General features: G+C 41.3%; 9 protein-coding genes and 1 pseudogene across 9 annotated transcripts; 4 read left to right on the forward strand and 6 right to left on the reverse strand.

The window, feature by feature from the left end:
• The first annotated feature begins 13,379 nt into the window (after nucleotides 1-13,379).
• LOC100450878 (olfactory receptor 51G2-like) lies at nucleotides 13,380-14,342 on the forward strand. Its single transcript, XM_002822151.3, has one exon. It carries the CDS (start codon nucleotides 13,380-13,382, stop codon nucleotides 14,340-14,342), a length of 963 nt encoding a protein of 320 aa, XP_002822197.2.
• Nucleotides 14,343-19,021: 4,679 nt separating this feature from the next.
• LOC100450517 (prothymosin alpha-like) lies at nucleotides 19,022-19,641 on the forward strand. Its single transcript, XM_009246733.4, has one exon. The coding sequence runs from the start codon at nucleotides 19,053-19,055 to the stop codon at nucleotides 19,380-19,382; it is 330 nt and encodes a 109-aa protein (XP_009245008.3). The 5' UTR covers nucleotides 19,022-19,052; the 3' UTR covers nucleotides 19,383-19,641.
• A 7,126-nt stretch (nucleotides 19,642-26,767) lies between these two features.
• LOC100461159 (olfactory receptor 51I2-like) lies at nucleotides 26,768-27,729 on the forward strand (annotated as a pseudogene).
• Nucleotides 27,730-33,084: 5,355 nt separating this feature from the next.
• On the reverse strand, nucleotides 33,085-44,605 carry LOC100451254 (olfactory receptor 51E1). The gene is made up of 2 exons (XM_002822152.4): nucleotides 44,557-44,605; nucleotides 33,085-36,092 (listed from the first exon to the last, which is right to left on the reverse strand). The coding sequence occupies exon 2, from the start codon at nucleotides 36,051-36,053 to the stop codon at nucleotides 35,097-35,099; it is 957 nt and encodes a 318-aa protein (XP_002822198.2). The 5' UTR covers nucleotides 36,054-36,092; nucleotides 44,557-44,605; the 3' UTR covers nucleotides 33,085-35,096.
• Nucleotides 44,606-45,527: 922 nt separating this feature from the next.
• Nucleotides 45,528-51,102, reverse strand: LOC100451632 (olfactory receptor 51D1). Its single transcript, XM_054526195.1, has 2 exons — nucleotides 50,827-51,102; nucleotides 45,528-48,807 (listed from the first exon to the last, which is right to left on the reverse strand). Exon 2 carries the CDS (start codon nucleotides 48,791-48,793, stop codon nucleotides 47,819-47,821), a length of 975 nt encoding a protein of 324 aa, XP_054382170.1. The 5' UTR covers nucleotides 48,794-48,807; nucleotides 50,827-51,102; the 3' UTR covers nucleotides 45,528-47,818.
• Nucleotides 51,103-69,575: 18,473 nt separating this feature from the next.
• TRIM68 (tripartite motif containing 68) lies at nucleotides 69,576-79,144 on the forward strand. The gene is made up of 7 exons (XM_024255917.3): nucleotides 69,576-69,808; nucleotides 72,274-72,756; nucleotides 74,473-74,568; nucleotides 75,396-75,656; nucleotides 76,122-76,144; nucleotides 76,690-76,790; nucleotides 76,990-79,144. Exons 2-7 carry the CDS (start codon nucleotides 72,331-72,333, stop codon nucleotides 77,538-77,540), a joined length of 1,458 nt encoding a protein of 485 aa, XP_024111685.1. The 5' UTR covers nucleotides 69,576-69,808; nucleotides 72,274-72,330; the 3' UTR covers nucleotides 77,541-79,144.
• Nucleotides 79,145-82,833: 3,689 nt separating this feature from the next.
• On the reverse strand, nucleotides 82,834-84,306 carry LOC100461898 (olfactory receptor 52I1-like). The gene has a single exon (XM_009246734.3). It carries the CDS (start codon nucleotides 83,881-83,883, stop codon nucleotides 82,834-82,836), a length of 1,050 nt encoding a protein of 349 aa, XP_009245009.2. The 5' UTR covers nucleotides 83,884-84,306.
• Nucleotides 84,307-88,162: 3,856 nt separating this feature from the next.
• Nucleotides 88,163-89,152, reverse strand: LOC100452001 (olfactory receptor 52I2). The gene has a single exon (XM_009246735.2). The coding sequence runs from the start codon at nucleotides 89,135-89,137 to the stop codon at nucleotides 88,163-88,165; it is 975 nt and encodes a 324-aa protein (XP_009245010.2). The 5' UTR covers nucleotides 89,138-89,152.
• A 6,114-nt stretch (nucleotides 89,153-95,266) lies between these two features.
• On the reverse strand, nucleotides 95,267-96,318 carry LOC100452375 (olfactory receptor 52I2). Its single transcript, XM_002822155.4, is given in 2 exon segments — nucleotides 95,267-95,541; nucleotides 95,544-96,318. Coding segments are annotated over 2 exon segments (1,050 nt in total).
• Nucleotides 96,319-133,162: 36,844 nt separating this feature from the next.
• LOC100452755 (olfactory receptor 52M1) lies at nucleotides 133,163-134,111 on the reverse strand. The gene is given in 4 exon segments (XM_009246737.3): nucleotides 133,163-133,366; nucleotides 133,369-133,686; nucleotides 133,688-133,811; nucleotides 133,813-134,111. Coding segments are annotated over 4 exon segments (945 nt in total).
• Between the last annotated feature and the right edge of the window lie 10,068 nt (nucleotides 134,112-144,179).

The raw sequence follows: 144,179 nt of genomic DNA on the forward strand, positions 1-144,179 counted from the left end.
CAATAAAGCAAGAAAAAAGTAAAAGGCATACAGACAAAAATAAAGAAAATATCCCTATGTGTACATTATATTATATACCTAATATTACATACATAGAAAAATATTCAAATAATCTATTTTTTTAAAAAAACCCTAAAACTAAGTGAGTTCCACAAAGTTATCATATTATACAAGAAAAAAAGATAAATTGGACTCTATTAAAGTTAAAAATTATTGCTCTGTCAAAATTCCTGCTAAGAGGATGAAAAGAGGACCCAGAGAGTGGTAGACTGTATTCCCAAACCAAGGATACAACAAAGAACTAGTATCTACAATATATAATGTCTCAAAATAACAAAATTATAGCAATATAGAACACATTCATGGTTTTCAGGGATTAAGAAGGGGATGGCAAAGGAGGAAAGTGAGCATAAATACAAAAGGGCAACATGAGGAATCCTTGTGGTGGTGGGAATGTTCAATGCCTTGACTGTATCAATGTTAATATTCTTATTGTTTTATTTTGCAAGTGACTTTATTTTTTCCAGATTTATTAAGGTATAATTGACAAATAAAAATTGTATATGTTTACAGCATATAGTATGGTGTTTTTATTTTTATTTTTGTTTCAACTTTTATTTTAGATTCAGAGGGTACATGTGCATGTTTGTTACATGGGAAAAATGCATCTGGCTGGGTTTTGGTGTATGAATGATCCCATCACCCAGATAGCGAGCATAGTATCCAATGGGTAGTTTCTCAGCCCACACCCCCTTCCCACCCTCACTCCTCTAGTAGCTCCCAGTGTCTATTGTTGCCATCTTTATGTCCATGTTTACCCTAACAACATAATGTTTTGATATATGTATACATTGTGAAGTGATTACCACAATCAAGCTAATTCACGTAAAAATCACCTCACATAGTTCCCTTGTGTGTCTGTGTGTGTTGAGAACTTTTAAGATCTCTTAGCAAATTTAAAGTATACAATCGGATATAATTAATTGTAGTCACCATGCTGTACATTAGATCAGATTTTATTCATCCCACATAACTGAAATTTTGTACCCTTTAAACACCTCCCCATTTTTCCCACCCAGCAGTCTCAGCCATTGGAAACCATCGTTCTACTCCCTGCTTCTATGAGTTTGACTTTTTTAGATTCCACTTATAAGTGAGATCATGTAGTATTTCTCTTTCTGTGCCTGACTTATTTTACTTAACATAATGTCCTCCAGGTTCATCCATGTTGTTGCAAATGACAGGGTTTCCTTCTTTATTAAGGCTGAGTAGTGTGTGTGTGTGCGTGTGTGTGTGTACGTGTGTGTATCACCTTTTCATTTTCCCTTTATCTGTTGATGGGGATTTGGGTTAATTCCATATCTTGGCTCTTATGAGTAATATTGCAAAGAACACGGGCATACAGATATCTCTTTGAGATACTAATTTCCTTTTTTGGGATATATATCCAGAAAAGGGATTGCTGGATCATATGGTACTTCTAGTTTTATTTTTTGAGGAACCTCCGTATTATTTTCCATAATGACTATATTGATTTACATTTTGACCAATAGTATACAAGGGTCCCCCTTTCCTCACCAACACTTACCATTTTTTTTCATTTTTGATAATAACCATTCTAACAAATACGAGCTGATAATGTGGTTTTGATTTGCATTTCACTAATGATTATTGATGATAAACATATTTTCAAATATCTTTTAGCCATTTGTGTGTCTTCTTTTGAGAAGAAACTATTTAGGTTCTTTGCTTACTTTTTGATTGGATTATTTGGTTTTTGACACTAAATTGTATTTTCTATATATTTTGGATAGTAGCCCCTCACCAGATGTATGGTTTGCATTTTCTCCTATTACATGGGTTATCTCTTCACTCAATTAATTGTTTCTGTGCATAAGCTTTTTAATTTTATGTAATCCCATTTGTCTATTTTTTACGTTTGTTGTCTATGTTCTGGGTTCATATCCAAAAATTTATTATGCAGATCAACGTCTAGAAACTTTTTCATTAAGTTTTCTTTTGGTAGTTTAGTTTCAGATCTTAAATTTAAGTCTTTAATCTATTTTGAGTTGGTTTTGGTATATGGAGTAAGATAAGGGTCCAATTTCATCTTTTGCATATGGATAGCCAGTTTTCCCAAAACCATTTGTTGAAGAGACTCTCTTTTCTCCATCATGTGTTCTTGTACCTTCGTTGAGTGTCAACTGGCCATAAATGTGTGGATTTATTTCTGGGCTTTCTACTCTGTTCCGTTGGTTTACATATCAGTTTATATACTAGTTTTTATGCAAGAACTATGCTGTTTTAATTACCATAGTGTTGTCTCATGCCTCCCATTTTATTCTTTTTGCTCAAGATTGCTGTGGCTAGTAGGGTTTTTTTTATTTGTTTGTTTGATTGTTTGTTTGTTTTTAATGCCATAGGAATTTCAAGATTGTTCTATTTCTGTGAAGAATGTCACTGAAATTTTGATAGAAATTTCACTGAGTCTATAGATCACTTTGTATAGTATGGAAACTTTAACAATACTCAATTCATTAATTCTTCTATGAAACTGGATATTTTTCCATTTATTTGTGCCATCTTCAATTTATTTTATCAATTTCTTTTTGCAGTTTTTTTTTGAGTAACAGGTATTTCACTTCAATGGTTAAATTTATTTCTAAGTATTTTATTTTTTGTTGATGTTATTGTAAGTGCAATTGTTTTCTTTTCTGGGGTAGTTCATTCATAATGTATAGAGATGCAACCAATTTTTATGCTGATTTGGTATCTCACAACTTTACTGAATTTGTTTATTAGTTCTATCAGTTCTTTAGTTGGGGTCTTTATGGTTTTCTATATATTAAGTCATGTCATCTGCAAACAGATATAATTTTACTTCTTTCTTTTGGATTTGGATGTCTTTTCTTTTTCTTTCCTAATTGCTCTAAGACTTCCAGTATATATTTAGAATAGTATATATTGAATAAACGTGGTGAGAGTTCTTGTCTTATTCCTAATCTTAGAGGAAAATCTTTTAGCTTATTGTCATCGAGTATATTAGCCATGGGTTTTCCATGTATGGTCTTTATAATATTGTTGTACATTCCTTCTGTACCTTCAAAAATCCTTATTTTGATATTGCACTGTTGTTTTGTAAACTGTCACCCCACTGGGGGAGCTGGGTAAAATATACACAGAATTTCTCTGAATTATCTCTTAGACTTGCATGAGAATCCACAACCATCTTTAAAAGCTTTACATAAAAATAAAATAAAATAAAATAAAAAACGTTAAAGAGTGTTAGGTGCCATCCATGAAATGACATTCAGAATTGTTTTTGCTGTAAGTTATGGGCAGCCAGCAAAGAAGTAGTTAAAAGTGTGGAAAGGGAGCTAACATGAAGCAACATGTTCCTTAGAATGGTCTCTCTGCACACCTGTAATCTCAGCACTTTGGGAGGCTGAGGAAGGTGAATAATTTGAGGTCAGGAGTTCAAGACCGGCCTGGCCAACATGGTGAAACCCTGTCTCTACTAAAAACACAAAAATTAGCAAGGCATGGCGGTGCACAACTGTAATCCCAGCTACTTGGGAGGCTGAGGCACGAGAATCTCTTGAACCCAGGAAGCGGACATTGCAATGACAACCAGGAAGGTGTCATTGCAATGAGCTGAGATCACGCCATTGCACTCCAGCCTAGGCAACAGAGTGAGACTCTGTCTCAGAAAAAAAAAAAAAAGAATGGTCTCTCTGGCAGAGTATGTGTATAAAATGGAAACAGTTCAGATAGCAGATGCATTGGGCAGGAAGCTAAGGGAAGGCCCACTTGATGGCTTCCATTTTCTGTGTGAAGTTAGGAGCAATACCAAATTAACTAATGAGAGGAGTGGTGGCAGGTTGGGTAAAGAGCTTGAGAAAAATTGTGACAATTTAAAAACAGAAAGAAAATAATTGTGAAGCAGTGCTAAGGTCTACAGCTCGGGTTAAAGGCCATGAATTTGTCATGATATAAATTTTCAAGAGTGTGTGATTTTTTTTCTAAGTTTACTTATCACCTCAGGAGGAGAAAGGTAGAGAGACAGGCTGAGCCCAATTCAGCATGAGAGGGTGCAGGCAAAATCAAAGACATGAAAGAGTCAAATGTGTCCATAGAAAGAAGTTGCAGGTGAATAACCATAGTCCAAATTGATTTAGGAAAGAGCTGAGGCCAGAGCTACTATGGAAACTCTCTCAGAAGTAAGAAAAGTTCAAGAGGGAGCCTCAAACCCAGGTCTGATGCCTCTGAAGTTCATGTTCTTTCCACTGTCCAAGTTCTCTCCTTTTGAGTCTGCTTGATTCAGCAGGTCAGTCCTAGGCTAGGAATATGGGCAGAATCTGTACCACACTCCTAGCCTGGGGCTTTAAGCCCACAGTCCTGGTACCCTTCCAAGAATGAGAGCTGAGGGCTTTGCACAGGGTTTGGGGGCCTGTCAGAAGTCTGTTTGCTCTCCACCTCCTCCAGGAAGCTTTCTCTGACTCCCTCAGGCTGGGTTGGGCCACCGCTGGGCTCTCAACCACATCACTCCATATCCCGCCCCTCTACAAAGACTACGAGCTCCTGTAGGATGCATCCTGTGGCCTGGCCCAGAGGAGGCTTCAGAAGTATCATCCTGGAAAGATTTCAAATTCAGATGAGCTGTGGCAGTCGATAGTTTCTGAGGATAATTTAAACTTGGTGGGACATTGTAGAATCTATGATTCTGGTCTCTCTTTCCTTCTTATGGTTTAGTTTCTCCAAGCACCTGTCTGTTCCTGGTTCCAAAGCCAGCCCCAAATTTCCCATTCTCCAGGGACCTGAGTGGAGTGACTGATTCCTCTGTGACCCAAGCCTGCCTTCCCTGGAGATAGGCACTTCTGCCAAGGTGTCTCTGTGTAATGAGATAAAACTCAGTCACTCTGCTACAGGCATTCTGGGCTCCTGCAGGATAGGAGTGGGAAGACAGCTTGGGACCACAGCTAGGGTGAGTAATCTGAGCCCCAATACATCCCCTTCTCTAATTCTCAGATGGGTGGCTTCCAGCACCTCAGCCTCAGATGGAGATACATCAGTGGGATAGAGTTGGACACAAAGCATAAAAAGGAGAAATACTCAGTCTGGCACAATGAGAGACCGTAGTCCTGTCCCCACCTGAAGAAGACAGGCTGGAAGAGGCTGGTTTCCTAAGGTCCTGAAGTTGATAGCTCTGAGATGAACTGGAATCCAAGACCATATTTCCAAGACTATGCTCCTTATAATTTCTCAAAAAAAAGGAGTGGATGTGACAATGTATCCAGTTCTTTTCCTGTTTGGTATCCTGAGGTCATCTGAGCACTGTTTCTGCATCTCAGCTGTCCTTATCTGGACTGGCATTTCTCCACAGGCTTTTCCTGCTGGGTGGGTGCCCAAGGTGACCATCAGGTGATGCAGAATAAACCCGATTACCAGAACTCAGTGAATCAAGTGAGAAAAGGAGAGCTGGGCAGTCTTGCCATTCCTCATATCCCTTGTTTTAAATACTGTCCAGTTTTCATTTCTTTCAAGTATTTCTGGATCCAGAGCCTTGCTGGTAGTATTTTTTCAGAAAGCAATCTGACTTCTACCAGGGTGGAAGGTACATCCAGGAGAGGGGATCTTACAGTTGTTCCTCATAAAATCATCCTGTTCTCAATTCCTCTCCTCACTCCTGCTTTTATTAGCTCTAACTCCCTAGTCATTTTGCAGTGGATCTGTGATGCAACCTTTCTATAAGAACTTAATCTTTTATTTCTATCAGTTTCCTACCACTCTTTCTGATTTACCCATAGACCATAATATTTGCATCTCTTATATCCTATCCAGTTCTTTTGTCATTGTGAGTTAATATATTTTTATTTTTACTGTCACTTAAATGGGAATTAGGAGAGAGTAGAGAGATAAAGATTTCTGTATGATTTACCAAGTTTAACTAGAAAGCTATTTTCATTAATATTGTCACTTGTTATAAAAGAAAACTGTTTTCTTAATATTTTATTATAAAAAATCAAAAATACCCAAAATTAAAGAGAGAATAAAGTGGATCTCTGTATACTCATATGCAGCTACAAAAATCATCGGCTCACATCCACATTTATTGCAATTCACAATTACCCTGTAAAAATGTTTCTGTTTGTTAGTTTGCTCATGTTTTACATTTGATTTGCTCAAGACAAGATACTAACAAGGTCCACGCATTTCTTTTGGTTGATAAGAGTCAAGTCGTGTGCGTGTGTGTGTGTATAAAATAGCAGTACATATTTTAGGAGTACATGTGATATTTTCATACATGTACACAATGTATAATGATCAAATCAGTGTAATTGTGTTATGCATCTTAAAAATTTATCTTTTCTTTCTATTGGGAACATTTCAATTATTTTCCTCTAGTAACTTTCAAATACACAATAAATTACTGTTAATAGTAATTTAATAGTATTAATAGTCTCCCTATTGTACTATCGAATATTATAGCAGAACTTATTCAATCTACCTAACTATATTTTTGTGCCCACTAACCAATCTCTCATGTCCCCCTTCCCCTTTGTACTTCCCAGCCTTTGGCAACTACCATTCCAAACCTCTGCCTTCATGAGATCCAATTTTTTTGTTCTCACATAGGAGTGAGAACATGTGATATTTTCCATTCTGTGCCTGGTTTATCACACTTAACATAATGGCCTCCATTTCCATCCATGATGTTGCAAATGACAGGATTTCATTCTTTTTAATGACTGAATAATACCCCATAGTGTATATGTACCAAATTTTCTTTATCCATTCATCCATTGATGGACACTTATGTTGACTCTATATCTTGGCTATTGTGAATAAGGCTGCAACAAACATGGGAAAGCAGATATCTGTTTGACATACTACTGTTCTTTCTTCTGGGTATGTACCCAGCAGTGAGACTGCTGGATCATAAGGTAGTTCTATTTTTAGTTTTTTGAGGAACCTCCATACTCTTTTCCATAGTGGCTGTACTAATTTATATTCTCACCAACAGTGTAAGTGCATTCCCCATTCTCCTCATCCTCACCAGCATCTGTTATTTTGTTTTCTATTTTTTAATAAAAGCCATTTTAACTGGGTGGCTTTCATTGGTGACAATGAGGTGGCATCTCATTGTCAGTTGATTTTCATTCCCCTAATGATTAGCGATGTTGATCTTTTTTTCATACATCTTTGGGCAATTTGTATATCGTCTTTTGTTAAATGTCTATTCAGGTCTTTTGCCCACTTTTTAATCAGATTATTTGTTTTTCGCTATTGAGTTGTTTGAGTTCCTTATACATTCTGGTTATTAATACATTGTGGGATCATTTGCAAAAATCTTTTCCTAGTATGTAGGTTGCCTCTTTGCTTTGTCAATTGTTTCCTTTACTGTATAAAAGCTTCTTAGCTTTATGTAATCCCATTTGTCTTATTTCTGCCTTTGTTGTACTTTTGATGTCTTACCCAAAAAACCTTTGCTCATGTCAGTGTTCTGTAGCATTTCCCCAATGTTTTCTCCTAGCAGTTTCATAGTTTCAGGTCTTACGTTTATGCTTTTAATCTATCTTGAATTGATTTTTGTATATGGTAAAAAATAGGGATCTAGTTCCATTTTTCTGCAAATGGATATCCAGTTTTTTCAGCACCATTTATTAAAGAGATTGTCCTTTTCACAATGTATGTTATTGGCATCTTTGTGAAAAATAAGTTGGTTGTAAATGTGTGGATTTATTTCTGAGTTCTCTATTCTGTTCCATTGGTCTATGTGTCTATTTTTATGATAGTACCATGTTGTTTTAGCTACTATAGCTTTGAGGTATAATTTGAAGTTAGGTAGTGTCACGCCTCCAGTTTTGGTTTTGTTTTTTGTTTTGCTCAGGATTGTTTTAGCTATTCAGGGTTTATTGTGGGTCCATACAAATTTTAGAATTGTGTTTTACTATTTTTGTGAAGAATGTCATTGATATTTTGATAGGGGTTGCATTGTCTGTAGATTGCTTTGCATAGTAAGAGATTTTAACAATATTAATTCTTCCAATAAACAAGCATAGGCTATCTTTCAATTTGTGTGTGTGTCTTCTTCGATTTCTTTCATGGGTGTGTTATGGTTTTCCATGTAGAGATCTTTCACTTGATAAATTTATCCTAAGGTGTTTTATTTTTTGTAGCTATTATAAGTGGAATTGCTTATTTCTTTTTTAGATTAATTGCTGACAGCATATACAAATGCTATTGATAGTCATATGTTGATTTTGTGTCCTGCAACTTTATTGAATTCATTTATCAGTTCTTACATTTTTCCTCTTCCTTTTTATTTTCTTGGAATTTATTTATGGAATAAGCTGGAATGTTTTGTTAAGTTTGTTTATTTTAATATGAATATTTCTGACTTCCTTTCTTGGTATATTAACATGCATGCTTGACTGCTGTCTTGACTATTTTCTGTAAACTCACAGTGGGATATGACCTAAATTTGTTATTTTGGTAAAGTATACAGTGTTCTCTAATTTCATTTTGGTTTTTTTCTTCAATTTTTAATTTTTGTGGGTACATTGTAGGTGATATATTTATGGGGTACGTGAGTTTTTTTAATATTTTAACTTTTATTTTAGTTTCAGGGATACATGTTTGTTATATAGGTAAGGTTTGTTATATAGGTAAACTCATGACTTGGGGGGTTTGGTGTACAGATTGTTTCCTCATCCAGATACTAAACGTAGTACCCAATAATTGTTGTTGTTGTTGTTGTTGTGTTAATTTTTCTGAACCTCTCTCTCCTCACACCCTCTGCTCTCAAGTAGGGCCAAGTGTCTGTATTTCCCCTCTTTCAGTCCATGTGTCCTCATTGTTTAGCTCCCACTTATAAATGAGAAAATGCAGTATCTGGTTTTCTGTTCTTGCAATGGTTTGCTAAGAATAATGGCCTCCAAGTCCATCCATGTTCCTGCAAAGTATATTATTTCATTCATTTTTATGGCTGCATAGTATTCCATGCTACATATGTACCACATTTTCTTCATCCACTCTACTGTTGATGGACATTTAGATTGATTCCATGTGTTTGCTATTGCGATTAGTGCTGCAATGAACATATGCATACATGTGTCTTTATAGGAGAATGATTTATATTCCTTTGGGCATATACCCAGTAGTGGGATTGCTGGGTCAAATGGCAGTTCTTTTTTTAGTTCTTTTGAAGATTTGCCACACTGCTTTCCACGATGGTTCAACTAATTTACCCTTCCACCAACAGTGTATAAGTGTTCCCTTTTCTCTGCAATCTCATCAGCATCTTTTATATTTTGACTTTTTATTAATAGTCTTTCTGACTGGTGTGAGGTGGTATCTCATCATGGTTTTGATTTGCATTACTCTAATTATTAGTGATATTGCACTTTACTTCATATGCTTGTTGGTCACATGTATGTCTTATTTTGAAAAGTGTTCATGTCCTTTGTCCACTTTTTAATGGGGTTGAGCTGGGAATGTTCTGGGTCTCACCTGAAGCCAGCATGTCTCAGAGTCTCACCCAAGGCCCATGACATACTACTTAGGTATTGCTGCTGGTTATTCAGGGCCTAAGGGATCTTTAGTCATCAGGTGATAAATCCTGCCAGGACTGGGCCATTCCCTGCAGGGCAGTAGGTTCCCTTTTGTCCCAGAGTGTGTCTAGAAATGTTGTCCAGGAGCTAGGGCCTGGACTGGGGGCCTCACAACTCTATCTGGTGCCCTATCCTACTGTGGCTGAGCTGGTATCCAAGATGAAAGGCAAAGTCCTCTTACTCTCCCTTATCCTCTTCTCAAGCAGAAGGAATGAGTCACTTTTGTTGCTGTGAGTGGCACTGACTAGGATTGGGGAAAGGGTAGCACAAGAATTCCCTTAGCTGCCCCAGCTGGTGTTTCACTAGGTCATGTTCCCACCCACTTCCACTGGCTCTGAGCCCAGCACAACACTAGAACTTGCCTAGGAGTTGCCGTCCTTGTGTCCTAAACTTTCAAGTTTATTGAGGACCCCAGAGCACTTTAGCTCGGGTAGTGAGGCTTGCCAAAACTCAAGTTCTGACTGCTGGAATGTGTGATTCCTCTCTGGCTAGGGCTGATCTAAATCCTCCCTCTAAGGGTGGGCAGTGGCTGAGCTCTGCCTGGTGTTGCTTTCTGCTATGACAGGGCAGCTCTGAATTCAAAGCACAGTCTCACAGCCACTGTGTTCTACATCCCCCAAATGCTCAGATTCTCTCTCCACATGATGTGTCCACTGCCAGGGGATGGGGTATGGGTGGCGACAGCAATTCAGGACTGTCTTTCTACCCTGGTCAATGCCCCTTTCAGCAATATGACACTAAAACCAGGTACTGTGATTGCTCACCTGAATTTTGGTTCACATGAAGGTGCTTTTTTTGTGTAGACAGTTGTCAGATTTGGTGTTCCTGCATGGAGGATGACTAGAGAAGCTTTATATTTGGTCATCTTACTCTGCTCTCTCTGGTATTTTGTGATACTTTCAGCCCTTGATGATTTTTTCCATTATTTCACTAGGTAAAGAAAAGGTACTCTAATTCTATTATTTCCTGTTAGCTGTGATACTTTTTGCCATTTTTTTTGTTTTAACCATGTAACAATTTGTAGAAGCAAAGCAGATTATGTGCAAGTTTTCAGAATACTGAGTGAGTACCAGTTAATAGCATCACTGACCAATGAATTGTGAGTTTGTGTATATGTATATGTACATCTCTCTCTCACACACACACACACATACACACAAACACACACAATGTGTTTCCATCTTTTTCATCTTCCATTCTTACTAATGTTGAATTGGCCCTATTTGGGAAGTGGGAGGCTCTTCAAATTGACTACTTTGTCTTTTTTAAATGATTCCCATTGGCTTTGAATGATTACTTTTCTTCTAGTATTGAAAGATGTCCAATATCATTAGCTATATTTCCAGCACAAGGTTTGAAATCAGCTATTTATCAAAAGACATGTGACTCCTTTTAGGGGAAAATGTTATCTAAAAACCACAGCTAAGTATTAGAGGTATTCCTTGCTACCGAGATGTTCTTGCTACTGAGTCATTTTCTGAGGATAAAGCTGAAAAATATATATTACTTAAAAGATAAATATTTCTTGAGCTTATTCTGATATTTCAAACTTAACTTTGTAATTACATTTTAATTAACTTGCTTGATTTTAAATATGTATTATTTTTCTCTTACCCTGAAAGTCTTGGCTCTCAAAGGCATTAATATAATCGCTCAAAAAATGTATCCTACAATATTAGTCCATATTATAAATAATAATAATAATATTGACTTTAATGTATGTTATTTTTCTTTTCCACTAGACAACATTCTAGATGCACTAAGAATGTTTATATTCCAGCCAGGCGCGGTGGCTCACACCTGTAATCCCAACACTTTGGGAGGCCGAAGCAGGCGGATCACCTGAGGTCAGGAGTTCGCGACCAGCCTGACCAACATGGTGAAACCCAGTCTCTACTAAAAACACAAAATTAGCCAGGTGTGGTGGCGCATGCCTGTAATCCCAGCTACTCAGAAGGCTGAGGCAGGAGAATCGCTTGAATCCAGGAGGCGGAGGTTGCTGTGAGCGAGATCGCGCCATTGAATTCCAGCCTGGGCAACAAGAGCAAAACTCCGTCTCAAAAAAAAAAAAGAATGTTTATATTCCATCCATTATTTTACACATTTGGATGTAAAAAATTGATGTTTTTTACACATCCATTTTTTTCTGTACACATTAATCCCTTTTTTTGTGATCTATTGGTCTTAAGAGATTTCTGGGTTGCCTCTGATACTTTTTCATTTTAAGATTTGTTGCCTCCATCAGGGAATTTATAGGATTTTTATCCTTGCAATGTAATAATTATACCTAAATATATCTATATTTGCCTAGTCATTAGTGTTTATTTTCTGGTAGATAAGCATGTTGGTACAAAGACTTGGATTTTTTATAATTTTTTAGATAGATATTTTATTATATATTTGAATATTTTTCTTTTTTATTCTTATTTTACTCCCCTTCAGGAATACCTATTGTGTTTGAGATTGCACTGTTTTATTCAGCATATCAATTACATTTTCTCTAATTACTTTTATCATTGCTTTAATTTCATTTTGTTTGATTATTCTCAATTCTATTTTTCATATTTGTAAGTTTCTAAGCAGCATACCTTTTTCTAATAAGAATATTTTCAATTTTAGAGTAGCTTCTATTTTTTTGCCCCAGGTTATTTTCTTTGGTCTACGATTTTTATTTTCTCTATTATCAACTCATTTTCACACTCTAGTATTACAACATTTAATTTTCTTCATGTTTTCTTTAACTTTTTTAAGTATTTAGAAAAAAATTTATATAGAACTTTTTTCTCTTTCCTCTAGTAACTCTTTATTTCAAAGAGTATTTAATATATGTTTAACTTACTTTATCCCTTTTAATTTTTACAAAATATGTCTGCATAAATTCTATGTTGGAACTTCCCTGTTTTTTACTCATCTTTAAATGGAGTCAGTTCCATCAGGACTTGATATTCACTCAAAAAGTAATGCATAACAGAGAGAGAATAGAGAATAACTCAACTGACACCAACAGCAAGTTTAATTTTCTATGTATTCTTTAAAAATATTTCACAAAATATACACAGTCTTCCAGCCAGTAGACACAATATTTCTTAACTCTCCTGCCCTCCAGTTCTTGGTCATTTTTTACCTTCAGTGTGAGCTAATTACATTGACTAGATACAACTGTAGACCCAGCTATCATCATAAAATTTGCTTTAGCTCACAGACCTGTTTTGGGTAGGTTTTTAAATCTCTGCTAAAGATATTTGGATGTCTTCTTTTCATCTCTTTTCTTGATCTACCTTTAAACTATTTTTCTTTTGTTTTCTTATTTGCTTGTTTGGGAATGTAGAAGCTGAATCCAAGAAAATAAGAATAACAAGCCCATGCCTTCTACCCCTCAGGTTTCTACAGTAGATCTACAATTTATTTCTATGGGATCACTGTTTCCTGTTTAAAATACAGCATTTTGTACTAAGCTTTTCAGGACCACTTCATGTACATTAAAAGAAAGTATCACTTTGTTAAATATAAAAAGAAAACAGTGTTACATGCTATCAACTGGAACTTTTGTCATCAATAAGCTTAATTTACAGTTATTCCCCCTTTTCATTTAGATGGAAGTACATTTTAAAATGTGATTCACATCTGTCATATTTGCTAGTGTGCATGAACCAATGGCACCTGATATCAGAAGTGGTGTTCTTCCAATAATTTTGTATTTTCTCCTTATTTTCTACCCAGATTGAAGAGCTCACATCTCTCCAGAGCCCTCGGCTGCCTCCTAGGATGCTCCCTTTCCAGTCCTATGTTAACATCTCCTTCTTCGAACCACCTGCTTTTCTCATGACTGGCATCCCAGGGCTGGAGGCCATTCATGGCTGGCTTGCCATTCCCTTTTCCTCCATGTACACTGTGGCCCTCCCTGGGAACTGGCTGATCCTCCTGGCTGTGAAGAGGACCCCCAGTCTGCACCAGCCCATGTACTACTTCCTGTCCATGCTGGCACTCACCGATGCGGGCCTCACCTTGTCCACAATGCCCACCACCTTGGCTGTGCTCTGGTTTGATTATCGGCTCATTGGCTTCAACGTCTGCCTGGTCCAGATGTTCTTCCTGCGCTCCTTCTCTGTGGCAGAGTCCTCAGTGCTCCTGGCTATGTCCTTTGACCACTTTGTGGCCATCTCCAACCCCCTGTGCTATGCAGCTGTCCTCACAAATAATGTCATCATCAGGATTGGGCTGGCTATTGTGACTCGAGCCACTATGTCCCTCTTCTCCATTCCCTTCTTGCTGAAGCGATTGAACTACTGCCCTGGAAAGATCCTCTTGTCTCATTCATTCTGTTTCCATGCAGATGTCATGAAACAGGCCTGTGCTGACATCAAGGTCAACATCCTTTATGGGCTCTATGTGGTTCTGTCCACAGTGGGTGTAGACTCCTTGCTTATTGTCCTGTCCTATATATTTATTCTTTATACAGTGATAGGGCTGGCCTCTCCCAGGGAACGCATCCAGGCCCTCAACACCTGTGTGTCTCATATCTCAGCTGTCCTGGTTTTCTACATTCCAGTCATAGGTGTGTCTATGATCCACCGTTTTGGGAGGTACCTACCCCACATTGTGCATGCCCTGGTTGCCTATGTGTATCTGGTGGTACCTCCTGTGCTCAACCCCATCATCTACAGTATGAAATCCAAGCCCATCAGGGAGGCCATGCTCAAGGTACTGAGAGGGAAGGGGCAAGGCTGATGAAATAAGAAAATAACCTAAAGATCTGGAAGGAAAATATGGCCAAACAGTCATATCTTATGCCCAGAAAACCCTTACTCAAATCTCATGCCCAGACACATTAGGAAGAGTATGACATGCAATTGGATGCCCTCAGACTGATAGGTAAAGAACAGTCTTGATTCCTTTATACACTCACTAACCTCAGATATTTTCTTCAGTGTTTACTTGTGCAAGAATCTGTGCTTATCACTAAAAATGTTAAAAGTGAACTATATCGCCTTTGTCATTCACTGGGGGACAGCGGTCCTTAAATGCACAATTATAGTAATGTGTAATGAGAATGTGATAGGCACACATAAAGTGTTATAGGAACTCAGAAGAGAGTTTACTGGCCTTGCAAGAGGAAATAAGAAAGGATTAAGATGAGAAAGAAGCTGAAAGGTAAATAGGGGGTTGCCAAACAGGGGGTGGGGAGCCAACTAATAAACAAAAAAAGAATAATTTTTAAATGATTTAGAATAATGTGGTGTACTTGTGGAAAAGCAAGCAGTCAGATGTAATTCAGCACAATCTATGTGCCTGTTTTGGAAGAACAACAGGAGATAAGCAATAAATGACTGGCAGTGGAGAGACCTCTTGGGGCCTTTCAGACCTGATTGAGACATCTAACCTGCATTCTTTCCTTAAAAGTCTGCTATTGAAGACTATTGCACTGCAGAAGGCTGCACAGAACTTACTGTATTATGGATTAGGAAGGTGAAAGTGCAGTAGAAAAAGAAGGCAAGAAAACTACTTAGGAGGTTGTTATTACAGTCTAAGACAATGACAATGGATGATAAATTTGTCTGTGCTATCCTAATAAAAAAAATTAGTAGTTGCATTTTTAATTGTATCTCTAGATTTCCAATCCCTGTCCACTGAAAGTGCCCATACTCAATGACACTGGGAGCAGTGAGCAGAGCTAGCACCCACTTATTGATTTCTAATTATATTCCCCACTACAAATAACCTGAAATCTTTGAAGAAATGGCTAATTCTAAGCATAGAGCAGGGAAAACTTTAGGTGATACTGGAACAGACTGTGCCTAAAAGTAAAGAACACAAGGACAATAAGCTCATGTAACAGAAAAAAGAACCAGAAACCTATTTGAAAGAGCTACCAGTGGCCAAAGGTACACTGAATATTGGAATACTACATCACAGCACTATCCACAATACTAAAGACGTGAAATCAACCTAAATGCCCAACAGGGTAGACTGGATAAAGAAAATGTAGTACATATGCACTAAGGAATACTACACAGCCATAAAAAAGAACGAGATCATGTTCTTTGTAGCAACATGGATGGAGCTGGAGGACATTATCCTAAGCAAACTAACACAGAAACATTAAGCAAAGTATTGAATGTTCTCATGTGTAAGTGGAAGCTCAACATCGAATATATATAGACACAAAGAAGAGAACAGACACTGGGGTGTACATGAGGATGGAGGGTGGGAGGAGGGTAAGGACCAGAGAACTACCTATCAGGTACTGTGCTTATTACCTGGGTGATGAAATAATCTGTACCCCAAACTCTTGTGACACACAATTTACCTATATAACAAACCTGCGCATGTACCCCTAAAATGGAAATAAAAGTTAAATAAAAATTGGAATACTAAAAATTATTAAGAATTTTGACAGCAATACAGCAAACAAATTGGTTTTTTTTTTAATTTTTTATTTTTTTGGTTTGAGACAGAGTCTCGCTCTGTCACCCAGGCTGGAGTGCAGTGGCACGATCTTGCTTCACTGCAACCTCCACCTCCCAGGTTCAAGCATTTCTCCTGCCTCAGCCTCCCAAGTAGCTGAGACTACAGGTGCATGCCACCACGCCTGGCTACTTTTTTGTATTTTTAGTAGAGACGGGGTCTCACCATATTAGCCAGGATGGTCTCGATCTCTCATGATCCGCCTGCCTCGGCCTCCCAAAGTGCTGGAATTACAGGTGTGAGACACCACACCCAGCCTACAAATTGGTTTATTTAAATGTATGTGTCCATAGTGATACTCAAAACAGAGAAAGAGAAAAGAAAAAGAAAAACTCTTCTCTACAGAGTAATGTCTTGTATAAATGCAAAAGTTTATAGATTTTTAAAAACACCATTTGTAGTTGTTAACATAAGTAAATCAACAAATGTTTAAAGGATGTTGGGAAACAGAATATTTGCATAATCTCAATGTATCACTGTGCAGCTTAATTATAAATAAGAAAAATGAATGTACCTTTATAATAAATAAGATTGATCATTGTTACCCTAAACACACGAGCAAAGTTAGCTTACTCGATGATGAGATATTGTGAACTTAGGTACCTTCTAACGTGAGCAATAAGAAAACAACATCATATATATGGAATTCCTACCAAAACTATTTTGCCTAAATCTAGCCATGAGGAAATCATCAGAAAAATCTAGAATATGGAAACATTACACATACACACACACAAACTGGCCTAGAATCTTTTAAAAATGCAGTGTTATAAAAAATTTATCAGGCCTGTAATCCCAGCACTTTGGGAGGCTGAGGAGGGTGGATCACAAGACCAGCCTGGCCAACATGGTGAAACCCCGTCTCTACTAAAAATACAAAAATTAGCCAGGCGCGGTGGCACATGCCTGTAATCCCAGCTACTCAGGAGGCTGAGGCAGGAAAATTGCTGGAACCCAGGAGGTGGAGGCTGCAGTGAGCCAAGATCATGCCACTGCACTCCAGCCTGGGCAACAGAGCGAGACTCCATTGGTGGGGGCAGTCTATATATATACACATATATTATATATTATATTATATATTATATTATAATATATATTATATTACATATTATATTATAATATATTATATATTATATAGTATATTATAATATATTATATATTATTATATATTATATATTAAATATATTATATATTATATATTATATTTATTATATTATATATTATATATTATATATTATATTTATTATATTATATATTATATATTATATTATATATATTATATTATATATTATATTATATATATTATATTATATATTATATTTTATATATTATATATTATATTATATATAATATGTTATATTATATATTAAATATTATACATTATATATAATATATATAATATATAGATACAAAATACATAAAATATATAAATATATAATATATATACACACAAACATATATTATACACACACATATATATGCACACATATATATATTTAGAATCAATCTAAATTTTAAAAGATTAAAGGGACACAACAACCAACTACTAACAGAAACCCATCATTATTAAACTAACAGAAACCCATCATTATTAAAACAATTGTGTAATTTTGAATATGTATTATATATTGATTATATTATTAGCTTTAGTATAATTTGCTTAGATTTGAAATATTATCGTGGTTATGTAGGAGAATCTGTTATTAGAAGGTGCATATTAAATATTGATTGAGAAAGATTATAATGTCTAAAATTACATTCAAGTGAGAGTAAAAATAAAAACGTATATGGATGTGGGCGAGTGTGTGTGTCTGTAGAGATGGAGGGAGAGAGAGAGACAGAAGGAGAAAAACTGTGTGAAAAATATGTTATCAATCCAGTAATGAAAATACGAGTTTGACTGGCTGCTCTGAAAAGCCATCTTTGCGTTGTTCCTCGTCCGCCTCCATGCTTGCCGCAGCTGCCTCCGCCGTGCGCCTCCTCCGCCGCCGCGGACTCTGGCAGCTTTACCGCCAGAGTCCCTGAACTCTCGCTTTCTTTTTTTTTTTTTATTATTATTTTTAGTTGTTTATTATTATTATTATTATTATTATTATACTTTAGGTTTTATGGTACATGTGCGCAATGTGCAGGTAAGTTACATATGTATACATGTGCCATGCTGGTGCGCTGCACCCACTATCTCGTCATCTAGCATTAAGCATATCTCCCAATGCTATCCCTCCCCACTCCCCCCACCCCACAACAGTCCCCGAAGTGTGATGTTCCCCTTCCTGTGTCCATGTGTTCTCATTGTTCAATTCCCATCTATGAGTGAGAATATGCGGTGTTTGGTTTTTTGTTCTTGCGATAGTTTACTGAGAATGATGATTTCCAATTTCATCCATGTCCCTATAAAGGACATGAACTCATCCTTTTTTATGGCTGCATAGTATTCCATGGTGTATATGTGTCACATTCTCTTAATCCAGTCTATCATTGTTGGACATTTGGGTTGGTTCCAAGTCTTTGCTATTGTGAATAATGCCGCAATAAACATACGTGTGCATGTGTCTTTATAGCAGCATGATTTATAGTCCTTTGGGTATATACCCAGTAATGGGATGGCTGGGTCAAATGGAATTTCTAGTTCTAGATCCCTGAGGAATCGCCACACTGACTTCCACAAGGGTTGAACTAGTTTACAGTCCCACCAACAGTGTAAAAGTGTTCCTATTTCTCCACATCCTCTCCAGCACCTGTTGTTTCCTGACTTTTTAATGATTGCCATTCTAACTGGTGTGAGATGGTATCTCATTGTGGTTTTGATTTGCATTTCTCTGATGGCCAGTGATGGTGAGCATTTTTTCATGTGTTTTTTGGCTGCATAAATGTCTTCTTTTGAGAAGTGTCTGCTCATGTCCTTCGCCCACTAAAGAGCCCGCATCTCGCTTTCTTTTTAATCCCCTGCATAGGATCCCGGCGTGCCCCACCATGTCAGACGCAGCCGTAGACACCAGCTCCGAAATCACCACCAAGGACTTAAAGGAGAAGGAAGTCGTGGAAGAGGCGGAAAATAGAAGAGACGCCCCTGCTAACGGGAATGCTAATGAGGAAAATGGGGAGCAGGAGGCTGACAATGAGGCAGATGAAGAAGAGGAAGAAGGTGGGGAGGAAGAGGAGGAGGAAGAAGGAGGTGAAGGTGAGGAAGAGGATGGAGATGAAGATGAGGAAGCTGAGTCAGCTACGGGCAAGCGGGCAGCTGAAGATAATGAGGATGACGATGTCGATACCAAGAAGCAGAAGACCGACGAGGATGACTAGACAGCAAAAAAGGAAAAGTTAAACTAAAAAAAAAAAAGTCCGCCGTGACCTATTCACCCTCCACTTCCCGTCTCAGAATCTAAACGTGGTCACCTTCAAGTAGAGAGGCCCGCCCGCCCACCGTGGGCAGTGCCACCCGCAGATGACACGCGCTCTCCACCACCCAACCCAAACCATGAGAATTTGCAACAGGGGAGGAAAAAAGAACCAAAACTTCCAAGGCCCTGCTTTTTTTCTTAAAAGTACTTTAAAAAGGAAATTTGTTTGTATTTTTTATTTACATTTTTTATTTTTGTACATATTGTTAGGGTCAGCCATTTTTAATGATCTCAGATGACCAAACCAGCCTTCGGAGCGTTCTGTCCTACTTCTGACTTTACTTGTGGTGTGACCATGTTCATTATAATCTCAAAGGAGAAAAAAAACCTTGTAAAAAAAGCAAAAATGACAACAGAAAAACAATCTTATTCAGAGCATTCCAGTAACTTTTTTGTGTATGTACTTAGCTGTACTATAAGTAGTTGGTTTGTATGAGATGGTTAAAAAGGCCAAAGATAAAAGGTTTCTTTTTTTTCCTTTTTTGTCTATGAAGTTGCTGTTTATTTTTTTTGGCCTGTTTGATGTATGTGTGAAACAATGTTGTCCAACAATAAACAGGGATTTTAATTTTATTTTGCTGAGTTGTTCTAACAAAAAAAAAAAAAAGAAAATACAAGTTTTTATTATGTTATTCTTTCACCTTTTTCATAGACTTGAAATTTATAAAGGCTAAAAGTTGTAAGTGGGGAAATACCTATGGGTGTATAGAAATATATGGGTGTGTGTGTGTATATGTGTTTAATATATACGTACACCATATGTGTATATGTATGTAATTACATATCTATGTATGTGTGTATATACATCCCTCATGCCAGAATCCTCCATCGTCCTATATTTCAAGAAAGATGGGACAGTCTCTCAGGTAATTACTAGATAATTACCGAATGCTGAGGGAAGTCTCAAGACAAACAGGATAATCTGATTGGCAGGTGTTAAGAATGCAGAATTAGAATGCAGAGGAAGCAAAATAATTGTATTTCTTCCTGACTAGCATGTGATTTCCATTGAGACTGGAACAGGGGGTTTGCCAAGTCAGGGGGTTTAACTGTGACCCCTGAACACCCTGTGCTTCCCTCATGCTCTTAACACATTATATTGTAATTATAAATAATTGCACATAAGACTGTGAAATTCTTGAGGCCAGGAACTATGTTTTAGTTATACCTGTGTGCCTAATGCTTAACTTGGGCATGGCACATAAAAGCTCAGCACAAATAAAGTTTCAACAGATGCATGAATGATAACAGAGAAAGAACGGAGTACAGGGCCTATGGAACTGCTCCGAAATGAGTTTCTCTCTGTGCAGGGTCTAGCACTCCTCCCCCAATTGCATCCAAATATAGGCAGCAGAGGCATGTACCGATCAATAACCCTGCAGCCCTCAATAGCCATCAATAATCCTACAGCCCTCAGCCGTGGGTATGTCAGTTTTCCTTACTGGTTTAGGACTCCACTACTTTCTCCATCTATCTAGAAGACCCTTGTCCTTCCAGGAGGAGATAAAAGGTTCTGTCCTCTGTTTCCTGTTCCTTGCTCTTCTCTGCTGTACATGCTTTGCAGCTTGTATACACCTCCATTAGAGAGCTTGTCAAATGCTATTCACATTATACTTTGCTTTGACCTCATATTCTAATTCCTCAAGGGCAGCACTGAAGCCTGACTCACAATGAATGCCTTCATTATTGGGCAGAGGGATTGTCCACAAGAGGGCTTCAGGAATGTATTCATTCATTTATTTAACACCTTCTTACTAAGTGCACACGACATTCCAAGCAATTCTCTGCCAGAAGCTATATTCCAAAAGTAGCACTATACTGAGGGAAAACCAATGGGCAACCTTAATCAAAAAGGCACTTCCTTGCTCAGGAATGGCCTTCCTCTGGCCTCTCACTACTGCCTGAGTGTATAATATTAGGGAATTTATTTTTAATTACACATCATTCTCCTCTGCCAGGTTCTGTGGGATAGGAACAACTTCATTACACAATCCCCACAAAGAGACCGCTCAGGCAGGCACTTTCCTAACTGGCAGAGTCATCGGCAGAAATCTGGGAAGTGAGGAAGTTGAGACAGGATTCAGAAACCAATGTATGAAAATATAAATGTTCACTTAATTTGTTTCTGCAGTTCAGCCCATGGGTCCTCTTCAGATTTTCAATTTAGGTCAGTCACACTATAAGAATGAAGGGAGGCCTGTGGGGATATGCAAGACCGTAAGGAAAAATTCTTAGGTTGAATGACTCCCTGCCCCTCTAAAGACAAAAAACAGAGAGCTGGTGGCTACATTCATCTCTCCCTGTTTCAGGGCCCTTTGTTCCCCATCTAGGCCCTCAGATTGCTTGATTCATATCTGCTGTTGAAGAAAATGGAGCTCCCACAATGTCCATGAGGAGCAGACACAGGAAATGGGGCTGCTTCACCTGGATGTCCATCCCTGGGGGCTAAGATGGAGTGGAGGGAAGACACCACTAACCCTGACAAACTAAAAGGCTGTTACTGAGAGAGGCTACAAAGTGTTCTCTGTGACTCCAAATGGAAAAGCTGATGCCACTGAGGAGCACAGTAAAGGAAGTGATTGAAGTGCCCAGTGAAGCTTCCTGCAGGTGTGGTAGAGTGGAAACACTATACCTTGAGCACAGAGAGAGACATGATGATTCTAGCTCTCTCCTCTCCTCCATAGCTCAGTTGCTTAAATGTAGCTCTCCTTCCCAACACACACACGCCAGTCATTTTCTATTGCCCAGGAACAAGTTAGCAGAGAATCTCCTGGGTGGCCTGGGCCCCAGGGATCCCTGGGGAACAGCATCTCACCAGGGAATCTAGCCAAGGGTATAAAGATGGGACATCAGTTCCAGAGCCTTCCTGGGCTCCTTCAGGATGTGGAGATGTAAAGAAGTCTTTAACAACAAGCAGGATGAGTAACACGGGGCCTGGACACAATCCCTTCCGCACTATTTAGAAGGGAAGGAGCCTGCTCAATGAGTCTGAGATCCCCACTCTGTCAGCTACCACCAAAAGGAGGAATCAGTGGGCTGAGAGATGAGGAGGTGTCAGAAGCAGGAAAGGAATGAGGAGGGCTGGACTTCCATAGATGGCAAGAACATGCCCCCAGATGAGGAAGAGTGAGGAAAGAGGCAATGTTCCTGAACACAGAGATTTCTCAATTCAGATCATTATTCAGAAACCTAGACTCTGTGACCAAGGGGATTCATACTCTTTGGTTTCTCTAAGTAGGGCAACTCTGTGAGGGTATCTTAAGATCCCATCTCAGGTAGCATCCTGGGGATGATCTGAATGTTTGCTTGAGATGTCACCTTTCACCATGAGATTGTTCTTCATATTCTCTTGGATAAGAAGAGCCTTTAAGGAAAGCACTTGACTTGGAGGTAGAGGAAAGCAAACATGTTGAATCACTCCTTTTGACTCCCACAGACACGTACAGTCATGGAACATTCTTAAAGTATTAAAATAAACATAAGTTAAAAATCATCCACATTTTTCCTCCTTCTTCTGGGAAAAGTTATGATTTTTAAATAGGTTTGACTCTTTTATGTCCTGGATATAGTAGCAGAAAACCAAACCTGGTCTAATTTCCAGAGTTGAGAGATTTAACTTTAAACTTTCTGAGTCCATGGAAACTAAGAAACATGGTAATCCAAGCTGCATGCTAGAATGGGTATTTATAGAAAAGAAAGAAAACAAAAGCAAAAACTTTCATTTCAATACACAGAATTCATCCTCATGTCAGGCCTCTCATATCACTGTAATATTTACAATACATGAAAATGGATGAAAAGACCATTATCTGGAGATGAGAGAACTTAGTTTGATTATACAAAGTGCCACAAATTTTCGGCAACTTGTCCTAAGAGGTACTGTATAGTCATATCTGTAAGTGTTCAGCTTCTTGTAATATGGAACCAAACTTAGCATTTTGATCCTTCTACCACATCCAGGAGAAATAGATCAGACAAATACCCAGAATTACAGAGGACCTGCGTGTCAACTAGGAGACAACTGAGGGTTCTAGGATAACGCATTTGTGAGTCACTGGAGAACAGATAAATCAATCCAGGCTAGAAGAAAGGGAAATGTCACATTAACTTCAGCAGGATTTATCCTCAGATTCCCAAAAGTTAAATGGAGAGTCCAGAACTTACCCTGTATTCTGATTTATGTTACCAATGACAAAGAGACTATTTTCCGGATTGAACTTACCTAACTTTAAATAAGACTGACTGAAAATAACAATTAATTTAATTAATCTGAAGGAGTCATTGATCTTTCCTATATGCAAACTATACAGTAAAAGTTGTGAACATGGGCACTAGAGGAGGCTTTATTAAGGCTTGGGGTAAAGAGGAGTGGATTATATAAATAAAAAATCATTATTCAATAATGTATTCACTTGTTCATCCATTGATTGTCCCTGAAAAAAAAAAAAGAGCGGAGATTTGGAAATCATCAAAATCAGAACATTAGGATTGAATGAGGTTTCTGAAGAAATGTTACTTGAATTAGTAAAAAGAAAATAAAAAATGGAGAGGCAATTAGCACAATAAACGACAAATAGTATGAAGAACAAAAAGGGCTATACTGAGTAAAGAGAGTTTTAAAGAAATAGGAAAACACTGCATCTGCAGAGCCCTAAATCATGTCACCATGAAACATTAGAAGAAAATAGGGACTTCCAGTTAATCTGCTCCAAGCAGCCCACATTTTACCAATCTCTAGCATCTAGTATAATGCAGACAGTTTGAGACTGTTGAAAGGTTTAAGTGAAGTAGACCTGAATTTGAATTTGTACAGTCACATCTAGACTGGCCTGGAGGAACTCAACCTCTCTCTCTAGTTTTATTTGTTTTAAAATAATATTATTATTATTGTTGTTATAGCTATCTTTTTTAAGAAGATGATAATATCTACCTTGCATGATTGTTTTATAAGCAGAGAGGTATTATGTACAATCAGAAATGTGAAGAGTCTAATATCTGGAACATAAGAGATACTGAATGATTGATCCATTAGTAAATTCATTTGCCCAGCATCAGACAATAACATTAGTAGCATTAGTAGAACAGACTCCACAGAACATTGAAACTAGCCTAAATGTATGTCTTTGATTCATGTTTTAACAGGTGTCTTTGGAAATTCTAACTTTAGGGGAGAACCTCAGGCTCCTTGGGCCTGCAGCTTTGGCCCTCCCAGCTAGGAAAGACAATGTTAAGTGATTTAGGGGGAGGCACATTCAAGGACAAAAGACTTTAGGAAGGGTATGCTAAGGGGCTAAAGGAAATATTTGTCTGACATTCCTAAATTCTGGGAAATGTTGAGTCAATGGAGTGCAGAAATGATTCTTGTAATTTGCAGCCTGAATTGCAAGGGCATCCAATGACCCAGTCGATATTCTCTGGGCAAGACACAGAAAGACCCCACGTCTTTGACAGTTCTTAGTGACCTGGTAAGAATCAAATCATCACTTCATTTACCAAAACATTCCTACTACCTATTTTCATTCTTACCCTGAAACTTTCTCATTGGTGAGACTTGATTACTAGAGAATGTCAGGATTTTGCACTCAAATCTTACACACACACACACACACACACACACACGAGGTTTCTTTTGTTTTGTTTTGTTTTTTGTTTTGTTTTCGTTTTGTTTTGTTTTGTTTTTGAGACAGAGTTTCACTCTTCTTGCCCAGGCTGGAGTGCAATGGCACGATCTCAGCTCACCGCATCCTCTGCCTCCCGGGTTTAAGTGATTCGCCTGCCTCAGCCCCCCGAGTAGCTGGGATTACAGGCATGTGCCACCACGCCCAGCTAATTTTGTATTTTGAGTAGAGACAGGGTTTCTCCATGTTAGTCAGGCTAGTCTCAAACTCCCAACCTCAGAGGAACCACCCACCTGGGCCTCCCAAAGTGCTGGGATTATAGGCGTGAGCCACTGCGCCCAGCCACAGTGGAGTTTTAATAGCTGTTTCATGGGGAAGGCTGCAGTTTTAATCTTTCTTTGATAGATTTAAGCATTTCTCTCCACTCACTTTAGTAAAAATGTTTTCCTTCTTTGTATACCTAGCAAAGTAATTGTGAGACTCCAATGACATAATTACTGTGAAAGCACTTAGAATACTGCAAAAAATATACTATCAGTAGAATAACAATCAGGACCAGGACAAAAACAACAATGATGTGATGATGATAATTATGAGCATTGATAGTGTGTTTTACATCTTAAATAAAATTAGCAAACACTTTCATTTAGTGAAGACACTGTATGTTAAAGTGAAAGCAGTATAAACTGTATAGTTAATAGCAACTAAATTCTATAAAACAATATATCATCTTTTATTCTTGAAAGTGCTAAGGCCAGGTATGGTGGCTCATACCTATAATGCCAGCACTTTCGGAGGCTGGGGTGGGAGAATTGCTTAATCCCAGGAGTTCAAGACCAGACTGGACAACACTGTGATACCCGGTCTCTACAAAAATTAAAAAAATAAATAATTAGCTAGGCATGGTGGCACAGACCTGTAGTCCCACCTACTCAGGAGTCTGAGGCAGGAGGATCACTTGACCCCAGGAGTTTGAGGCTGCAGTGAGCTATGATCTTGGCACTGCACTCTAGCCTGAGCAACAAAGCAAGACCCTATCTCAAAAAAGAAGAAAGAAAAGAAAAGAAAGGAAAAGAAAAGAGAAAGAGAGAAAGAGAGAGAGGGAGAAAGAGAAAGAGAGAAAGAAAGAGGAAGAGAGGAAGGAGAGGAAGGAGAGGAAGGAGAAGAAGGAAGGGAGGGAGGGAGGGAAAGAAAACGCTAAAAGAGTGAATTTTAACTGATCTTCCCCACAAAAATCATAAAGGTATGAGGTAATGCTTGTGTTAAATAGCTAGATTTCACCATTCCACAGTGTACATATACTGGAAAACTTCATGTTGTACAGGATAAATACATAGATTTTTATGTCAATTTAAAGAAATAAATAAACATGAGAAAAAAAACAAATTCTATATCTACCATTATCATTCATGTTTTGCTAACTAGGGAAGAGTCACACTATCCCTTAAGACTTGAATTTCATTTGAGGGCATACTAGTTAATGTCTGCACATTCCTGGAACAGTTAATAATAACAGACCAAGGGCTAAGAACAATGGAAAACAATTAATGAAAAAGCCTACACAGCATAAATAAATGTCTTTCTACTGACACGCATCCTGTCAATGTCCTCCTATCTGCTCAGATTGAAGAGCTCACATCTCTCCAGAGCCTTCAGCTGCCTCCCTAGGATGCTCCCTTCCCAGTCCTATGTCAACATCATCTCCTTCTTCCAACCACCTGCTTTTCTCATGATTGGCATCCCAGGGCTGGAGGCCATTCATGGCTGGCTCGCCATCCCCTTCTCCTCCATGTACACTGTGGCCCTCACTGGGAACTGACTGATCCTCCTGGCTGTGAAGAGGACCCCCAGCCTGCACCAGCCCATGTGCTACTTCCTGTCCATGCTGACGCTCCCCGAAGCGGGCCTCACCTTGTCCACACTGCCCATCACCTTGGCTGGGCTCTGGTTTGACTATCGGCTCACTGGCTTCAATGCCTGCCTGGTCTAGATGTTCTTCCTGCACTCCTCTGTGGTGGAGTCCTCAGTGCTCCTAGCCATGTCCTTTGACCACTTTGTGGCCGTCTCCAACCCCCTGCACTATGCAGCTGTCCTCACAAATAGTGTCATCATCAGGATTGGGCTGGCCATTGTGGCTCGAGTTACCTTGTGCCTCTTCCTGTGCCATTTCTGGTTAAGCGTCTAAATTTCTGCCCTGGTGGTAACATCCTATCCCACTCGTTCTGTTTCCACCCTGACGTAATGAGGTGGGCCTGCGCTGACATCATGATCAATATATGCTCTGGGCTCTATGTGGTTGTATCTACAGGGGGCGTAGACTCACTGCTCATCATCCTGTCCTATACCTTCATCCTGCGCACAGTCATGGGCCTGGCCGCTCCCAGGGAGCGCATCTGGGCCCTCAACACCTGTGTTTCCCACATTCTGGCTGTCTTTGTCTTCTTTATTCCAGGTATCACCATGTCCATGATCCACCATTCTGGGAGGCACCTGCCCCACATTGTACATGCTCTTGTTACCTATGTGTACCTGGTGATGCCTCCTGTGCTCCACCCCATCATTTACAGTATGAAGTCCAAGCCCATCAGGGAGGCCATGCTCAGGATGCTGATGGGGAGAAGCCAAGGCTGATGAAATTACAAAATATTATAGGGCCTGGGTAACATTAAAGAGACTGCTATAGCCTTACAGAAACCTGTTAGACCCAGCTAGCACTGAAAATCCCTAATCTGTGCTAAGACAGTGGGAAGCCCATAAGGCTTATTTATGTTACAAATTTATGTTCAGCATTTACTTTGTAAGAAAGTAGTGATAAGGATGAAAGACTGAGAAATAAATGAAACGTGTTCCTTTGTCTCTGAAAGCTCACAACCTTGTGCCAGGAGAAAGGCAAGTAAAGACACAGCCAGACTATAAACTAGTAAGTGCCATAATAACGTTCCTCTCAAAAGATTGCTAGAGACTACAAATTGGTCGTTGACAGAACATTCCTGGGAAGGTGTGGCAAGCTTCCACAAAGAAGAAATAATTTTTATTTCACCTTGAAAAACTTAGAATTTTTCTAGGCTAAGTAGGAATTAAATAAGGAAGAGAAAAATCTAGAAAAAAAAGAGCAACATGAAAAAAAGACTCCACGTTTTGAAAAAGGAAAAGTGTTTGTGAAAAGGTTTGCATTCCTGTACTTCTTTATGTCTCTATCACTTATGTCTTTATAGGCAAGGCTGTGGCATAGGGTAAGAAGAGGGAATGGTAGGGGATGAAGAAGTAGGTGACCAAATTGTATAGGACTGTGCATACTATGCTAAGTTGTTTGGTTTGTATCTAGTACCTAAAAATCATCATATTTTTGCTATAAGTTAGTATAAATTGCAGATTAGAAGTGCGTTGGACATATGAACAAAACTAGAACCAGGAAGACTAATCAGTTTAACCTCTTATCTGGCCTCAGTTTTCCCAGATACCTTTTACGCTGCCTGGAACATTCTCATTCCCCCCATGCCTGTGTCTCATTTCAAATAAAGTATAAACCTAATTTCTCAGAAAATCCTCTCATTAATTCTCCTTTCCAGAGTATTCAAGGTACTATGTTTGCTTCCTGCATGTATACAATAGTTTGTCATTCAACTAGATGGTAAGCCCCGAGGGGGGCAACATATACTCAGTGCCTAGTACTGTTGGTGGAACAGCAGATACTCAATAATTATTTTGAAGATTTAATGATAAATTATTTTGAACAGGAGATAAGGCAATGAGTTGTTTAATTTAAGATGTAATTTGGAGATGTTTTCCTCTAGGGAGCTTTTGGTCCTTCAGAGAGAAGAATACATATAAATAATTGTAAGCATTTGTGAGAAGGTTTTCAGCTACGTTGGGTAGACAAACTGGAAGTATAAGAGATGCAATACTACTGGCTGACTAAATTAAGTATTCTCTCTTAGTAAAGAAAAGTTCCCTATTTTCTCACCCTAGGAGGTCTCCTGGGCCTTTTTGCTGGAAGTGATGACCTTCACACCTCAGTGATATAAGTACTTTGGCTCCATAAAGGGTTCTTGTTGAAAAAAAGAAATGAAAAAGGGCTTTGGGGCACACAATACTAAGATTTGTTTACGTGTGTCTGCTGGAATGCACCTTCTTACAAGGTGAAGGACATGTGTTGTAAGGACATGTGTGGTCTTTCTCTTCACCTGTGCCACTACCCTTCCTACCACTGAAGAAGGAATTCATGCATTTTACAAGTACAAAGACAACCGAGAAATTTTTACTTTTTCCTTTAAAAGCTAAGTGTAGTGTATGCCCCCTGTAGTCTAAGTTAGAGAAGAATACTAACTGCCTGTTTTTCCTTCTGTGCTCAGCGAGCCTTATCTGTACTCACCAGTTTCACATTCCTTGAGGCTCAGCCAGTTCCTGCTTCACCTCCTTAGCACAGCTGCAGAGTTACAAGGTTGATACAGAAACATGGTTTCCCAAGGATGTAGAACATATAGTATAGGTAAATGTAAAAAACTGATCAACTGCCTTTGTTCTCGCTTCTGTAAGTACGCTTCGTGCATCACGTAACTCCTGGCCACTGACTGCTTAAAAGGTGGCTGCTTTCTTTGTCCAGGACTCAGACTTTCCTGGACACTAGTCCTACTGAGCCAGGTGATCACCTTTTAATAAAGTCCTTTCCTGAACTCACTCTGTTGGGTCTCTCCTATCTCTGATTGTCCCACAACACTACGTGTGAGGTCGATTTCACAGGATCTCAGTATGTAGTGTCTGAATTGGGTAAGTAGGATTTTATGTTACAGTGTTTAAGAACACAAGCTTAAGAGTCAGGAAAACAAACCTTACTCAAACTCCATCACAACTGTCTCATTCATATCAGCGATCTGACTTGAAGCGTTTTATTCTTCATGTATTAACAAATAGTTCTTTTATTTTCTCTTTAGTGACTCCTGTGAGCCAGATACTCTGTTACATGATGGACAAGAATACAATGCTACCAAAACCAGACTTGATCCTTGTGGAAGGAATACACATTAATTAAATATGTTTACAAAGAAATATAAATTTGCAATAGCATTAAGCAATATCCATTTAGGCTATTCTTCCCCCAGGGGACTGTGCACTCCATGAGGGAAGAATTTAAACCACCTTTGTTCTCCATTGCATTCTCAGTGCTGGGTTCACACTTATTTTAATAGCACTAAGAATGTATTTGGTGACTACATTAGTTTCCCATTGCTGCAGAGAAAAAAAAATGAAGCAGCTTAAAACAATACCCATTTATTAGTTCATATTTTGAAGGTCAGAAGTGTGGGTGAGCTTCTTAGCCTTATGAGAAATATGGCTGGGTTCTCATAAGGCTAAAATTAGTTTCAGCGGACTGGGTTCTAATTTGGGAGCCTTGGGGAAGAAACTGCTTCCACATTCATTTTGGTTATTAACAGAATCCAGTTCCTTGAAGCTGTGCCACTGGGATCACTTTTCCATTGCTCTCCATTGGCCTCCCTCAGCTCCCTAGGCTGCCCACATTCCTTCTCACGCGCTCCTCCATCATCAAGCCAGCACAGCACATCAAATCCTTGCCATGCTTTGAATATCTCTGACTTCTTCTGTCACCAGCTAGAGAAATGTCTTGTTTTTAAGGTCTCATGTGATTAGATCAGGCCCACGAGGCTATAATCTCCCTATATGAAGGATCCAGTTGTGCAATACAGCATATAACACAATCCCAGGAGTGATATTTCATAATATTCAAAGGTTCTGGGAACCAGAGCAGGACATTTCTGTAAGGCCATTTTAGAATTCTGCCTATGAAAATGACTAAATAAGTGAATTAAGAATAGATGGTTCCGGCCGGGTGTGGTGGCTCACACCTGTAATCCCAGCATTTTGGGAAACCGAGGCAGATGGATCCCGTGAGCTCAGGAGTTCAAGACTAGCCTGGAGAACATAGTGAAACCCTGTCTCTACTAAAAATAGAAAAAATTAGCCGGGCGTTGTGGCAGGCACCTGTAATCCCAGTTACTGGGGAGCCTGAGGCAGGAGAATTGCTTGAATCCAGGAGGCGGAGGTTGCAGTGAGCCGAGATCACACCATTGCACTCCAGCCTGGGCGACAGAGCGAGACTGCATCTCAAAAAAACAAACAAACAAACAGAAAAGAATAGATGGTTCTATAAAAGTATACAATAAGGGTATCTGACCTGCCCTAAGGTGTAAGGAATGACTTCTCTCAAGAAATGATAATTAAGGGGAGGCCTGAATGTTAAAAAATAATAATAATAACTGGGAAAGAATATTTAGGGGAAAGAGTATTAGGCATAGAAAACCATGTCTCCAAAGAGCTTGTAGAAGGAGGAAGTATGGTGAAATCAAGGAATGAAACAAAAGGCAGTGGGACTGGAAGTCAGTGAGCAAGGAGACGGTGGTTGAAGAGAAGACTGAAAATAGAAATGGGCTCAACCAAAAAGATGGGAAATATTAAGAGTATTTCAAGCAGAGGAGAGAGTGGTTTTGACATGAGCACATTCACCTTTGTAAAGATGGTTTTACACTGTGTTGCAGAGAATAGATTGAATTAAAGCTATAATGCATGCAAATTTACTACTTATAAGGCTATCAAAATAGTCCAGATGAATCTATTGTGGCTTGGACTAGGGGAGTAGTGGTACAAATAAAGAGAAATATGGGATCAAAGTTATAAAAGCAGTAGAAATTACATAACTTTATTTGGAATTAAATATGATGGTTAAGAGAAGAAAAAGAAAAGGCCAAGTTTCACTCCTAGGTTTGAGGCTTGCACATCAGAACAAGTGGTGGTGAGATTAACTGATATATATGAAACATGAATGATGAATATAATTATCATTATATTCATCAAAGAATATCATTAGTTTGATTTTTGGACACTTCGAGCTTGAAGCATCCAAATGGCTGGGTTACACAGGCCATTGGACCTATACTCCTAGAGCTCTAGACTAGCCCAATAGTCTAGTCTAAAGATACAAATTATGTCTCTGATACACAAATGGCAAAGTGAGTGGGGTGTGTGTGTGTGTGTGTGTGTGTGTGTGTATGAGTGCATAGGAATTAGAGGCCATTAACTCAAATTTTATAGACCAGCAACAAATACAAGTATTAATTGTGTAGGAATTAGAGGCCTGATTAGAGGCCCTTTTACACCATATTCTCTCACCAAGCAGAGTAGAATGTATGTGCAAAGAAACTGAGAAGTATGCAGAGATATAAGAAGAAAACCATGAGTGCGATGCCACAAAGGGCAAAGGAAGAAAATGTATCAAGAAAGAGAGTGGTCAACTGTGTTAAATGTTGTTGAGAAATCAGGGAAGATAAAAACTAAAACCTCAGACACATAGAGGTTCCTGATGATGTATAGTAAAATTCTTTGGTAGTTTGACCAAGGCCAAAACTAAACTGGAATAATGGAAGAGTTATATGAGAGATGTGTAAGTGAAGGTAAGTTATAGATAACTTCTCTAAGAAATTTGGCTATTAATGGGAAGAGACAGAAGGAATATGAGTTTAGACAGATTTATACTGGTTGTTGTCATTGTTGCTTTTAATATGGAAAGGGACTTAAACATGATAAATGCTAGGAATGATTCATTTGAGAGAGTGAGGTTGAATATCCATGAGGGAGAAGAGACAATAATGTAAGTTTCCTAAGTAGTTGGGATGGAAGTGATCCAAAGCAAATTAATAGAAACCTGTATGAGACACAGCTTGATGTCATAATGATTAATAAGGACTTTGTGATACTTATGCTAGCATAAGGAAATATTTCCTTCTTTGATAAATTTATACCTCTTATGTAGGTATAAATATACCTCTTATGTAAGCATATAGGATGAAGAGCAGACTTTTCTGAGCCCTTCAGTTTTCAGTTATTATTTCCTTTAGTTTTCAATCTATTTATTCAACAACTATGAAATTAGTGTTTTGTTTACAAGCCTAGAATGCTTTAAGAACAACAAAATCATTTTCAGAGACTTGACACAATAGTACTTTATTTTTCACTTATCCAACTGCCTGGTACAAATACAAGTGGGAGTTGCAAATGACAGAGGTTTGGCTCTGCACAGTTTTTTTAGGGATCTAGGCTTCTGGTGATTTACTCTGTGTAACACATAGCTTCCCAAGTCACATTTAATGTCAACATGAAAGGCTGCACATGGGAGGGTTTTATGAGCCAGGTATAGAAATGGCACATGTCACTTCCACTCACATTGGAAGTAATGGCTAGAAATTTAATAATACCCAACTCAAAGAAGGCTGGAAAATTGCCTGGCTATGTGTTCAGGACAGAAGGAATCAGGTTTGGTGAAAAATAACTGGTATCAAGCATAAGCACTATTATGTTCTACACACTTTGCTGGGGCATTCAATGATGAGCAAAGAGCAGTCAATGATGAACAGAGATGACATTTAATAATAAACAGTGCCCTCATGGGCTTACAGTCCAGCAGCAAATACAAGTATTAAATAGGCATTTCCAAACATGATATCCATTACAAAAGGGGATGAAAGCGTGTTATAGGAATCCATATCAGGGAACCTGAGGATTGAAAAAGAAAATGAATCTTACCACATATATGATCACATGTTTTAGCATTTGTAATTTGAGTTTCTTGGTTAAGACTGTTGTCATATCCTGTTGAAGATGAAACCTATTAACCCTTGGTAATAGCCCCTCAGAAGCAAAAATGCCTGATTCCCATGCCTAAGTCAGATTGCTTTCCTGGTCTCAAAGTCCCTGTTCCATACTACACAAAGCCCCAAATAAAGCATGGTCCTGAAGATTCCCTCACTTTCCAGCTACGAGTCACACTCAAAAGGCCAATGTTATCTTCAACACCTGCCATTCCATACTTCCCATCGTAACTGCTGGCTCCCTAACCTCGCTGCCTATCAGAATCACCTATGGAACTTTTAAAAATAAATAACTTGCAATAAGCCCTATGCAGACTTTCTGAATAAGAATCTTCCATAATGGTGAACCTAGAAATCACTTCTCCTTCCAAGACACAGGTAATTGGCAATTGGACCAGGACAATAAGCAATAGCTAGTGGGATTAAAGCCATGAGTTCTGTTGCCAGGAAATTCCTAAATACAACACTGGATGAGTGAGAAGAAATTAAATACCTCCTCTAGAAAATGTAAGACTCTGGAAATCTCTAACCCATGATCCTGTTGGTCTCTTTAACAGTTCTTCCACATCATGTGAGATTGGGCATGAAGTCTTTTTTTTTTTTAATTTTTATACTTGTATGACCCCATTTAATTCACTGATCCCCACTGAACATCAATTTTCCCATGGCTACAATGAGGCTACTAATAATATCTTTGCCTAATTAAAGGGTTGATAAGAAAATTAAATAGGAAAAACAGTGTCCATACGCTGTGAAAACTCTCAGAACAGTCTGTCAACTTTCATTAACGTAGGTAAATGTACTCTTTTCAAGGCTTTACTTCCAATCTTCCCCTTAAGTGCTAGTGTCCAGAGGAAAAATTATTTCTTCTCTGTAGAAGTCATTTTGAAGACAGTCTTTTTCTGAGATCCAATGTGGTTGGGAGTTCTGAAGAGGAAGTTATAGTTTTAAACTAGATTATCTCATTTTATTATATTCTGTGTTTATTTTTCTTTTGCCGTGCCTAGGCCTTTGGCAAATGTTCTCTACATGTACCATTCTATCTCAGAATGCTGTAAACCATCAGTAGAAGCAGTTTAGATTTGGACTGCATGGTAAAATGAAAAGTAATAACCATCCAACCACAACCTAGTCAGGGTATTAATAATTATATGTAGCAAGAAAACAAAGAAGAAAATAATATTGAAAAAAATGGAGATTCCCCAACCAGTTTCATATTTGAAGGATCTGAGTTGTATTTTTATTAAGGAAATTTTTTTTCTGAATACTGTCTTCCAAAATGTTGACATTAAAATCTGAATCAGAGGACTCTGAATGGAAAAGAAGTTTGATCACTGACACCTAGGGCTCTGAAGCATGTGTGGCCACATGGAAAAGTCGAAGGATGCGCTGTCGAATCTCCTTTGTCTTCACTCCATAGACAATTGGGTTGAGCACAGGAGGAACCAGCAGATAGATATTGGCCAAGATGACGGGCAGGGGAGAGTCACGCCGCTTGCTAAAGCGATGCACCATAGACAATCCAATGAAAGGTACATAGAATACGAACACAGCACACACATGAGAGACACAAGTGCCAAATGCCTTGGCCTGGGCTTCACGTGTCAAGCCCAATACAGTCTTAAGAATAAGCAGATATGAGAAGGAGATGAGAAGTGAGTCCAGGCCAATGGCAGAGATGATGACGATAAGGCCATAGACAACATTGACCCGGATATCATCACAGGCCAGCTTCATGACATCTTGGTGTAGGCAGTAGGAATGGGAAAGGATATTGGAGCGGCAGAAGGGCAGCTGCTTGATGAAGACAGGAAGGGGTGCCATCAGTGCAGCCCCCCGCACCACAGCAGCCACACCAATTTTGGTGACACGAGGCAATGTAAGTACTGTGGCATGGCGCAGTGGGTGACAGATGGCCACATAGCGGTCAAAAGCCATGGCCAGCAGTACTGTGGATTCCATGCCAGATAAGGAGTGGATGGCAAACATCTGTAGCAGACAAGCATCAAACTGGATGGTAGTGGAATTGAACCAGAAGATGGCCAGCATTTTGGGCATGGATGAGGTGGAGATGAGGATGTCAATGCCTGAAAGCATGCAAAGAAATATATACATGGGCTCATGCAGGCTGTGCTCAGTCCGCACAATGTAGATGATTGTCAAGTTACCTAGCACGGCAATAAGGTAGAGAGAGCACAATGGGAAGGCCAACCAGAACTGAGCCTCTTCCAAACCAGGGAGGCCTATTAGGATGAAGTATGTAGCACTAGATTCATTGCCATTGGGATCCACCATCATGAAGAAGCTGAACTGTGACCAGCACCAGGCAGGTAGAGGCTGGAATGCAAAGATAAGCCATTGTCAGATCCATAAGAATCCCAATACCTAACACCTCACTCTATCCTGACGTCCTGTTCTCTAACTCAAACTCTAATTCCATTTCTTATGCAAATTCTAATCATATTCTAAATGCAATCTCACATAATCTAACATAATTCAAGAACCAGACACAAATTCATCCAGTCCTACTTACTAACCCCATCTGTATTGTTAATCCTGACAGCAAGTGAAAGACTAAGACAAAAATTTTAAGCATATTCCAAATCATTTAGTTCTCCAAAGAAAGGATACTGGCTGAATATAAAAGAATCTTAGGTGATAAAAATATCTCACCATTTCCCCTATCCTAGCTTACCTTTATGCTTCCCTATGCTTAATACTAACTGCAATTCTAAGCATATCATTAGACTATCTTTAAGAAAAAATTCCAGTCCAAGTGTAACAACACTAGTAGTAACAGATTAATATTGAAACCTAACCCCATCATTAATCTAATGATCTCCCCAATTCTAAACTTAACCCTAACTTTAACATAACTTAATATTTGACCTTTTAATAACCATTTCAATCTTAAAGATCAAATTGTTGATATTCAAGTCACAATTCATATTCTATTATGATAAACTGTAATCCAATAAAAAACTGACACTAAATTAATCCTGAAGTCTAACTCTACATTACCTTCTTTTCCAAATGACCACCAAAAGCTTTACACTTGTCCAGACTACTCTGTTTATTTCAAATAAAGAATGATGGCTATAGTGGATACCATTGGTGTCCCAGCCAGACCCCATTCACAAAGCCAATGTAACCATCTCCCATCTGCACTGAGCATTGAGTGCTAAGGGCTCACAGCTCCCCTTCTTTCCAGAGGATTGTCCTAGGTCAAATGGGAGGCACCTCACCCAGAAAGGTTACACTGTGCCCCCATGATGCACATCTAGAGGCCAGTGGCTGCCTGACATAAGGGTTACCAAAGGCGAGCCCCATTGCCTCTGGGTGCAACAAACACTTTGAGGCAATTTGTACTTCAGAGTTTCCCAACGAACCAGCCTGAGGCTTGTCTCCAGCTGATATCACAGCCCTGCTTAGCTTTCTTCCCCTGCCTTACCAGGATTCCCTCCTTCTTCTTCTCATGGCCATGTACTCCCTCAATATGTCATTTGGACAAGAACCCCCACCTCAGGCTCTGCTTCTAGGAGACCCACCCAATCTAAGAAAGTGAGATTGATACAATTAGAATACTAACCCTGAGGGGTGATGGCATTAGAAGCACTGGAGGCATAATCAATCCTATAGCAGAATTCAGCCTGCAAACGAACTGAATCTGACTACAAAAATGATTTGATATTACTGAGGTGGAAAATGTCAGACTTGGGTCATCTCAGATTGTATGTCTCTGTTAAGAGTGAACTGATTCCCTCCCTCCCTCCTTTTCTTTCCTCCATCTACAAATATTCATGTGCTCCTACTATAGAGTAGCTCTTATCTTAAATGCTTGAAACCAGAAGTGTTTCCGATTTGGGATTTTTTTGGGGGGGAATATTTGCATTATACATACCCAGATCAACATCCCTAAGGCAAAAATCCGAAATTTGAAATACTCCAGTGAGCATTCTCTTTGAGCATCATGTTGGTGCTCCAAAAGTTTCAGATTTTGGAGCATTTCAGATTTTGGAGCATTTCAGATTTTGGATGTTTGGATTAGGGATACTCAACCTGTATTTATTAGATCATGTGTATTGTAGTTTTTATATAGATTTGGCCCTTGAATGTTTGAGAGCTGGGGTAGGGGTTTCTGCACGGATTACCAGAAAGCAGCTGAGTATAAGTCAGAATTCATGGCCAGCATCAGGAGAGGTCCCATGGGTTCAGGGTGTGTCACAAATCTTTGTACCAGCATCAAGCGGTCACCCAGAGGTTTCCTCAGACCAGACAGAAATTAGTGGGAAAACAATGGGAGCATGAATAGTAGAACAGAGGGTGAGAGAGTTTAATTCAATCTGCTGGGAAGGGAAGGTTTAAGGCAGAGAAACCATATTTAACCTAGAACTTCAGGCAAAGGGCCAAAGTCATCAACGTCCCTTCTCGCTGCTGCAGCTTCTCTGCAGCATGTGGCACCGGGAGCAGTTTCCTCCTTCTTAGAGCTTCTCCCTCTCCTTCCTGCTGTTCCTCAGCTCTCTCTAATCACTAATTATTGGTTTCGTTTCTGGATTTTCACTCTCCTCTCCAAAATTGTATCTTCGGTGCTCTTCCTGTTCTACATTCTCTTCCTGGGCCATCTCATCCCCTTCAGTAAATCCATTTTTGTTGTACAAACAATTGATCCCCAAACCTATTTAATGAACCCTGAATTCTCTTTTGTAATCCAGATTCATAATTCTGAAGACTTACTAAAAGGGTTCACCTAATCATCTTTCAAGCACATCAAACTCTCCATGTTCAAAAAACAAACTCTTTCAGAGGCAGTATTATATAGCCATTGAAACTATGATCTTTGAACTCTTACATTCTAAACCCAGTCTAAAACCTCTAGAGCTGTGTGATCTGCGGTAAATCATTTAACCTTTCTAAGCCTCAGCATCCTCATCATTAAAATGATTATAAGAGTCCCTGGCTAATAGGGGGTCAATGTGAAGATTAAATGAGATGATAAATGTAAAGCACTTAACACAATACCTCACACATAGTAAGTATGCAAAAAATAATATCTGTTGCTGTTAACCATTTTCCTCCAGTGTTTCTTTTTTTCTGTTATGGTGGCCTGAACCATCATACAAACCAGGTTCTCTGATCCTGACTGCCACGTCTCTATGGTAACCTTCCTCATCCACAAAGTCCCAACAATCTAATCAGATGAAACCAGCTCGCTCCCTATTATTTTTAAAAATACCCTTGAAACTCCAAATTGATTCTAGAATAAAGACTAAACTTCTTATGACATGGCTAAAGGTCTGTCTTTCACCACCCGGGCCTGGGTTCCTCCCTCACCACTCCTCACCATGATCCCTATGATCTAGCCACGTTGGAGTTCATGCTATTTCACAAATATAGCCTTGATTCCCATGACTCTGTGTCTTTCCGTCTTTTTTTACTTCTCATCCCCTTGTCAAGAAAAACTGTGCCTCCGAGATCTTCCTCCTTGACTTCCCGCACTCATTGTTCACATCCTGGCTTACTGTCTCTCTCCTATACTACTTCTCCTAAGCCTCTTTTACCTAAGCATAATTAAATGCTTACTGTTCTGTGCTCAAAAAGAACATTATTTAGGTCTTTTTAAAGTATTTACCCTCTTGATAAGAGTAACTATAATTATTGCTATATTTTCCCCTGAATTATGAGCTCCTGAACACCAGGAACCTTATTATATTTATTAATTGTTTAGTTAATGCTTTGGAAGATGAAAATGAGTTTTATCAACAGGAGAGTCTCTTAGTATATATCTAGTGAGGGTAACACAGCCAAGAGCATAGTTAAGACTGCCTGTTATCCATACTAGAGAGACTTTTGAGAAGGATGAGATGATGTTTGGAAGGTCAGTGCAGAGTAATCTTAATTTTGTAAAAATAATCTTTAGGGTCAAACAGAAAAGTCTTTCTTACCCGAGGAGCCAGAGGGCCAGAGAAATATATATTAAAAAAAAAGAGCAGCTGCAAGGTCTTGGTCCTAATAAATGCAAAGTGGACATGCAGCACAATTTGTGCCTACGAGCAGGATAGACATAAGATCCCTCACCTGGAAACACTGGCAAGAAGGTTCTGGTACTCCAGAGGGTCAGATATCCATGCTATCCATCAGTTTTACATGAATAGATATGGCAGAGCAGGTTGATACTCAGGATTAAAAAAATGTGCTGTCTTAGGAAACACACTGGGAAAGAACTCTGGCTGGGCATATGCAACACTATTGCCTATGAAGGTAAAGTGATGTGGTGAGCAGAATCCTGGGGCTTAGAACACAAGTCTTTGCGCTAAATAAATGCAGTGAATAATAATAACTGCATAGTGCTGCTGTGAAATTGTATGAGATAAGGCATGTCTAAAGGAATTGTCAAAACCAAATCGGAGTACACATAGTGCATTGTTTTCCACAAAAATGGGCAACAAGGTCTCTGAAAATGTATGAAATTGCATATACTTTTCAATTCCCCAAATTTGTCACCTTAATCACCACTCGGCCTCTATGTACACACTCATACACACACATATTTACTAGCAGTCAATTTCTCACAATAGCAAGACTGGGCACTGATACAAAGATACCAGAAATCAACAAAAGGAAGATTCAGCTCGCCTGGGAGGGAGGTGCCTAGGCAGTATAAAATGGGCAGCTATCGCTGGGGCTAAAATATCAGCCTGGACCCCAGAAGACTACAGCAGGAGAGAAATGAACGGATGGAGAAGGAGCCAGCCAGAGAGCTCAAGTGCCACCGTTCAGACTGGCCGGCCCTGAAGTGTCCCAATGTTCAACAGTCCCTCCACAAGACAGGCAGAGGGACCAGATGACTTCCAGATGGCCTTCCAGCTTGAGCAGCTGTTAGTAATTAAAACTCAGTGAGATGGTTTTGAGTTCTGGAGGAACTTGGAACTAAATTATTTTGAAAATAAGGCACAATCAAGAAAAAATAAACTAACAAAGCATTTTTTTTTTTTTTTTAGAAAGCCCACACACTGCTCTAATCCCCAAGGAAGAGCCCTGTGCTGAGATTTTCTGTGAATAAGTTGAACTATCTTAGCAAGTTCCAGGAATGTTTCTTCAGGAACTATGAAGGACATCTTAACCTTTTCTCAGGAATAGGGGAACAGGAGCTCCCAACTGTAAAGACTGGAAATCCAAGTGGAGGCCTTCAGCCCTCTCCCTTCCTTCCCCCGGGCTTCAGAACTCTGTCTCCTAATGCCAGCCCAGCCCCCCTCACCAGCCCATCCTCACATTCTTCCCTAGAACTCTTTCTCATAGACCCATGAAAAAGCAGTCAGAGAGATAAACCAGACAGCAGGAGAGAAATGAAGGGATGGAGAGGGAACCAGCCAGAGGGCCCAAGTGCCACCCTTCAGACTGGCCAGCCCTGAAGCATCCCAATGTTCCACAGTCCCTCCACGAGACAGGCAGAGGGACCAGATGACTTCCAGATGGCCTTCCAGCTTGAGCAGCTGTTCATAATTAGAACTTAGTGAGATGGTACTCCAAAGGTGTACCATTAGCCTATTAGCCCTATCTCTTCTGACCCAAGAGAACAATGAGGTCACCTTTAACCCTGATTTTGTTGTTTTTATAATATGAACATAGATTATTGAGCACCTACAAAATGACAGAAACTATACAGTGCCATCTGTATAAATATTATCTCTAATCTGGGAACAGCTCTGCAGAAGGTGAGGGTGTTTAATTCAATCTGCTGGGAAGGGAAAGTTTAAGGCAGAGAAACTGATTTAACCTAGAACTTCAGGCAAAGGGGCCAAAGTCATCAACATCCCTTCTTGCTGCACCATGGATCCTCTCTATATTATGGGTGAGTACTATGGATCCTTTCTATATTATGGGTGAGAAAACTGAGGCTCCAAGACATTAAATAACATAACCAAAGTTTAACAGGTGACTGGCAATGCAGAAACTTAACCTAGATAGTCTCATACCAAGGCCTATACACTTTCCCTCATTCTAGGCTGCCTTTAATTTTGCCACACCTTCTGAAAGCTAATAAAATCCACCCAAAAGGCAAGGTATAAGAAGGGCTTGGTAAGTAGCACAGCTGCCCTGGGTATACTCTTAGAAGGGAAACCAAGAGGGCTGCAAAGAAGACTCTTCTGCACTGGAACTTGGGACACTCACCTCCTCTTTCAGCCCTAATTCCAAAGGCTGTGACATGGGTAGGCCCCACAATGGAGATTAAAAGGCTTGTCCTCTACCAAGTATTTCCTTATTATCTAATTAGAGCCTCTCATCCACCTGTCAAGCAGATATCATTAATCCCATTTGACAGATAAGGATGTTGAGGGTTAGTTAGAGCCCTTAGTGCTAAATTCATTGCTTTACAATATGCCAAGCTACTGCCCTACCCCTCTCCATGTCTCCTTAAGAAGGGACTTCGCTTTGTAAGCACTATTTCAATATTAATCTCTCAGGAATCCAACACTGACGAACCATGAGTCCAGAGGCCCCTCTTGGACTCAGGACACATGACCAGCTCTCCCCACTTAGGTTCAGTGTGGAAGGAGAACATGGAGGAGATTCATTGTCACTGTCATTATCTGGGCTAAACACACAGAATGTTTCATGCCCAGAGCAATGGAGTGGGGGCCTCTGGCGCTGCTGTCAGCCTCTGGGAATATTTAGAAAAGAATGTCCTTGGAGAGAAGCCCAGACATACCTGGGAGCCTCTGGCTCCTCGTCCCAGGCACAGAGAGGGAAGGCAGACCTCAGGCGCAATGCTGTGGCTGGCAAGGACTGAAGGAGCTTGTCACTTGATTCTTAAATAGAGTCCCTTCCCTAACACTTAGTGAGGGTAGTAGCCCCAGAATTACTTCCACTCAAATTATCTGCATCCACTGTGCCCCACACCTTACTTGTATTTAATAAAGCAGATGAACCCTTACAAGGTGTTGGCCACTCTTCTTAAAATGGCCAAGATGAAAATGGAAAGATGAGAGAGAGCAATTTCTAACTTCCAAAAAGCAAAGTGAGCCCTCACCCCACCCTGCTCACTCAAGTCAGCCTGACCACCTAAAATCACCCCTAGGCAGAGTTCCTAGGTTTCAGGTCTCTGCTCCTCCACTTCCTGAGTAGGACCAGATAAGTGTTCTAAAGATCTGCAAAGCTGTGCCTAGTTACCAGTTCCTTTTAGAGCTACTCTGGCTGCAAGCAAATGTAAGGCAAGGGAAATGCCCAAAGTGGGATTTTGATCAGTGTATTCATTTTTTCAACAATCATTGATGGACTTCTGTGCCAGACTCTGCTGAGTACCAGAGATATCGTTCCAGCCTTCCAAGGATGGGGAGAAATTGAGACAAATATGCAGCCATCACAGCACATTATGATAAATTCTGGGACAAGGGTAAGCAAAAGGGCCTCAGAAGCAAAGACAACAATAGCTCAGCAAGCTTTTTAGGCTCCAAGGGCTTCCCTGAGGAGATGACATTTAAGTCATGGTGATGGCAGGACCTGCTGCAGGCAGGTAATGGGGCAGCTGCACAGGCAGTTAATGGGGTGGGGCACAGCAGCATTCAGTTAGACAACAAAAACATATTGAGTGTCAAAAACTGGAGATGAAACAGTAGATAAATCAGACAAGATGATGGCTTTTAGGGAGCTCATATAACATGAGGCCAATAATGAGAAGTAAACAAAATTTCAGATGAAGATAAGGGCATGAAAGAAAGACAGAGTGATAGGGCAGAGGAAGATGGGTGCAGGACACTCATACTGGAGACAGGGGTCAGAAAAATCCTCTCTTAAGGATGTGACATGTGATGAGAAAACACTAGCCATTCTAAGATCCAGGGAAAGTGCATTCCAACCGTGGGAGACAGCAAGAGAAAAGGGTCCCCCAGCAAGAATGATATTGGGGGATTCATGGAACAAAAGGAAGGTCAAGGTGGCCAGAGCATCAAGAGCACAAGAGAGTTTGAGAAGATGAGGTGAGAGGAGGGCAAGGACCTCATCAGGTAAGAGTTTCTTGCAGGGTATGGCAAGGAGCTTTGGTTTAATTCTGAGTGACTTGGGGGAATTTCAGCAACAGACCTGATCTAGTTTGTTTTTAAAAATACATCCTGGCTAATACAAAGAGCCAGAGAGAAAGAGAACAGACCTTGTTCGGAATGCTGAAAGTGACTTAGTGTAGCTAGAGTAAAGAGTACAAGGCAAGGGGTGCTGCCGTGTGGACACTAATCTACTTTTTAAATGGGCTGAAGACTGAACCCTGATCTAGACACAGACCAAGCTAAGATCGGAGCCCCAGGAAGATTACTAAGTCCCAGTCTCAGCCACAGCCTGACTCCTGATGTACAGCATAGAATGAACCCAACCTCACTCAGAGCCCCACTTCCACCCCAGCTGCAGCCTCATCCCCAGTCATAGACTGAGCTTCAACCACGTTCGCCCTGTTCACACACCAAACCCCAACCCAACCCCAATGCAGCCCCAGTCTAACCCCAGCCCAGCCTGTCCTCTGTCCTCATTCACATCAGCCCCTGCCAGCCTCTAGATGGGCATACTAGTAAACTAATCACTGAAAAACTGCTTGAAAACTACCCTTAGGCTACCTCCAACACCCACATGCTTCTGTTCATCACACAAACATAGAGATCACTAAGGCTGCCTGTCCTTTGAGTCAGGGGCTTCCTACACATCTCCCACTTCTGGTTCTTCACAGCCTGGCTTCTCATGCACTCAGCAAGTCTAACAGGAGACCCCTAGCTGCAAGTAACCCATGCACCTAGACATGCCCCTGGCCTCCTGCACTCACCTCAACTGTATGGAAGGAACGTGTGACCCCCTTTGTCCAGTCTTCCTCCAGAAGAGGTCTGGCAGGCTGCACTGAAATACAGCCTCTCTGTCTCCGCCTACTCCCTTGGACCTCCCTGGTCAGGGTTATTTATTCTCTGCCTTACCCCCTCCCTCCTTCTGCTTCTTCCTGCAGGGTGGGGCAGAATGCTGTCCAAAGGATACATCAGCAGGTACCCCTCACTAGCCCACTGCAGTTCTGGACTGCTTCTCAGCTTCTGTGCCCTGGGAGGATATGCCTGGGGGTATGGGGAGGAGAGGCAATGGGGAAAGGGGTCTCTAGAGTCCTCCCCTAATGGGCTGCTGGGATCCTCATGCGAACTCCCAATGTGAAGTTAGATAGGAAAAGTGAGTAGAAAAAAGCTAAAAGAAACTCATTAGTGTAGTCTTCGTGACGGTCTTTATCCAAGTCTCTTCTCAGGTTTATCAAACTCAAACAGGAGAATGGCATAGGAAGTTTGCAGAGACACTCCACGGTTAAGTGTCAGCCCATTTCCATCCTGAAGTGTTCTTTCTGTCCTGCCTTCTCTCCTTTGGGGGACACTGTTTAGGTCCTTGCTGAGCGTGCAATTCACTGGGTCCATCCTCCTTTTCCCAAAGCCCTAGGGCTACATCTTTTTTTTTGTCTCCCAGGCTCTGGTCCCTGTGTCTGGCTAACTTATAACCAAGGTCCCCAGGGACAGTGCCTCTGCCATCCACTCTCTGGCCTTGGATTACTGAACTTCTGGCTGAGGACAGAGAACGTGGTTTCTTTAACCCTCCCTACCCCCAACACCAGCCATGTAAGACCAATGACATCTGGTTTCTCTCTTAAGGGCAAAAATAGTCAGAGAACATTTTAGAGAGTTAGAGAACAATTTGAATGTAAAACTAAATATCTTGTATTTTGAAATAAGTAAAAACTACATCTATAAATAGAACAACATGATTTTTAGTTGGTCTCCCCTTATTTTTTACTGATCAGTTTCACAACTGTAAGTTTTAAATCCAGAACACAGGACATGCTAAATCAAGCTATGCTAAAATAGATAATGGCAAATCAGACCATTCTAACTCAGACCACATCAAAATTACTGGTGACAACAGTTTCTGGTGCCTACAGAGCATGCAGCCTGACACTTGCTATCAGAACCCTGGAGCCATCTCTGCTGCCTCCATTAACCTCATTAACTTAGACATGGCAAAGACTTTAAAAAATACCAAAGGGACTTCTACTTCCATCCAATATGGAGTAACAGTGAGACATGTGGAAGGACAGTGAGACATGAGATAAGGTGAATAATGAGGTGACTGCTACAGTTTTTTCAGCTTCCTGCCTTAAGGGAGTTTCCATGCGGCAACGGAAGGGAGACTGACTGGCTTCCCCTCCACCCTTGCTTTCCCAGAGGGATTAGGAGAAACTCCCTACAACTAAGGCTTTTTTTTTTTTTTTTTTTTTGAGACAGAGTCTCGCTCTGTCACCAGGCTGGAGTGCAGTGGCATGATCTTAGCTCACTGCAACCTCTACCTCCTGGGTTCAAGTGATTCTCCTGCCTCAGCCTCCCAACTAGCCGGGACTACAGGCACGCGCGACCACACCCGACTAATTGTTGTATTTTTAGTAGAGATGGGGAACCGAGGCCTTTTATACATGTTTGGCAGACAAGCCAAAAAGGGAAGGGAGAGGTGAGGATACCATGACCTGCTATTGAGGCAGGAGGGCAGGGTTTAGGGAGGCCAGTGTCTCAGATAGCAGAGGTAGGAAAGGTAGGAAGAGGTAACAAAAGCCATTGAAATCCTTGTGTTCACGATGAAGAAGGTGTGGTCTGGCCTGTGAAAAGGTGGAGCAAGGAAGCACCATGTTTCCTTTCATTCCCACAGACTGAGCTATCACCCAGGCTGACCCCAGGCCGAGAAACTGGGCATCTTAGAGTCATGTCACTCAACTTTGGAAATTATTTCTGCTGCTCACAGCCAGACTTCTTCAATCTCCCTCCTCCATTCCAAGATACATACAGACACCACAGGTCAATCAATGCTCAGAAATACAGATGCTGTTCCCACTCCTGTGTCACATACACACCAAACACACAAAGAAAGTTTGCCTTAAAACATATATACCAGACGTATGCACGAAAATACCATCAGCACCAACAATATGCACACAGAATTCAGACATACATTTCACCGACTTACAACTGATAACACATATACTGCACAAAATGGTTTTACATCACAAATGTTATGCACAGTAGACATATGCCCAAACACGCTAAAAGATACAGGCATCCCAATACTACACATTCCACACACTCATGCACCACATTCACATATTACAAATATGAAGAAAAGGTAGAGGCAGCATTCTTACCAGATACACATAAAGGTACTGCCCACCATACAGATACAGACAGCAGCATTCTCACATAGACACATATCATATACCAACTAACAGATACCACAGAAATACAAATGCACAATCAGAGACATGACTCATGAAACATACACGTGCCAGGACATAGCTACCACACTCACTAGGACACAGCCAGTACGTATTCCATGTGTGCACCCTCTCTCTCACATATACACACACTGAAAAGCACATGTGTCCACATAAACACACCCACACATTCACACCCACAACCAGAATACATGGCACCCTTATGGACAAATAGTCATATAGAACCACACAGATGCAAATTGGCAGATTTGTGAAATCTGCCAACACATCCTCCTGCATACAGAAACTTCCACATCGCATGTGAGCTGCCTCTTGTCGTGTTGCTGTCTCTACAGTTACTATTCCCCAAATACCTTCATTAACCCCTGATTATGGCTGGGTAACCACTTTAGGGTATTTGCAATAACTTTTATAGACCATGCAAATTCACCAACATGGGTACATGGGGGCAAGAACATTAAAATCATACTTCAAGACTGGAATGAACCATGAGGTGTGATCTTTACAGCCTCCCCATGTCAAAACTAGATGTATTTTCTAGCTGAGAGAGAAGGAGAAGGCAAGACCACCATAGCAGAGGGACTAGTGCAGTCATTCTCCAGGATGTCCAGACAGGGTCATAAGTTCAGTACTGACACATTCCTGGAGATAGAATACATGATCTACTTAAATTGCTGGAAGAAGACAGCACAATAGGTTTGATGCTTTAATCACCAAGGCATTCAATAAGATCCTAATATTCCCATCTTCCATAGTAGTAGTAGAAGTGAGACACTAAGGTGTCTCACTTGCCACCTTGTGAGAACATACGGAGGACCCTTGAACGGATCTCTTTGGTCTTGGCTCCATAGACAAGGGGGTTGACTACGGGTGGTAGCAGCAAGTAGGTATTAGCCATAACCACATGGAGCAGGGAGGTGGGACCACCCAGCCTATGCACCACCGAGAGCCCAATGAGGGGTACACAGAAGACCAGAACAGCACAGAGGTGGGAGATGCAGGTGTTGAAAGCCTTGAGTGCTGCCCCCCGAGAGGACAGCTCCAAAACAGCCCACAGGATGAGGATATATGAGAAGCCAATGAAGAGAGAGTCCACACCCATGACTGAGAGGATGATGAAGAGTCCATAAACTACATTGACCCTGGTGTCAGTACAGGACAGCTTCATAATATCTTGGTGCAGACAGAAGGAGTGTGTGACAGTATGTGTTCGGCAGTAGGACAACCGCTTCAGGATGAAGTGCAATGGGAAGAAAAATACAAACCCCCTGGTCAGGGCAGCTAGTCCAATCTTGGCCACAGTACACCCTGTCAGCACAGAAGCATGGCGCAATGGGTGGCAAATGGCCACAAAGCGGTCAAAAGCCATGGCCAGCAGGACAGCTGACTCCATGGCTGACAGAGCATGGATAAGGAACATCTGGGCCAGGCAAATGTTGAACTCGATCTCCTGGATGCCCATCAGGAAAAGACTGGCCATCTTGGGCATGGTGATAGAGGAAAGGACTAGGTCAACGGTGGAAAGCATGGCCAGGAAGAGGTACATGGGCTCATGCAGACGCCTCTCCACATGAATGATGAGGACAATGGTCAGGTTACCCAGGGTGGCCAAGGCATACATAAAACACAGTGGGAAAGCCAGCCAAAAGTGTATGGTAGGCCCCAGGCCAGGGATACCCACCAGAAGGAAGTATGCTGGGTGGACCAGAGTTCTATTTGAAGTGGCTATGACAGGGACCAAGAGCTGGGGCTTCTGCATCCCAAATCCAGGGTCTAGGAAAGGGAAAAGTAGAAACATCATTTAGTTGTGGCTCAGAGGAGAGAAAGGACTAATGAGGAAAAGGCATTGGAGTGGTGACAGTAACAAACAGGACTAAGTCATCCTAGTAATTCTGAACCCTAGTCTCTCTCTGCTCTGATTCTCCTTATATACAACTTCCTGAACATCTTGAGCCTTATCCTGACCCTCCAAGTCCCCAGTGCTGCACAAGCAGATTCTATTACTGTCCCATGAATCTCAGTGTGTGAAGACCCACTCATAAAACATGTAAGACAGTCCTGCATCTTCAGAGCTGATGTTGCTGCCCAGGGCACTGCTCTTAGCCTTTTCCCATCAGAGTAGACTTGCAGGATTGCTCAGAATGGTCCACACTAACCAGCTCTTCTGATGTATGCTGGGGTTAGGGTGGGTCTGGGTTCATATTTAGAGGCTCAGTCTATAGCTGCCTTTAAGACCTACTATAATCTAATTTAAGATAGGGAGCAGGGGCTCAGTCTGGGATGAGATTTCAAGAGAGGTTTGTGTTTAGGCCTGAATACCATTTCTCAAACTTTCCTGATAGAAACATCTAAAGTAATTGAAAACACCATCCCTCCAGGTCCTGCTCCAGGCCCAGAAAATCAGAATTGCCAGGGCAGGGTTTTGGAAATCTTTTTAAAAAACAATAAGCCCTGCTGGGTACAGTGGCTCACACCTGTAATCCCAGCACTTTGGGAGGCCGAGGTGGGCGGACCACAAGGTCAGGGGTTCGAGACCAGCCAGGCCAACATGGTGAAACCCTGCTTCTATTAAAAATGCAAAAGTTAGCCAGGTGTGGTGGAGCGCACCTGTAATCTCAGCTACTCAGGAGGCTGAGGCAGGAGAATCGTTTGAACCTGGGCGGCAGAGGCTGCAGTGAGCCGAGATCACCCCCACTGCATTCCAGCCTGGGTGACACAGCGAGACTCCAACTCAAAAAACAAAACAAAACAAACAAACAAAAAACAATAAGCCCCTTTCCCCTAGGAAATTTGTGCTTTAAGTCAGAGAACTTTGGGGAAAGTTGTTCTGGTGTTCTTGGGGGCAGGGAGGTGAATGAAGAGGGACTATCATTTCCATTTCCAGCTCCCAAACGAACAATAAACAGCATCTGCCATCAGGATCTCTCAAGCCCCAGGTGAGAGTCAGTCCCAGCTTATGCTCAGCAAGAGGTGCATGTCATGGAAATTAGATGCAGCTGAGACATGAACAGAAAATCAGCCAGTGCTGCTGCTGTTACTCCATAGTGTTCACAGGCACACTCCTTCCTCCACCTACTCTCCCTGGTGATCACACAACGTCCCAGGCTCAACTTCTTTCTCTCCACAGGCCACACTGTTCTAAGCCTGTGTCCTGAGATTCAGCCATATAACCTACCGCCTCCTTGATATTTCTACCTGGATAGCCTATGGGCCTCCCACTCATCTTGCCTCTAACAGGGACCCCTTCCAAACCTGTTCCTGATCTCAGAGAATGCTACTGCATTCATTGAGGACCCACATCACCCAAGTCAGGGCAGCTGGTCTCATCTTGACCCCTCTCCTCTTTCACCCCCACATGCAATTCAACTTTTCCAATTAATTATTGGGGCCGTTCCTCTTAATACACCTCCTCCCAACTTCATCATATTATCCACTCTGCCCTGATTATAAAAAGAGCCTTCCAACTTACCTCCCTGCCTCCAAACCTAGTCTATTCCAAACCACCTTCCACACCACTGCCATCTAAACAGCAAAACTGGACACCTCGGGCTCCTGCTGAGCAAGTTAGGAGTGATTCCCATAGCCTTCCAGATAAAGTGAGAACTGGTAACTCCACAGTATGCAGACAAGGCCCTTCACAGTGTTCCTCTAACTCAACTTTCCAGCCCAGCTTCAGTTTCCTTCTTCATCACCAATCACCACCAACACCACCACCACCACAACACACACGTGCACATACACACACGTACACACTCACACACATTTTTTTCCTGGTAAAGTAATTCCCCTTGCCTTGCTTAAGTGAAGAGTAGGAGGCAGGAACTGAGGAGTCCTGTCCTGGGACAAAGATAGGCAAAGCTTGGAACGGGTCTCACAGGCTTGAAGAAATTCCTCTGTGTAGGAACAAGGTCCAGGAACCGGGATACTGTGATCTGGAAAAGGTGTACACTGAAAGACCTCTCCAAGCAGCCAAACTGACTGATCAAGTCCCGGCTTCCTTATGCAATGAGCCTTCTTTGCCTGTCTCTGCGCACCTTCCCGTTGCCTAACCTCCCTGGGCTGAGCCTGGTACACTCACCACCAATGCTTCCCCAGCGCATGGAGGCCGCCCAATTATAGCTTCTCTGGGGCCCCTCAGGAGTGTGTGGAGTGATGGAGAGTGAACGAGTAGGGTCTCCCTGGCACTGACGCTCTGCTCAGACGCCCAAGGAAAGCTGAGCCCTGACTCCTGCCCAAAGGGACTGAGCTCTGTCACTATCCCTCTGAGCCCAGCTCAAGAGACTAGAGGGAGGCTGTGTCGCGGGGTGGAAAGGAGAAGAGGAATAACGGGGCTAGAAGAGATGACCTGCTGGAATGGAGGGGTGGGCACTCAGCAGAAAGCACGCAGGGATACCGCTCCGAACATACTAGCTACCCAAGGGGATCGAAGCTGTGTCAGGGACTCTCGCTTCTTCATGCTGCCACCTTGTGGTCGCATAGGGGATCTTCAGCCCCGTGGCCGTCCCTGAGCAATGGCTCTGAGGATGATGCCTTTAAGAACCAAGGACCCAACTGACTCTAGCATCTGAGCTCTTTCCACTACTCTACCCTGCCCCTTAGCTCTCCCTCTCACCCTCTCAAGCCCACCCTTTCTTCCTTGGGTCTCTAATCATAGATGTCCTGTCCCTCCAGAAATGAGACCGTGTGGCATATTTGTTTGAACATGGGGCTCTAGAAGGAAACAGACTTGGGTCCGCCCATTTATTAATAGTATGACTACTATAAGCATTTAATGTGAAAGCATTTAATGTGAAAAACAAAATGAGATACTAGCAAGTCTCCAGTGAATGTATGTGTTCATTATTATTAGTCAAAACAACTGGAACAGCCAAGGACGTGGAAATCCAGTAGACAGTGCCACAAAAGAGAGAAGAAAAAATATATTGAGAAGGAAGATTGGTCAGCAGTTCAGAAAGCTGCTGAGAGATCAAGCAGTGAAAAGACTGAAATCAAAGGTCACTGGCTACCTGGATAACAGGGTGGGGGATGGAATCTTGAATGCAGCAGTGTGAGGAGTGTATTAGGAAGAGATAAAGAGAGTAGATGTAGACAACCCTTTTAAGATATTTGTACGTGAACAGAGGAGTGAAATGGACAATACTGGGAGGATTTATAGCTCCACAGAGATTTTAAAATGTGTATTTTGGAACTAGAAGAGACTAAATGTCAACAGGATGGAGTTGGCAGAGAGGCTCCTTGTCCTTTACTCCTCACATTACTGGTAGCTATGGCCCAGGAAGACAATCTGTCTTCCCCCTCTATATAGTAACTATGAGTAATCTTACTTTGTCCAATAGCTTTCATCACCCAAGCAGGCCAGACCAATCTCCTAAACTCCAAATATGGTAAAGTCTATTGGACATAGGTGTCCTTCAGGCACCTCAAACTCAACACGTAACTCATTATTTCTAAGCTCATTGATTTCATTATCAACTAAGCTCTTCATCTCTGGTCTTCAATCTGAACCCCGCTCCCTGTCTGTTTTATGTTCCCTGTCATATAAATCACTCTGTTGGCCATGTCAAAAATTTAGAAGTCATCATCCCTGCCTTCTCCCCATCTCTCTCTCACCTTCCTCTCCAACCACATCCAATCAGTCACCGAGTTCTCTTTATTTTATCTACTAGATATCTATTTTGTAAGTCTGATTATCTTTCCCCATCTTTTTTGCCTTTTCTGCATTCCAAGCCAAGACAATCTTTTGCCTAGATCATCAGAATAACTTGTTCACTGGTCAGACTCACTGAAGAACTTTCCTACCAATCTGTTGTCTATGCTGTGGCCAGTGTGATTTTCCAAACACAACTCAGTTCATGGAAATTCTCCATTGCCTTTAGAATGCTGAGGGATTTCTTGAGATCCATTTTTCAGGGAGCCAGGCAGGTCACACAAGTCTAGGAAGTCAAAAGGAAATCAAAGGCAGAGGACTAGAGCCACTTGGGTGAGCATGACTAGCCCTAATTTCTTAGTTCCTCTGGAGTGCATTCTGGAGTGCACTCTGAAGCACAAGGACTTCTGTGACCCGGAAACTTTAACAAAAATGTGGCTCATTTTCTTTTGCACAAGGACATGACCTTTTTACTAGACCTCTGCAAGCATTGCAAAATAAACCCAGCTCTTTTAGCAATCATATCGGCAGATCCAAAAGAGAATAATTCTCCAAAATTAGAGAAGCAACTTCCAGGGGAACTATCTGAGGATCCCATTTATTTGGGGCCCCTTCAAGTTCCCTTCTCATTACAAGATCTTAGACAAATAAAGGGAGACTTAGGTCAATGTTCTCACGACCCTGATAGGTATATAGAAGCTTTCCAAAATTTAACTTAGGTATTTGACTTCTCATGGAGGGATGTTATGCTGCTCCTAAGCCAAATCCTAACCACAGCTGAGAAGCAGGCAATTCTGTAGGCAGCAGAGAAATTTGGAGATAAGCAATATGTCTTCTATAGCAGGCCTAAAAGGAAAAGAGAAAATAGGAATGGTGAAGAAATAAGGGAAACACCATTTCCAATAGGAAGAGAGGCAGTACCTCTTGACAACTCTAATTGGAACTCCTAGACTTTTCTATGGTGTTTTTCCTACTTTCACAGTTTAAAATGTCTCTTTTATAATGTTCTTCCAACCTGGGAAAAGTTAATTTCCCCAAACCTTAAAATGCTTGGCTTAGAGTTGAGCTAGGGGGAAGGGAACATAGAAGCCTGACATGCCAGCAAAAGGGTAAAAGATTTTTTAACTTTTGGCTTCTCTCTCCCTATGAACACTGGCAAAAGGGATAATAAGTATTATTGTTTATATTCTCTGTAAAGTTTTAATTAATGAAAAAGAATTTGTGAGGTTAGTCTTAAGCCATAGCCAATCTGGTATGCTTTGTGTGTCTTTCTGTATGGTTCTGTCAAAAGAAAGGGTACCTTAGATTAGAATGCAGGCCCAGGACCCCATAAGCCTGCTGCTCAAGCCAGCCCAACAACATAATCAGTAACAAACTTGACTACAGGCCTCCATCTTGTTTTGGGTCCTTGGGAACATGACCTGGAACCACATGGCAATACTTTGTTTTAGTCTCCACCATTTTATAATGGTGGTTGTCTTCTTGTGCTAAGTCAGTTCCTGGGTGAGGACCACACAATCAGATAAGCCATTTTGTCAATCTAGGTGGTGCCAGCTGATCCATCAAGAGCAGGGTTTACAAAATATACTAAGGACTAATTTTGAGAGCAGTTAAGGGAGGGTCAGAATCTTGTAGCCTCAGCTCTGTGACTCCTAGGCCATGGTTTCTAATCTTATGGCTAGTTTCTTGGTCTGTTCCCCAGGCAAGAGGTAAGCATATCTTAAGAAGGGGCTGTTACCATCTTTGTTTTAGACTATAAACTATAAACCCAGCTCCTCCCAAAGTTGGTTTGGCCTATGCCCAGGGATAGGCAAGGATAGCTTGGGAATTGGAATCAAAATGGAGTTGGTTGGGTCAGATCTCTTCCACTGTCTCAGTCACAATTTTGCAATGATAGTTTCAAAAGCTGCCTATCACCCCTTTGAAAACACCATGTACACTTGAGGTTAAGTCATAACCTAATTAAGGCTTGTTGGTTTCACCTGTGAGATTACTTTTTGTAACGTTCAAAAGCTGAAAATTTTAATTGCTTCGCATGGCTAAACTCTAGTAACTAGAGATTTAAAAGGATTTTCTTAAAAAGCTCTCAGCTTAATTAAAAGTGGATATTCAAGTTATAGGTATATTTAAAAGGCCTTTAGGTTTTTCTCTTCTTGGATCTTGTCTTTCTGGAAAAAGTTTTTTTTTTCTTCTCAGTCAACTGAATTATTTTTCTCCATTTTTTGTCTTGCCACTCTTAATGCACACATGAGAGGCCCTAAGATAACTTCTGGTAGCATGGAACTACGAGGCACCACAGACCCCGTTTTGGGGGAAAAAAAAAAAAAACCCTGTTTTCCTCATGAAACTGCAGGAATTAAAAGCAGATAGTTTAATCTGTAAGAAGTAAAGATAGTCTTAAGGATTATTGGTAAAATGCAAGTGTCATCAAAATGCAAATAAGTGGTCTAAATCATTCAACTTAGATACTAGGTTTGCTAAATGGTTCGAGGTTGTATACTGCCTGCTTTACAGTTAGGTGAAGCACATGGAGTTAGAATCTGGAAAGAGACAAGCCTTATCTGCACTTCTGTCTGGGTCCTAAGCTCCACACATGGTACATCATTAAAATAGCTTACTAACCAGGTTTTTCACCAAAAGTAAAGGTTGCTAAGAGTTAACAGAGCAACATGATCACTAAATAGTTTTATATGAAAGGCATATAAAAATAGTAAAATGTGTTTTTAGTAAAAGATTATAGGAAAGCATGGAAATGTTAATTTTGCCCAGGGATGAAGGGTTATATTAAATTTGATAAGATAGAGCTAGAGGTTTAAGCAAGTTATAGAAAGATTGTAAAAATTAATCTTGCAAAAGTGTGTAAACATTAATTCAAAAGGATATTTTGAATATATGGTCTTTTCATAAACTGAGCATCAAAATAAAAGCACAGCAAGGTTGTCTTAAGATGCTTATCTGGCCTTTAGCAAAAGGGTTATAAAAGGTTTGTAAAGATTTCACCTCATGGTCAAATTGGTTAAGCTTAGATGAAATCATCTATAAGGTTTCATTTAAACAAATTGGGGCTGGGCATAGTGGCTCACGCCTCTGATCCCAGCACTTTGGGAGGCCAATGCGGACAGATCACTTGAGGTCAGGAGTTCAAGGCCAGCCTGGCCAACATGGTGAAACCCCATCTCTACTACAAATACAAAATTAGCTGGGCTTGGTGTTGCACACCTGTACTCCCAGCTACTTGGGAGGCTGAGGCAGGAGAATCACTTGAACCCAGGAGGCAGAAGTTGCAGTGAGCCGAGATAGTGCCTCTGCACTCCAGCCTGGGTGACAGAGCAAGACTCTGTCCCAAAAAAATAAAAAATAAATAAAATTGGGTTAACATTAATAAACTAATGCAAGGGTAAAATATGGCTTTAAACAGGATTTTCATGTAATAGTAATGCTACTAAAAGTTTTTTGCCTTTCGAGTCATCATTTTGGCAAAATAAATAATTTCTAGCATTCTGGAATTCTACTTCATAACATCTGGTGTTTTAAACCTCTAGCATTTAACAGACATCCCAAAATCAAACCTCAAGTTTCAAAATTGTCTTTCCTGCTGCCTGGCTTTCTGGATGGTTCAGAGGGCCCCTGAAACATCCATAGAAGAGGTAAACAGCATTATTTGACATGTTTAGTCACATGAGATTTCCAAAATGATGTCCAGTCTTCTTTAAGTCATATTTTGGTGAATAATACTAATATATGTTCCAAAATTGTATGAGATTTCTAAAATTCTAATGTCTGAATATATGCTATATCAATCATAATTAAGGGTAAAGTTATCATAAGCCATGGAGATAACTAAACTTCTTTGTCAGTCATGTTTTTAACTGTAACTACCATGAAAATGTTGTCATTTGCGGACAATTGTTGTCTTGCTTTGTTCCTTCTGAAAAGATGGGCTATAGTCAAGCTATAAGACTTTAACAGGTGTTCTCAAATCAGGTTTTTAATAGCTTTGAAGATTGTAACATTGGAATAGAGAAAGAATGTATGGGACTTATGAAGAACTGAAATGTTCATGAATGTCAAGCAAAACAAGAACTAAATGGACTGCACTCACTCAGAAAGTTAAAGCAAACTTTTTGATTTTTGCTTGGAATATTTCTGGTCTTTTCTTCTGCTCAGTCCTTTCTGCTTGCTCTTTTCTGCTCAGAGAACACTTCCTCTATGGAGGAAGCTATTTCTCTTTCTCTTTTCTTCTACCTATTAAACCTCTGCTCTTAAACTCCTCATGTGTGTCTCTGTTCTATATTTTCCTGGTGCGTGAAAATGAACCCCAGGGTATATACCCCAGACAACCTAGCCACTTCAGTACTGCCATTTCCTGCCAGGTTCTGTCTGATCCAGTCAGATATTCAAGGCTTCTAACTACATCCAATCCAGTTAATTATCAGACCCAGTCTGATCCTTCACCCAGTCCAGTTTCTGTCACAACTTCCGAGCCCAATTCAGATAAAAAATGTGCTCAAACTCATATAACTCAAAACACAAATCCATGGAGCTTTAGAATTGGAGCAAGAACATACCCATGAGCCCCATTTCCCCACTTGCTGTGAGGGAGCAATGGACACAATGGGTCTGACGGGTACTTCACTGGGTCAATCGATGCTCCTGGGGATCACTGAAAGCTCGAATTTTCATCCCACTTCTAACACCATCTGTTAGAAGATAAACTTAAGACAAATTTAGTAGAGTTTAACTGAGGAAAGAATGATTTCTGAATTGTGCAGCCCTCAAAACCAGAACAGGTTCAGAGCAACTCCAGGACTGCAATCTGATCTAATAGTTATGTACAGGAAAAGGAAAGTGACATAGAAAAAAATGGAAGTGAGGTGCAGAAACAGCTAGATTGGTTACAGTTGAGCATTTGTCTTCTCTGAACATGGTAAGAACAGTTGACTGCCTGATATTTGTAGAAAATAACATACATGTGGTGGTCCATTTTCAATTCTAAAGGCCTTAAAATAGGTTTAAGCAGGCTACAAAGAAACCAAGAAGCAGAATGTATGAAGCCATCCCCTCTTCTTGCTTTCCCCTTTCACCCAACAGCTAGGCACCTGTCAGTCAGGCCCCCCCTTAACTCCCCTCTCTCACCTCACCAAAGAATTTGGTTTAGGCTAGTTTACAACCTAGGTAATTATACCCTTTCTTATCAGCTAAGCACAGCCACTAGGGCCATAAGTCAAATGTTTAAAGTCCTGAAGTAGTTGCAGTGCATTGTGGGCTGCAATAAAATGCAGCAGGAAAACCCTAAAGAACACACTTGAAGCCTTAACCCAACTACCAATAGGTGACGTTCGGGAAGATTGTAACCTCACAGTATTCAGCCAGTGAGGAACTGGGGAGGGAAATAAATTGCTTGTTATAACCATCCTAGGTGTCCCTGCGTGCCAGACGCCGATCTTGCAAGACTGCCATTAAAAGTCTTGCTTCTGCTGTTCTCCGGGTCCCTGAGTCTATTCTTTGGGTTTGGATGGGTAAGGGTATTTTTCACAGATTGGCTACAACTTTGCTTGATATAAGAGTAGGTTATAGTCTTTACACATTTCGTTAGGTTACAGTTCACTACTAAAGAGAAACTTTTATATTGAACTTAAGATATGTAAGGAGGCAGCTTTAGGCTAAACTTAATTTAACAAAAGTTAGAAGGTTGAACCCTGAAAGACTTTAATGGAAATTGGATGTTAATGCCTGACCACAGTGCCTTCATAAAAAGCTTTGCTATCACTGCAGAGACAAATGGGCACAGTGAGGTAAGGAGCAGCATTTGTTGTTGTTGTTGATTTTGTTTTTATTTTTCCATAGGTTATTGGGGTACAGGTGGTATTTGGTTACATGAGTAAGTTCTTTGGTGGTGATTTGTGAGATCTTGGTGCACCCATCACCCAAGCAGTATACACTGCACCTTATTTGTAGTCTTTTTATCCCTTGGCCCCCTCCCACAAGTCCCCAAAGTCCATCGTATCATTCTTATGCCTTCGCAACCTCGTAGCTTAGCTCCCATATATCCGTGAGAACGTATGATGTTTGGAGCAGCATTTTTAATGGAAAAAGAAAAAGAATTATAAATAGAACTGAACAGGTAAAAATATTTTCTTGATTTCATGCTATACAAATCACACTGGATCACAACATGCTTATTATCAGATGAGTGATCATCTTATAATAACCTTTGTGGCCAATAAATCTGTTAAAATTTGCAAGTACCTATTGTCTAGTACACATTCAGATCTCATCATATCATTCCCTATCTTAAACGTTCAAATGTCTTTATCCTTTGGATAAAGTCCATACTCATACTGCTTGGCAATGGGAGTAGCCCTGCATGATCTAGTACCTGCTGTCTTCTCCAGGGACTTTCCTGTTGTGCGATGTTCTATTGTGCCTTTGTGTCTTTGCATTTGATGTACATTCTACCAGGAATGCTTTTTTTTTTTTTAAATCAAATCTAACTATGGCTATCTCCCCATGGAATTAGGGCTGCATTAGTACTGTTTACACTGTGTGTCAATTGTGCCCTTCATCTCACATCTTTGCAGATTGCGGAAGGTGGTGTAAGATAGAGTAGCCCACATGCAACTCCAAAGACCATGTGTAGGCAGAGGGAAGCTTCAAAGAACATTTAATACCCATTTCCTTTTGGCTGTCCCTTTCCAGGAAGCCAAGGAGATGGCAGGAAAAACTGAGCCTCAGAAACTGCACCCTGCCCTCTCCTTCTTTTCTCAATACAGAGGGACTGCAAGAGTCTCTGCTCATCTCCAAATGGCTGGGATGGTCCTTGTTCCTGTTTTCGACTGACTACTCAAAAAGACATTTTCCCAGGGATAGGCAGAAAAGTCCTCAAAGCACATTTGGGTGCCAGGGTCTGGTCCTCAACAATTACTTATGGTTGGGCTGACCTCTATGAAGATTCAAAGTGGAAGCAAACACTACTCTTCCCTATCCTATGGCAGCATTTCTATTTTCTGTTGCTGCGAGATCAGATTGTAGGATGAGGTCCAGGCGGTGAGTCCTTTCCTAGCAGGCCTTTTTAATACTCCACTCAGTTTCCACAGCAATTTGTTCTAGTCATTCAGCAGAAATGTATTCAGCAGCTAATACATGTCAGGCACAATCCTAGTGCTGATGACATGGTGATGATCACTACCTGCCATCAAGTTTAAACTGCACAAGCATAGTCATCACAAACTTTGAACCAGTGCCAAATTTCCAGTGTGGGGAGGTGTTTCCAATCCTGTACCACACAGCATCAAGTAGTTTTTCCTTCCTTTATAGTTCCCATGTGTAACTGTGCAAAACACTGTTAGACATGGTAGATACATTAGTAGGTGTGGTAGATACATCATTATTTAGTGGAAACACCAATTTTATGAGATAAGTATTATTAAACCTAATTTAAAGACAGGAAACAGGTCTAAAGGGAGAAATCAGGTAACTTACATACAACCTGAAACATGGCTGGTTATCTCTCCACTACTCAGTGTTGCCCAGTCTATGAACCTATGAATAAGCAAAGGATTGATAAAGACAAATTGGATGAAATTGTTGTAAATAATAGTGTGGTATATTTTAAATGTATACTTACATATATTTATGCATATGCAATATACTATGTGTATATGTACGTATACTTATGCACACATAATATACTGTACCTATATGTGTATATGAGTATATGTGAGTGTGCATATGTATATGTCTTCTCAACAAAAATATTATTACCCATGTTATATGGTGTGATATGATTTGGATTTCTGTCCCCACCCAAATCTCATGTTGAATTGTCATCTCCAATCCAGTGTTGGACTCGGGGCCTGGTGGAAGTTGACTGGATCATGGAGGCAGATTTCCCCATTGATGCTGTTCCCATGATAGTAAGTTCTCACATGAGATCTGGTTGTTTAAAAGTGTGTAACACCTTCCCCCCCACTTCCTCCTGTTTCAGCCATGTAAGATGCCTGCTCCCACTTTGCCTTCCACCATGAGTCAAAGTTTCCTAAGTCTTCCCCAGAAGCTGCCATGCTTCCTGTACAGCCTGAAGAACCATTAGCCAATCAAATTTCTTTTCTTTATAAATTACCCAGTCTCAGGTATTTCTTTATAGCAATGCAAGAACGGATTAATATGCCATGCTAAAGGTTCATAGCTCTGTGGGAAGGGCACTCAGCCACAATATTCAAAAATAAAGTGTTCCCAAACTCAGAGACACTACATCAATAGAGTTGAATTAAAAAAGGATTTTCATACACACCAGGGTTCAGATCGCAGCTTGGGCTCTCAGGTAGATAAATTAGAATCTTCATTTGTATGATGAATATGGCAAATCCTCATAGAGATGTTGTAAAAATTGAAATGCACATACATTTACTAGTATAAAATCAATAATAATAGTGATCTTTTGAGTGCTGTTTATGTATAATTCAAAGTTTACATATTCTATATATTTTTTAAAAATCAAATTATGTTCCTGGATATATGTGATAATTATCCATGTCCAGAGGAGTATTTGTCATCTGGGTCTGTGTTTCATAACCACCCTTTATCCCAAATTACAGTTATAGTGTCAGGGAAGTACCAATTTAAGCTATTTATTAAGCTATTGGCAAAGGCCTCAAAACAAGTAACCCTCGTTACCCAAAAAAAAAAAAAAAAAATAGACCTTCCGGTGTCTAAAAACTCAATAGTATGAAAGAGAGTAAAGTGGATGGAGAAGTTGTTTGAGAATTTACTTAGCAGGTAATCTGAGTTATCATAGGTTGGGTGCCCAGAAACACAACTGAAATATGGATTTTAGTTCAAGTAGTTTATTTGGGAGATGACTGCAAGATGAAATAGTTGGGGAGTAAGGAAGAAGGAAAAGAAAGGAAAGGAAAGGAGAAGGGAGGGGAGGAGAGGGGAGGGGAAGGGGAGAGGATGGGTAGGGGATGGGAAGGGGAGGGGGAGGGGATGGGGAGGGGATGGGGAGGAGAGGGGGAGGGGAGGAGGAGGGGGAAGGGGGGAGGGGAGGGGGGAGGGGAGGGGAGGGGGAGGGGAGGGGAGGGGAGAGGAGGGGAGGGGAAGGGAGGGGAAGGGAGGGGAAGGGAGGGGAAGGGAAAGGAAGGGAAGGGAAGGGAAGGGAAGGGAAGGGAAGGGAAGGGAAGGGAAGGGAAGGGAAGGGAAGGGAAGGGAAGGGAAGGGAAGGGAACAAATAAAGGAAACAGCTTATCCCCATGGGCAACTGGGTCTCAATTCCTTTAAAGATCTCTTGGAGGAAGTAAAACATACCTGAGAGTTGTACTACATGAGGAGTAAGAAAGTGAACATCTTTAAGTAGGTTACCACTATGGGCAACTAGAACTCAGTTACATTAGAGATTTCTAGGAGGGAGTAGAACATACCTCAGTTATACCACCCAAGGAGTAAGGAAGTTGAGTAATGATCCTCCAAATTCCATTTTCACTGGCTAAGAGATGCTCCAGGACTATTAACTCCCTGGCATTCCTGGTTTGTCACACAAGGGAAAACTTTCAGATAAGAGACACAGGCTTGCAGTAAGACATGGCACCAACAACATCTGGTATACCTCTTATTTATGGAGAAATCGAGAATCTTAGATTTATAGATGATCCCCCCATCTATAAACATATCTACGCCCATTCTTGTCTTTTTTTCTGTATATACAGTCGGGTATCTCTCCTGTCCAAGATAACTTCTCCACCTGTTCTCTGAACACCATGCCCTCCCATATCTTCTAGGACCCCATTCCCTGAATATACATCTCATTTGTGTCTTTAGCCCCTTGTTGTTCACTAAATCTGTCCCCTTAGCAAAATCAGAGTACCTGTCTATCTGCTACCTTTATCTCTATGACCTTTTACAACCACTCTGAACCAAATAATACACTTCCATTTTGTCAAGTTATTCTTGTTAAGATGACCAATGGCATGTTGCCTAGTTAGCAGATGAGGGAGAAACTAGACCAGGTTCTGTCACTGGGAAGCAAAGTACCATAGGAGCAACTGAAGGTGCTGAATTGGGGAAGGACTCCCTCTTATTTAGGCACCCAAGCGCAAATGGTTTTGCATGCAAAATAGCAAGATCTTGATTTGTAGAGCCAGGGATTCACCTTACAGGGCAGGAAAGTCTTCTTCCTTAAGTCAAATGGTAAGAGTGGAATAATTCTACCTGGGCTGGAGTGAATTAAATTCAAAGTACAGATCTATAAAGAATATTTTAGGCCTTTGGGTTGTTACGGCCATGAATTAGTAAACTGTATTATATATGTTTCTCTGGATTTTTTAAATTCTGTTTTAAGCTGTATCATAATTGAGAGATGACTAACTTTCAGGAAACTGCATGTCTTATCTATAGTCTTTCCCTGGGAACCAACTACATTTGGCAAATTATCTCAATTCATTTATTGGTTAAACTTTGATCAAAATTGCAGATTTCAGAGCTCTGGAACATGGGTCCAAGCACAGCAAATATCATCATAAGCAGATAAAGAGGAAGTTTCATTTTCAACCGATGTGGGAGGCAGGGGGACAGGAGGTGGGAATAAAATAATCACAAATCCTAAGGCCAATAAATAATGAAAGGAAACCTATAACAAGAATGGCATTGCTTTCTTAATCAGACTGGCATGGAAATAGCAGTGTCAGATGCATCATTTTAGTCATCAGATAAAAGAATGACAGAGTGCCTTGATGAAGAGTTACAGAGGTATCTACAAGATAGTTTTAGCTTTAGAAGTGAAAACAAATTAAGAGTGTACCAGAAATTGAAGGAAAAAAAATTTCCTTAGGAGTTGAGTTGAAAAAGAAAATTAGGTGTCTTCTGCTAGATCAGAAGACATTCTGATCTAGCAAATATGTGGCTATTATAAGTGGTAGAGAAAAATGGAGCTAATGCGTTTACAAAAAAAAAATGAGGGACCTACTTGTACTGACAGGAAAAAAAAAGACGGAAATAGAGTATTAAAGGAAGTTAAAGTCATAGTTTACTACTTAGCGAAAGAGGTAACAACATTTATAGAAATTCTGGAGAAAGTAAAGTCTAAGTGAGGAGAAGCAAAAATCTGGGAAGATGTATATATCCAAGAATGGGTCTCTGGGTCTCTGAAGGCTTGGGCTCTGGAATAAAACAGAAGCTTATGTTCAGGAACCAGATGATCATGATTTTATAGCTCTCATGAATGTGGCCAGCAATAGTAAACCTCCCGTGGACAGCCAGACTCACAGACCTAAGGAAATCCAACGCAGGAAGAAGGCACTTTGGTGAAGAGCTAAAGAGTCCTTGGAAATTTGTGATAGATGCCATGAAATACAAAGAAAAGAGAGGTAATAAGAACTGTGGAAAATGTCGGGACTTAAACTTTTTTTGAAATGTATTTTTGCTCAGTAGAATGCATCTTGTTTGACAGGGTATGAATATATTTGTCCCTCTAAACTTTATATATTGGAACTTAAACCTTAATGTGATAGTATTAAGTAATAGAGCCTTTAGGAAGTGATTAAGCCAGGAGGGCTCTGCCCTCATGAATGCGATTAGCAAGCTTATAAAAGGGCTGGAAGGGATGCATTAAGCTCTCTTGCCCTTCTGCAGTTTCTGCCATGTGAAGACACAGCATTCATCCTCTCTGTAGGGCACAGAGTTTAAGGTCCCATCTTGGAAGCAGGTACCAGGCCCTCACCAGACACCTAACCTGCTAGTGACTTGGTCTTAGGCTTCCCAGTCTCCAGAACTGTGAGAAATACATTTCTATTCTTTATCAATTACTCAGTCTCAGGTATTTTGTTATAACAGCATAAATTGACTAAGACACTGCCCAAAAGAATGTAGCTGTTTCTCCCTAAAGAATACTCTCAATGCTGCACTGGGGTGCTTGGAACAAAATGGACAAAGAGGAGATGGAAAAGGAAGAGTGGAGGTTTTGTAATATGCATAATACTTAAGGGAAGAATGGCATATTGCAAATTTTAATTTGAGAAAACGGAAGTGTTTCATACACCATTTCCTTCAAATAAAAAATTATTTAAATAGGTGGATTTTTTCTCACATTGTAAGGAAATCGTAGTTTCACTCTTAACTTCTTAATTGGAAATACTCCTGAGTTAATTTCTGGGCTCTAGACACCAAACGATAGACACCAACTGACAAATAAAACAGTTCTGAAAACCTGAAACCATCAATCCTGTTTTTTTCCCTTGTGTTTCCTTTCTGGTCTCTCCCCAGAGAGCATTATAATTCTCTTTAAGGACTGTGGCCAGTGATGGCAATGTGGATCTAAACTTCTCTTTGACTAGGGAATGAGCTATTATACTACGTGGTAGCCACGTTTTGTTCTGAGGACTTACTTGTGTTTTCCAAGTTTTTGTGAATGTAGAGCTTGTGCTTGTGGTGGGTATTTGTCATTCACTGTAGCTGGCACTTGAATGATCTTCCTATGTTTGACCAATTTTCCTTTTCTTGGGGTGTCTACTTCTCCCCCAAGAAAAGCCATAGAGAAATCACCTTCCTACCTAATTAATCAGCTTTCATACCATGACAAAAACTCCAAAATCTCAGGGGCATACAACAAATGTTTTCACTCACACGTCATGTCCTTGGCTGCAGATAGGTTGCTAGGATCCCAGTCCACATGTCTTTGCATCCAGGACTCAAGCTGAAGCAAGAGGCCCTCTTTGTGATATGCCTTTATTGTGACAATGAGAAAACAACAAAAGGTGGTACAAACATGCAATGTCTCTTAGAGCTTCTGTATGAAACTGAAACACTTCCCTCCATTCCTATTTCGACGACCCAAAATGGTCATATAGCCAAGTCTCATAATGTCCTAGAAAGCATTCTCCAGCTATCGGGAAGCACTGTGAGTCATGAGGCAATGGATGAGATTGTATGTCCCCCTCACAAAAAGGGAGAAAATAGATGGGAATAATCACCCACCATGGGAGAAGACATTTTGTCTAAGTGCTGTCAATCATGCACACCTCCAGGAAGCCAATTCAGAAGCTAGGAAAATAAAAGCAAAGATGCCACATTAAATCATTCTGGTAAAGAGTGCTGACAGAAGAGTAAATCTTCCAGAGATATCAGAGGCAGAGATTCTAGTGTTAGTCTCTGCACCCAGGTTTAGGAGTGAGATCCTAGTTGACTATGCTCAATGGAGCCAGTAGTGATAGCTCCATCAGAGTGGACCTATGGGGTAATTTGATGATGTTCCTGCATACATCATCAATGGACTATCAAATGTTCTTTAATAAGTCCTTTTTATGCTTAAAATAGGTTTCTGGCATTTTCAACTCTTGTTTTTAGTAGGCATTTTGATTGACTGGCTCTTCTCTCGGTTGTCTGCTATTCACGTGGCAATGAGTTAGGCCAAATCCCTACAAACACATTTTATACTCTGATAAGAAGACTATATAATTTAGTATTTTCCACTAGAGAGAATATGCCTTCTTTTCCAGTACCTTCTGAACAATTATATAATGCAATTCTATAGTTGGCCACAAAATAGTTTCCCAAATGATAAGTTATAATGGCATTTTTTAAACTCTTATTGCATTGTGGTTATAAAATGCTAACAAACCTAAATAAATTTTATATATATATATAGAATTTCAATTAAATTAAGTAATTTCAAGAGAAAACCAAATTTAAAACTGTGCTTAACAATTTATTTAATAACAAATGATAATGAAAGCACCAAGATGATTTATGGTATATAGCCTGACTTATATTTAGGGAGAACTTTACACTCCTCAGTCAATGCAAGAAGCAAGAAAAATAAGACAATAAATATAAGTAAAATAAATCAAGAAAAAATAATAAAGATAAAATCAGAAAAAAATTGAAATAACGAATTAACAGGTTCTTTGAAAGAAACAATCAACTAGACAGATCTTTGGAAAGAAAGCTATGTCGCTCAGAAAAAGAAAACATAAAGTAGTGGTAAATATATAATATCAGGGACTAGAATCAAGAAAAAAACTCAAAGTAACGACAAATAAAAATAAAAATAATTATTTGTGTAATTGTTGATAACCATGGAGACACTGGTACTATGAGAATAGTAACTTACTGAAACAGATTCGACATTTAAAGAACTTGAATTAGACATCAAATACAAGGACATATAAAGCTACTTCTTCTTGTTTTAATCTAATGCAACTCTGATATCAAAACCAATAACAGTATTTGGCTTGTTCTGCTTCCCACTGTACAAAGGTCTTACTGTTAGTTGCGTATAACTATTAACAATTGCTATTGTAATATACATCTATATTCTGATATATACCTTTTTATTTAGTTATTTATGTCTCTCTGTCTCATACACACACACACACACACACACACACACATATACGCTGCCATTTTCCTGTCCATGGCATCTCACACTGAAACTGCCCCACCACATCCTTGCTAGATCTTCCTATTACTGTTCCTTTCGTCTGCTTCTGAAATTGTTCTCTCTTTTCTACTTCCTGCTTCTCAATTTTTTGGAACACTTAAACCCTAATATACAATCTAGGTGACAGCCTCAACCCAGAAGCACTTTCAGAAAGGCTCTCCACCACCTCTAGACAGAATTATATGTTTTAATTTCTAGACTCACTTCCCCTTCCATCCCTGACCTCCTTCCTCTGCCAAAGTGAAAGTGGTAACAAAGTCCTGCAGATTTGCCCCTCTAGGCAGGAATTTCCTCTCTCTTAGCCAAGGCTAGCACTGAGTAGATAGGGAAGGGAGGCCCTAACTTCTCCTACTTGGACTCCTGGGAGATGTCAGTTTTGCCTTCTGGAAACTGAAAACAAACTGGAATAGAGGAAACAGGAGGTATTAACTCCATCATAAGAGGTCCAGTAGGAGACTTTCAAGGTGGAGCAGGGTATCTACTCATGGTCTAGGCTGTACTCCCACCCTCCTCCTTCCACCCCTAGCAGGTTCTCCTGCTGACTGACATGCCACTAACACAGAGAGCTATTTCTTCCCCCTTTAAAGCCTTCAAGCCTAAGATTATAATCTCATCAAGCCTAAGATTATACAAAACTAATTGAGGGTGTGGCTCATTCTTCCTCAGAAAGAGTAAGAGAAGAAAATAAATTAGGGGTCTCTAAGCAAGCATGTTGTATGACATGCAATATGGTCAGTCTCTGGTCTCTTTCCAGAAAATCAGGCCTCAGATTCGTACTAACCCCCTAACTCTTCCTTAGTCCTACTTCTTCAGTGCCCCAAAAGTTCTCAGTTTTAGCTCCTCCTTTGATGCTACTCCTCCCCTAGAGCACAGATGGACACCATCCTACAGTTAGCCACTCATCTTGTTGTCCTGGTCTATCTTGGATTCAGGGCAGAGGGTTGGGGTCTGCAGCTACAGCTGTGGAATTTGTTCACGACAGAGCCTCACCTGGACACACCTGTCTCACAGCAAACAAATAAACAAACAAAACATTCTGAAGACATCTGTAAAGGAAAGCTTCTATGCCTTGGAAGTAAACTGATCTGTCTTCAAAAGCCCTCTCTCCAGCCTTCCCCACATGAACACAAGCCCCCACCCCCAGGTACCCTGATTGCCAGGGTTCTTGACAGTAGGTCATAGTTACAAATTGCACCTTACACATGAAAATGATCTCCCCATTAACTGTTTTAACTTCACAGAGATTCCAGAGCGGTACAACCAACTTGACCTTCAGCTCCTTAAAGGCAGAGACTATATGTCCCATAGTTGTAATCCCAGCACCCAGTAAAATATTGTCAAGAAAATTGATGTTAAATAAATGTTTAAAATGGCTTATTTCAATTAATCCATTCATTATTCTATTAGAGCAGCCATTTCTCCAAAACTGGGTGAGACAGAGGGTACAGCTCAGACCTAAGATACTTTTGTTTTTTCTCATAGCCCTATTTGTTGCAGGAAATTTCTGGGCCTCACCATTCAGAATTTTAACCATGGCCTGGGCTCAGACACTGGCATGAGCATTCTGGAGTATCTGTCCTAACAATTAAGATATTATATAATTTGGAACCGAGCTTCAATTGGAAGATTTCCAGATTATTTTCTATGTAGATAGGAGATGCCTTCACTTGCTTATTAAAACCTAAGTGTCAAGAGAAGGACAAGGCTCTGGGAGTAAAAAGAAAAACCCATATCACTGTCTTAAGTAACAGTTTTTGTGTGTGCGTGCATGTGTCTATGTGTTTGGGTGAGGAAGGGATACCAGTTGTTTAATTTTTTTTTCCTTTTTTAATGACAATTTTTGACCAGGGGTTCCATTTCTCCATCAACTCCTGGTCTCCGTTGTCTGTTTTTCACTTTAAAAGTGGATTGTGGCAATAGTGATGACAAGCTGGTTGCTGAAGTATTGAAGGATAAGAGTATGCCAGGAAAAAAGAGAGGGTTTTGTTTTGTTTTGTTTTGTTTTAGAACCCGGTACTTAAAGCCTGGAACCATGAGAGGTCGCGAATCTTGCCAGGAACAGCAGAGTCCACACCATATGTGCACCCAACCCTGTGTTAAGATAGGTCACAGAACCAGACTTGGCCAATCTCAGGCTTCTGAGTTTAACAAGACAAACTGGCAAATGAATAGCCACCTGAGCCTCTCTTAATGCAGTGCCTGAGCGGCATCATTTGGGAGCCTCAATCCTTTGACCTATCCTAGAACTAACTCCTGGAACCCTCTACAGTTTAGGGAATCTGAGTGGGTGAAGGGACCAGAAAACCCAGGAAGTAGAGAAAAAACATTGACATGCCTAAAAGCGCCGAAACCCCCGTCTCATCACCAATTGGCTAGGGTTACCCCGGTCCCTGCCTGTGATTGGCTGCCCCCACAAACACACCGCCCCCTGGGCGAAGCCAACCTGGGCCTAGCCGGCCGCTCATTGGCTGCCGTCTTGCGAGCGGGGCCTAGAGCCGGGTGTAGTATTCTGGGAGCTGCGGGCTACGGGGCCTGCGCTGCCGGGCTTTGGGCTCTGGGCCTCTGCCGCTCTCTGGCCGTAAGTGCTGAGCTGCCGGGAACGGCAGCTTCTGACGCTGGGCCGTTGGACGCTGCGGAACCAGGCTTCTTCACTTTGAGTTTCCGCCGCGAAGCGCCAGTCCGGGCCGAGGAGGGAGGTGGGTAGATAACTCTGCCTTTTCTGAAGTCAGATCCTGCACGCTCACTTTACCCCCACCCGCCCGCTGCCCTGGGGACCTGCCCAACGCCCTGTGGCCAGGCCAGGAGCTTACTGTCCCCCAGCTGCTCCCTGACTCCGGAGGTTACCGCCCGCCCCTCGACTCCCTTCCCGCTGGAGTCCTAACTGGAAGTCTTCCAGGCCCCGCCCGCTTCTCAAATGCCCTTCTCAGACTCTCGCTGTACCCTACGGAAGGCACAGTCAAAGCAACCGAACGTTTAATTATTTGAATTTTCTCAAAGTGATTCATGTATAATAAAAAGTCAAACATTAAAGCAGGTCTTATTTTGAAGAGCAGTAACTACCCATCCCCAGATCTTTGCAGAGGCTGCCACTTTTAGTTTTTCCCCATTTAGATGTTTTTATCACCCTAAATCAAAATAATATGCGTTCCACTGTATTTCAGGATTTATCATTTTGATATTTCTTTGCCTTACTTTCTTACTGCCACAATCTTGTCAATTTTCCATCGCTATTTTAGGTCTTCCATTTTTAGCTTTAAATAATAGGTATCAACTTCCCATTTATTGTTTTATTGACTTTGGATGGTGTCTCTTAATGTCTGTACTGACTTAGCTAAGGATATTAACACATCCTCCACTTTCAATCTGCTATCGGTTGGAATTCAACATTTACATTTAGTTCTCACGTATTCAACAAGTATTTGAGGCACTGTTCTTGGCACTGGGGAAATAGAAATGAACAAAACAGACAGTGACCCTATCCACATGAAAAAGTTCTAGTATGGGAAGTAAGACAATGGACAAATACATGGCAAATGACGTCAAAAGCAGGATCATGTAGAAGTCATTTTCAGTTGGGAGAATAGCAGGAACCCAAGTCAGGTAGATTGAATGGACGAGGGGTTTGCGGGAGTGTGTGGAAGTTTATTCCTTTGCCCAGCTGGGCACAGATGCTGTTTCAAGGAGAGATCTTGTTAACCGGGAGCCAGGATAGATTATTTAGTAAGTTAGTGATTTACCAAAATGGGGTTTTAGGATACTGGATCCCACAGTTTGGTAGTGATAGTGGGAGGAAGAAAAGCAGGAGGCAGGGAGTCTAGTGAGAAGGCATGCCCTGACAATGGCATATCACAGAGTCCTGCAAGATTTACTGCCCTGCTTCCTGCTTCCTGCTACTGGACTGCGCTAAACCACAGTGATTTTTCTCTCTCCTCTTAAATTTGTATTATACCTTAAAGCTAAAGAGGTTAAGAAATTTGCCCAAGATAGATGGCAGAGCCCCAAGCCAAACATCTGTAAAATGAGAACAATAATGGCCTCTGCCTATGGTTGTGAAATAAACCAACTTAATTCATGTAAAGTGCTCAGAACAGTGCCTGGCACATCATATAAGTGCTCAAAGAGTGCTTGTTTTTATTAATGTATGCTCTCAATTTACCTCACAAATGCTAAAAGGATTTTGGGTTTAGGAACTATTTCCTACGTCTAGCTGGTTAATTCATTCAACAAATATTTACTCAGCAATATCTGCATTGCAGGTGCTGTTTAGGTGCTGAGAATCAACATGGCCCTTCCTTGTATAGACTCTAGCTGGTAACACAGACTAGCAAAGTGAATGAATAAATATTGCCAACTGAGCCAAGAGCCTGCCATTGACCAAGTTCCATGCCTATATGTGGCCCTGGCAAAAATCTCAGATTTCTTGCTGGAGTAGTGATTTCATCAACATGGGTGTGATGATCATCAAATGATCTTTGTTTTAATCTCCAAGGGATGTTATTTCATCTCTGCTTCTAACATATCACTAAAAGCTCAGAAGAACACCTTGACATCTTGGTGAATAATAAGTACGTTAGTGCTGGAGCAGTGGGCAGGAGTTTAAAAGGCACAGGAAAAGAACTGCTGTTTCCTTTACAGTTTTTACATTTTAGTATGCAACACAAGAAAACAAATTGAGCTTGTAGGCAATGGGCTTCTGGCATACTACCTTTTGACACTTTGAATTACATAAATGTAAATATAAACATACCAGAGAGTGAGGCTGGAGGTATTTATGGCCTTACTTCAGATACTGAAATACCACATTTTACGTGAACTTACCCAAGTTTAAGAGAAATAGTGCTGATTTGTAGAGCATGATTGGAGTGGTAATAGTCAAGTAGAGCAAACCCAGAGGAAAATCAGAGTTGACCAAGTGAATGAAAACCGAGGACTCCCAATATTCACTCACTGAGGGATCCCCATTATCCCCTTCATGGTATGAGTAATGTGACCCGTTCAGACCATGCACCCTTCGTTTGGAAAGGCCAATACTTATTAAAGAAGGTCAGTAAAGGGTCAAAAGGAAGGTGGTTTTCCCCCAGAAATTAATTATTCCTGTTACTGATCTCTCTATTCCTCTGTTACCTTTTTCTCTTATTTGTCTTTCTTTTCTTCTTCTCAGCCTTTACTACTTCTCCCTGGTTTCATTCATGTTCTGAGGAGGGTGTGAGAAGGAACCATGGATCCCACAGCCTTGGTGGAAGCCATTGTGGAAGAAGTGGCCTGTCCCATCTGTATGACCTTCCTGAGGGAGCCCATGAGCATTGACTGTGGCCACAGCTTCTGCCACAGCTGTCTCTCTGGACTCTGGGAGATCCCAGGAGAATCCCAGAACTGGGGTTACACCTGTCCCCTCTGTCGAGCTCCTGTCCAGCCAAGGAACCTGCGGCCTAATTGGCAGCTGGCCAATGTTGTAGAAAAAGTCCGTCTGCTAAGGCCACATCCAGGAATGGGGCTGAAGGGTGACCTGTGTGAGCGCCATGGGGAAAAGCTGAAGATGTTCTGCAAAGAGGATGTCCTGATAATGTGTGAGGCCTGCAGCCAGTCCCCAGAGCATGAGGCCCACAGTGTTGTGCCAATGGAGGATGTTGCCTGGGAGTACAAGGTGAGAGATGGAAGCTGGCAACTCCAGTCTGACCCTCGCCCCAAGTTGGCTGTTTCTAGATCAAGGGCTTGACCACCAGCACCACAGACTGAGAGCTAACTCCTTTGGTTCCTGACACCCACAGATCCCTGGAATCTGATACAGAGAGCTATACCTTTCCTTGTATTCATGGCCTTCCTTGACTTCCTGCTCTCCCACTTCCTCTACACCCCATCCCAGATCCTAACAGGGCTCAATTCCTAACCCAAGGCTGATTTCAGTACTGGGAATGTGAAGGAAAACAGTTTGGATTTTAACTGAGATTCTGGATGCCTTGGATGAGTTTAGGCATGAGGCTCTTATATAGATGGTCAAGGCTACACCTGACCTGCAAACTCCTCCTAGTAGTGCTGCAAGTAGTCATTTGGCATTGAATGGATCACTTCACTCCTTCATTTTATAGACAAAAGTGAGGCTTAGAAAGTTGAAAACATGGTAATTTATTTTAGAGGTGGAAAAAACTATGGGTGAGTCACAAGATTGAGAGAGGTCATCTACTATAATCTTCTCAGGTCCTTTCTGACTTCAGGTCCAATTAGTGAAAGGAAGATCAGAGGCTGTGACTCAAGTCTTCTTGCTCTTTCTCCTCTCCCAAGTTTGTTTGTTTGACAAGTCATCTCTGACAAACCTGGGACTCCTTTTTTGTAGCTAACCTCATCAGCTTCCAGCTTCTGGGCTTCTCTTTACTCTTTCATCAGATGCCCATAATGACATCTTTATCAGAACCATTATCTCAGTGATTCTGTGATCCAGTGATCCAGCATTGGTCTCAATTCTCTTTTTTGGAGTTGGAAGGTGACAGTGTAAGACAAATCCCCTGAATTAGCTTTTTTCCTATATGGGAGGGATTTCTAAAATATGAAAAGTATTTACTAACTCATTCTGTTTTTGAGAATATTAGAAAAGGGAGATAGTATAACATAGGGGTAAAGGGCTGGATTAAATCCCAGCCCAACCATTTATTACCTGAATGACTTTGGATAGGTCACCCTCTAAGCCTCAGTTTTCTTGTCTATAAAATAAGGTTAATACCAGCCTCAGGGGATTGTTTAAGTATCACATGCATATTTAGAGCTTAAAATATACCTGACACTTGATAAATTTTAACAAAATAGTTGCTATTTTGTTAAAATAGCAGAATTAAATGGTGTATCTGCACAGTTTATGCTCTTCAGTAGAAATCCCTTGCATTACTATTCTAGGAAAGTGCTTCTTACCCTTAATAAGCATATGAACCACCTGGGAGATCTAGCTAAAATTGAGATTCTCATTTGGCAGGTCTAAGGTAAGGCCAAGATTCTGCATTTCTAACAAGCTCCTAGGTGATGTGGTTGCTACTGATCCACTTGAACCACATTTGAAGTAACAAGATTCTGGCAGACAGTAAGATAAAAATAAATAAGGTAAGGATAAAAATTGGCATGGAAAGGAGAGGTTGGAAATGGACCTTTTCTTCCAGTTTACAGACATTTAGAGACTGTGGGAGTTGAAATGATTCTCAGCCCAGAGAGCTACCTCGGATGTCATCTGGGCAGAGTCTGCTGCTTCTGTGGAATTCCCTTTCCCCACAGCCTTCACTGTGGCCAGTTGCCTGAAGGACTGGTTCTCCCATAGCCTCCCAATGCTAGGAAGCCTAGGCTGCCGGAGGTGGCCTCATGAGGGTTTTGTCTCTTGCAGTGGGAACTTCATGAGGCCCTCGAACATCTGAAGAAAGAGCAAGAAGAGGCCTGGAAGCTTGAAGTTGGTGAAAGGAAACGAACTGCCACCTGGAAGGCAGGTTGCCTCGGGGGGAAAGGAGTTCGTGTCAGTCGTCCTGTGTGGTCCTGGAGCTGGCCTAGGGTAGCATACTCATCTCTGTGAGGCAGAATGTGAGGCTTGAAATCACAGAGCCTGGGATTCTAATCCCTGCTTTCTCTGTCCCAGGCCTTAGGTAGGCCACGTCACCTCTTAATTCCAGTTTCTCCATGGTGATGTAGGGATAACCTCTGGTCTTGTATCCTCATATATGAGAAAGGAAAAGCACGTGCTCACATGTGTCAGCTCACAGTGGCGTGGCTTATATCATGCTTAGTAAAGCAGAGTTTCTCTTTCACTTTCCCAAGTTAGAGCATATTTGCTAAGAGTCTGGTTATTAAAATATTGGAAAATCACCTCTGAAATAAATTTGAGGCCAGTAAGTATCAAACTACTAGAACTTTTGATCAATAGAAAGTAACACTGAACCAATCTAAAACAGCACATTGAACAGATATAATATCAACATGAAAATGAACCACCTAACAGTGTAGTTAAGTTACACTGCCTTAGAGACTTAAATGTAACACATCTTGTCATTATTCTGAAAATGGAAAATAGTCTAGAGCATGTAGTATTAATATCCTGGACCCTACTGGAGTCAATAAGAGTGACAATAGAGACCTAGAAGCATGTGGTGGAGCTGGGGAACAGGAAGCTAGGAAAAATAGTATCCTTTATCTTTGCCCCTGCATAGCCTGTCACGTGGTTGGTACCATTGCAGAGTATGTGTGTATGCATATGTCAGTATGCTCGATACTGGGTGACTGAAAGTATCAGTGCTGATTTCCATCATGGCTCCGCAGATACAGGTGGAAACCCGAAAACAAAGTATTGTATGGGAGTTTGAAAAATACCAGCGATTACTAGAGAAAAAGCAGCCACCACATCGGCAGCTGGGGGCAGAGGTAGCAGCAGCTCTGGCCAGCCTACAGCGGGAGGCAGCAGAGACCATGCAGAAACTGGAGTTGAACCATAGTGAGCTCATCCAGCAGAGCCAGGTCCTGTGGAGGATGATTGCAGAATTGAAAGAGAGGTCGCAGAGGCCTGTCCGCTGGATGTTGCAGGTGAGTAGTAGGTTTTCCTGGTGACCCTGAGTGATAGCTGAAGATAGACGCAGACTCCAGGAGAGAGCATCAGTTACCCTTCAGTAGGGACTGCCAGCCCTCTGCCAGCTGATCATGGATCCTGTGTTTCCCCAGCTAATACCTGCTGTTTCCCTATCCCTGGCTGGTGGACGACCTGGTCTGTTGTAGTGTCATAGGTGGGGCAGTGCTCAGGCAGCTCTGGCATCATTCCAGGCCCTCTCCTCTAGCCCGAGAGTCTTGAGATGGAGCCTGAAGTTGGCCAGTTGAGCCAAAGCTCAGCCTGCTCTTCCATCCTTCCGTAGGCTTCTCCTTACCTCTGCATGGCATCTCTCCATTCTTGGTATCTGTCTCCCTTCCCCTAGAGAAACTCCCTGCCAGTTCGATGTCTGTTCCCTACGAGGAATAGCACATACTCAGGTGTTTCATTTTTTTTTCTCCTTCCAGGATATTCAGGAAGTGTTAAACAGGTATGTTCTCACCCTTGGAGCCTCTAAGCAGCCCTGTAGGGGATAGTGAGGCCTAACTAGAGCCAGAAGTAGGGACGGAGCACAGACTCGGTGCACATAGAAAAGCAGGTGCTGGTCCACAGTCTCGTCCCACTTACATGGTAATGGCTAAGGAATCTTTGTTGATCTTTCCTTTTTCTTCTTTGTACTTGATCAAATGTATATCAAGTGAAGCTATAAAATATGTGGTTTCAAGTAGATTGCTCAAAGAGGAAAAAAGACTGCCCGTGACTCCTTCATGTCTGGCAGAAAATGTGTGCACTTCTTCCTCTTCCCAGAATCAAATATACATCCAGCCCTTCCCATAGCATGGGCATGCGGGTGTTCTCACCTCTGCACACAAACAGCTTGAGGCTCAGCCAAATAACCATAACCATCATGTCTCTGCTTTGCTGGGGTGGGGCACTTCACCATGTCCCTGGCCAAGCCCCTCTTCCCTGTACTAAGATAAGGCCCATGTGACAAAGCTGGGACTCCTGGCACTGAGGTTCACCCTCCTCTACCAGGAGCAAATCTTGGAGCTTGCAGCAGCCAGAACCAATCTCCTTAGAGTTGAAGACAGATTGCCGTGTGCTGGGGCTAAGAGAGATCCTGAAGACCTATGCAGGTAATGGACCCTGGGGGAGACTGTAGTGGACAGTGGGAGGGACCCCTCCCAGAGAAAGAAAATGGTTCAGTGCCCTCTGGGTGCTCCATCCAGCCTCACCCACTCATCATTGAGAAATCTGTGGCTGAATTTATCAGAGAGCCCTCACCCATGCCCCCGGCCCTATATCACTGTTACCAACCAGGACCTTTTTTTCTAGCTGATGTGCGCTTGGATCCAGATACTGCTTACTCCCGTCTCATCGTGTCTGAGGACAGAAAACGTGTGCACTATGGAGACACCAACCAGAAACTGCCAGACAATCCTGAGAGATTTTACCGCTATAATATCGTCCTGGGAAGCCAGTGCATCTCCTCAGGCCGGCACTACTGGGAGGTGGAGGTGGGAGACAGGTCTGAGTGGGGCCTAGGAGTATGTAAGCAAAATGTAGACCGGAAGGAGGTGGTCTACTTATCCCCCCACTATGGATTCTGGGTGATAAGGCTGAGGAAGGGAAATGAGTACCGAGCAGGCACCGATGAGTACCCCCTCCTGTCCTTGCCAGTCCCTCCTCGCCGGGTGGGAATCTTCGTGGATTATGAGGCCCATGACATTTCTTTCTACAATGTGACTGACTGTGGCTCCCACATCTTCACTTTCCCCCACTATCCCTTCCCTGGGCGCCTCCTGCCCTATTTTAGTCCTTGCTACAGCATTGGAACCAACAACACTGCTCCTCTGGCCATCTGCTCCCTGGATGGGGAGGACTAAGAAAGCTACCGTCCTAACCAGAGAGGCCTTGGAATTGGGCCTGGCCCCCACGGGGCTTGGAGGACCCAGCCACTGACAGGTATCCCCTGAAACTGAGCTGAGCCCAGTATCCAAGGATTCCTCTGTCTGATCCTTTGCTCTTTGCTACCAGGCTGAAGTCTGTCATGAAACCACTTATTTTAAAAAGCAGAGGCCCAGTCAAATGAGCATTGCATCCCATGAGGAAGCGTGACAGGGCTGATGTTGAGGATCAGAGCAGTTCTATGGTGACTCGTTGGGGTAAGGATCAGGACTTTGTCCATGTAGTAGCCAACTCCCCTCTTCCCTGATTCCTGTCCGGTGTCACAGTTAAGTCAGTGAGGATGATGAAGTAGATACAATCTTCAGGACACCATTAGATAGGCTTTCCCAAAAGGCCAAAAAAAATGCTGCCCATACCCAGAGCTGGTTGTTGTGCTGAGGCCAGTCAGGATGCTTCCCCTGAGGTTTGCTACAACTAAGCAACCTTTATGTGGCCCTCACTCTCTGACCTCCTGGCAAGAGAAATTCAGTGCAGCAGGGGGACACAGACCTGCCCAAGCCACCCCACTGCCGTTCCCTCTCTAAGCACAAGCTGGGCAAATCACTGTCCCTTGGACTCCCAGGAGACCAGTGTCCTAGTCCTGCCTTTTTTCTCTAAGTGGCAGGATCAGAAAACCTGTGAGCCTTAGTTTGTATTTTCACTTTATGAATGAGGAAACTGAAATGGCCTTAATGGAGCAAGTTATTTCTTTTTTTTTTGAGATGGAGTCTTGCTCTGTTGCCCAGGCTGGAGTGCAGTGGCACGATCTCGGCTCACTGCAGGCTCTGCCTCCTGGGTTCATGCCATTCTCCTGCCTCAGCCTCCCGAGTAGCTGGGACTACAGGCACCCACCACCATGCCTGGCTCATTTTTTTGTATGTTTAGTAGAGACGGGGTTTCACCATGTTAGCTAGGATGGTCTCGATCTCCTGACCTCATGATCCACCCTCCTCAGCCTCCCACAGTGCTGGGATTAGAGGCATGAGCCACTGCGCCCGGCCCCTGGAGCAAGTTGTTTCTTACAAAGCTGCTGAAGATAAGATTATGAAAATTATAAAGCATTTTTCACACTCAAATGAAACAAGGTTGACAAACTCACTTCACAGGTCACATGCCTATACATCATTTATTATATTTGGGTCTGAAACTTCTCACATGTTTGGGAGGTTTTATGTGTCCTCATTGGGAAAATGGGTGTAATTCAGCATAAAACCTCATATTATTGTCCTGCCTCCTGGAGCTGTTGTATAGATCCCAGATCCATCCCGTGCATTTGTTCCTGTCTGAGGCATAGAGGCAGGCAAGCCATGGATTTTGCACATGGTGACCTTCCCACCGTGCCATGATACAGTCCACATCTTATAGCAGTGCCTTTGTCTCAGGGCCTCTGCTGACAATCTAGACCTTTTGGGCAGAAAGGAGCTTCAAATGGCTGTGATAAGGAATATTAAAAATTGTGTTTCTACTTTAATTGTATTGGCTGTTCATGTATGTAGGAGTTAAAATAGGCCAAACTGGAGAAATAAACACATTCTGCCCACCATGCTTCCAGGCTGCTTCTTGAGAATTAGCAGTAGAAGGGGAGAAGTTTCCATCAGCTGCTTGGAGGGGAATGAGCTAGTGAGTCACAGACCCTGGTGCTGGCCAAGGGTTGAGCCTGCCTCCATTAGAGGAACATCTTTGTCGGGGGATTCCCTGGGGGTAATTGAGAAGTAGGTCCCTAGGAAGGACTTCAGTTATGTCTGTGGACAATTGGCACAAAAGGGTTAAGGGAAAATCAATGTTGTTCTTTTGCTATTAAGACAAATCTTGGAAGGTTCCTAGAAATGGAGAATTGTTAGGTGATAAATTCATTCAAACTTAGAATGAAGGAAGGAATGAAATGGCCTCATTTGTAATGTACTCTTTTTGGTTAGTTTGATTGTTTTTTACATTTATAAGCCTGTTTGGGTACTCTGATTACTTGTTAGAAGACTTGTAAGGTTAAACAATCCACATTATTACAGATTGTCTGATTTTTAAGACCAGACAAGAAGATTGAAGCTCTAAGTGCCTGGAAACCCTTTTCTACAGAGTAGTTGTTTATTACACTTCCCTCCTGAAAACCATATGAAAACAAGGACCTTATTTGTCTGTTCACCATTGTACCCCTAGTGTAGTACTCTGTATGTATGTGTGTGTGTGTGTGTGTGTGTGTGTGTGTGTGTGTGTATTAAATATTTAAGTGAGGGAACTTTCATTCATATGACTAGAATCAAAACAAAAATAACCTGCTTTTATCTAAAAGGGGCAGTAAAAACTAGAGGATACCTAATTATACTTCTGTTCAAATATGAATTTAATGGATAATTTCTTTTACTGTACCTTTCATAAGTGGTCTAGTAGGGCAGAAGGCAGGTGGCCACGTGGAGGTGGAGTGCCTGCACTGCTCCCTGCAATGCCTAGGGTGGCATCCCCAGTTTGGTGCAAGCCTTCACTGCAAGGCAGGGACAAGCTTTGCCTACCCTTGTTTTGCAGAGAAACTGAGGGATGCAATACCTGAACCTTAAGGGAGAAGGCTGCAAAGAGGGTAAAATGCCTGGGTACTGCAAAAAAAGAAAAAAAGGTAGACATAGGGGCAAAGCCTTAGGTTCAAAACTACCTACAGATAGGCAGTCTTCATTTTTTTCAATCAGGATTGGTTGTAATCTCTTAAAATCCAAACATGAAGGATCTACTGTGCATCCCAGGCACTAGTTAAAAGAGCACACATTGCTTCATGTGATGGGCCAGGGGCCATATCTGAATGTATGGTGAGAAGCACAGGTTTTTCCATTCGGGGTAGCCATGGAAAGGAATCAGCATACTTTGGGAAGTATGTGGTTCAGTAAATACTTGAGTACTAGCAGTGGGTTCCATCTACTTTTAGAAAAATCCAATGAGAATGAAACACAAACCTGGTAGGGCAAGCTTCCTGATGGAAATGCTGGGAAGAAATTAGTGTTTGGGGTGCAGGCTGGACTATACCTTTGTTGCTTTACATCAGATTCTTTATTGCATCTAATATGCTTTCATTTAATGGACTTAGCCAATTTTTCAGGTTACTTATGGAGAAAGAATAATGTGACATTTCAAAATGAAAATCTTATCAAACGTGTTTAACAACCTTATAATCTTATAATCTTGTTTTTTTATGTTGTAACCTCATAATCTTGTTTTGTTTTTATGTTAGGGGGTTGTGAGGGAAAAAAGTTTCACTTTTGTGCCCTTTGGGACCTCAGTGCATCATTATCAGATTTTTAAGAGGCTGATTTCTACTCTGCTGGTATTCAAAAATTGAATACATTCTTGGCAGGTAAAGAAGTCTAATATTAGTAGAAGGTATAGATGTTAAGTTACTAAGGAGCTTGTCTATTTGAAAGAGTTGTCATATGAGTACTGGGCAGTATAGGACTACTCCCTTAAAATTATGGAATTAGAAATGTATTGGGTATATTTTTAAGTTCATACAATATGTCAGAGGTTGTGTTATCTGCTTTCCATGTTTTATTTATTTAATTTTTAATACTCTGAATTAATGTTGTTTATCAGTAGACAGGAAGTGTTAAGACTCAGATATAGTAGCTTGCTGTCAACAGTTTCTTCTCACACTTTAATTTTAACACTAGTAGGAAATTATCTTTTTATTAAGATTTTCAAATGTACATATCTCTTATATAAAAGATCTTTTTCTTTTAACATATACTGATTACTCAGTTCAAGATTTTCTGAAGGGGGAAAACAAACCCAAAAATCAGGTAAGCATCCAGTGACCTGGAGAAGAGTGGTTACATTTCAACTTTTTTTTTTTTTGTAATTATACTTTAAGTTTTAGGGTACATGTGCACAACGTGCAGGTTTGTTACATTTGTATACGTGTGCCATGTTGGTGTGCTGCACCCATCAACTCGTCATTTAACATGAGGTATATCTCCTAATGCTATCCCTCCCCCTTCCCCCCACCTCACAACAGGCCCCAGTGTGTGATGTTCCCCTTCCTGTGTCCATGTGTTCTCATTGTTCAATTCCCACCTATGAGTGAGAACATGTGGTGTTTGGTTTTCTGTTCTTGTGATAGCTTGCTGAGAATGATGGTTTCCAGCTTCATCCATGTCCCTACAAAGGACATGAACTCATCATTTTTTATGGCTACATAGTATTCTATGGTGTATATGTGCCACATTTTCTTAATCCAGTCTATCATTGTTAGACATTTGGGTTGATTCCAAGTCTTTGCTATTGTCAACTTCTTTATCTACATTGTTCTCTATTAGCCTCTTCATCCCAGAGCACACCCCCTGAGAGGTGCCCACAAGAAGAAAGACCTGTGTATATTTGATCCCTTTCTTTTATGCCTTAAGGTTAAGTTCCACAGACTGGGACTAGGAAGCAACAAGAAAGATTTCCAAAACCAAACTTATATTAACTTAGCTTCTGTTGCTTAAAAACAAAAAGCTGGTAATTGGTGCACTAATTCCAACTAGCTTAACAATAGGAGATACATTTAAAAGTTAAGTGGTATTTTACAGAACATAACAATATACCTGGGTGTCCAAAGTGATTTGGAATCAGAGAACCAAAGACTTATTCTCTTCATCTGTTCTTGGTGATTGGCTTTTGATGCATGGGCCAATCCCAATTTTCTCCTTCCAGTTTATGTGTTGCAGAATTACCACCATCTCTGATCCCAAGTTTATATCTCCCCAGATGAACAGTAGACCATACAGCTTGGGAAGGACCCTGGTCTAGGTGTGGGCATACGACCCAAATGGTGTGAGATCACTATTGGGCCAGAGGGCAGGGTCATATATTAATAGCTTCTTCCATGTAATCACTTGGAGGAAAGAACAGTTCTGAGAATATCAGTCAGGTTTAGGGGAAGATACCAAACAGTTGGTTTCTTCAGCAGAGGGGATGGTAGGATATTAGGTAGGAAATACAGGTCAAAAGCTATAGAAGGAAAAATTCCAGAACTGTATTCTATACCAAACTTACTCTGATTCAGACACTATCGTATTAACCCATTAAAAATGTCAGAAAATTAGAAACATTTCATTCATATTATTGGTAGAAATTTAAAAGTGACACAAAGATATCCCTTATAGCTTCATCTTAGAATTCCTTATAGTACCAGGTAAACCAATCCAGCTCCACAGATCTCTAAGGCATCTTTGAAGTTGGCTAGAATGCTCTGGATCTAAGCAGATATTGTGTTCATGAACCCAGGTTGGAGTGGTCAAAGAGGAAGTGCATCAGATAACTCCATATTCCCTCCAGCAATTGTTTGGTCCTCATGCCATAGATGATGGGATTTGAGGTGGCTGGGATGATCATGTACAGGTCAGCTAGCAGCACTTGGGTGTGCAAGGGCACTACATCCTGCCCCAACCAGGCCACATAGGTGGATGCCATCCCAGGTAGATAGTACAAAGCCATAACCCCCACATAGGAGCCACATGTGCTTAATGCTTTCAACTGAGCAGTCTTTGAGGAGAGACCAAATACTGCCCTGATAATTAAGATGTAGGAGGCAGCAATGAAGGCCACATCAGAGCCCACCATAATAGAGGAACCAATCAGACTGTAGAGACTGCTGGGCACGGGGTCAGCACATGCTAACCTGGCCAAAGCTATGTGCTCACAGTAGGAGTGGAGAACCACATTGGAGCCACAGAAAGGTAGATGATTCACCATCCAACTCAATGGAGTCATGGCTGTGATAGCTCTGATGGTGATGGCCATACTCATTCCCAGCATTACTTGAGGCATGAGAATTCTCTTGTAGTGTAGAGGCTTGCAGATGGCTATATAGCAGTCAAAAGCCATGGTCAGCAGCAGCCCTGTCTCCACAGCTGTGGCTAAGTGGACAAAACATGTCTGAATGAAACAAGCACTAAAGCTGATGGAGCTGTCTCCTGAGCAGAAGATTCTCACCATCTTGGATACCACCAAGGAGGCCATAACAATGTCCACAGCAGCCAGAAAACACAGAAAGCAATACATGGGCTCATGCAGAGTGGAATCCATCCAGATTGCAGTCACGATGAGGATGTTTCCTAACAGGGCTATGATGTGCATGGCACTCGGTGAGATAGCCAGCCAAAGATGTGAAGATTGCAGTCCTGGGATACCCACAAGGAGGAAGGAGGCAGGGGTTTCCATTGTGTGGTTGTAGTCTGGACCCAGCATCACAGGTGAGACTTCTTGCCTATTATCCATAAATGATGTAAGAGAAGGATGCAATCCTGTAAAATTTATTCCCATCTGTGATGATAGGAAATCCTACTCAGCTTGGTGGTATTCTTAGGATCAGAAAAGGGACATCTGATCAAGTTATCCTGCTCCACCTTTCATCCTCTTCAGTATTCTTTGCCTTAAAACTTTCTGTTCATTGTTGAAGGATTAGATCAAGGGTTACCTCCTTTAAGAAGTCTCTGTTTTCTTCTTCCCCTATTCCACGCAGGCTGAGTTAGTTACCTTTCTTCTGAGCTTTCATACAGTCTGCCATAGTGACCTCCAATGGACTAAACTGACAATGCTAAAACTTTACCTATGACTTTATGGTATGCACTTAAGTGCATGTATATTATTCATAGCTTTATAGGAAAGATGTGATCCATAACTGTGGTCACAAGTCTCTTAAAAGAAGATATGCTCAAGATTAGCCTGCTTATCACTTCCTGTGCCTCTCCCAGAAAAAAAAAAAAAGGCTTTCATTATGAGAAGGTGCCATATGCCTACCCTTAGATACTGTCTCTAGTGACCCCTTTTTAACTTCTTATCAGAAATGTGGCTCCTTCTTGAGTAATGGGATAGATTAATGGAATTATGTGCTCATGATTCCATTTGTTGCAGTAGACATTTTCTCTGTTAGATAAGAACTAGATGAACATTCACCATGTTCTCAGTCCTAATCATGGAACATATATTTGCCCCTTCCTTTTACCTCCTAGAGAGCTTAGCACTGATTGATTCCACACCCGGGTTCCAGCAGCAACCATAGTGAGAATCCTCAGGAGTCTTCAAAAAAGACAGATTTCTGGGATATGATTGCAAACTGTGTTGCTTATGAAACAAATCAAAATCCTTAGGCTTAAGAAATCCTATATCATGGAAGAGATAGAATACAGTACTTAGCTCCACATCACAGTCAGTTTATAGGAGGCTTACTGTGTAGGGACACTGGGTGAGACATCTTCAGTGACAGATCATGAGAAGATGAGGGAAAGCTATGGAAGTAGAATGGTAGTGAAGAGTGAGAGGAAAATTCAGGATATCCTTGAGACTGCTGTATGTGTTCTGGATGCCACAAACTCAGGGTTCAACATTATTGCACAAGGACTGAAGAAAAGTGTGAGGATCCAAACAGCCTCTTCCCCACTCACCTCTGATCCAGGATGTTCCTCCCCTGGCTGCCCTGTGTAAATTCACCTTTCTTCAAGAGGCAGCCTCAGCTGATGTTGCTGCTTTGCTCCTCTTACCAGCCCTGGAAACTCTAAACTGGGCATACCTTTCATGCCTTTCAGTGGGTTTTTCTTTTTAATCTCCATTTACTTTTCTTCTCAATTCGTATTGCTGGAGATTTACAATTGTTGTCAGTCTTTGCAAAGAACAGGACATTTGGTTTGGTTAGTTGTTTCTTTTTATAAATGTTTTATTTCAGTCAGCCTATTGATACTGAAAAATTTTTGTCAAAGATGATCAGTGATGTCCACCAAGGATCTGTTGCCAGTCCAGTGACTCTTTTTCTTTATTTTACTTGACATCTTCAAAACATTTAACACAACTGCCTGTTCCCTGATTTTTGGTTAACTTTTTAAAACACTATGAATGTACTGTAAAATGCAAACATATCAGGCATATATCCTTATAAATATTTATTATGAGAAGACATGAAGACACATATGTAGACACCACAATGTGTAACCAGATCAAGATAGAGACACTATTGTTCTCCGGTTGTTAAGGTTTACTGTTTTCAGAATGCTCTGGCCAAGTTCAACTAAGACATATTTCCAGCACTGCACCTGCCTTTGCCTTCATCCTGTGAAGACACTCACATGCAGACATGGAGGGTCAGTCACTGAAAACCAACTTAGAAAAGTCCTTTAACTTCAATAACTTATGATTTGCACTATGTGAGGATTTTTCATTCCTATTAAAAGGATAGGCAATGCATAATTGAAATTGAAATTGTATTAGTGGTAAAAGAACTAATAACAACAACTAATAATAACACATTTGATTTTTCATTCCTATTAAAAGGATAGGCAATGCATAATTGAAATTGAAATTGTATTAATGGTAAAAGAACTAATAACAACACATTTGAATGGGTCGTCTCTGGTTTATGATAATTCTGAGTTATTCTGATCTCTAACCAAACTGCTCCCATCCAACCCTACTGTTTGAGTTCCTTTCTCTTAGCTCTATTTTTTATTTATTTATTTTTTTAGATGGAGTCTTGCTCTGCTCTGTCACCCAGGCTGGAGTGCAATGGCACGATCTGGGCTCACTGCAACCTCTGCTTCCCAGGTTCAAGCTATTCTCCTGCCTCAGGCTCCCGAGTAGCTGGGATTACAGGCAACTGCCACCATGCCTGGCTATTTTTTGTATTTTCAGTAGAGACGGGATTTCACCATGTTGTCCAGGCTGGTCTCGAACTCCTGACCTCAGGTGATCCGCCCACCTTGGCCTCCCGAAGTGTTGGGATTACAGGCATGAGCCACCGTGCCTGGCCTCTACTTAGTTTCTTAAAACTGTCTCTCCACCATGCCAATATTGTGCTTTATGGTTACCCATTCCCTTCTCTGCTTTCATTCAAAGTAATCATATGTCCCATTCTCCTCCCCCGCCACCTTTCCTTCCAAATGTCATTTTCATAAGTTCTTGGTATCAGCAATATCTAGCATACCTGGCCAGCCCTGTATAAGATGAGTGGGGGCTTATATTTTCCACTCTGGGATGACCTGGCCTTCATACTCCATCACCCCAACACCAATGCCCAAGTCAGTTACATCCCTGGAGTTTTATCTGTTTAACTTTCTCTAATGAGTCCATGCCTCATAGTCCCCATTTCTTTCATGCAAAAGAAGAGGGGTTAATACAGGACACCTTGGGAGGAGCAGGAATAGCAACACAAAATCAAATATAAGCAAACAATGGAGAGTCATATTGTCCTTTCCAAAAATTTCCAATAGGGAACTCTCTTTTCCCTCTGGATACTCAATCATCCTGCATTGTCCCTGTACACCCACCTTCCCTTGGCCTCTGCCCAGCAACCAAACATTTCAACCCCTCCAGAGACTGGTTTTTCTTTGTGCTCTGACCCCTGGGGATTTCCAGATTGCAGGAGGAAGCAAATGCTTAGTGGCTGAAGAGTCTTTGTTTCTTCAGGTCCTCAAAGGATACCTCAAAGTTAGACTAAGAGTATAGAGTGCATCCTGAAAGGAAAACCAAAGACTCATGATTGGTAGGATTTGTGAAAGCCCACTATGTGCCTAGCATCCCAGTAAATGCTTTTCAAAGATTATCTCAGTCAGTTTTCAGAACCTTCTGAAGTAGCTGCCATCATCACATTGACATAGATGAAGTGAAGGTTCATAAAGGTCACAAAACTAGTAAGCCAGAGAGTCAAGATCTGAATTCTAATAACCATATTTCACTTCACTTTATGGTAGAACTTATTCATACTGATTAATAGTGTCCTCCCTGCGGACTCGGGCCAGGCTTCGCTATTTAAATGTTTCCCATGACACTGTTATAATGTCCTGTTGAACAGAGAAGGGAAATGGGATGTAGGAGAGAGCAAGGAAGATGAGTTTTTCAACTGGAGATAGGACATGCACCTGAGCACAAAAGTATGAGAAGGGACATATTCTCCAAATAGAGGATAAACCAGAGGTGGTAGAGTCAGGGCACTTGAAAGGGATTGAAAATACAAGAGGTTAGAGGAGTGCATGGGGCCATGTTTTAAAGGTCATGCCTTCTGACTGGGCATCATCTGTGGGAAGGAATAAAGTTGGGAGAAAAGAGTCAACAGGCACAAGCTATGTTTCTTGTATTATTTTAATGCAAAAGATACATAACTATTTAGAAATATGAAAAACTAAGAAACACTGTTGCATGCTCTCAGTTCCCCAGATCCTAAGTGGACACATAGCTGTTCATGAAGAGAATGGTTGAGTGCTCTCTTTGTTGTCTTTTATTTTGAGGGATGGTGAGGGGGAAGCAGGAGGAGATTTCTGCCTTCTTCAGTCTAACCTAGCACATTCCTAAAGACAAGGAAAACGTAAGTTCAATCAAATGTGTTTTCTCTACCAAAACTTATCTCTGATTCAGATACAAGTTGATTGAATCCACTGAGAAAGCCCTCAGAAAATCAGAAACATTTCATTCACGTTCCTGCTAGTAATTGAAAAGTTATGCAAGGATATACTTTACACCTTCGTCTTAGAATTCCTGTAGCACTAGGTAAACCAATCCAGCTCTACAGATCTCTCAGGCATCTTTGAAGTTGGCTGGATCTGAACAGATATTGTGTTCATGAACCCAGGTTGGAGTGGTCAAAGAGGACATGCATCAGATAACTCCATATTCTCTCCCGCAATTGTTTGGTCCTCATGCCATAGATGATGGGATTTAAGGTGGCTGGGATGATCACGTACAGGTCAGCTAGCAGCACTTGGGTGTGCAAGGGCACTACATCCTGCCCCAACCAGGCCGCATAGATGGATGCCATCCCAGGTAGATAGTACAAAGCCATAACCCCCACATGGGAGCCACATGTGCTTAATGCTTTCAACTGAGCAGTCTTTGAAGAGAGACCAAATACTGCCCTGAGAATTAAGATATAGGAGACAGCAATGAAGGCCACATCAGAGCCCACCATAATAGAGGAATCAATCAGACTGTAGAGACTGCTGGGCACGGGGTCAGCACATGCTAACCTGGCCAAAGCTATGTGCTCACAGTAAGAGTGGAGAACCACATTGGAGCCACAGAAAGGTAGATGACTCACCATCCAACTCAATGGAGTTATGGCTATGATAGCTCTAATGGTGATGGTCATACTCATTCCCAGCATCACTAGAGGCGTGAGAATTCTCTTGTAGTGTAGAGGCTTGCAGATGGCTGCATAGCAGTCAAAAGCCATGGTCAGCAGCAGCCCCGTCTCCACAGCTGTGGCTAAGTGGACAAAAAACATCTGAGTGAAACAAGCATTAAAGCTGATGGAGCTTTCTCCTGAGCAGAAGATGCTCACCATCTTGGGTACCACCGAGGAGGCCATAATAATGTCCACAGCAGCCAGAACACACAGAAAGCAATACATGGGCTCATGCAGAGTGGAATCCATCCAGATTGCAGTCATGATGAGGGTGTTTCCTAACAGGGCTATGATGTACATGGCACTCAGTGAGATAGCCAGCCAAAGATGTGAAGATTGCAGTCCTGGGATACCCACAAGGAGGAAGGAGGCAGGGGTTTCCATTGTGTGGTTGTAAGCTGGCCCCAGCATCACAGGTGAGACTTCTTTCCTATTAATGTATAGATGATGTAAGAGAACGATGCAGTCCTATAAGATTAGTTCCCATTTGTGATGTTGGGAAAACCTAGGGATATTCTCAGCTTGGTGGTATCGCAGGATCAGAAAAATGACTTCTAATGCTGTGCTACTTTTCATCCTCCTTACAAGTTTCTATTCATTGTTGAAGGATCAGCTTGTGAGTTCCTTCCTTAGGGACTTGTGTTCTGCTCTCTTCCTCCCCCAACCCCATGCCCAGGTTAAGTTAATTACATCTTTTGAAGTTTCCTGAAATCTCCCATAGGGACTAAATCGACAATTCCAGTACTGTATGAGTTTATGGTATGCACTCAAGTGCCTTACAGGAAGATTGTGATCCATAGCTGTGGTCACAAGTCACTTGAATGAAGATATATATACTCAAAACAATTTCCACAGAAAGAATGATTAACAGAGGAAAGAATGACTTTTTATCTCTGTGTGCTGTTACTAAATGTTGAAACCAGAACTTCTTGAGAACAAACATCACATTTTATATGCTCAGTATATTGCATAGACAAAACATAAATTCAGCATTCTTGTGATTGTTGGAATACATTAGTATGTTCAGTGAAATAAAACCATTAGAGAATAACATTATCACATTTTCCAGGCAATTATAAATGATCTGTAAATAAATATAATCCTTACCTTCTCTAAATTTACCCTGGATCCTATTCACTTTGGTTCAGTTAATAGATTAAATTACTACAAGGAAAATCTTAGGGTTACCTTATAGATGACCCCCCCCCAGTAAGTTGTTATGGTTCTTTAATACAACTAACTCCCTCTTCCTGATAACCAAGATATTCCAAACAAGAAAGCTTTATCCTTTAGAAAGTTAAGCACTTTATTATTAACATAGTATGTGCCAGTACTATGTTAAAAGTGTAGTATTCATAATCTGAGTTTATTTCTCTATTTGTAAAATAGGACAAACATCCATTCCATACAACACAGTTTGTATAACTTAGATTAAATATTCTAGCCAAGATCATGTAGTAAGTGTGTGGTAAGTTTTGGGTTTAAGCTATGAATCCCAGGTGTCCATCCAGCCCAGCATAGATAGTCAACAAGACAACTATGGATAAAACAAGATTAGGGGTTTCACTTGGCCAGGTTTGATGAGACAAAGACAGCTACTGCTGTGCACAGCCAGCAGCTGAGCTCTACCACTTGTTCATCTCTGTTTATTGATGTATTCACCCTCCATTGCCTCATTCAGGTGTTACCATATCATATAATATGTAACAATCTAAGTGGGGAAACCTGAATATAAAGAAGTCAGCATTAACTACCATTCCATTCCTGTGTGATAGCTGTTTAGTTACTCTCTCCTTAGGGTGATTGGTTTCCATGCATATGGTGTTTGGTCATAGGCACATTTTCCCTGCCATCTGAGAAGACTCCTTACAAGGGGAAGCTCCTTCCTCTGATGTTATCACCAGCTTTTGGAGACATTGGTTAATCTTCATGGAACCCCTAGATTCTATTTCATCAGAACACAGCATACAAATCCTGCATACTTTCATGTACCCTACTCAAAATATGTTATTGGTCCCACATCATCAAAGGGCAGGATAGCAAAGTGGCAAAAAGCATTGGTTCTAGATTCATACTCCTAGACTGAAAATGCTACTCTATTGCTTGCTAGCCATTTTGCATCAAATTATGTAACTCTCCAAGCCTCAACTTCTTCACCCATCAAACAGAGTTAATAATACTTACTTCACAGAGATATTTTGAGATTTAAGTGATAAGCTATGTAAAAGTGCTTAGCATGATGCTTGGTACATAGGTGTTCAATAAAATACAGCCATAAAATAGTCAAACAGAAGACAGTTTTCCCTGCCTAATTCTATACTTCTAGATTGCTCCAAATAACATCCTTAAATGAGTGTGTGTGATTTGAAGACCACATTTACAAAGTAAAAAGCTGCTCATCCTGCATTGCCTGAAGAATTTCTCTTGTCCTCCCATGAGTTGCCACTGAAGATGTCTCACCCAGTGGCTGTACACAACAAGTTTCTCCTCATTGGACTATGATAGGAGCCCACTATCTGTTCCATTATAGGTCAATTCTCAAGTTTAGGATTTTTTGTTTTGTTTGCTTTGTTGCTATTTTTTTTTCTTCATCACACTTGTGAAAAAGTTTTCCTTAGTTTTTCCTACAACCCATCTCTAATAAGAAAGCCTAAGCATAGCTCACATTTCTGCTGCCATACAACTCTTGCCAAACTGAATTCAGATTAAGGATAGAGTGGAGGTGGGTATGAAAAATATTTTTTCCAGGCCAAATTAGTGCTTCAAATCTTTTTTCTGTTATTCTCAGATAATTTTCTTTCCTTAGGACATGGGCATATGTCTTTGTTTCAGACCTGGGCTTAGAATCTCAAGTGTAGACCAGACCGTATTAAATACAATTGATCTCCTTCCTAAAACCCTCATCACCCTAGTATTGTATCTCGAGGGCTCAGCCTAATGAGTCACCACAGCAACTGTGTGATTTGTTTTGACATAACAGTAGTCATATATCGCTCAAGAACTGTTTCTTAGGTGTTCAGGCAATCTTAAATGAAAGGTGCTTATTTGCCAAGCCTCAAGACTAGCCTGCTTTAACTATCACTTCCTGTGCCTCTCCTGAAAAAAAGGACTTTCATCGTGAGAGGTTACCATATCCCCTTGGATGCTATCTCAAGCTACCTCTTTTTACTTCTTGTCAGGGTTCTGGCTCCTCTCTGAGTAATGGAATAAATCAGATTAATGGAATTCTGTGCCTTGATCCCATCTGCTGTGGTACACATTTTCTCTCTTAGCCAAGCATTAGATGAACATTCGTCAGGTTCTCAATCCTAATCCTGGGACATACATTTGCCCCTTCAATTCACCTCCTGCAGAGCCTAGCACTGATGGGCTCCATAGTTAGGTACCACCAGCAGCTGTGGTAAAGTCCTCAGGAGTTTTATTTAAAAAATCAAGTTTTGGGGACATGATTACAGACTGTGATCTATATGAAACAAACCAAAAAGAAAATCCCTGAGCTTAAGAAATGCTATATCATGGCACAAATTGAATAAATTAGTGACATCCACATCATAATCAGATTATAAAAACCTTGCTGTGTAGCTACTGGGTGAGACATGAGAAGACGAGGGAAAGCTTTTGAAGTAGAACGGTAGTGAAGAGTGAAAGAAAAATTCAGGGTATGCTTGAGACTGCCGCATGTGTCCTGGATGCCACAAACTCAGAACTGTGCATTATTGCATAAAGGGCTGCATAAAGCTTGAGAATCCAAACAGCCTCTTCCCCACTCATCTCTGATCCAGAATGTTCCTCCCCTGGCTGCCCTGTGTAAATTCACCTTTCTTCAAGAGGCAGCCTCAGCTGATGCTGAGGCCTCAGCCCTGGAAGCTCTAATTGGGCATAGCTTTCATGCCCTTGAGAGTGTTTTTCTTTTTAATCTCCATTTACTTTTCTTCTCAATTAGCATTGCTGGAGATTTACATTGTCAGTCTTTGCAAAGAACAGGACACTTGGTTTGGTTAGTTGTTTCTTTCTACAAATATTTATTTCAATCAACTTACTGATACTGAACATTGTTTGGCTAAGATTAACAGTGATCTCCATCAAGCATCTGTTGCCAGTCCAGTAACTCTTTTTCTTTTTGCTTTACTTGACATCTCCAAAACATTTAACATAACTGCCTGCTCCCTGATTTTTCATTAACTTTTTAAAACACTATGAATATAATGGGAAATGCACAAATCTCAGATATATAGCCTGATAAATATTTATTATGTGAACACATGAACACACCTACATAGGCACTACTGAGGTTAAGATACAGACACCAGTGCCCTCTGGTTGTTAATGTTTACTGTTTTCAGAAAGCTCTGGTAAGTTATCCTAAGATCTATTTTCAGCCCTGCACCTGCCTTTGCCTTCAATACTGTGGAGATATTCACATGCAGACCTGGAGAGCCAATTACTTAAAACTAGCACAGGAAATCCCTTAATTTCAACAACTCATGATTCACAAATCATAAGATATGGGAGAATTTTTCATTTCTATTAAAAGAGTGAGGAATACATAATTCAAAATGAAAATGTCTTAAAGGTAAAAGAACTAAGGCATATGCATTTGAATCAAGCCTTTCTGTTTATGATAACCGTTTCTTCCTACCTGGATACTTCCCCTCTTCAGCCAAACATGCACCCAATCAGCCCTACTACTGGGTTTTTTTCCTCATAACTGTTCTTAGTCCCATAAAACTGTCTCTCCACCATGCCAATATTATACCTACCCCTTCCTCTCTGCTTTCAATTAATTATATGTCCCATTCTCTCTCCCACCTTTCCTATCCAAATATCATTTTCATACATTCTTGGTATCAGTAATAGCCACCATACCTAGACAGCCCTGTATAGGAAGAGTAAAGGCTTATATTTTCTATTCTGGGGTGATCTGGCCTTCAGACTCCATCAGCCCAACACTAATGCCCAAGTCAGTTACCCACGGTCTGAGAGTTTTCTCTGTTTAACTTTCTCCAATGAGTCCATGCCTCATAGTCCACATTTCTTTCACACAAAAGAAGAGGGGTTAATACAAGATAACTTCGGAGGAGAAGGAAGTGCAAACAAAATCAAATACGAACAAACAGTGGAGAGTCATAGTGTCCTTTCCAAAGACTTCTCATTGGGGCCCTCTTTTCCCTCTGGATACTCAATCATCCTGCCTTGTCCCTGGACACTCACCTTCCCTTGGCCTCTACCCAGCAACCAAACATTGCTACTCCTCAAGAGACTGGTTTATCTTTGTGCTCTGGCCCCTGGGGATTTCCAGATTGCAGGAGGAGGCAGAAGCTTACTGGCTGAAGAGTCTTTGTTTCTTCAAGTTTTCAGAGGATACCTAAAAGTTAGACTAAGAGTATGAAGTGCATCCTGAAAGGAAAACAAACAAACAAACAAAAAAACCATGATAGGATTTGTGAAAGCTCACTATGTACCAGGCATCATAATAAATGCTCTTTTCAAAGATTGTCTCAGTCAGTTTTCAGAACCACCTGAAGTAGCTGCCATCATCACATCAACATCTTATAGATGAAAGCTGAGGCTCATAAAAGTCACAAAGCAAGTAAGCCAGAGAGTCAAGAGCTAAATTCTAATAACCATATTTCACTTCACTTTATGGTAGAACTATTCACACTGACAGTGTACTTAATATCTCAAAGTTGAGTTCACATTTCCTCAGTTCTGCCTGGGGACTCAGGCCAGGCTTCACTGGTGAAATGTTTCCCATGACGCTGTTATAACGTCCTGTTGAACGGAGAAGGGAAAGAGGATGTAGCGGAGGGCAAGGAAGATGAGTTTTTCAACTGGAGATAGGGCATGCACCTGAGCACAAAAGTATGAGAAGGGACATATTCTCCAAATAGAGGATAAACCAGAGGTAGTAGGGTCAGGGGACTTGAAAGGGATTGAAAATACAAGAGGCTAAAGGGGTGCCTGGGGCCATGTTTTAAAGTTCATGTCTTCTGCCTGAGCATCATCTGTGGAAAGGAATAAAGTTGGCAGAAAAGAGTTAACAGGCACAAGCTATAAGATTTCTACTGTTTTTCTTTTTAATGGCAAAGGGTAGATAACTATTTGGAAGTATGAAAAACTAAGAAATACAGTTGCATGCTCTCAGTTCCCCAGATCCTAAGTGGACACATAGCTGTTCATGAAGAGAATGGTGAGCGGTCTTTGTTGTCTTTCATTTTGAGAGTTGGTGCGGCAGGAGCAGGAAGAGGCTTCTTCCTGTCTAACCTAGCACATTCCTAAAGACCAGGGAAATATAAGTTCAATCAAATGTGTATTCTCTACCAAAACTTGTCTCTGATTCAGATACAAGTTGATTTAATCCATTGAGAAAGCCCTCAGAAAATCAGAAACATTTCATTCACTTTCCTGCTAGTAATTGAAAAGTTATGCAAGGATATCCTTTACACCTTCATCTTAGAATTCCTGTAGCACCAGGTAAACTAAGCTCTACAGATCTCTCAGGCATCTTTGAAGTTGGCTGGATCTGAACAGATATTGTGTTCATGAGCCCAGGTTGGAATGGTCAAAGAGGACGTGCATCAGATAACTCCATATTCTCTCCGGCAATTGTTTGGTCCTCATGCCATAGATGATGGGATTTAAGGTGGCTGGGATGATCACGTACAGGTCAGCTAGCAGCACTTGGGTGTGCAAGGGCACTACATCCTGCCCCAACCAGGCCGCATAGATGGATGCCATCCCAGGTAGATAGTACAAAGCCATAACCCCCACATGGGAGCCACATGTGCTTAATGCTTTCAACTGAGCAGTCTTGAGGAGAGACCAAATACTGCCCTGAGAATTAAGATATAGGAGGCAGCAATGAAGGCCACATCAGAGCCCACCATAATAGAGGAACCAATCAGACTGTAGAGACTGCTGGGCACAGGGTCAGCACATGCTAACCTGGCCAAAGCTATGTGCTCACAGTAAGAGTGGAGAACCACATTGGAGCCACAGAAAGGTAGATGACTCACCATCCAACTCAGTGGAGTCATGAATGTGACAGCTCTGATGGTGATGGCCATACTCATTCCCAGCATTACTTGAGGCGTGAGAATCCTCTTGTAGTGTAGAGGCTTGCAGATGGCTACATAGCGGTCAAAAGCCATGGTCAGCAGCAGCCCCGTCTCCACAGCTGTGGCTAAGTGGACAAAAAACATCTGAATGAAACAAGCATTAAAGCTGATGGAGCTTTCTCCTGAGCAGAAGATGTTCACCATCTTGGGTACCACTGAGGAGGCCATAACAATGTCCACAGCAGCCAGAACACACAGAAAGCAATACATGGGCTCATGCAGAGTGGAATCCATCCAGATTGCAGTCACGATGAGGGTGTTTCCTAACAGGGCTATGATGTACATGGCACTCAGTGAGATAGCCAGCCAAAGATGTGAAGATTGCAGTCCTGGGATACCCACAAGGAGGAAGGAGGCAGGGGTTTCCATTGTGTGGTTGTAGGCTGGACCCAGCATCACAGGTGAGACTTTTTTCCCGTTAATGCACAAATGATGTATGAGAAGAATGCAATCCGGTAAGATTTGTTGACTCATGTGGTGCTGGGAAAAACTAGGGATATTCTCAGCTTGGTGGTAATCTCAGGATCAAAAATGTGGCATCTGACAAAATTATCCTGTGCCACTTTTATCCTCCTTAATATTCTTCCCTTACAAATTTGTATTCCTTGTTCATGGATCAGTTCATGGCTTACCTCCTTTGGAAAGCCTTTTCTGCTTTCTTCCTACCCCATTCCATACCCTTTCATCTGAGCTTTCATGCAATCTCCCATCATGACCTCAGAGAGACTAAATTGATCATTGTAATGCTGTCCCTAGACTTTATTGTGTGCAAAAAATCTTGTTTATGATCTTATACAAAGGGTGTAACCCATAATTGAGGTCACAAGTCTATTAAAGTCTATTAATATATATTTATTATGGTTAAGTTTCCACAGAATGAAAGATAAACAGAGAAATCAATCTGTCTTTCATCTCTGTATGCTCAGTTACTAATTGTTATATGAACAAAAACTTCCTGAGGTCAAACATATCATATTTTTTATCCTTGGTACAGTGCCTATAAAAAAATATGAAAGAAGTATCCTTGTGGTAAAAGAAATACATGAATGAGTTGGGAAAAATAAGATCATTAGAGAACAACATAATCACCTTCCATAGGAGATAATAAAGTACCTGGAACTGTTTATAATCCTTCCCTTCTCTAAACTTTGCCCTGAATATCCTATTTACTTAGGTTCAATTAATAGATTAAAATACTACAAAGAAAACCTTGGGACTACCTTATAGACGAACTTTCCCCAGTAAGCTTTTATGATTTTTCAATGCAGCTAACTATTTTTTCATGATAAACTACCAAGACATTCCAGGCAACAAGGAAGCTTTATCCTTTAGAAAGTTAAGCACTTTATTACGAACATAGTATGTGCTAGTACTGTGTTAAAAAGTGTAGTATTCATAGTCTGAGTGTATTCCTCCATTTGTAAAATAGATCAAACATCCATTCCATACAACACAGTTTGTATAACTTAAATGAGATTAAATATTCTAGCCAAGATCATGTAGTAAGTGTGTGATAAGTTTTGGGTTTAAGCTATGACTCCCAGGTGTCCATCCAGCCCAACATGGATAGTCAAGAAGACAACTGTTGATAAAACAAGATTAGGGGTTTCACTTGGCCAGGTTTGATGAGACAAAGATATCTACTGCTGTGCACAGCCAGCAGCTGAGCTCTACCACTTGTTAATCTCTGTTTATTGCTGCATTCACCATCCATTGCCTCTTTCAGGTGTTACCATATCGTATAATGTGTAATAATCTGGCTGGAGAACCCAAATAGCAGTAGTCAGCCTAAACTATCATTACAGTCCTGCGTGGTAGCCTTTTAGTTACTTTCTCCTTAGGATGATTGGTTTCAATGATTTCATATGGTGTTTTGTCATGGACACATTTTCCCAGCCATGTGAGAATACTCCTTGCAAGGGGATCTGCTTCTTCTGGTGGTAACATTCAGCTTTGGGAGACACTGGCTGATCTTCTTCATGGAACCCCTAGGTTTTTTTCTTCAGAATACAGCCTACAAATCCTGCACACTTTCATGTACCACACTCAAAATGTGGTACTGTTCCTACATCATCAAGAGGCAGGATAGCAAAGAGGCGAAAAGTATTGGTTCTAGATTCATACCCATAGACTTAAAAATCCACTCTATCACTTGCTAGCCACTTTGCCGTAGTCAAATTATGTAAACACACCAAGCCCCAGTTTCTTCATCCATAAAAAGGAGATAATAGTACATACATCATAGAGATATTTTGAGACTTAAGTGATAAGCTTTATAAAAATGCTTAGCATGATGCTTGGTGCTTAGGTGCTCAATAAAATGTAGCTAATATAAAATGAAACTGTTTTCCCTGCATAAATCCCATACTTTTAGATTGCTCCAAGTAGCATCCTTAAATGGGTGTGTGTGACTTGAAGACCACCATTAAAAAGTAAAAAGCCACTCAACCCACATTGCCTGAAGCTTTTCTCCTATCCTCCCATAATCTACCGCTGAAGATGTCTCAACCACAGGCTATACACAGCAAGATTCTTCTAATTGGACTATGATGAGGAGCTCACTATCTGTCCCATTATAGATCAGTTCTCAAGTTTAGAATTTTTTTTGTTTACTAGCTTGCTATTTTTTTTCTTTCTTCATCATACCTGTGACAACATCTCCCTTACTTTTGCCTACAACCCATCTTTAATAAGAAAGCCGAAGAATGGTTCCACTTCTGCTGTCATATAACAACTCTTGCCAAACTGAATTCAGATTAAGGAGTGGAGGCAGGTATGACAAATATTTCTTTTTCAGGCTAAATTGCTTCTTCAACTCTTTTTCCTATTGCCATTAGATCATTTCGCTTCCAGAGAAATGGACATGTAGGTTGGTCACAGACCTGAACTCCAGATGCCAAGAATGGACTAGAATATGTTAAGGACACGTGATCTCTTTTCTCAAACCCTCATGGTTCTAATTTGTATCTCTCAAGGCCTCAGCCTAGTAGTTCACCACATCAATTGTGTGATTTGTGTTGACATAACAGTAGTCATATATAGCCCAAGAACTGTCTTAGGTGTTCAGGCACTCTTAAATGATGTGTGCTTATTTGCCAAGCCTCAAGACTAGCTTGCTTTATCTATTTCTTCCTGTGCCTCTCCTGAATAAAGAGTTTCCACAGTAAGAAGCTGCCATATCCCTACCCTTGTATATTGTCTCTAGTTTCCCCTTTTTAAGTTCTCATCAGGGTCATCACTTCTACCTGAGTGATGAGATAGATCAGATTAATGAAATTCTATGCTCAGAATCCCATCTACTGCAGTAGACATTTTCTCTGTTAGCCAAGCACTAGAGGAACTTTTACCAGGTTATCAATCCTAACCAAAAGACATATGTTTGCCCCTTCAATTAACCTCCTAGAAAGCCTAGCACTGATTGACTCCACACCCACGTGCCAACAACAGCTGTGATAGGAGTCCTCAGTTGTTTTCTAAAAAGCCAAATTTCTGGGACATGATTACAAACTGTGGTCTGTATAAAAGAAATAAACCTACAACAAGAAGAAAATCCCTGAGTTTAAGAAATGCTATATCATGGAACAGATTGAATAGAGTAGTGAGCTCCACATCACCGTCAGTTTATAGGAGCTTACTGTAAACTGCTGGGACACTGGGTGAGACATCTTAAGTGATGGATCACAAGAAGATAAGGGAAAGCTTTTGAAGTAGAATGGTAGTAAAGAGTGAAAGAAAATTCAGGATATGCTTGAAACTGCCACTTGTGTTCTGAATGCCACAAACTCAGGCTTGTGCATTATTGCATAAAGGGCTGCAGAAAGCTTGAGGATCCAAACAGCCTCTTCCCCACTCACCTCTGATCCAGCATATTCCTCCCCTGGCTGCCCTGTGTAAATTCACTTTTCTTCAGGAGGCAACCTCAGCTGATGCTTGCCTCATCCCTCCTCTCACCAGCCCTGGAAACTAACTGGGCATACCTTTCATGCCCTCGAGAGTGGTGTTTTTTTTTTTTTTTATTCTTCATTTACGTTTCTTCTTAATTAGCACTGCTAGAGATTTAACTGTCAGTAATCTTTTCAAAGAACAGGATATTTGATTTTGTTGGCTGCTTCTTTTTAAAATATTTATTTTACTCAATGTATTGATACTGAAAATTTCTTGGCTAAGATCAAATGTCATCTCCATCAAGGATCTGTTGCCAGTGACTCTTTTTCTTCCTGTTTTACCAAAACATCTGACACAACTGCCTGTTCCTTCATTTTCTGGTTTTGTTTTTGAGCCATTATGGACATTCTGGAAAATGCACAAATCTCAAGTGTTCAGTTAGATGAATAATTACAATGTGAACACATGAACACACCTATGTAGGAACAAATCAAGATATACATACTATTGCTCTCAGGCTGGTAAGGCATACTGTTTTCAGAATGCTCTGTCCAAGCTCTCCTAAGACATATTTCTAGCACTGCACCTGCCTTTTTTTTTAATCCTGTGGAAACATTCACGTGCAGATCTGGAGGGCCAATCACTGAAAAGTAGCTTTAAAAAGTTCGACCGGGCATGGTGGCTCAGCCTGTAATCCTAGCACTTTGGGAGGCCGAGGTGGGAGGATTGTCTGAGCTCAGGAGTTCAGCCTGGACAACATGGCAAAACCCTGCCTCTACTAAAAAATACAAAAAATTAGCTGGGCATGGTGGCGAGCACCTGTAGTCCCAGCTACTCAGGAGGCTGAGGCATGAAAATCACTTGAATCTGGAAGGTGGAGGTTGCAGTGAGCCAAGATCATGCCACTGCACTCCAGCCCGGACGACAGAATGGAGACACCATCTCAAAAAAAAAAAAAAAGGGAAAAATAAATAAATATAAAAATAAAAATTTCTTAATGTCAATAACTCATGATTCACAAAGCACAAGACCTGTGAGGATTTTTCATTTCTATTAAAAGAGTGGGAAGCACATAATTCAAGTTGAAATTGTCTTAAAGGTAAAAGAACTAATGCATAACTCATTTGAATAGAGCCTTTCCCTTTATGACAACCCTGTGCCTTTTCCTGAGTACCTCCACTGTCCAACCAAGCATACTCCCAGTCACCCTTATTGCTTGGATTATTTTCTTATAACTTCTCTTGGTCCCCGAAAACTGTTACTCCACCAACTCAAAATTGGACTTACCCTTTCCTCTCTCTGCTTTGAAGCAAAGTAACCATATTTCCATTCCCTCTCCACCTCCCTCATCCAAACATCGTTTCCATAAGGTCTTGATAGCAGATATACCACCAGACCTAGACAACCCTATATGGGAGGCATGAGGGCTTATAACTTTCATTCTGGGGTGACCCAGCCTTGACGTCAGGTCATCAGCCCAATATTCGATCTCTATCAGCCCAACACCTGATTCCCAGGTCAGTTACCTACATCCTTGGAATTTTCTCTATTCCACTTTCCCTGACGGGTTGGTGCCCAGTAGTCTACATTTCTTTTACTCAAAAGAAGAGGGATTTGTACAGGACTCTTCAAGAGGAGCAGGAAAAAATGACACAAAATCAATGAACAATGGAGAGTCATGGGGAGAAGTATTTTCTTTTCCAAAGAATTCCCATTGGGAGCTCTCTTTTCCCTCTGGATACTCTATCATCCTGCCTTGTCCCTGGACACCCACCTTACCTTGGCCTCTGCCCAGCAGCCAAACACTGCAACTCCTCCAGAGACTGCTTTTTTCTTTGTGCTCTGGCCCCTGGGGCTTTCCAGATTGCAGGAGGAGGCAGATGCTTAGTGGCTGGAGAGTCCTTGTTTCTTCAAGTCCTCAGAGGATACCTAAAAGTTAGACCAAGAGTATAGAGTACAAACTGAAGGAAAAAAGAAGATCCAATATTGGTAGGATTTGTGAAAGGCCACTGTGTGCCAGGCATCCTAATAAATGCTTTCCAAAATTTATCTCAGTCAGTTTTCAGAACCTCCTGAAGTAACTGTCATCATTGCATTGATATCTTATAGATGAAGCTGAGGTTCATAAAGGTCAAAAAGTTAGTAAGCAAGAGAGTTAAGATCTAAATTCTGATAACCATAAGTCACTTTATTTTATTGTAGAACTATTCACACTAATAGTGTACTTAATATTTCAAAGTCCAGTTCACTTCCTCGTTCTGCCTGGGGACTCAAGGTAGGCTTTGCTAGTTAAATGTTTCCCATGACACTACTATAATGTCCTGTTGAATGGTGAAGGGAAATAGGATGTTGGGGAGAGCAAAGAAGATGAGCTTTTCAAACTGGAGATAAGAAATGTGCCTGAGCACGAAGGTATGATAAGGGAAATGTTCTTCAAATAGATAATAAACCAGAGGTGGTAGAGTCAGGGGACTTCAAAAGGAATGAAAATACAAGATGCTAGAGGGGTGTATGGGGCCATGTTTTAAAGGTCATGACTTCTGCCTGGGCATCATCTTTGGGAAGAAGTAAAGTTGAGAGAAAGAAGTCAACAGCCAGAAGATATAAAGTTTATTGTCTTTTTAATGGCAAAGAATATATAAATATTTGGAAATATAAAAAATCAGGAGACAATGCTTCATATTCCCAGTTCCCCCAATCCTCAATGGAGACATAGGTATTTATGAAGATAATGATGAGAGGCCATTTGTTGTCTTATTTGGAGGGGTGATGAGCAAGGAGTGGGAAGAGGCTTTGTGCCTTCTTCAGCCTAAACTAGCACATTCTTAAAGACCAGGTGGACTTCAGTTTAACTTAACATCTGATAGAAGACCCATTCTTCAAGCTTGCAAAATGACTAGCCCTACCAAAACCTGGTTAGTATTTTAAACTCCAAAACCTGTGCATCCTGTTTCCTGTAGGGTCTTTCAGAGAGCAGGCCATAACATAAACATCAACTAGCATATTGAACATTGATAAGTGAACAATCAAATGCAGAAGACAATTAAGATATGATTTAAGTAGCCCCAGCATGAGATGAGTCAGCTAAACTGTGATACTTTCTGCTAAGATTCAACCTATTCCTACTGAAGCATTCTGAGCAGTAGTGGATCCTCACAAATAGATGGTGGCCTTAAACTCACTTTTTCATTCACAATCCCATGGCAGAAGACTTCCAAATAGAAATATTCCAAAAAGGACAAAGACCTAAGATAACAGAATGATGACACAAGAGAAGGTATTCTATGTGGAAGCAAGAGCTTTCAACATCTTTGATTGTCCCTCCTTTGTCATTATTTGCTCATAGTCCTTGCCATTCTACCTTTATAACCTGCATCATATAGAAGAATGCCTAGGATGACATAAAACCAATCATTGAACAAAGCTGCCATAGCCTGTAAGAGAACAGAAAAAGAAGAGAAAAATAGGTAACAGTTGTATATCTCAAAAATTGAGCAGAAATGTTTGATTTTGTGTCCAGCTAAAATTGCCTTCTTGTGTTCAAGATAATATGGCTAAAGAAACCCAAGAAATATTGACAAGGTCTTCAAACTTCAGAAAACAGTTCAATTCCTTCATCTCTCCCTTTTCAAATCTCCACACTGTACTCCAACACAAGAGAGGCATTTAGAAATACACAAAGATCTATCCTCAGGAACACACATGTCATCTAAGTCTATTAACTTGGCTATTTACATTAGTTTATGCAGAATCTTGAGGTCCTGAAAGTCCCCTGCCCCAAATATTACTAAGATTCCCCAGGAGGTACCTGTAGTAGTTATCACAAATGAAACCCAGTGTTCCATTTCTAGCATTCGTGCCCCAGTGTAAGCCCCTCTTCCTGAGTGGTGCTGGACCTAATGGTTCACTTCTAATGAATAGAATTCTGCAAAAGCAATGAGATTTCACTGTCCAAATTAGTTATAAATACACAGTGCTTTCCATCTTACCCTGTCTTACTGTCTTTCTCAGCCTTTAAAAGGTAACACAGTATTGATGATTAATGTTGATGGCTGAACTTGGCAAAGAGTGTGGAAAAAAGAAAAAAGACTAATCTTCTTATAAGAAATGACCCAAAAATACTAAATAAAATATTAGCAAATATTGGAGTGGTTTAGAATAGGGACTTCTCAAATGTTAATATGTATACTTTTTACATCAGTGTTGTAGGCATCAGGGGTATGTTAAGCTCCAGAGTGAAGCCAAGAAAGAGGATTTAGACGCTGAAGTTCTAGCTGATAAAGTGACATATTACGTAACTCTAATGACTCCAACCTGTTTGGATCCATTTTGTAGTCTTTTTTATAATGGAAATTTGCACTTAAAATGGACTAGGACACACATTAGGCAGCTGAAGAAGGTATAGCATAAAAGGAAGTGATGATATAGTCAACAAGTGGCTAGATTTTAGGGTATAGTGGAAATCTTTGCCTGCAGACATTATAACCTCAGAAGTTATGTGGAGGGGAACTAGGGATTAAGTCTGCAATTCATTAGGCCAAAGCTTTGTTCATATTTGCCACCTCAGCATAAAGGCAAGTGTCAGGCTTGTGTGTGTATGTGTGTTTGTGTGTGCATACACGCATGTGTGCAAGTATTGATACACAAGTCCCATTTCAATCACACAGCCCTTTTTGCTTGAGCTAATTTTCACTAGCAAGAACCCTGTCATATTTTCCAAGGGAATAAATTCATTTTGGGCCATCAAGAGCCAGTCATAATACCACCTAATGAAAAAATCTACAAGATTCTAGTTATTTCTTCACAAAAGTATCTCTTTTTTATTACAGAGAATGCAACAGAATTGTTCAAACGGCAGAATATCCTTAGAGATGGATCAGCTTAATGAGTCTCTTGAGATTGAGGTTCAGGTCAAGACACATCAATTACTTAAGGTCTTTGGCCTCCCGCCGGGAGAATTTATCACTTCCGGCTCTCTACGTGTGTCCTTCTCTACAATTTCCATTGCTAAAAAGTTAACCAATAAATACAAGCACATTTTAAGTGAGCTTTAAATGTATTTTCCAAATTTGTCTCTGATATTTTCGTTCTAATAGTTTTGTTTCTGTTATTTTATGCCTGAATCTTTTGAAAACCAAAATTGAGAAGGTGAATATATTTTTTGTCTGTTTATATTGCTTCTTATTGACTTTTATTTATTTTTGGTCCTCATTATATTTTTAAATTATGTTTAATTTTATTTTACCTGTTTCATAATGTCTTAACAAACAGGAGCTATGATAAGAAGCATGGGAGCAACAGTGGGAGAGTCCATTCTATCATCAGGAAAAGTCTGACCCTTTATTCCCTTCACCCATTGTAAGGTATATGGATGTGTTTTGGTCAAGGAATAAGCTAAGGCAGATATCCAGGCCTGCATGATTCAACAAGTTTGTTGCACAGGTGCACACTTCTACTTGTTATGTAGATTGTTTGTGTAAGTTCATACTTGGCTCTGAGCCACTATTGTCTGTAAAAGGTATAATTGCCCTGCTAACACTGTACAGGGACTTTTGGGGCTTGGCTCAACTCAGCATGGCTCTAGTGCAGGCGCTGGTGCCCAGAGAAAGAGAGCCAAAGTTGTCCATCTTGCAGATGGACAGAGGGGACCCACAACACAGCTCACGCTGGTGCCCAGAGAGAGAAAGAGTTAAGCTGCTGACCCTGAAGCCAAGGGAGAGCCAGCTATGCAGCTGCAGGCATGGGGGCGGCAGGAGCCACAGAGCCAGAGCAGACAGTTGAGATAAAGGTGGACAGTGTGAGAACGTTGTTAATAAGAACTGCTGCTGAATGAAGTCACCTTTCACCTGCCTATGGACCCCTGAGTGTTCTTTCTGTTCATCCACGCACTCCCCTCGGACTTCAGCATGGGCTGGCCCTGAACCCTGGGATCTGACACCCATCTCAAGTCCTCTCAGAAGACTAGTCAGATATGAACTTTCCCCAGTTGTAAACTGTGTAGCTCCACACAGATCCCCCTTGAAGCACTCATTACCTCATAAGCTGGGAGCTATCAGCTGCTGATAGTTCACACCTACATTTCTTTCAGGAGTTACTTTCAGCCAAAGGGAACTCTATTACCGTAAATTAGCCACCCTCCATTTGCAATGATTGTATTTAATGACTAGTTGATGGTGAGTTTAAAGGCCTGACTCCCTTGCCTAACTCAGGACAAGTGTGTAGGACCATCTCTACTCCAGAGTTTCTCATAAATCAGCTGGGAAGTCTGATGAAACTGCGTTGTAATTCACCTTCTCCCTCTGCAAAATTCTGCTTCCTTTGCACCTGTTGAGACATTGTTTCTGAGCTTACTTTCTGATAAACTTTCAGCATGGAAAGGTCTCAAAGTCAGTTTCTAAGGAACCCAACTTAAGACAGTTAAGAATGGCCCCAGAAAGTAGACTCTCAAGTGTGATTATAAGCTGGCAGGCTGGAAAACTGTTTTCTAAGTTGTCCTGAACACAATTAGGACAGAAGAATCCTTACCATGCTAAACTATATGCTTCCCTTTTCTTCTTCTTTTGCTAGTTTAAAAGATACTTTTTGATAGAGAGGAAAAATTCACTGAAAGTTAATATTGGTTATGTGACTTTATTCTGAGTTGGTTCTAGATCTGATCATAGAATCTAGGGAGTGATGTATATTTCACAATGTAGAGTTCATTTCCTTTACAGGCAAGTTTAAGATTCTAGCCCATGTCTGGCAATTGAACCTTTTTTTTTCTTGTGAATCCTTATGTTAAATTTTGGAAGGTGAATTATGATACTGTAGTTACAGGTGAACACACTCAGGAGTCTCCCAATTTAAAAAACTCAGCACCAGCTCTCAGCTGCCACTTTGCTTCTGGTTTAGTGGGTTCAGGAGCCTCCGTGGCTCCAGCCAATCCAGGCGTCAAGAATTCTGACCAATGGCGTTCTCTCACCTTCTACTTAAGTTAAACTTCAACTCCCCGTAAGTTCTTTAAGCCCCTGACTGAAATGAGGTGGGTGGGGTCTGGGTAGTTTGGGTAGAAACCGGGAGACTTCTAAGTTAGTTTTTCCTTTCTGTCTGTGTCTTTCAGCTTTTTGTTTCTGCTTACTTTAAGAGATAAGAAATTCCTTGCTGATTTGCTGTGAGAGAAACGAATAAGTCACCTAGGTTAATCCTGTTTCCTTCCATCTCTCTCATAATCCCACGATTTGCCCAGGAAGTGAGGACTCGAACAACAAGCTTAACATTCCTCGCTTTCACTAACGAAATAGCGAAAATCAGCACTGAACTGAGATGTTTTGGGCTAGTAGAATACTAGAAAATACTTCTTAGTTCCGGTAAAGCTCATCCTTCCTCTCATCACTTTCTTTCTGTGGTTATTGTGGGGCCATTGGAATAACCTCAGACTAGGAACAGTTCCTAAAGAAGGGCCTCACTAAGAGGCTGGGATGGGAGCATTAACCGTGCTTTCACTAAGAAGGCTGTTTCTAATTCGTGGGCTTAACGTCCCTTGCAGCAGAAGGCTTAGAAGAAGGACCTTCTTGGCCGGGCGTGGTGGCTCACGCCTGTAATCCCAGCACTATGGGAGGCTAAGGCAGGCAGATCACCTTGAGGTCGGGAGCTCGAGCGCCAGCCTGATCCAACATGGAGAAAACCCATCTCGGCTGAAAATACAAAATTAGTCGGGCATGGTGGCGCATGCCTTGTAATCCCAGCTACTTGGGAGGCTGAGGCAGGAAAATGACTTGAACCTGGGGGGGAGGAGGCTGCGGTGAGCAGAGATTGTGCCGTTGCATTCCAGCCTGGGCAACAAGAGTGAAACTCCGTGGTTTTTTTGGTTGTTGTTGTTGGTTGTTTTTTTTTGGGGGGGGGGCGGGGGGGGAACCCTCTGGTTGGCTCAAGCTTCACTTAAAGTCGGGCACAATCTCTTAAGAACTGGCCTTACCATTATTGATAGGGAAGGTTGTGGGCTACTTTCCTGCCAACTTAAACTATTCCCCATCAGAGGGAAGCTGCTTATACATATATACCCCATTCTCTTGATGCCTTTACTTTATAGCTTTCTTTTCTGAAGCCATCCAAACGTTCTCTCAGGAAGGACTCAATGTTACTTCACTTTCTAGGATGCTTGCCTTGGCTGAGGCTTTTTTCCCTAACAAAGTCTTTTTTCAGAACATGAGAGTTTCATTATTCTGACTTAAGTTTTTTTCTCTCCCTTCTCTCTCAATTGACATTTTTGGTGGCTTAAGACTTGGAAGACCCTTTGGTGTTCATTTAGGTTCTGATTCCACTTGTCTTGATGGAAATTGGGAGACCACAAGACTAGGGAGTGACTTTTACTGGGAAACGGATATATCACTAGTGTGTTCATAGCCTCTGTTCATTGCTTCCTCTTCCTTTGCTGTTCAAGCTTACAAATCCAGGCCTGGCATGGTGGCTCACACCTGTAGTCCTAGCACTTTGGGAGGCCCAGGCGGGTGGATCACAAAGTCAAAAGATCGAGACCATCCTGGCCAACATGGTGAAACCTCATCTCTACTAAAAACACTAATTAGTTGGGCATGGTGGTGCATGCCTTGTAGTCCCAGCTACTCGGGAGGCTTAAGCAGAAGAATCCCTTGAACCTGGGAGGCAAAGGGTGCACCAAGCCAAGATTACACCACTGCACTCCAGCCTGGCAATAGAGCAATACTCCGTCTCCCAAAAAAAAAAAAAAAAGCCAGGTGTGGTGGGCACTTGTTATCCCAGCTACTCAAGATGCTGATGAAGGAGAATCGCTTGAATCTAGGAGGCAGAGGTTGCAGTGAGCTGAGATGGTGCTGTTACACTCCAGCCTGGGTGACAAGAGCAAAACTCCGTCTCAAAACAAAACAAAGCTTACAACTCGATTCTTATTTTGTCCTTATAGAGGTATACATGGTCCCTCTTACTACATACTTTCTTAGGTTCCTAGGTGTTTTCTTGGGTTCCTAGATGTTTTAGTCCTTGATTACTCTTTCTTAGTAGTTTGTTCAGGATCCCTTATGACCTCAATTCTAGACTAGAATTGATCCTCACACTGTTTTCTTGCTTTCCTTGTGGGATCATAGACCCACAAGTTCTTTTCTATACTTCATGTAGAACCTACAGATTTCTTGACCTCACTTTCTAACAGGGATCTCTGATGATCCTCAGCCTACAGTTGAGGGGTCTCCACTTAACTTCAGTGTTCTCTGCTCTAAGCAACAATACCTCTGAAATGTACATGGCTAGGGGATGGAAGTGGACCGGTAAATGGGATTGTGATGCTGACCCTAGAAGTTATCTTCCTTCTCTCATCCTCCAAGACATTTCTGCCCTCAGAATGGAAAAACCTTGATAGAGGCAGAAGTCAATGAAGTACCCTGAGACCCTTGTTGATGGGTAAAACCTACATGTACACAGCTATATAGGGTAGAATGACAGACCCTAGAGACTCAGAAGGGTGGGGAGAGGATGGATGAGAAATTAATGGGAACAATGTACGTCATTCAGGTGATGACCACTAGCTACTTCTGCCTGATTGAGGGCAGAGTTATGCCTTTAATTCAGGAGCTCACAGATGCCTTTCATCACATACTGAGACTATCAAACCAGCAAAGCTAGCCACCCTCACCTGTGGTTGCCTTTCCTTTGAAGACCTTGTCTTGATTCAGGGTAAAATAAAGACTCCTGTGTTTCAGATTATGATGGCTCATGATAGGAAACATCCAAAAATATCCTTATAAACTTCTACAGAGCCTTTAACTTAGATAAGGATGTGTTCATACACCAGGCCAACCACCCACTAACAGTGCCATCTAGTGTGGTGATGGGTGATAATGGCCACACCTTGGCAGAAGATGATAAAAGACCTTGCTTTAGGGTACTGTGTCTGGCCTCAAGGATGACCTTCAAGGAATGCAGCAGTGCCCTGGGAGTAAGGAAGTACTGCCCAACCTAATACCTAATATGCACTTTCAGCAGCTGCTATCCAAATATAACAGCAACCAGGGGTCTCCCTGGTACCTTTTTATAAAGGCACTAATTCCATTTACAAGAATTCTACCAATTGCCTCCTGAAGGCCTCACCTCCTAACACTTACCTGGTCTCAACTTATGAATTTTGAGGGTGTACACACATTCAAACCACAGCAGCATATAAAAAGCATAAGCTTAACAAACACTACCTAATCACATGAATTGTTAATGTCTCAGTTTTTTCACCCCACTTAAGTCAAAGTTCCAAGTTGGATTAAACAAGACCCATAAATAATGATATCTATAAACTCAGAGTTGGAAAAAATCATACAAGTGGGGGAAAGGAGTCACACTATTACATCAGATAAAGCAGACATTAAACCAACAATAAAGGGAATTACATAATGATAAAGGGTTCCATTCCACAAGACTTAACTATCATAAGTACATATGCACCTAACATTGCAGCACCCAGATCCATAAAACAAGTACTTCCAGACCTATGAGAAGACTGCCACCCAATAGTGAGGGACTTTAACACCCCACTGGCAGTATTAGATCAAGTCAGAAAACTAACTTGATTCACATCCCTGCAGGGGTGAAGGATCTGAGGACTAAACTGACTTTTTTTGTTTAATCTTGCCAAAGTTCCTATCTAAAGGGTCTGGTGACTCATGCCCTATAAACCATAAATTCTCATCAGATGGGTTTTACTTAACTCTTATATATTGTGACTTTCCAATCTGTCTGTGGCATAACATTACATGACAAAATCAAAATACTTCACCCCAAAAACGTGTTTCTTTGGCATACTTTGAAATGGCCCTGCAAAGCCAACATCTGGGGAGGTAAATCTGCATCTGTAAAGAATCTAATAAAGCTAGATCCTTTCTTCCAGGCCCTCCCAATCTTGAAGAGATTAACTGAGTCTAGCACCTTTTAAAGGTCTGAATAGGAAACACTTGTCATCTACTGTCTAAGGGCGGCCACTATGAGACTTCAAAATAACCTTGGTCTCCACAATCTTTTAACCTGAACGTTTCCTTTATTGATTCCAGGTCTTTTAGATAAGCCAGAAAATTTTTTGTCAACCAGAAAATGTAAGTTTACCTATAGCCTGGAAGCCCCCCACCCACCCCATGTACTTCTTAAATGTATTTGATGTCTCACTAATGTATAAAATCAGGCTGTGCCCTAACCACCTTGGGAACATGTTCTCAGGACCTCCTGAGGGATGGGTCATGGGACATCATCACTCATTTTTGGCTCAGAATAAATATCTTTAAATATCTTTAGAGTTTGACTCTTCTCAACAGACAGTTGTGGGGCTTCTCATTGAGATCGAGGTTAGTGGACTGCTCAACTTCCTGTCCTTTCTATAAAGCTGAGTAAACTTCATGCCAGGTTAAGGCCTTACTGAGTCTTATGGACATACTAATTCAAACTTGTGAACACTGCTGATAATAGCTTAGCTGTTCTAATGATTTTTCTGATGGACTCAATTCAGCTGCTTCTGAAGTACTTGTTTCTCAAATGTCTTTGTTTTGTCCCGTTGTGCTTAGGATAGAACACAGTCAGGTGGTATCAGGTAATGCACGTGCACCACAGACTTCCCAGCGCCAATGACAGGGTAAATGAGTGCTAGGATGAAAAGGCCAAGACACCAAAAATGAATAGCAAACCTGGCTGGGCGCGGTGGCTCACGCCAGTAATCCCAGCACTTTAGGAGGTCGAGAGTTCAAGACCACCCTGACCAACATAGATAAACCCCATCTCTACTAAAAATACAAAATTAGCCGGGTATTGTGGCACATGCCTGTAATCCCAGCTACTCAGGAGCCTGAAGCAAGAGAATCACTTGAATCTAGGAGGCGGCAGAGGTTGCAGTGAGCTGAGATTGTGCCATTGCACTCCAGCCTGGGCAACAAGAGCAAAACTGTCTTTAAAAAATAATAAAATAAAAATAGCAAACCTTCCCTCCCCGCAAAATGAAACCTATGGCCCCTAGGGAGAAGCAGATCTAAGAAGAATTCTTCATGAATAACTAACCAGTGCTGAGAATATGAAAAAATGGTGGGAGCACTATTGCCTAAAGTCACTCTCTACCTGCTTTTCATGGCTTTCATGAGCACAGGGCTTCCCTGCTGCCCTGAATGTATTTCTGGGGACATATGAACCAGGGCTCTGAGTTCATGCAAGTGTTAACTAGACACTGTTTGTTCCAAGGCAATGCAGGCGACTAACAAGGCCCAGACTCTCACAGTTCACTTTCTATTGCATCTTCCCATAGCTGTGCTTGAATATCTCCTGTCTCTGGCCAAGGCTACACCTCACAAAACTACCATCACTCTTCAGCTCAGCCTTCTTCAAAGTCTAATTTGTGTTTTTGTACATGTGGTACTTCTCACTGACCTTGGTAAAAAGGAGCTAGCAGTTAATGCTAGTTTGCCACAAGCCTCACACCTAGAAAGAGTTTTGGGGATGCTTAGAACTCAGTCTTTAAAAGCTGCTCTTAACCCTGTTCAACTTTGTGATTCTAATAGGCCCTTCTAAGATTCGTCCATGTTTGTGGCATTTGTGTAATGGATTCTGTATTACAGAAGAACACTGATTATTTTTTTTTTTTTTTGAGGTAAATGAATCTACTTGTAAAACCCTAAGCTTCTAGCCAAAGTTCTTCAATAGCATTCAAGGCACAGAGGTTGCAGTCTGAGTAGGAAGCTATGTTTCATTGGAGAAGAAACTTAATTTCTCAATCCTGGTAAGGTTGTAGTTGGGACAGACTCCTGCAACAGTGAACAGATTATCAAGAAAACAAGTTTATTAATGTGTCCTGTCATGCATATCACAAGGCCAAAACTTCAAAAGATAACCCTAGGCTTAGACCTTAGGCTTATGTAGCATCTCCAGCATGCCCCCCAACTCCCCACCCTGCTGCCCCACCCCCCTCCGGCCCCGCAAAAAAAAAAAAAAAAAAAATCTTGTAGAGAAACAAAACAAAGTGACCTTTAGGCTTCCAAAGGCAGGAAACTGGGAGGGTAAATACCTAAGAAACTATAATGGAGTAAGGTTTGTAGACTGATAGCCTATTTTTAGACAAAGTGGGGAGGATGGAGGTCTCCTGTTTGCTGCTTAATTGCTTTAGTTCAAACTTCTGTGTTGAGGCATATTTTGGGGTAACATTCTGGTTTCCTTCAATCTCATGTATGAATTGAAAGTTCAACACTGTCACTAAGGATGGGAAAAGACCATTAGCTATAACTGCCCTAATCTCGAAGCTTTAGTTTTGGGCTGACACTTCTTTTAGGTAAGAGCCATAAAATAACGGACATCTGCCAAGAGTGGCTCTGGAGTAGAGAGGGTAGAGTAGCCTTAGGGAACACAGTGGGGCCTCCACATAAGAAATATCCACACAACTAAAAATTCAGCTAAGTGACTGAAAGACTGAATTTCCTGAGTTAAGATAAATGTGAAAACTTAAGAGTATTTCTCAAAGAACCCAGAAGTATCCAGTTTTGTCCCAGCAAAGGTCAAGCACTTAGTCACATTTCTTATATCCTCCCACTTGTTCTGAGCCCAAGAAATGGGAAAGGGAAAAAGGAGCTGTTCAGAATAAAAGACCTAAAGCAGGAGTACTTAGTTCTGTATCCATAACTAGGATTAACATAAAAGTAAGCTCCTAATGGAGAAAATCAAGCTGGATTGTAATTTTCAGTCTGCTATTTCAGAGAAGTTAACAGCTTATTCCTATAGCTGTGCTTTCATGCCCTTTATTTAAGTGTATTAACTGCATATAATGCCTATAAACTTCAAGGGACCTGCTCTGCATTTAGGCTGTACCTTGAACTCAGTGCTATAGGAGATGACTAACACCAAGTCATTCAGATTTATATCTGCACTAGAGCTGACCTCACTAGAATGAAAAAGGGAAAGCATTGTGAAATTGCATATTGAGTGTTGTGATGGTTGCATGGCTTTCTTCCCCCCCCCCCCACTTTAAATTCTGGGATACATGTGCAGAATGTTACATAGGTGCAGCAAGCCACCACAGCATATGTATACCTATCAACCCATCTAGGTTTTATGCCTCCCATGCATTAGGTATTCATCCTAATGCTCTCCCTCCCCTTGCCCCCCACCCCTCAACAGGCCCCAGTATGTGATGTTCCTCTCCCTGTGTCCATGTGTTCTCATTGTTCAACTCCCATGCGTGAGAACATGAGGTGTTTGGTTTTCTGTTCCTGTGTTAGTTTGCTGAGAATTATGGCTTCCAGCTTCATCCATGTCCCTGCAAAGGACATGAACTCATTTTTTATGGCTGCATAGTATTCCATGGTGTACATGTGCCAAATTTTCTTTACCCAGCCCATCATTGATGGGCATTTGGGTGAGTTCCAAGTCTTTGCTATTGTGAACAGGTCTGCAATAAACATACATATGCATGTGTCTTTCTAGTAGAAAGACTTATCATCCTTTGGGTATATACCCAGTAATGGGATTGCTGGGTCAAATGGTATTTCTGGTTCTAGATGCTTGAGGAATTGCCACACTGTCTTCCATGATGGTTGAACTAATCTACACTCCCACCAACAGTGTAAAAGCATTCCTACTTCTCCACATCCTCTCCAGCATCTGTTGTTTCCTGACTTTTTAAAAATCGCCAATCTAACTGGTGTGCAATGGTATCTCATTGTGGTTTTGATTTGCATTTCTGTAATGACCAGTGATGAGCTATTTTTCATGTTTGGCCTCATAAATGTCTTCTCAGAAGTATCTGTTCATATCCTTTGCCCACTTTTTGATGGGGTTGGGTTTTTTCTTGTAAATTTAAGTTCCTTGTAGATTCTGGATATTAGTCCTTTGTCAGATGGTAGATTGCAAAAATTTTCTCCCATTCTATAGTTTGCCTGTTCACTCTGATAGTTTCTTTTGCTGTGCAGAAGCCCTTCTAGTTTAATTAGATCTCATTTGTCAATTTTGGCTTTTGTTGCCATTGCTTTTGGTGTTTTAGTCATGAAGTCTTTGCCCATGCTGATGTCCTCAATGGTATTGCCTAGGTTTTCTTTTAGAGTCCTTATGGTTTGGGGTTTTACATTTAAGTTTTTAATCCATCTTGAGTTAATTTTTGTATAAGGTATAAGGAAGGGGTACAGTTTCAGTTTTCTGCATATGGCTAGACAGTTTTCCCAGCACCATTTATTAAATAGGGAATCCTTTCCCCATTGCTCTTTTTTGTCAGGTTTGTTGAAGATCAGATGGTTGTAGATATGTGGTATTTCTGAGGCCTCTGTTCTGTTCCATTGGCCTATACATCTGTTTTGGTACCAGTACCATGCTGTTTTGGTTATTGTAGCTTTGCAGTATAGTTTGAAGTCAGATAGCATGATGCCTCCAGTTTGTTTTTTTTGTTTTTTTGTTTTTTGTTTGTTTTGTTTTTTTTTGTTTGGTTTGTTTGTTTGTGGTTGGTGGTTGTTGGTGGCTGTTCATTGTTTTTTGTTTTTCTTAGGATTGTCTTGGCGATATAGACTTTTTTGGTTCCATATGAAATTTAAAGTTTTTTCTAATTCTGTGAAGAAAGTCAATGGTAGCTTGATGGGAATAGCATTGAATCTATAAATTACTTTGGGCAGTATAGCCATTTTTATGATATTGATTCTTCTTATCCATGAGCATGGAATGTTTTTCCATTTATTTGTACCCTTTCATTTCATTGAGCATTGGTTTGTAGTTCTCCTTGAAGAGATCCTTCACATCCCCTGTAAGTTTATTCCTAGGTATTTTATTCTCTTTGTAGCAATTGTGAATTGGGAGTTCACTCATGATTTGGCTCTGTTTATTATTGGTGTATAGGAATGCTTGTGATTTTTGCACATTGATTTTGTATCCTGAGACTTTGCTGAAGTTGCTTATCAGCTTAAGGAGTTTTGAGGCTGAGACTATGGGGTTTTCTAAATACACAATCATGTCATCTGCAAACAGACAATTTGACTTCTTCTTTTCCTATTTGAATACCGTTTTTCTTCCTCTTGCCTGGTTTTCCTAGCCAGAACTTCCAATACTATGTTGAATAGGAGTGATGAGAGACAGCATCCTTGTCTTGTGCCGGTTTTCAAAGGGGGCGCTTCCAGCTTTTGCTCATTCAGTATTATATTGGCTATGGGTTGTCATAGCTCTTATTTTGAGATATGTTTCATCAATACCTAGTTTGGGACATTTTAGCATGAAGGATGTTGAATTTTATCAAGGGCCTTTTCTGCATCTATTGAGATAATCATCTGGTTTTTGTCATTGGTTCTGTTTATTTGATGGATTATGTTTATTGATTTGCATATGTTGAACCAGCCTTGCATCCCAGGGATGAAGGCAACTTGATCGTGGTGGATAAGCTTTTTGATGTGCTGCTGGATTCAGTTTGCCAACATTTTATTGAAGATTTTCGCATCAATGTTCATCAGGGATACTGGCCTGAAGTTTTTTTTTGTTGTGTTTCTGCCAGGTTTTGGCATCAGGATGATGCTGGCCTCATAAAATTGAGTTAGGAAGGAGTCCTTTTTTTTCCTACTTGGAGTAGTTTCAGAAGGAATGGTACCTGCTTCTCTTTTGTACCCCAGAAGAATTTGGCTGTGAATCCATCTGGTCTTGGGCTTTTTTTGGTTGATAGACTATTAATTACTGTCTCAATTTCAGAACTTGTTAATTGGTCTATTCAGGGATTTGACTTCTTGCTGTTTTAGTCTTGGGAGGGTGTAAGTGTCCAGGAATTTATTCATTTCTCTAGATTTTCTAGTTTGTGTAGAGGTGTTTATAGTATTCTCTGATGGTAGCTTGTATTCCTGTGGGATCAGTGGTGATATTCCCTTTATCATGTATTGTCTATTTGATTCTTCTCTTTATTAAAGTCTAGCTAGTCGTCTATTTTGTTAATCTCTTCAGTAAATCAGGAACTGGTTTGATTTTTTTTTTTTGAAGTGTTTTTAGTGTCTGTATCTACTTCAGTTCTGTTCTGATCTTAGTTATTTGTCTTCTGCTAGCATTTGAATGTGTTTGCCCTTGCTTCTCAAGTTCTTTTAATTTTGATGTTAGGATCTCAATTTCAGATCCAGCTTTCTGATGTGGGTATTTAGTGCTATAAATGTCCCTCTTAACCCTGCTTTAACTGTGTCCCACAGACGCTGGTACGTTGTCTTTGTTCTCATTGGTTTCAAAAAACTTTATTTCTGCCTTAATTTCATTATTTACCCAGTAGTCATTCAGGAACAGGTTGTTCAATTTCCATGTAGTTGTGTGGTTTTTTTTTTTTTTTCTTTTATTATTATTATTATTATTATTATACTTTAGGTTTTATGGTACATGTGTGCAATGTGCAGGTAAGTTACATATGTATACATGTGCCATGCTGGTGTGCTGCACCCACCAACTTGTCATCTAGCATTAGGTATGAGTGAGTTTTTTAATCCTGAGTTCTAATTTGATTCCACTGTGGTCTGAGAGACTGTTATGACTTCCATTCTTTTTGCATTTGCTGAGGAGTGTTTTACTTCCAATTATGTGGTCGATTTTAGAATAAGTGCTGTGTGTTGCTGAGAATAATGTATATTGTTGATTTGTGGCAGAGGATTCTGTAGATGTCTATTAGGTCCACTCGGTCCAGAGCTGAGTTCAGGTCCTGAATATCTTCATTTTCTGTTTCATTGATCGGTCTAATATTGACAGTAGGATGTTGAAGTCTCCCACTATTGTGTGGGAATCTAAGTCTCTTTGTAGATCTCTAAGAACTTGTTTTATGAATCTAGGTGCTCCTGAATTGGTTGCCTAATATATTTAGGAGAGTTAGCTGCTCTTGTTGGATTGATGACATAAAGGTAAACTTTATGTAATGCCCTTCCTTATCTTTTTTGATCTTTGTTGGTTTAAAGTCTTTTATCAGACTAGGATTGCAACCCCTGCTTTTTTCCATTTGCTTGGTAAATATTCCTCCAACCCTTTCTCTTGAACCAATGTGTGTCTTTGCATATGAACTCTAGGTCTCCTGAATACAGCACACCGATAGTCTTGACTCTATCCAATTTGCCAGTCTGTATCTTTTAATTGGGGCATTTAGCCCATTTAAATTTAAGGTTAATATTGTTCTGTGTGAATTTGATCCTGTTATCATAATGCTACCTGGTTATTTTGCATGTTAGTTGCAGTTTCTTCATAGTGTCATTGGTCTTTATATTTTGGTGTATTTTTGCAGTGGCTGATGCTGGTTTTTCCTTTCCATATTTAGTGCTTCCTCCAGGAGCTCTTGTAAGGCAGGCCTGGTGGTGACAAAATCCTTCAGCATTTGCTTGTCTGTAAAGGATTTTATTTCTCAGCTTATGAAGCTTAGTTTGGCTGGATATGAAATTCTGGGTTAAATTCTTCTTAGAGTGTTGAATATTGGGCCCCACTCTTCCAGCTTGTAGAGTTTCTGCAGAGAGATCTGCTGTTAGTCTGATCGGCTTCCCTTTGTAGGTAACCTGACCTTTCTCTCTAGCTGCCCTTAATAGTTTTTCCTTCATTTTAACCTTGGAGAATCTGATGCTTATGTATCTTGAGGTTGTTCTTCTCAAGTATCTTAGTGGTGGCCTCTGTATTTTCTGAATTTCAATGTTGGCCTGTCTTGCTAGGTTGGGGAAATTCTCCTGGATAATATCCTGAAGTGTTTTCCAACTTGGTCCCATTCTCCCTGTCACTTTCATGTACCCCAATCAAACATAGGTTTGGTCTTTTCACATAGTCCCATATTTCTTGGAGGCTTTGTTCATTCCTTTTCATTCTTTTTTCCCTAATCTTGTCTTCATACCTTATTTCAGTAAGGTGATCTTCAGTCTCATCCTTTGTTCTGCTTAATTTGATTTGGCTACTGATATTTGTGTATGCTTCACAAAGTTCTCATGCTGTTTTTCAACCCGCCCAGGTCATTTATGTTCTTATCTAAACTGGTTCTTCTAGTTAGCAATTCCTGTAACCTTTTATCAAGATTCTTGGCCTCAATGCACTGGGTTAGAACATGCTCCTTTAGCTCAGAGGAGTTTATTACCCACCTTCTGAAGCCTGCTTCTGTCAATTTGTCAATCTCATTCTCTGTCCAGTTTTGTGCCCCTGCTGGAGAAGAGTTGTGATCATTTGGAGAAGCATCCTGGTTTTTGGAATTTTCAGCATTTTTGTGCTGGCTTTTCCTCATCTTCATGGATTTATCTACCTTTGATCTTTGAGGCTGATGACTTTTGGATGGGGTTTTTGTGTGGGGGGTCTTTCTTAATGATATTGCTTTCTGTTTTAGTTTTTCTTCTAACAGGCCCTTCTGCAGGTCTGCTGCAGTTTGCTGGAGGTCCACTCTAGACCCTGTTTGCCTGGGTATTACCAGTAGAGTCTACAGAACAGCAAAGATTGCTGTCTGCTCCTTTCTCTGGAAGCTTCATGCCAGAGGGGGCACTGGCCTAATGCCAGCCAGAGCTCTCCTGTATGAGGTATCTGTCAACCCTTGTTGGGAGGCCTCTCCTAGTCAGGAGGCATGAGGGTCAGGGACCCACTTGAGGAGGCAGTCTGTCCCTTAACAGATCTGGTGCACTGTGCTGGGAGAATCCCCCTTGTCAGGATCAGCTGCTCTCTTCAGAGCTAGCAGACAGGAAAGATTAGGTCCACTGATCTGCACCCACAGCCACCCCTCCCTCCAGGTGCTCTGTCCCAGGGAGATGAGAGTTTTGTCTGTAAGCCCCTGACTGGGGCTGTTTTCCTTCAGAGATGCCCTGCCCAGTGAAGGGGAATCTAGAGAAGCATTCTGGCCACAGCAGCTTTGCCATGCTGTGATGAATTCTGCCCAACCCAAACCTCCCAGTCTCCTTAGCATTCAGGGGAAAACTGCCTACCAAAGCCGCAGTAATAGCGGATGCCCCTCCCCCCACCAAGCTCTGTCATCCCAGGCCGACTCCACACTGCTGTGCTGGCAGTGAGAATTTCAAGCCAGTGGTCCTTAGCTTTTGCTGGGCTACATGGGAGTTGGGACCTGCTAAATGAGACCACTTGACTCCCTGGCTTCAGCCCCCCTTCCAGGAGAGTGAACGATTGTCTCACTGGGGTTCCAGACACCACTAGGGTTCGAAAAAAACTCCTGCAGAGCTAGCTCGATGTCTGTCCGAACAGTCGCCCAGTTTTGTGCTTAAAACCCAGGGCCCTGGTGGTATAGGCACACAAGGGAATCTCCTGTGCATTGCAAAAACTGGAAAAAGCATAGTACCCAGGCCAGGTAGCACAGTCCCTCATAGCTTCCCTTGGCTGGGGGAGGGAGGTTCCCCAACTTTCTTGCACTTCCCAGGTGAAGCAATGCCTCATGCTGCTGCTTCCCACTCTGTGGGTTATACCCACTATCAAACCAGTCCCAATGAGATGAACTGGGTAACTCAGTTGGAAATGGAGAAATCACCTGCCTTCTGCATTGGTTTTGCTGGGAGCTGCAGACCACAGCTGTTTCTATTTGGCCATCTTGGCCCCTCCCTCCTTCATTCCTTCCTAAATGGCTTTGAAAGAAGTCTTTGAAAAGAGATTTCAAGGGACTCTACTCATAACAGGTATTCTTCCCAACCACAGACTGCTGTGGGCATAAAGTTGAAGACTTTCCTGTGGGACTTGCCATAATTGTGTTAGAATGGATCTTTCCAAAAACAGATCGGGATAGAATTAGATATCTCAGAGGTTTATTGAAGGAGGCTGGAGGGGAAAATGGCCATAAAGGAAGATGGAGAGAGGGATCTCAAAAGTCTAGAAAAGCCATGAGGTCACAATCCAAGTATCTTTGGGAGGATGGAAGGAAAATAAGGAGGGTCTTAGGTTTCTGTGCGTCTCTAAGTTTTGGCAAGGTTAATGGAGACCTCAAACCAAAGGCACCCATAAGGAGTCCAGCATCTCACAGGATTAGAACAGTCTTAATAGCTCTGTGCTCATTCATTGGTCAGAAACAACCAGAGGGAAGTGAAGTCTAGACAATGCCATGTATTTCTAGAGCACAGTGACTGAGGCCATCAAATATGCTCTCTGCATTCAAATCTGAAAGGCATGTTTTCATGGCCACCACAGTCTGTTCTTGTACTGCACGGATCTCCTTCAAACAGATGTGGGGAGCATCTTCATAGCACAAGTGGGCCTCCCTTGCTGAAGGGGAAACTTAGAAGATTAGTAGAACAAACTACAGCCCTTGTCTCTGAAGTTTTAGGCCACTACTCTTCCCTGCCATTCCTTCGCTGCTCAATTCATCTCACCTTCCACTATCGCCATTGCAAATCTTAGCGGCTCACCTAGTAGGGTGACCCCAATCCTTTATTCTTGAGGGGACTGACACGTTAATCATACCCTTATCTGGGGAATGATCCACATGTATGTCCATAGTTACAACGGGTCAAGGAAGCACCAGAAAATGTCCAAATGGATCACCTGGCTTCACATATTTTACATATCTCTTCCTTCATACATTGTATAAAGGCAACCCTCTCTTCCCACTAATCAAGATCAATTACTTTTGCCAGTATGGCAACTTCTCCTCACCTGTTGGTCCCAGGCCATAGTAGTCCAAGGTATCCTGATGGCAGCTGTAAGTTGTAGCTCAATGGGACCTTGAGTCCCTTGCCCAGAGTGAACCCATCTTAGGAACCAGAATCTCCAACCCTGCAGAGCCAAGACTTCCAGAGATGGGAAGTAAGTCTCCTAGTGGACTATTAGAAATGACTGCATAAGGATATTCCTGTTTTTACCCCCTTGGCTTCTGGTATATGGTACTTCTCCTATTGGAGACCCAGCACCATATTGATCTCTAATTAAACACATATAATGTATTCTGAAGGCTAACATTCTGCTTCTGTGAAGTGTTTTCAGAGATGCTGCTTTAGTTGGGTTCTTAGAAGGTAGCCTCAATATGCTGAGGCCAGCTGCTTCTGGTAGTTGAGATAATGTCATACTACTAGTGAAATCTCATGGTCAGCAGCCCTATTCTATCCCGCATATCCTTTGTTGTGAAACATGTCTACTCCTTTGATCTTGTGCCATGTGGGGTCCCTTGCCTATAGACAAGGGATTTTGGAAACCTTCAAAGTGTAGTACTAATGGCCAAGGCTCTGTGGACAAGAAAGGCAAACCCATGCCCAAAACAAACATAACTGTAAGTAGAAACCACTGGCCCTTCCAGGTAGAGGCTCAATGTAGAACTGCCACTAAGTGGCCTACTTGAGGAGCAATACATCTGGGCTTCAGTATTGATCTGACAGATTGAATATCCAGAGGTGGTGGCAGCAGCTAGTCAAAGTTGGCCAATGGGAGCCTGCATGTTGGAACCATACATAGGATCTTCTGCCACTGATGCCAATTCTGTAACCCATAATTCCAGTTCTGAGCTGAACAATGAAAGCTAGATAACTTCAACAGGCAGAATCATTTCATCTACTTGAATGTTCAGTGTCTTTTCTGGTAGATGTCTTTTAAAGATACAAGAATCTTCACAATTTGTGCCTAACTCCCGTATACTCATTTTTATGCCCCTCTCCCAGTCCTTCTTGCTTCTAATCATCTGGTCTCTAAGCCCTTGACCAGACAGAAGGCCATTGACCACTGCCCAGGGATTTAGAGAAATTCTCATCTTGGGCCACTTTTTCTTCCACAGGAAGTGGATAACCAGGTGTACAACAACTTTCACTAATTGAAGACTACTTCTCCACTCTTTTGAAACTGCCCCTGCTGGATATGCCTGTAATGCACGTGCCATGCATCTTAGACCATGGCTTGCCAACCCATCTGTAAACAGGCTCTAGCTTTTTTCCTTCAGTTGGTCATATGGCACTACTCCATAGGGCCACAGATGAGATGTGAGGAAAGAAGACTAGTGAAAATATTGTGAGTACCTTGAGTCTGGGCTGCCTGCTCATGCAACTTACTTATGCTCTCTGGGTTCTGTCAGGCTTGGTCCCAGATTAACCACTTCCATCTCATAGACCTGGACAGGTCTAATGGAAGTCTGGTGTAGTAGGTCAGACAAACCCAATTCACAAGAGGCTGTTTTGAATACATGATCACTTGGTACCCCATGACCACAGCCCGGTAAAATACCAGGAGCTATTTCTCAAAAGATCAATTGTTTTGCTCTAGATAAGACTAATTTCAAAATAACAGGGATCTCTATAATGACAATTCCATAAACTTCATCCTGCATCTCTTCATACCACTGCTACCTCCAACACTAGTCTGTCAGTTCCTAAGGTTTAAGTGGCAGTGATGCTTTCACCAAAGCCTGGACCTGCTGTAGCACTCATTCCTGCTTTGGGCCCTCTTAAAGTTGGAAGCTTTTTATGACTTCTTATATATGGGCCAGGGCAGGATTCCTAGGTGGACAATGTTATCTCCAGAATCCAAAGAGGCCTGCCATTCATTGTGCCCTCCTCTTTGGGACAGAGAATGCAAGATGAAGTCTGCTTCTTTACTCTGGAGACATTCAATGTAACTCTGATCATTGGACCTAATTAAATACTATTGACATGATGGGTCCTAAAAATTCTTTGGATTTGTCTCTACCCTCTGGAGCATGTGTCTTACTAAGGCCTTTACTGTACAAAGCACCTCGTGTGTGTTTGGCACAATCAACATACCATTGGATCACTGTGATGTTCTCTGGGATGTTCAGGCAGTCCCTGTCTTTTAGGACTATATTATGACACATGACAGTAGTTAATGTGCCCCTAAGGCAAACTGTATGAGTCCTATTTTCTATCCCATATGAATATGAACTTTCTGATCCTCTTATAACTGGAATAGAAAGCAATACAACTGCCAAGTTATCTATCATGCATTTAAAAAGCTTTCTATTTTGGTGGGGAGGGCATTTTCAGAACAAAGTCTATATGGTAGTTATTCAAAAAACCTGGCATAGTAATTTAACTTTAAGTGACTAGAAAAATAACCAGTGAGTGAGTCTGTGGAACCAGGATACATTGACACTGTTTAAAGTAGAGACTCTATTCCAGATATTAGTCTGTGCAGTAAATAGAGGAACAATGACTATACTTCCAATTTCTAGATATCAATGTCAACTCAAAATGTTCAGTAATCGTTAATGTCTAGTTCTTTCCCCAAAGTACAATTGCCTCAGTAAATTATCATAGGTAACTTTGAGAAGGAACTGTGATAATAATGGTATATAATCAGGACTTTTCTACAAGGATTCAGGTACCTCTTCAATGAGTTCTAGATCTAGAAACTGACACAAGTTTGGGAACTAGGCAAGAAACTGTGACTTCATTAGTGACCATCTGAGCCTTCTGATCCTCCATTTTTGCCTTGTTCATAAGTGGTGAGCAGAGCCTTGCTGGCTGCATATCTAATTTGGTCCTTGGGGGACAATGCTTAACAATCTCCTACTCTCTGGATCAAGCCCGCTTAGTGTCTCCTCTGACCTTGCGAACTCTTATAGAACTGCAGCCTTCTGACTTCTCAGGGTTAGATGTTACTACTTGGCCTCACTATAGTCCCCTTATCCCCATAGGTATTGACAAGCCTATGTCTGACTATCTCTGTTCTCATGTGTTCTGGCCTTAAGAAAGCCATCACAGCACTAAATAGTGCTGGTGTCCATGTCATCAGGTCATTTATGATGGCCTTGGTGAATATTGTCCTCTGGATTCTCTCATTGGACATAATCCTCTGGATCTTCTGCCCTTATGTATCTATTATAATATGTTCCCATCCCTCTTCTTCCTCTACCTTCTTCCAGGGCAATCTAAGTATTTTTGCTTTGCTGAGCACTGGTCGTCACTACTTCTCAGGCTTACAAGAGCCACCCTAGTGAAACAGTTCCCCAGCCCCCATTGTAGGACATGTGACAGGGGTGTGGCTCATCTGTTTGACCATCATGCACACTTAACACCTTACAGGAGGGGGAGCATGCAGATGGGCAGGTGCAGGACCTGGTCCTCCAGCCCCACAGCAGCATGCAGGGGCAGGAAACTGCGACTCCTGAAGCCCAAGTGGACATGTAACAGTATGTTATTTTATCCTTGCCATCTGCAGATGGCTTAAGCATTAAACAGCTCAGTGGATCCTCTGCCTTTGGCAAGGGCAGAGGGGCCAGTATGACAGCTTTCTGTATCCTGAGCTCTTGTCTGGGGTCCAGGAAAAATCCAGGTTACACATGAACTTGAAGGACAAATGTGGGGGTTTTGAATGGTGGATGTGGCTCTCAGCCAGATGGGTGGGGAGCTGGAAAGGGGATGGAGTGGGAAGATAATCTTCCCCTGAAGTTTGGCCATCCAGTGGCCAATCTCCTCTCTGACTGCCCCCAGCCAAACTGAATTCATATGTTCCTTTTCTCTTTGCCATGCTGTTCTGTTCTTCTGCTCTTCTGTTCATTTCCTTGTCTCCTCATCTGCTCATCTGTTTGTGGAGCCTGGGGTCTGGGGCTTATATGGGTATAGGATAGCGGGGCATGGCAGTCCAAAAGGCAACTTTGGGGCATGGAAATGGGAATGCCTGTTCCCATTTAGGGCCACAGGTTTCCAGGCTTGAGAGTGGGGCCTTTGCTGAGGAACTGCCCTCTTCTACCCAGTATTTCCCTGTCTCTTGTCTGTATCATTTCCCCCTCTGAAGAGGCACATCTAACTGCTATTAGAATATGGATAATGACCAATATTAGCTACTTCCTGCTGACAGGGGTGGTGGTTAAGGGAAAACAGCAGTCAGATTCCTCCCAGAGTTTTATTTAAGGGTCGTCAGCAAAAGGAAGCCATCGTCTGAGTCTCCAGTTGCCTGACCATTTGGAATTTGGCCACCAGGCAAGAGAAATAAAGTTTTATAAGGTTAAGTATGCATGGGTTAAATGTGTATTATACAAGGAAAGAATCTAGTGCCAAAGATTATGGAAATAAAAAGTGAAATATACTAACAACATTGTACCCTGAGCTGTTTCACCCTGGTGAAAGAAATTAAACCTCATACAGGAGTAGCTAAACTTTAGAAGAGGTAACTGATCTTGCCACATCTGTAGCAATTAATAGGTGCACCTTGGGAATTCTGGGGTTTGTGGGCTTGCTTGGTGGCCACAGAAGCCGCTTCTGTTTTGTGTCTCCTCATCTTTATTGTAAAAGACTGAGGGTAGCCACTTTCCAGAGGTCCTCTAAAGTACCATCTGGTCCCAGGGCCCATTTCTGCAATGTCCTCCTGATATCAGGGGCTGCCTGAGTAATAAACTTATCCTTCATAATTAGTTGTTCCTTGACTGGATCAGGAGATAGAGAGGTGTGCTTTACCAAGGGCCCTTTTAGCCTTTCCAGGAAGGCAGTGAGACTTCTATTAAGTCCCTGGTCTATCATGGATAGCTTCCTGTAATCGAGGCTTGGTCCTAGTTCTACATAACCCCCCCCATTATATGCACCTGAAAGTGTTCCCTCTTCCAGACTCCCATCTCGTCATTGGAATCCCATCCAGTGTCATTTGCTGATACCGCCTTTCTTCCAGTTGGATAGTTTTCCCCCCTCCCTGATGCTATATGTGATACAAAGCTTATCCCCAAATTTTTCTGCCACTTGCAGAGCAACTTGCTTCTCAGTGTTCATCAGGGTTTGAATTCAAAGTAACATCTTTTTCAGGAGAGCTTAAATACTTGGGTTAAATTCTAAAAAGCCTCCATATATATATATCATATATGAGATATGTGTATCATATATGAGAGGATATGAGAGAGAGGGATATGAGAGAGGACATATATATGATATATATCAGGGTTATCTGAAAACTTACCAAGATCCCCTTAATTTGCTTTAAGTTCTGTAGAGAGAAGAGGACCTGGACCTTAATGGGGCCAAATTCACCAGGCAGCTGTTGAAAGGGCAAGAGTGAGACTGGGGCTTGTCTGAGGTGAGAATTTCTAGGAGGGGGCAGGAGAGAATGATTCTGGAAAAGGAGGTTGACATGGACCTGGAGAAGCAGGGCTGCAGGGAGTTGGCTTTTCTGCTGGGGGTGCCTCTGGAATTTATTAGTTCCCTGGGATTGCCCCTTACAGCCTTTCCTGAGATGGCAAACAAGAAGGCTAGATTAACCCTACACTACTGGCAAAGCTCTAGTGGGTTGCCCTGCAAGGTATAGAAAACCTGTACATATGGGGCCTCAGACCATTTGTCTTCATGCCTATGTAAAAGGTCCAACTTCCCAATGTTATTGAAATAAATGACTCCTTCCTGAGGCCAAGCCAGTCCTTTATAATTTGGCCAAACCTTTGTGCAGAGGGCTATGAGGTATTTTTCCTCCAGATATTGAGGGGTTAAAGCAGTCCCAGTGGTTCAGGATACACTCCAGAGTAGTATAAGCTGGGGTTGGTGAAGAGAGCTGGTTGCCCATTCTGAAAGAGGGAAATAGAGGCATTCATTTCCCTTATTTTAGCAAAAACTTGGGGTGTGAGGAAGACAGACATTTCCTTTTTGTTTTTTTGTCCCTAAGTCCCAGTGACCCTAGACAGATGCCACCCATGGGTGCCATTGCAACCTGCACCTGTGAAGCGGGGGGCACCTAGAGAATAGGGATTATCCACCATTGCCTATGCCTTTATTTTCCCTACTGTCAGCAACCTTTGAGTTTCCTGAGTCTTATCTATGCCATAGAGCATGGCCTCCTTCCATGAAGCAGGGGTTTAGTCAGCAGGAATGTTCTGCCTATTTACATTGTGCCTGTCGCCTGGCTTTGGATTCCTCAGATCTGGTTTTCCTTTCTAGGGCCTCAGCCCTGAAGCCTGAAATAGTCTGGGACAAAATATTTCAGGGGCTGCATGTATCTAAGTCTCAAATGGGCCCTGCCAGATTTGCAGCTATTAGCCAGCATGGGTCACTCCTTCATTTTTTCTATCATAAGCAGAGTGCTGGGAAAAGGAACCCTCTCACTTAGAGAAGGGGGGAAAAAAGAAAATGAGGAAGGGAAAAAAAACACAGCTTAAGGGACAAAAGGGGGAGGTCCTGGGGGAAGAACCTCCATGCAGGGCCCCAGCGGCAGCTGCAGTTTTCTCCCACCCTTTGTTGGCACTGAACATGGCTTGTGTGTACTGCAGACACACCGAGGCACCTGAGCTGGAAGGGAAGGCACCATGCACCACGTGTACCTGCGGCAGTGGGGGTGGGGATGGCACCTCTGTGAACAGACCACATGGTTCTGAGCTGCACCTTTTGATGGCTAAGCCAAATGCCATCATTTAATATCATTGCCACAGTCTGTAGCAAAACCGTTAACGTTATAAAAGAAGAGATAGGAACCATTTCAAACCGTGAAAGAAGAGACACCATAACAAAGTCTGGGGGTCTTGGCCAATGGAGTTCTGTGTTGGAATCTTCCAGCAAAAGATGCCTTCAGTTGCCTCAGGGCTTTACTCCAGTGCCATGTGATGACTAGACCTCTATGAAGGGAAATAGAGCCAATATTCCCTTTACCTCCAGGAAAGAGTTGGCAGAGTCTTGGAAAAGAGACAGATCTGACAATTCTGCATTTTTAACTTGTTCTTTTTTGTATCCCAGACAAGCCCCCAGATGAGTTACCTGACCCCCATCACAGGACATGTGACAAGGGTGTGGCTCATCTGTTTGGCTGTGTGTTCTTAAACCTCTTATGAGAAGGAGAACACAGTTGGGCAGGTGTAGGAGCCGGGGCAAGCACCGTGGGCTCCAGCCCCACAGCAGGGTCTGAGATGGGAGCCTGTGACTCCTGAACCCCAAGTGAGCATGTGTTATGGTGTGCTCAGTGGGATGGGTGGGGAGCTGGGAAGGGGATGGAATGGGCAGATGATCTCCTGGAGTTTGAACATTCAGTGGCCGATCTCCTCTCTGACCACCCCCAGCCAAACTGCTTTCAGTGTTCAGATGCTGCTTCTCTTCTCTCTGCTGTCTTGCCATTCTTCTGTTCATCTCTTCATCTGCTGTGAGGTCTGGGGTTTATAAGGGTATAGGATGGGGGGGGTATGGCAGGCCAAAAGGCAACTTTTGGGTACAAAAATTGGAATGCGTGTTCCCATTTAGGGCTGTGGGTTTCCAGGCTTGAGGGTGGGGCCTTTGCCAGGGAACATTTTGCCAGTTAACATTTAGTTAACTCTAAAAACCATTCTGTTATATAGTTACTTCCTCCTCTATCAGGCCTTGCCTATTCTCAGCAAGAATATGCTGTCTTTACCCGTACGTATCACCCTGGCAGCCAGAAGAGGTGAGAGCAACTCCTGAGGGAATACCTGTTGCTGCATCAAAGGGTTACCTTTTACTAGAGAAAAGTGGGTCACCTCTGAAAGCCCAAAGCATTTAGGGTATCGCAGTTTCAACATCCTCAAGAGCATCCCTTCACATGCCATGTTTCAGCATCTCATGTTTTCCTAAATATGGCCCTGAATTTAGAATAACACTCTTTGCTGAGCTCTCAAACATTTCTGGAGCTCTGTACTTGGAACAGTTGTCTTTAGTCTGCTTCTCAGCTGTGTATCATTGCAGGGGGCTTTCTCTGGTTGCTTATAAAGAGACCCTTAAGTTCTCACACCTAGCCATTAGCTGTTTAATAGCACTCAATTGCATTATTCTGCAGGGGCATCAATAAAACTTACAAGAGATATAGACCAATGGAACAGAACAGGGCCCTCAGAAATAATGCCGCATATCTACAACCATCTGATCTTTGACAAACCTGACAAAAACAAGAAATGGGGAAAGGATTCCCTATTTAAATGGTGCTGGGAAAACTGGCTAGCCATATGTAGAAAGCTGAAACTGGATCCTTTCCTTACACCTTATACAAAAATTAATTCAAGATAGATTAAAGACTTAAATGTTAGACCTAAAACCATAAAAACCCAAGAAGAAAACCAACCTAAGCAATACCATTCAGGACATAGGCATGGGCAAGGACTTCATGTCTAAACCACCAAAAGTAATGGCAACAAAAGCCAAAATTGACAAATGGGATCTAATGAAACTAAAGAGCTTCTGCACAGCAAAAGAAACTACCATCAGAGTGAACAAGCAACCTACAGAATGGGAGAAAATTTTTGCAATCTACTCATCTGACAAAGGGCTAATATCCACAATCTACAATGGACTTAAATCTACAAGAAAAAAACAGCCCCATCAAAAAGTGGGCAAAGGATATGAATAGACACTTCTCAGAAGAAGACATTTATGCAGCCAAAAGACACATGAAAAAATGCTCATCACTGGCCGTCAGAGAAATGCAAATCAAAACCACAATGAGATACCATCTCATACCAGTTAGAATGGCAATCATTAAAAAGTCAGGAAACGTGCTGGAGAGGATGTGGAGAAATAGGAACACTTCTACACTGTTGGTGGGACTGCAAACTAGTTCAACCCTTGTGGAAGTCAGTGTGGCAATTCCTCAGGGATCTAGAACTAGAAATACCATTGGACCCAGCAATCCCATTACTGGGTATATACTCAAAGGATTATAAATCATACCGCTATAAAGACACATGCACACGTATGTTTATTGTGGCACTATTTACAATAGCAAAGACTTGGAACCAAGCCAAATGTCCAACAATGATAGACTAGATAAAGAAAATGTGGCACATATACACAATGGAATACCATGCAGCCATAAAAAAGGATGAGTTCATGTCCTTTGTAGGGACATGGATGAAGCTGGAAACCATCATTCTCAGCAAACTATCGCAAGGACAAAAAACCAAACACCGCATGTTCTCACTCATAGGTGGGAATTGAACAATGAGAACACATGGACGCAAGAAGGGGAACATTACACACCAGGGCCTGTTGTGGGGTGGGGTGAGGGGGAAGGGGGGTAGGGATAGCATTAGGAGATATACCTAATGTTAAATGACGAGTTGATGGGTGCAGCACACCAACATGGCACATGTATACATATGTAACTAACCTGCGCTTTGTGCATCTGTACCCTAAAACTTAAAGTATAAAAGAAAAAAAAAAAACCTATCTTAGGTCTAATCCCATCTTAGTATCTTACTGAAGGATATGCTTGTGAAGGAGAATGCGGAAGGGAGCTGGAGGAAGTTGAGAGAACTAATGGAAAATGCCAGCCTGACATCTGTAAATGATTGAGAGAGAATGCTAAGGAAAGATCTGTAAACTTTGGCCTTGCTGAAACTTTTAGAAAGTTTCATGTGAGAGTCCTGGAGTCATAGTTCCCTGTCAGATGTGTGCAGTTCCAAATGGGCCTATTCTATATCCCTATCATGCTGGATCACTGGGAACAGCTTCTGGGAAATGTGGCCTCGGTAGGAGCATGGGGATAGTAGATGGCAGCAGTTAAAGCTGTCAGTCAACTGCATTCACTGTAGAAGATCTGGAAGGTACACTTAAAGGTTTCCACAATAATTTTCATGGCTTCTTGTATGCTTCATAAGTTGTTTCACCTTTTATGCTTAGGTGGCCAACTTAATGTCCCTTGGCTACATTTAGATTTCACAACTTCAATATTACAATAAATGAAAGCTAGAATTATAGGAACATGCTATTCTATAACTAATCTGACAGACTGCACAACTTTAAGAGAACAAAGACAAGATTCATTCACATGATAGGCTGAATTCCAAGAAATTCCATAAATTGGGTCCCAACTCATCTAATTTCTTCCAGTATACTTTCCTCCAGAAAAATGTGCTGTGGGAGAACAGCGAGGTTTCTATATCTACATTTTAAAATCACATCAGAGGTAATTCTGGGTCATTGTGCTTTGCCCTTTCACCCCTGCTCCATAGAGAGCTGGTGAGCACAACTTTGCACTGATTCCAAAAATCTTCCTCTGGTTCCCAACCATGGTGGGATAGGCAAAGCAGAAGACTTCTCTTATGATTGCTTTTCCATTCATAGGAAGAACACTCAATTCCTCTAAACTCGGGTGAAAGTTTAGGGAAAGCTACTCATCACACATTCCAGATGTCCCATTAGTGGAGTGGTTTCCATTCTCTGGACTAGCCAAAGAGAAACTAGAAAACAGTTTCTCTGGTTTCATGTGGTGCTCTTTCTTTTGCACTTGACTACTCCTTTGGTCAGTTTGGTTTTTACCTAAAGCCTAGTGTATTCAACATTTTCCTGACTTTATGGAGTTGTAGAATTAGTGAGCAGACCTAGATTTACATTTTGTCCTTCCTGTGGATACAATACTGTAAAAGAAACTGCTTTTTTGATCTGTACACTTCTGACTTTAGAAATAATGGGTGTAGCTAATGTCTAAGTGCATGACAACTCAGACTTCCAGGAAAGACCTTTCAGCACCCTTCCTCAGTTAAGGAAAATGTGGATCAGAGAGGCTGGAAGCCTTTGAGCTTTAGAAACAAACTTGGCTGAATTCCTGGTTTCACTTTTGCTCTCTGAGTGACCTTGGGCAATTCTATCACTTCTGGGAACCTCAATTTCTTCATTTGCAAAATGGAGTAATTCTTACCTTACAGTGTGGTTGGGAGGACTATGTCAGTAATTCTGTCAATAGTAACTAAATGCTTTATCCATATTAACTATGTTCTAGTCATTGAGCTAACATTTAATCTAGAGGACAAAGTCAGTGTCTCCATAAACTATATAACTCGCAACTTGATGCTGATTCATCTTAAGGATGTAGCACACTATCGGCAGGAATCCTACAGATGGATTAGGTTTTGGGGAGTGTTTCTGTGGGAAAGGGAGGACTTATTTCCGCAGAGTCCTCATATGCATCAAGCCTGCAGAAAATACAACAAAGGCAATGTTGAGACATGGTAACCTTGTCTCATTTTCCTTCATTGACCTGACAATTGTTTTCAGGCCACATTCTCTCTCATGAGTATCCTCAAATCTTCTGGGTACATACAAGTGAGTCTTCTAGAACACATTATTACGGGCAGTTTGAACAGCATCTCAATTACAAGAGGCTTAACTCAGGAAGTGTCATCTTGCAGCTAAGGAAACTTCAATTAAATGACTTAGTTTTTAGAATTTACCTTTTAAAGGATATACAGAAAACAAAGAATAGAAAGTATTAATACATAACTTTACAATGTATTACAAACTCCAACCAAACGTGGAGCTAGGCAGCTTAAGTAACTATGTAGTTCATAAAGCAAGCATGTTCTTGTCCTATTTCCTCATAAAATATAAACAATAATACCTCATGTCAGGATATTTTCAAGAATTACATGACACAATGCTAAATATTAGCAGCTTGTCGCTATCATGGTTGGTTTACCTTCTTTGCAGCTCAAATATCCTTTAGTTGTAAGTTATATTTTCCACTTTTAGGACTTTAGAGTTGTATACTTTCTTAGAATTCCTTTGGAACTACAAAAGTTGGAGACCACAGTGCCTTAATACCTCAAACTGCTTGTAAAGTTCCTAATGGGAAGCAGCTCACCATATTTAAACACCTTCCCCATGAGCTTATTTGAGAGAGAAGAAAATAGTAATCATCTAATCTTCATTTCTATCCTTGGGATTTGGAGAAGCCTCTCTCAGATCTGCTTGGTGCAAACAGCATAGACAATGGGATTGAGGATTGGAGGAATGAGGAGATAGAAGTTGGCCAGCAGAGTGTGGACTGGAGGAGGCACACAGTGACCAAATCGGTGAATCAGGGAAGAAACAGCAATGGGAACATAAAAGATCAGGGTGTGGCACAGATGTGAGAAGCGCATGTCCGCAGGGTTTTAAGCCTAGCCTCAGGAGTGGCTAGCCCCATCACGGCCCTGAAAATCATCACATAGGACGCAGCACTAGCCACTGAGTCCAGGATCAACACCAGAAAGCTGATGCTCAGCCCATAGACATTATTGACCCTGCTGTCACCACATGTCAAGGCAACTACAGCCATGTGCTCACAGTAGGAGTGGGAGATAACATGGGTTTTACAAAGGGGCAGCCACAGGTGGATCATCAGAGGCAGAGGTCCAATGTAGAGAATACCCCGGAGGAAAGAAAGAAGCCCCAAGCGGACCCACCACTGTATGAGTGAGCACCATGCTATGATGTAGTGGGTTGCAGATGGCCACATAGCGATCAAAAGCCATGGCAAGGAAGATGCCTGACTCAACAGTGGCAAAGCAGTGGATAAGGAACCAAGCAGGTATCCAGGCCAATGTCACCAGCATCAAACCAGAAGATTCCCAGAAGTTTGGGCATAGTAGAAGTAGACAGAACCAGGTCAATGGCAGCCAACATGCACAAGAAAAAGTACATAGGCTGGTGCAGGCTGCGTTCTATCCTTACCACAGCCAGGATGGTCACATTCCCCACCACAGCCACCAGGTACATGGAGCCAAAGGGGATGGAGAGCCAGATGTATAGGGATTCCAGTCCTGGGATGCCAGTGAGCCGGAAGGAGCTGGGTACTGAGCAGATATTATGAAGAGTGAGCATGGCTATTTATATGTGAACATTCTCACTTGCACCCCTAAACGCAGCAGGATGTTTTTCCTGGAAATAAGACAATATTTTACTCTAAGTTCCTATAATAATAGGGTCACTGACTAGATGTTAGATGATAAATCATCTTAGAAGAAATTCTAGAATGTCAGTGTCACATTATACTAAAATGTTCACAAAATCTTACAAAGCATAAGTCAAGACACTCACTTGAATGAAATATATCTTTTTGCAGTATGACCTTCAAGGAGTATATTCTTGCATCAGTGAATGAATTGACCTAAAGCAAATAACTATCTGGTCATTTACCACTGCAGGCAGGCTATGAGGTGGTGCTTGAGATCATGTTGGAAGGCTTTAAAGTGTACAGCTCCTTGAAAGAAAAGGAGATGCACTGAAGTGTCAGAAGGTCAGAGACACCTGGGACAATCTAGGCTCTATGGTAAACCAAAGCTTAAGCCTGGGACCAGAATTGACTACTGGATGAGCTGAAATGTCTAATTTGCAGGCCAAAGTCACAAGGCAGAGACTTGGGATGGTAAAGATGAGACCTTCCAGAGGGTGGAAACAAAGTGATTTCTGAAAGATAAAAGCTGACCAAAGCTCAGTTTATGCATATGTGATACCCAAAGGCAAAGCCTGGCAAGGGCTCCCTCACTTCATGAAGACTGAATATGAAGATAAGGCTCTGGAAACAGAGAGGGTTATCAGCAGGGAGGAAGAAGACATTCAGTGCAGAGTGGCATGAAGCCTCAGACAAATGTTTGGCCATGAAACACCCTTACTTGGAGTCCAGAGCAACTCACTAAAAAGATGTCAATTTAAAGCAAATACATGAAAACAAGGTGTTGTCTCTGATTTTTTTAATCTTTGTCTAAAAGATCATACCAGAATGTGTTCCTTATATATCAGAGGAATGTGAAAGAAGGTGAAGAGCATGTAAGAAGTTTCATGCTCTACATCTTAAGCCTAGTTAGGTTGACTACAGAATAGTCAGCAATCTGGGCTTAGGACTTTTCTAGATCTGTCTTCAGATCTTGGCAGTGAGAGCTTAGGCAAACTGCTTTATCCCATTAGTGAAATACAACTAACCACACTTTGCGACAAACTTAAAGCCATGGCCTAGAGGAGTTGTCATGACTAAATGAAAATGCAGCTGCATTTACTAGTTGATAGTAACACTAAGCATTAGCTCTTTATTCTGTTGAGACTAACATGCAAAGCCAAAAATGTTCAAACTTCAAAAGACTCTGGAATGTCTATCTCCAGGAAGCTGTGGTACTTGAGAGGGTGACTGCTGTCTGACATTATCCCATAAAACCTCTCCATAAGCTGGGCTCACCTTAAGATTCTCAAAGATTATGACAAGTGGGCATAATGTTGGCAATAACTGCAAATAGGGAAGATAAAAAGGCTGAGTCATTGGGGCTGGGAAGGAAAGGAGTACACAGGAACTGGCCTGTGAAGTCATCAGGTAGAATGGAGTGATGGATTTAGTTGGAAGGAGGTGGCTTGGCTTCCTTAACATATATTCTGGTTGTTCTTCATTTGCACCCTCCATTTGCTGCATAGATCCCTGTTCTATGTCTCAGATGCTACATTTTACTCATGGGCTGTATCACCCGGATTCCCTTGTCCTCTGTTTTCCAGGTGGGCTTAACAGGAGATATGAGGGTAAAACCAGAAATTAGAGACCTACTCTCTAGTTCCCTTCCTACCAGCTATGTTTGGCAGTGTCTTGGTCTTCTACCAAAGGCCCCAGCTCCTGAAGTGACCCTTCCTGTGTTCTGGTAACCATGCCCTGCTTTACCTGGTCAGTTCTAGGCTAAGTTGTGCTGCTTACTGTTAGTCCCAGTGCCTCCCCATCCCTTGTCAAGTTCCTTAACTCTTCTCATGCCTCTGCAGGTAGTCCCTTCAACTGCCCCTTTGACTATGCCACTTGTTATTTCATGAATATATCAGACCAGATCCCAACAGTATATAATCTTTACCCAGTATTATCTCTTGACAAGAAGATTGCTTCCTCAGTAGGACACAGAATCTGAAAGTTGACAAGTCACAGAACTAATCCTAAAGGCAAAAGAGCTATAAACTCATGACCATCAGGGGCTAGATAATCTTTCCTCTGATATTTAGATTTACAATAAAGGGGGACTTTTCTATTTTACTTGTATGTCTAATCAAATGGCTTTTATAGCTTGAATATGTCCTACTAAACAAAGCTGTAATGTGGAAAAGTTTTGTTCTACTCCAGAAGTATAGAGTTCTTGAATGGAAAAATTAGCAGGACTCAACCAAGTGAATTTTTCTGTTGCCATGATTCCTAAGTACAACTATTACCCCTCCTATATTAGTGAGAAAGCTGTTTCAGGGTCCATCTTTCCTTCTAATACAATTTGAATCCCTTCACTTCTTCCCTGGCAAATGACTCCCTTCTAGACTTGTGCAGAGATTGTTATAGGAGGAACTTACAGGCACAAATCACAGATGAGACCAAGTGTGAATTGGTCTCATCTGTTATCTGAATTGCTTGGTGAATTGTGGACACAAGAGGAAGTGACTTTTCATGAAATCCAATAGGCCTCTGGTATCACAGACCTTGTTCCAGCCATGTCAGATGTCCCTTCTGGACTGACCTGAAACTCTGGAGAAGGTAGAATTTATCTTCTCTCACTTTCCTTCCTCATACCTGACAATATACAGGGCTGTTTCTTGATGGATACCTCCATTTCATCTCTTCCTATTCATTTCTAGGAAAATATTGTGAAACTGAAGAGCATATCCTTGACCGGAGAGATGCACTTCAGCTGCTACCTGGGGAGGACCGACTCTTGGGATAAGTTTTTGACCCCTGTCTTTTCCCCTAAGATCCTAACACTGAGAGTAGCTCTTTAATTCATACCTCACTTGTCAGGAGCAGTTCTCATACCTTAAATAAAGTAGTCTACTGCAGCTTCTGTGCAGGGATGGTATGAGCATAAGCATTCTGCAAAGCAACCTCTCATCTGAGTGATCCATTCAAACACATCCACCATAACCTGCCATGGCTTTTACCATTCCTCACCCTGCTTACCACCTTCCAATGAGACTGCATTTATGTTTCCCAACTGCAACATGTCCTTTTGCTTCTGAGAATAATACATGTTCTTCTCTGATATTGAAAGGACGTTCTTCCTCCCTCCCTTGCCTAGTGAATCCTTACATGTTCACCTTGCCATAGCTTAGATATCCACTTCAATGAATCTTGCCTTGATTCTTGGTTCCATGCCCTATTTCTGTACTGTCTTAATAGTTCTCTGAATTGTCTTCTGATGTATCTTTCCCCAAACAGAATAAGTTCTAAAAGGGTAGTGATCTTGCCTGTCTTACTAGAAGTCATGTGCTAGCACAGTACCTGGCTGTTGAATAAGAAGAAAATATTGTCTATTTAAAGAACATGGTGATGTATTAAAAGGTCCTGTATTGTCATTAGTGAACTAGAGGCTTCATCAGACTCCTTGTTTGTGGCTCTGTGGGAACTCTACCTATTCTAAATGTCCTTCCCAGAGAATCCCTTTCCTGAGTCTTGCCTTAGACTTATAGGAGTATGAACTAAGTTGGCTGCCCAAGGTCTATTCATCCTTAGGCTGGGAACTCCTCCCTATGACCCCTATTCTTTTTCTATATCATTCTTTGTAAGATGTTCTTACCTGGACTGGGTCATGTCAGTAAGAGCCTGGGGCTCCAAATGCCTCAGAGACCTTGCACTTATAAGCATTCTGCTCAGGTGTCTAGGGAATTCCATCTGGGATCTGAGCCCTCCCCACTTTCCTCAATATAGAAAGTTAATAGCAGGCTTTGTCCCAGAAGGATGAGCACAGAATCTAAACCTAAAGTACAGCTGTTCCTGGCATGCCAGGGTTGGTCCAGAAGGAAGGAACAGACCCATTAACTGAATCATAATCCCTTGTATCCAAGTCCTCTTGTTTCTTGCATCTGGCCTTCCTGGTATCTGCAGCTATTCTAGGGACACCAAGTAGAAATCAAAGACCTTCCCAGGGTGTGGATGAGTTTCCTGGGACTCAGGCTGAATGCCAGTCCCCTGAACTCCAGTCCCCTATCTGTCTAAAGTCTAATCTCTTCACAGTATTAGGGGGTGATGGTAGGGTCCTAAATTATTTAAGACAACTGAATAGCAACTCTTCAAAATGAGATACTGAAGAGATTTTTCCCCCACTCCAGTTTATATTGTGGAAAGGACTCCACCTTGTGGGTGGAATGGTAGATCTCCTTCACATCTTTTTGAATGAAACCTTCTCTAACATCCCTTTTCTCAGTGGAAAACTGAAGAAGTAGTTTTTTTCTTCAAGTGTTCCAATGGGATGTTCATGGGTTGGAGCGTCACACTTCAGGATGTGTGACAAGGCATGGCCTCTGAAGCTTCAAAGGCTTGAGTTTGCAGAGCCAGCCCAGTTACAATACTCACTATGTGACCTCAAGCAAGTTACATCATTTCCAGTTCTTCAAGCATAAATTGAATAATCTCTTTGGATAGTAGTTATAACTTGGATACTGTATATGAAGGGCCTAGTAAGACAAACATGACAAATGCTTAAACAGCATTATCACCATTACTGCTGTCCCTGTGTCTTCAGGAAGGGCTAGCTCTAAGCCTGGGAGATACAACGTGACCTTCTCTTTCAGGCTAGGAGCTAATATAGTCAGGGAAGGGGGCTAATGCGGTAGAATCATTATGGGAAGGATCTCATTTTCACTTCTACTCCCCTTTCAGAGGATTCTAACTCTATAGAACCTCGGGAGAAGCTGGGAACTTCCGGAGCTTGCAACCTGCTCCCCAAGCTTACATTTTACATTCTGTGTGAAATTGCTGGTAGTGGCCAAAATCTACAGGATCCTTCTATCCTGCATGTATGCTGTACCCTTAGTCCTACTTTTTATTTGGCTATCAGTCTATACAGATTCATATCTAGATTTTGAAATTCATATCCAGATTCATATCCAGCATTTACCACCTCCAGTGGATAAACTCTGCTTTGACAAACTTAGTATCTCAGTCTATTCTGTATCTGGATGCCTTGTACAACATTTGAAAACTAAAAGTATCCAATAAACCAATATACTTGTTGAATTATCCTTAAGGTTACAGTAAGTCCTCATCCCTTAATTTGATGCACAAACTTTCAAAACCTCATTCTTCCAACTTAGGGGGAGATATGCCTCAGATGTGCAGGAAAAAGTGTTACCTTTCACTATAGGAAAATATCTTAAGTTAAATGGAAGAGATACGTATTCAGCCTTGGAAACAGATCTGAATCAGAAGCAAACATTGACATTATAACACTGTCCCCATTTTAACACTGTCCAGGAGAGGGAGCCCTGGCCCCCAAATGAGATTATGCCACTGGCTGACGGGGCTCTGCAATACAAACATAGAGCTTGGTGTCGTTAAATATCTTAAACCTTCATTTGAATGCAACTACTCAGATTTTCCCATTCCATCCTATTTTATAGCTAGGTCTCCCATATGTAGGTCAATCAAAGATGAAAAGTCAGACCAACACAATACCAACAACAAGTTGAATATTGAATATTGGACTCTCAGTTTATAACTTTATCAGTTCAGCATTATAGTTTCTCTGAAATAAACATTGTTCATGTTCAATTCTAGAATAAAATTCTAAACTTGTTAGCCCAGATGCTTAATTGGAGTACATGGAGATAAATACCAACTGAGGGACTTATATACATCTCTGAAGCCTGAGAATTTCCCTCAAATGGGAATACTGATGCTATAATAGGGAAAGCATTTTTCTTAAAGCTGCCTTCACAACCTCACAAGGGGTACATCCAGGATTCAGGCTCTGAGATCAAACTTGAGCTCATTCCTTGTCCATGACAGAAGTGGTATGCTTCCATGCTTGAGTATAGACCACAGCCCCAGTGCCAGTTCTGATGCTTACAAGATTTGCCTTTGACCAAGTTATGCCTAAATCTTTAGACTTCCTTTTTCACCCCAATCTCCATTCCTAAGTCTCATTTCTTTTATTTCAATAATTTTTGGAAAACGGGGGGTTTTGGTTATATGGGTTAGTGGTGATTTCTGAGACTTGGTGTACCTGTCACCCAAGCAGTAAATGCTGGACCCAGTGTGTAGCCTTTTATTCCTCACCCCCTCCCATCCTTCCCCACGGTGTCCCCAAAGTCCATTATATCATCCTTATGCCTTTGCATCCTCATAGCTTAGCTCCCACTTATAAGTGAGGACATACAATATTTGGGTTTTCATTCCTGAATTACTTTCACTGAGAATAAGGGTCTCCAACTTTATTCAAGTTGCTGCAAATGCCATTATTTCACTCCTTTTTATGGCTGAGTTGTATCCCATATTATGTATGTATACACACCAATTTTCTCTACTTGTTGGCTGATGGACATGTAGGCTGGTCCCACATTTTTGCAATTGTGAATTGGGCTGCTATAAACGTGTATACAAGTGTCCTCTTCATGTAATGTTGTCTGATTTCTTTTGTGAGTTTACCTTCTGCAGGAACAACCCTATGAGAGAAGAACGTTTTTTGAAACAGGGCCTCACTTTGTTGCCCAGGCTGCAGTGCAGCAGCATGAACATAGCTCACCACAGCCCCAACCTCCTGGGCTGAAGCCGATCCTCCTAAGCAGCTGGGACCAGAGGAACATGCCACCACACCCAGCTAATTTTTTAATGAGATGTGAACTTTTTTCATCTCCACTTCTCAGATCAGAGATGTGATGTACAGACAGTCTAAGCAATTTGCCTAAGATTTCCACAGTGGTTAAAAGCAAAAGTTTTGGGTTTGTGTGCCCTAGGTTCAAATTCTACATCTTCCTTACATTGAGTGTACTGTGTTCTCAACTTTCTGGAACTCTTCCATAGATACTTCTAAAAAGTCAAACATTCCAAAACTACAACAGTGCGGGAAGAGGGGAGCTTTTTAATCAAGGCCAGTACTTACCCTTAGCCCTCAATGGTAGTCAATCACTTTATCTCATGCACCTCCATACAAAACAGATAAGTTTGGGGTTATTTATTACTGTTTCCAGAGTTTTGTTCTTCCATCTTTTGTCAAAAGCTCATGACCATATGGCATAAGCTGCAAATGTCACCCTTTTATTGTTCCTCCTTACTTAAAGACATGTTGAAACTTATGGAAGAACATCATTGAGGATTTTTCTACCTGGATAAGCTTTCTACTTCATCCCAGTTTCTGGTATCCATGGAGGAGACTTTGACTCTGCAGACAAACCGTTCAACTCCATAACTGACTTCTGAACCTCCTCGGTCCCACTTCCATTTTTTTTTTTTTAATTATACTTTAAGTTCTAGGGTACATGTGCACAATGTGTAGGTTTGTTACATACGTATACATGTGCTGTGTTGGTTTGCTGCACCCACTAACTCATCATTTACATTAGGTATTTCTCTTAATGCTATCCCTCCCCCATCCCCCTACCCCGTGATAGGCCCTGGTGTGTGATGTTCCCCACACTGTGTCCAAGTGTTCTCATTGTTCAATTCTCACCCATGAGTGAGAACAAGCAGTGTTTGATTTTCTGTCCTTGCAATACTTTGCTCAGAATGATGGTTTCCAGCTTTATCCATGTCACTACAAAGGACATGAACTCATCCTTTTTTATGGCTGCATAGTATTCCATGGTGTGTATGTGCCACATTTTCTTAATCTAGTCTATCATTGATGGACATTTGGGTTGGTTCCAAGTCTTTGCTATTGTGAATAGTGCTGCAATAAACATATGTGTGCATGTGTCTTTATAGTAGCATGATTTATAATCCTTTGAGCATATACCCAGTCATGGGATAGCTGGGTCAAATGGTATTTCTAGTTTTAGATCCTTGAGGAATCACCATACTGTCTTCCATAATGGCTGAACTAGTTTACACTCCCACCAACAGTGTAAAAGTGTTCCTATTTCTCCACATCCTCTCTATCACCTGTTGTTTCCTAACTTTTTAATGATCACCATTGTAACTGGTGTGAGATATCTCATTGTGGTTTTGATTTGCATTTATCTGACCAATTTTTTTCATGTCTGTTGGCTACATAAATGTCATCTTTTGAGAAGTGTCTGTTCATATCCTTTGCCCACTTTTTGATGGGGTTGTTTGATTTTTTTTCTTGTAAATTTAAGTTCTTTGTAGATTCTGGATATTAGCCCTTTGTCAGATGGGTAGATGGCAAAAGTTTTCTCCCATTCTGTAGGTTGCCTGTTCACTCAGATGGTAGTTTATTTTGCTGTGCAGAAGCTCTTTAGTTTAATTAGATCCCATTTGTCTATTTTGGCTTTTGTTGCCATTGCTTTTGGTGTTTTAGTTATGAAGTCCTTGCCCATACCTATGTCCTGAATGGTATTGCATAGGTTTCCTTCTAGGGGTTTTTATGGTTTTAGGTCTAACATTTAAGTCTTTAATCCATCTTGAATTGTTGTGTAAGTTGTAAGGAAAGGATCCAGTTTCAACTTCCTACATATGGCTAGCCTATTTTCCTGGCACCATTTATTAAATAGGGAATCCTTTCCCCATTGCTTGTTTTTGTCAGGTTTGTCAAAGATAAGATGGTTGTAGATGTGTGGTGTTATTTCTGAGGCCTCTGTTCTGTTCCATTGGTCTAGATCTCTGTTTTGGTACCAGTACCATGCTGTTTTGGTTACTGTAGCCTTTGTAGTATAGCTTGAAGTCAGGTAGCATGATGCCTCCAACTTTCTTTTTGCTTAGGATTGTCTTGGCAATGCAGGCTCTTTTTTGGTTCCATATGAACTTTAAAGTGGTTTTTTCCAATTCTGCGAAGAAAGCCAGTGGTAGCTTGATGGGGATGGCATTGAATCTATAAATTACCTTGGGCAGTATGGCCACTTTCATGATATTCTTCCTACCCATGATCATGGAATGTTCTTCCATTTGTTTCTGTCCTCTTTTATTTCACTGAGCAGTAGTTTGTAGTTCTCCTTGAAGAGGTCCTTCACATCCCTTGTAAGTTGGATTCCTAGGTAGGTATTTTATTCTCTTTGAAGCAATTGTGAATGGGAGTTCACTCGTGATTTGGCTCTCTGTTTGTCTGTTATTGGTGTATAGGAATGCTTGTGTTTTTGCACATTGATTTTGTATCTTGAGACTTTGCTGAAGTTGCCTATCTTAAGGAGATTTTGAGCTGAGATGATGGGGTTTTCTAAATATACAATCATGTCATCTGCAAACTGGGACAATTTGACTTCCTCTTTTCCTGCTTGAATACCCTTTATTTCCTCTCCTGCCTGGTTGCCCTGGCCAGAACTTCCAACACTATGTTGAAATAGGAGTGATGAGAGAGGGTATCCCTGTCTTGTGCCAGTTTTCAAAAGCAATGCTTCCAGTTTTTGCCTACTCAGTATGAGATACTGGCTGTGGGTTTGTCATAAACAGCTTATTTTGAGATACATTCCGTCAATACCTACTTTATTGAGAGTTTTTAGCATGAAGGACTGTTGCAGAAAAGGCCTTAGACAAAATTCATCTATTGAGATAATCATGTGGTTTTTGTCTTTGGTTCCGTTTATGTGATGGATTACATTTATTGATTTGCATATGTTGAACCAACCTTGCATCCCAGGGATGAAGCCCACTTGATCATGGTGGATAAGCTTTTTGATGTGCTGCTGGATTCGGTTTGCCAGTATTTTACTGAGGATTTTCACATCAATGTTCATCAGGGATTATTGGTCTAAAATTCTTTCTTTTGTTGTGTCTCTGCCAGTCTTTGATATCAGGATGATGCTGGCCTCATCAAATGAGTTAGGGAGGATTCCCTCTTTTTCTATTGATTGGAATAGTTTCAGAAGGAATGGAACCAGCTCCTCTTTGTACCTCTGGTAGAATTTGGCTGTGAATCCGTCTGGTCCTGGACTTTTTTTGGTTGATAGGCTATTATTGCCTCAATTTCAGAGCCCATTACTGTTCTATTCAGAGATTCAACTTCTTCCTGGTTTAGTCTTGGGAGGAAGTATGTGTCCAGGAATTTATCCATTTCTTCT

This window comes from Pongo abelii, chromosome 9, assembly GCF_028885655.2.
Source record: "Pongo abelii isolate AG06213 chromosome 9, NHGRI_mPonAbe1-v2.0_pri, whole genome shotgun sequence".
NCBI lineage: Eukaryota > Metazoa > Chordata > Mammalia > Primates > Hominidae > Pongo > Pongo abelii.

Coding starts and splice junctions, on each gene's coding strand:
- LOC100450517 (XM_009246733.4), top strand. CDS start 19,053: ATGTCAGACGCAGCCGTAGACACCAGCTCCGAAATCACCACCAAGGAC.
- LOC100452001 (XM_009246735.2), bottom strand. CDS start 89,137: ATGCTGGGGCCAGCTTACAACCACACAATGGAAACCCCTGCCTCCTTC.
- TRIM68 (XM_024255917.3), top strand. CDS start 72,331: ATGGATCCCACAGCCTTGGTGGAAGCCATTGTGGAAGAAGTGGCCTGT. Junction 72,757..74,472: donor ATGTTGCCTGGGAGTACAAG/GTGAGAGATGGA, acceptor TGTCTCTTGCAG/TGGGAACTTCATGAGGCCCT. Junction 74,569..75,395: donor AACGAACTGCCACCTGGAAG/GCAGGTTGCCTC, acceptor ATGGCTCCGCAG/ATACAGGTGGAAACCCGAAA.
- LOC100451632 (XM_054526195.1), bottom strand. CDS start 48,793: ATGCAGAAGCCCCAGCTCTTGGTCCCTGTCATAGCCACTTCAAATAGA.
- LOC100451254 (XM_002822152.4), bottom strand. CDS start 36,053: ATGATGGTGGATCCCAATGGCAATGAATCTAGTGCTACATACTTCATC.
- LOC100461898 (XM_009246734.3), bottom strand. CDS start 83,883: ATGGGAATAAATTTTACAGGATTGCATCCTTCTCTTACATCATTTATG.
- LOC100450878 (XM_002822151.3), top strand. CDS start 13,380: ATGCTCCCTTTCCAGTCCTATGTTAACATCTCCTTCTTCGAACCACCT.